Source organism: Centroberyx affinis, unplaced genomic scaffold, assembly GCF_046629955.1.
Source record: "Centroberyx affinis isolate AG114_WGS23_722 - 3 ecotype Tasmania unplaced genomic scaffold, CSIRO-AGI_Caff_v1 ptg005310l_1, whole genome shotgun sequence".
Taxonomy (NCBI): domain Eukaryota; kingdom Metazoa; phylum Chordata; class Actinopteri; order Beryciformes; family Berycidae; genus Centroberyx; species Centroberyx affinis.
The window spans coordinates 4,353-148,531 of NW_027282648.1; the positions used below are offsets into that span (position 1 = coordinate 4,353).

General features: G+C 43.7%; 5 protein-coding genes across 6 annotated transcripts in view; 3 read left to right on the forward strand and 2 right to left on the reverse strand.

Moving 5' to 3' along the window:
• Positions 1–41,306: 41,306 nt before the first annotated feature.
• bnc1 (basonuclin zinc finger protein 1) lies at positions 41,307–59,831 on the forward strand. Its single transcript, XM_071546544.1, has 5 exons — positions 41,307–41,594; positions 51,027–51,129; positions 52,458–52,693; positions 54,520–56,618; positions 57,291–59,831. The coding sequence occupies exons 1-5, from the start codon at positions 41,580–41,582 to the stop codon at positions 58,114–58,116; spliced, it is 3,279 nt and encodes a 1,092-aa protein (XP_071402645.1). The 5' UTR covers positions 41,307–41,579; the 3' UTR covers positions 58,117–59,831.
• Positions 59,832–67,538: 7,707 nt separating this feature from the next.
• sh3gl3a (SH3-domain GRB2-like 3a) lies at positions 67,539–104,627 on the forward strand. 2 transcript variants are annotated; one of them, XR_011696930.1, is made up of 12 exons: positions 67,539–67,703; positions 90,539–90,607; positions 91,468–91,540; positions 91,650–91,793; positions 95,230–95,363; positions 96,371–96,529; positions 97,246–97,349; positions 98,501–98,625; positions 98,769–98,801; positions 99,324–99,389; positions 100,167–101,882; positions 102,009–104,627. XR_011696930.1 is itself a non-coding variant. In XM_071546543.1 (11 exons), the coding sequence occupies exons 1-11, from the start codon at positions 67,659–67,661 to the stop codon at positions 100,367–100,369; spliced, it is 1,155 nt and encodes a 384-aa protein (XP_071402644.1). In that variant the 5' UTR covers positions 67,539–67,658; the 3' UTR covers positions 100,370–104,627. The 2 variants fall into 2 exon arrangements, 1 of the variants encoding a protein (XP_071402644.1); XM_071546543.1 differs by having other exon boundaries at positions 100,167–104,627.
• Positions 104,628–105,766: 1,139 nt separating this feature from the next.
• Positions 105,767–106,972, reverse strand: LOC139667126 (gap junction delta-2 protein-like). The gene has a single exon (XM_071546542.1). The coding sequence runs from the start codon at positions 106,970–106,972 to the stop codon at positions 105,767–105,769; it is 1,206 nt and encodes a 401-aa protein (XP_071402643.1).
• A 10,760-nt stretch (positions 106,973–117,732) lies between these two features.
• On the forward strand, positions 117,733–135,690 carry LOC139667125 (E3 ubiquitin-protein ligase MARCHF3). The gene is made up of 4 exons (XM_071546541.1): positions 117,733–117,910; positions 119,317–119,549; positions 121,394–121,600; positions 135,532–135,690. Exons 1-4 carry the CDS (start codon positions 117,733–117,735, stop codon positions 135,688–135,690), a joined length of 777 nt encoding a protein of 258 aa, XP_071402642.1.
• Positions 135,691–136,476: 786 nt separating this feature from the next.
• lmnl3 (lamin L3) overlaps positions 136,477–144,179 on the reverse strand; it is an 11,452-nt gene continuing 3,749 nt past the window's right edge. The window contains exons 4-12 of the mRNA XM_071546550.1: positions 142,556–142,726; positions 142,186–142,311; positions 141,600–141,820; positions 139,997–140,216; positions 139,374–139,481; positions 138,956–139,072; positions 138,177–138,290; positions 137,959–138,028; positions 136,477–137,271 (exon numbers count right to left, since the gene is read on the reverse strand). Of these exons, the coding sequence (XP_071402651.1) occupies positions 137,990–138,028; positions 138,177–138,290; positions 138,956–139,072; positions 139,374–139,481; positions 139,997–140,216; positions 141,600–141,820; positions 142,186–142,311; positions 142,556–142,726 (1,116 nt within the window). The 3' untranslated portion in view covers positions 136,477–137,271; positions 137,959–137,989. The remainder of the gene's footprint in view (positions 137,272–137,958; positions 138,029–138,176; positions 138,291–138,955; positions 139,073–139,373; positions 139,482–139,996; positions 140,217–141,599; positions 141,821–142,185; positions 142,312–142,555; positions 142,727–144,179) is intronic.

A 144,179-nucleotide genomic window follows, 5' to 3' on the forward strand; every position in this document is an offset into this window, starting at 1 on the left:
TTCTCTGGTAAAGGGCTGATGGGAAGCGTTTGATCCCGCAGAGTTAAGTCCATTGCACGGACACTGGGAGCCGGGCTAAGCTCTTCGGAGACATACCTACAGGGTGCCGCGTGTGTTGATAGCGTGGATGTGGCGGAATTCGGGAAAATAGCGGGGAGATGCAAACAGATGCACGCGCTACCGGGACTCAGTCCTCCGATCTTGTTTAAGGCCTGCAAAATTGTTGTGAAATTGTGGGGAGATTTCCAAATTATCCCCAAATGCACTGATGCACTTCAAAAGTGACATCAAAATACTTTGATTCAACACATATATCTTTCAAAGTTGGTAATATTTGATATAAGTGCCTTTAGCATTCATGTAAACAACACAGATGTGACCAAAGCGGTGTGATGCTGGTCTTTGATCCCGGCGTCTCCGCTTTGATCTGGCTCACAGAGTAAAACATGTATTTTCCGAGGGGGAATGCAGGCAGGCGCCGCGGTGAAATGGCCCTGGCAGCATTAGCCAAACATCGGCTTAGGCGGCGGATGCGAACCTGCAACACACAACCCGACAAATTAACTAAACATACTTACCAGTCCCACATGTTTAGGGCAGCATGCCCTGTGAGCCTTGAAAAATTGTGAGCCGCCGCTCTCCTAATAATGCATTTCAGAATCCCCCTATGCTACATTTGGAGATTAATGTATGAGAGTTGACACGGGTTACGCTGATAGCCTATTTGTGCGAGCGCAGAACGGAAAGAGCTTACAGAAAATGAGAGCCACTGAGCTAATACATCTGACCTCCAGGACACCTCCGCTGACGACCGGCGGATTTTACCACCAGGACGGTCGCAAATAATTTGCGCTAATTGGCTCTGAAGGCAATTACGGCGGAGAGAGGAGACAGAGGAGGAATGCTGAGGAGAAAGTGGTGCAGGATGAAATGCATATTGATGGTTAGCATCAAAAGCAGGCCGCTTTGAAGTGCTGGTGTGGTGTCAGTGTGTGTGATGGGAGAGCTGATAGAAAAACTGGACGGGAGAGAGGTTCTCCTCAAGCACATGGCTGGCTGGTGGGAGAGGTCAACTGCTCCACAGCAGTGTGTGTGTGTGTGTGTGTGTGTGTGTGTGTGTGTGTGTGTGTGTGTGTGTGTGTGTTTGTATGCAAGAGAGAGAGAGATTCTTACTTAACGCCTTAATGAGGACAGGTCAAAACCTCAGTATAAACTCTAAGATATAAATCTGTCACAGTGAGGACATCAGAAGTGTTGATGCATGACTTGATGTTGAGGTTTGTTGCTGCAGACAAAGGTTACAAAACTCTCTTCCCTTCTTCTGTCTAATTTTTAGGCAGCTGTATCACTGTCTTCCTCTTACAGGGAGATATTTGCACACTGTAAATAATGCATTTTTTTTTCCTATTTTAAAGCCTTAACAAACAGCAGTGATTGAGTGATTCTGGCCTCACATAAGCCGAATTTACCTCTGTGGTTTAAACCCTCTGTTTTGGTTTTTAATTATTTAGTTACAGTAAGGTAATCTACCTTACTGTACCTTACTGTCTTGAAGAGTTTGACTACAAAAGAAGCTTGAAAGAAGCATTTTCTCTGTCTTTTTTACTTAAGTGTTTGTAGACATTATGTCACATATAGTCAGAAAACAAATTTAGAAGTGAAAAATGTCTTAATTTAAGCGAATCCAAACAGTAGTGAGGGAAAATCATTTCAACACAGGGGGAACCGTACTACATTAGATCTCTTCGCTACATTTGACATAGCGATCCTTCCTCTCACACTAACGCTATTTACCACTGTCATTTAAAAGTGCGCTGTGTAGCATGTTAACGTCAATAAATCATTACCACATGAATTTTGAGACATGAATTACCGTAAACAAACAAGACCATCGACCAGTACATTGCATTTTACATTGTGAGCCACCGGATTTGGAGGGAAATCTGCTGGATTGCTTTACGGCACAAAACAGGAAGAGGGCGCTGTTCTTCCAGAGCAAACAGAGCTAAAACTTTATAAGTTTCTGGCAACGGTAGATGGTGGAAGGAGTGAAAGGTTGATGAAAAAATCACTTCCAAAATGTTTATCCTCTTCAGTAAAGACAGTGAAAATCTGTGATTGAAGAGTCATCATGAAGCATGAAGGGGTTAATGGGAAATGTGGTCTTAATTTTGAGAAACACTAGCACCAACAATTGGCTTGAGATAGAGGCTGCCAGTCACCTCCACCATGGTTTCATTTGTGTACGGTAATTATACCAAGGTGTCATAATTAATTTCACTATGATATCTTGATGTTTAAAAATGCTACACATAGCACCTTTAAAGGGCCGGCTCTCTTCAGCTCTCTCTCAGCATTCACCAGTATTCTGCTTGCTCTATAAACCATGCTACAATCTCTTTTCCTGCTTTTGACACAGTGATCATGTTCCTCCTCTCACACTAGTAGTATTTACCACTGTCATTTAACGCGCTGTTCCCTTTTAGCCCTTTCTCTGTAGTTTACCAGTCTTTATAGTGTGAAGCTGATGAGCAGTACCAGTGGCCATGGGCCCTTAGTGTCTGTCACTCTGACTCAGTGGCTAAGCTCCGCTGTAGCCTGTAATTTCTCTCCCCTCTCTCGCCCCTGGAGGGCAACAATAGGCCCATAAACCCAAAGAGAGGGGGTGTGCTGCAAGAGAGAGGGAGAGAGAGTGCTAGAAAGAGAGAGTTGAAGTGTGTGTGTGTGTGTGAGAGAGAGAGAGAGAGAGAGAGAGAGAGAGAGAGTCCCTGGTCCAGTCCTCGCAGAGCAGTGAATTCGCCTTACCTCTGGGCAGAATGTGGGTCTCAGCTTGACAGCCGACACTATAATTCCCCACCCTGACCCCTGATAGGCAGGGTCAGTACAATATCACCATCACACTGGCCGCCATGGGCCAGCCCTGGGAGAGGTGGGGTTTGGTTCTCCGCTTCCCCCTCGCAGACACAATGTGAATCCAATTACCCGCTTTGTCTCTGGCCACAGCGCAATCCAAGATGCATGGCGGGGAAACCCTGGGTGAGGAAAAATAACACCGCTGTCATTGCAATTTCACAGGCGAAGCAAAACTGTTTTCTGTCTAGAGTGCGCATAGGTGGGGAGAAGATTTGATTTTGATCGAGTTAGTCTGTTTGCTTAAAACGCCTTAGCACTTTACACTCCTCTGAATCCTCTATGTGATACAATATGATAACATTCGCAGTCACACCGAAAATTATGGAGTGACTGAGAAAAGTACAGGCCAAATATTAAATGTGCAATCTATAGAGTGTGCTAACTGCCCGCCACTCAAGATGATTGCGCCCAGTGAAGAAAAAGAAAAAAAAAAAAAAAAAGGTGTCTTCAGGTCCATTTATCGACTTATTTTTGTCTCGCAACTAAACATGCTCTTGCAGCCGCATCTTTGACAAGTGCCCTGAACACACTGTGCCTCACAGCAAAGTAAATATCACAGGCTCATGTTTCTGCAGCCGCTCCTCTCCGACCCTCCTTATTGATTTCCCCCCCCCTTTTGAAAAAAAAAAAAAAAAAAATACATTTTGAAAAAGGCCCTAAGCTATCTGACACCGCTGAGGGCCCTGACGCACACTGGCTGGTCTCGCGGGCCCCCGTGGGTATTCCGCGGGACCCCAAGCAGCTCCGGCAAGAGGAGAGGTCACGGGGTCGTCCTGTTAGGCCATGTCCTGCAGGTCCCCCTCCCCTGACAATGACGTCCGAATAAATCTCCAACCTCAACCCCCCCACCCACCCACCCCCGACAATGCAACATGAAAGAGGGCACGCAGCCATTACCGCCGGTTACCAGAGCAGACAACCGATGCCTTTCTGTTTATAATTCACTCCTCCATCTCCTCTTCCTTCCTCCAGCGCCGGCCGTTATCGCCTCATCCCCCCCAACCCCCCAACCCCCCCACCCCACCACCCCATTTACTCCTCTGTTTCTCGGCTATCTCTCCTTCCTGAGCCGGGAGAAGCCGGCCTTGGACAGTCAGTCTGGTCTGACAGGAGGAATAAGAGGACAATGAAGCTCTGTGGCTTCCTGGGTCCCTCTATCTAATCGCAGCGCTTGTGAGAACTCAAGGTTTTTCCATTCGCTGTTTTTCAATTCTTCTGAGTCGCACTCGAGATCTTATTCTGCATCAGGTTGTTTATTGAGGAAAGCCCCCATGTGGGATCTCTGTTGAAAATCATTTTTACACAGCGGTTAGATATTGTACTGTAAGGTCCATTTTTACCCATTGTTTTAAATCTATTTTGAAATAGAGATTGTACACTTATTCACTAGCACACATGCTCTGTATGCGCTCAGCAGTGCACCGCCTCACACTCACACAGTCACACCAGTTGTGGATTGCACAACGCACAAAATCTGATAAGGATTTCACTTAAGGTTTTATTTTTCCTAAGTTAAAAAAATTGGCTAAAACATCTCAGATGGATTACTAAATGCCATTTGCCACAGTTCAGCTTTAACACAGCATGAATATTCCACTTGCCAAGCTAAGGCTGCATAGAGTTAAGATCTTTTGTAGCTAACACAAACATAGCTAACTGATTAAGTACTATCATTACAGTTAGCAACAACATCAATAACATCTGAAATCCATTACACTTACTGCTTCAAGTCTTGTGCAAGGTGAATTTGTGCTACTATTTTCTTTCTAAGGTTAATGTTTTTTTTTTAAGGAAATCCTAGATCATATGCCTCATGCAGCCGGAATATTTGGGGATTTGAACCAGCAATCTCAAGCCAACTTTTCTAAACTGTAAGCTACTGGTGCCTTAGTGAAGGCTTTTTCAGCTGTCATATACTCCATTGTCATTTTTAGCCATCACAGCCAAGGACTCTCAGTCCATGCCCCAGAAGGAGAAAATGTCTTCAAACTGATGAAACAAACAAAGCCGTTAGTGAGTCAATCTTGGTGTCCCAAGTTACTGCTGCACTCCACTTCTGGAGCCTTTAAATATCTACACTACCTGTAACACAATGTCGTTTTTTCATGTCTTGGTGCTGGTGAAATGGCAACTGGAGCGAAGAGAGGTAAGGGCTACGTATTGACTGGGCTGTCTGCAGGTGGTAGATTGATATATCTGACTGACTTTACATAGGGAGGTGAGCAACCTGGCTCTCTGTCCAAAGTCATTAAGATGTTTTGTGCATGATTTTGTCAGGTTTTGCACCTATTGACGTTTCTGGTTGGAGGAGCATGGTCGGACAAGGCCATTAATCCCAATAGGTAGGACGTGAAAGCTGCTCTGGCTCTGATAGTTGGTTAAATTACCACTACTGTAGGTGTACTGCCTTATAAAACACGCTGCATTCAACAGTTACAACAGTCATTTATCTAATCATTAGTTATTATTCATAATGATTGTATAAAGCCAAACCTCACACAACCTTCATATCAATATCACACAGGGAATACTAAAATGCAGTAGCAACAGTAGAACTTATCTGGTCTACCAAACGGTCAAACTGAGCACAAAAATACTACTGTGCAAAAATGATAATAATTACACGCATTTGTTGGAATTTACTCACTGATACCTTCCGTTAAAAGCACTTGAACTGCCAAGTCAACTGGACATTGCACTTGAGATTGCCTGTGTGTGCACAGTAGGAATGTGCTATTGTACAGTATATGAAAACATTTTATTGTTCTGATCATTTCATTCCTCTGAACCGCCTCCGGTCCCCAGGGTTCTGACTCAGGAGGTGTAAAGATAAAGCCTCGCCTGCAAGGAAAGAACAGCAGCACTCACAGGCACTACTTACTGTTTTTTAAATCTAGAAACCAAAACTTAAAGCTACACTTGGCAAGATGTAAAAATATACCCATCTTATCAGCCTATATCAGTACAGAAGAGTGTCCCACCCCCACTAATTGAGACCCTATTTCTCTCTCTATTCTCCCAAATGAAATTCTGGTGTCAGGTGGGAATTAGTGGGGAATCTTTTCTGCCCAGAGGAAGAGACAAATCAAAACTTCAGAGTAAAATAGAAACTGCCTCCTTCACAGCAGCCATGCAGGCTCGGTCCAGAGAAAGCTGGACTCACCACCACTAGATCTTTTGCCTCTCTCGTCCCTTTGATATCCTTTGGTTATGCATGGAGCTATTTTGCAGCCGTTCAAATTGAATTGTAATACTTCACGCGGCCAACAGTCAGCAGCAGTTCCAGTGGTTCCAGATAGGGCTAAAGGTTCAGGGCCAGAAACCTCTTGACTGGTTGAAGGGAGGTCAAACGGCTGAGTCTAGTTGTAGAAAAAAACAAAACACAAATGTAGACTTCAGACTTCCCTCAATCAGAGGGGAGGCAGAGAAAACACACCGGTTTCCCCCCCCCCCCTCCCACAACTCCACACACTACTAAGCACTACCTCACACACACCGCTCCAGCCATATGTGTTGCTCTTAGCCGCTGCACAAACACAGGCTGCAGTGCCTGTCCCTGTCTGAGCCCATAAGTCACATTTTAGTCCTGACCTATGGGTGCCGAGAGTGATGGCTTCAGGAAAGGGGGACTTCCTCTGAGAGTAAAGGGGAGCTGAGGGGTGGTTGGGGGGAGGGGGAGGGGTGGAGGCCGGTGGGGCAGGAAGCGTAGTGTGTGGTAGTGCTGCTGAAGATGGACCGCTCAGCACTCCTCTCTCTTTAGTGACATGTGGATGTGCTCTGGAGTGCCGGGTCTCAGAGGGGACCTGGTTGGGGGGGGGGGGGGAACAGAGGAAAACCCAAGGGAGAGGACACACACACACACACACACACACACACAGGAGAGAAGGCTAATTTATATCCTGGTATGCCAAAGGACTCCAAGGACTCATCTCCTTCCCCTTATGGTCGTCACATGTGCGTCGGTCAGAGTTCGGAGAAGGAGAGAGAGCTGAGGAGATGTTGAGGGAGAAAGAGGAGAAAGAGGAGAAGAGAGGGTGGCAAGGGGCAGATTAGAGATTTTCTGTCGCACCAGTGACTCATCACTTTTCACCTTTCAATCAGCACTGCTTCCCATGAGTAACAAGTTCATGAAATGAGCGTGAACTCTGAAATGCAGGTCACACAAATAATGTGAAGTTTACATTCCTCCACCATGAAAGGATTATGTGACAATAGCTCAAATTGGACACAGCATTTTCACCTGTTCATGTGAAAAAGTTTAGGCAAGTAAAACATCTTTGGTTAAGGTTAGGGTTAAAGTTACTGTTAGGTTTAGGCAATGAAGTCTTGGTTAGGGTTAGAGTTGAAGGTTTAATAGGCAACTAAAACAGTTTGGTTATGGTTATGATTTTGGTCGTGGTTAAATAAGAAAAATGAAAATGAAAACTTCACTCACAGTAGAAAACTTCTTGTCATGAGTTGGGAGCTGAACCCAGGTTGTCAGAGTTGAAAGTAAATCTATCCCCCCCCCCCTTCCCCCCACTGTCAAACTACCTGCCTGTGTCTTGTGTCTCGGTGGTGAAACAGATTTCTCTCACTGTTTTTTCGGAGCACGTTATTAGAATTTTAAGACCAAAATCTCACGACACCGGGCCGTCTTCAGCCCGAACCGCAACGGGCCACCCTAACACAGAGAAGACATCGCCGTGGATAAATAATGAAGATGGATTCTTGACAATTATTCCACTAACACCCTCTGAATGTCAAGTGACTCTCGAGTCTCCGACCAAGAGGTCCCCATCAAAGGCTAAAGCCTGATGGTTTTGACAGGCTCTCCGCCCGAGTCTAAACATCTTCCTCGTGCCTGGTCTGGTCTGGTCCTTTTACCCAGACAGCCCCCCCCCACCACCCACCCACCCAAACCACTACCCCTCTTTCTTCTCTCTCTCTCTCTCTCGCTCTCTCTCTCGATAACCAACAGCATTCAGCAGGTTGCCTCTTCTGATGTGTCCCATGGGAGTGGGGGGGGGGGGGGGGGGGGGGGGGGGGGGGGGGGGGGTAGGGGGGGGAGGGGGTCAGGTGAGAGAAAACTAAAGGGGTGGGTGGAGGGTGGAGGGTGGCGGGGATTTTGTAGAAGGGGTGAGGGAGGGTAACAAGTGAGCAGGAGTTGCAGGTAAGGTAATGGCAGTAGAGAAGATGATGGGGGGGGGGATTTGTGAGGTGGATAAAAGGAGAGGAAAAGTGTGTGTGTGTGTGTGTGTGTGGAGAGGGGGGCGGGTGGGGGTTAAGGAGCTCTGTGCATGTGCTCGGTGTCATCTGACTTTCAGGCTGGCTTGCTGATCTCCTCTGATGTACAGTACATGACACGGACCTGGAAAGCCCAGCCCCTAATCAAGGCAAGTGCGGCTGCAGTGCCCCCCCCCCTCCCCTCCCCCTTCCCCCATGATACAGGGCCCACGGGAGGGAGGCAACAACCGGCAGCTGTGTTCGCCGCCTCCTCCCTCCCTCCCTCCCTCCCTCCCTCCCTCCACCACCCTCCCCTCCTCTCCTCTCCTCCAGTCAGGTGGAATGAGGGGATTGGAGAGGAGTGGAAGTGGAACAGAAGGGTATCCGAGTAAAGCCGGAGATATTTGCATGCCTCCAAACGCTTCAGAGCCCCCAATTAGTGTCGGAGGCCCCCGCCGGCTGCGGGCCCGAGCCGCGGCTGGATGGGCCGGTGGTGGCATTCCTGGGGCCCGGGAGGGGGGGGAGGGAGGGGTCGGGGGGGGATTAACACACCCCTCCTCCTGGATGTGCCAGCGCTCTGCCCCGACCGTGACCCTGTACCCTGTGGCCATGAGGTCACATTCTGCTCCGCAACATCCAGGTGAAAGTGTGTGATCCCTTATCAGATTTCACCTTTAAATCAATGTCAGTGGTGGAGGAGCGATGTAGTGGAGGGTAAACACACCTAAACTCAGTTCACCCACCCTTTTATTTGGGGAATAGAGTTAACCTCCCTATTTAAATTTGTCTGATATAAAAAAACAGGGTATACATCATATGAAATAGTATCAAACTTATGTAAAATAGATGAGGATGGGGTTTTAAAGGGAAGAAAAGCTTAAAATAATGCTTTTCTGACAATGTAGCTGATTTTGTTTGAGGTCATGCGGTAGTTTACCCACCTTTTTTTTTACTACTCCATAAATGGAAGTACACTACAAGTCAAAAGTTTGAACACACCGCATTTTTCTTTAGTTTTACTATTTTCCACAGACATCAAAACTATGAAATAACACAAATGGAATTATGCAGTGACCAAAAAAGTGTTAAACAAATCAAAACTATCTTATATTATAGATTCTTTAAAGTAGCCGCCCTCTGCCTTGATGGAAAGGCAAAAGGCTTTGGAAAGAAATTCATACATAGGATCAACTTCACTATTTATACTCGTCTAAGAAACTAATTTCAAGCAGTTAAGCATAAGCCTTTAGATCAACATGGCTTTAAGATAATGAAAAACATAGTCCATCAATCAGGTGTGTCCAAACATTTGACTGGTAGTGTAGGTGTACATGTAGATGTAGGGATGGAAAAAAGGGGGTGCAGCTCAGTATAAGGAAGGCAATCCTAGCATTTTATCCAATATTCCTCATTCCTTACTTTAAGTGTGCTGCATGGGTGCAAGGACACTTTCATTCTGTCTATCTGTGTTTTAGTGGTTGGGGGAGTAGCTGTCTCGCAAGCATACATCCAAGTAACATGAACAAGACATTTCAATCCGGAGTCCACCTCTTGTCCAGGTTCACGGCCCCGGAGAAAAGCAATAAGCAGCCGGCAGACACAGGTACAAAGGACGGGCGCTGGATTAGCCGGGGACTCCAGTTCCCAGAATCACCGCTCTGGGAGTCCGAGCAGAAACTACAGAGAAGAAATGAGCGTCTACAGCTGAACAATCAATACTGTCACTGAAGAATGGCACTGCCGCAAGATCTAAGAGCACCTCAGAAATAGGACGCTTTTGAGAGGGAGAGAGAGAGAGAGAGAGAGAGAGAGAGTGTGTGTGTGTGTTTTTGTGTGCGAGCATGAACACACACATGCAGTCTATTAGCACATGCACCCGTGCACTGTATGCTTTGTTAGACCTGTGAAGTGCCGTATCTCGGAGAAACAACAAACAAGCTTTAATTACGGCACACTGACATATGAAAGACGTCCCCGAGGCTTCGGCTGAACCCTGACAGAGCTCTCAAACATGCAAGAAAATAAAAAGCCCTATTGTTTAATATGGGTAGGTAGCAGGAAATATATGGCACTGACACACCAACAGGTTTCAGCTATGATTATCAGAGGCTTGGGTTATAATTTTGTGTCGTAGTTTTGAACATCGATATATCATTGTCAGATTAATTGTGACACCTTAGTATAATTAGTGTAAACAAATGAAACCATGGTGGAGACGACTGGTAGCCTCTGTCTCACACCAGTGGTATTGTTAGTACTAGTGGTTCTGAAATTAAGACTACATTTCCCATAAACCTTGCTGCTTCCTGCCTCCCTCCCCCCTCCCTGAAGAGGATAAACATGTTGGAAGTGATTTTTCCATCGGCCTTTCACTCCTTTCACCATCTGTCATTGCCAGAAAATGGTTCATGTGGTAATGCTGTGTTGATGATATAATGCTACACATAGCACCTTTAACTGTAGTAGGCATACACTGTGTTGATATGCAATTCATGAATTCATATAATCAGTTAATTGATCTGTAATTCTGATGGTAATACATACTGAACTACATTGTACATTGTATTGTTTTCATGAAATCCCTTTTTTTCTTTTAACTGAGTTAGAAAATAGTGTGTCTTGGCATCCTTACCCTAACAAAAAAAAATAAAATCACTATAATAGTCCTATAGGAACTTGTAATGTGTCTTGTTATGTGTCAGCAAGCCTCCGCCCTGCTGAAATGTCCTTGAGCAAGATACTGAATTATTCCTACCAGCTCCAGAAAAGAGAATTTCCCTACAGTGATCAATAAACTATCACATTATTAGTATTATAATATTCCTATAGGGACTTATTGGAACATTTGCACAGTGCCCTTCTAAAATTTAATACACTGTAGGTCTTTTTCATAGGGGAACCTTGCTGCATTCACATCACATGGGAATATAGACGGTTAAAAGTGACAACTTGGAAGTGTTCACATGTTCCAACTCGTTTGAAGCCGCCAAGAGACCATGACTGACGTTTTCTGTAGACTTTGGTTGCTCCTGATCAGCTTCTTCACACTTAGCGCACATGCCCTCAGTGACTAATGCATTTGACTTCATATTTTACAGCAAACCAAACATTGCAATGTCAACCACAAACCAAAACTCCAGCAAGTAGTTGTGTCCTATCATGGCATTTTAAGAGTACAAAATGGGTTATGTAATGAGAATTATTAATTTTCTTTGTTTTATTTGAGCATTTCCTACACTTGACTACAGGTATTTCCTTGTTGGGGACTTCAGAATTCAGAGAAATCAGGGTCCATCGTCAAATCCTGATTTCCCATGTAGTCTTTACCGTCTGAAAGCTGAGGTGAATAGTATTTTCTAGTAGAAAGCTCGTCTACCATCTTTCCCATGTTACATGAATGCAGCATCTGGCCAAGTGTCACTTCAGTAATTAGGGCGGAGCTCGGACTGTCCCCCTGTCAATCACCTGTGCCAGTGACGAGCTGCAGGTGCTGAAGACCAGTCACAACTAGCAAAGCCTCGGCGGCCTTACACAAGTGACTTTGCTGTCCCGATTTTGTAACCTAAATTTCTGCTTTCGCCTTAGACACCCACTGAGGCCTGAATGAATGCATTGTCACAAAATTCACCCACGCTTCTCTCCGAATGGCTCATAAATCGGAAGTGCCCCAAAGTCAACGACGTGTTCCTTAATGAGAAATGTCTTCGGTGAGTAGCCCAGCCTCACTTAGCCCTGGCACGCGCCTTTCTCACTGTGCCGAGAACGGTTACTTCAAACTCGATTCAAAATGATTGCAATTTAATGTTTTCTTGATTACAGGCAAATAAATATACCAATTAAAATACCATTTGACTCAAAACTTTCTGAATCGTTAGTATGAACTCTCCAATTCGGCATTGGTGTACATCTAATCCACCAAATAGCATTTATGTCAGCAAGCAAATTTTGAATTTATAGAATTGATTCACACTGCTCGCTACGGTCCACTACGGTGTGTTTTGATGGAAGGAGATTGTGGGAACAACAGGCAAACAGTCCTAAAAGTTGACATTGTATTGAAATAAGTGTTGCTTGGTAGATTGTATGTATGCCGAATTGAAGAGGGGCTCCTGACGATTCAAAAGAGGCCTTGAGTCATATTTTATTGAGTGTTTACCCCTCCCTTTAAACACCTATATGCAAGGCCACATTAAATTTTAAGGGAGTTTGGTGAGACGTTCTTTTCATACAAAGGAACGGCACATACCAGGGCTAAGACAAACGCTTATTAGCCATTCTTCCATGCAGCTTCTTCACACGCATATTAAACAAGGATAACTTGACGTGGATAATTTAGTGGTTTTATGTATTGAGGGACAGTAGAATGTAGGCCTAGAAATTAGCATTAAACACAACTCTAAATAGCCTAATAGACGGACTTGATGGTTTCTAATTGATTTTTTACAATAGAATGAAAACGATATACATGATTTTAATGTTTGTTTTAATGTAAGATTTAATTTTTTACGAAGTGCCTTCAGTAAGAAGGGTCATGAGAGCAGTCAGATGCGTTAGATGACTGATTCCAGCTTCGGCCGTCTAATTTATAGTGACAAAATTCAAATACTGGACTATTGCACTGTGGCGCGTAAGCTGCCTTCAAGTGCTGTTGGAAATATTGAAATTATTGGTTTAGCGCAGATATATTAGGCCTGCCCAATACAAGTGGTTTAATGGAGTATAAATAACTAACAACATGTGATGATGATGAATGTGATGCATTTTATGATTATATGTTATTGTTATTGTATTCTATGTAAAAACTTTGTATTGCTATATGCTCCTATTTTTTCTTTTTAGTTGACGCACATTTTTGCTCCCACTAAAATTGTCCACTTTGTGTCGACCTAAAATTCAGCCACTGTAGCACACAGAATCTTACTGCTTGATTTCTAAAATAAAACAAGAACCACCAAAAACCTACTTTTGAAACTGGCATGTCAGTTCACTTACACCTAAGCTATGGCAAAGTCTCTGCATCCAAGTCTCTGCATCCAGTAGCATTTGCTACCAGAACTTCAAAATTCACTTCATATTGATGACATTTCTGGGAATAAGTGGAGCCAGTGTGACAAGGAATTAGAGTTAGGTCACCAAACTATCACAGCTTAGAGGGAACATTGGTCCTGAATGTTCCTCTGGTGTGTTTTCTTTTTTTTTTTCTTTTCTTTTTTTTTTCTAGATTTGGCCTCCAAATAGATAGGCAATTTTTCCTTCCTCTTAGCTCTCCCTTACAAACTACAAGATGAAATTTGGAAATACCCAGCTGATGCCTGTGTTTTGTTACAGGCTCCATTTTGCTGTTACATCCATCGAAAAAGCACTTGAATGTATGACTAGTTGTATTTTATGACTTCCAAACTCAGACGTTGGAGCTCACGAGGAGCACTTGAAGGCAGCGATAGGGGTACTCCACTTTCACAGGCCTTAAACTACCACTGTTGTTGTTGCAGTAAAACCTGCAGACCAGCACAGCCAGCGTGTAGGAGAGCAGAGAGTGAATATTTCAGCATGGTTGGAGGCATTAGCGGTGTCAGTGTGAGTGGTGGGATGAAGGTGTGTGTGTGTGTATGTGCGTGTGTGTGTGGGGGGTGTAGCAGATAGCAGAGCACATCTGGTGGTGTGGCGCGGAGGGGTGGATGTTGGTGGTGTGGGGGGGGGGAGGGAGGGAGGGGGCCCTAGGGTGCAGCCCGTGGCAGCTCCCCTTCCCGTACCAGCCTCTACAAGGGAGCTGCCTGTCTGTCGCACCCTGATTTATGCACAGCTAATGTCAGAGGAAAGCAATGTGGAAACTGTGGCATAAACACCAAATACCGAAAGAGTTTAGAGATTATGATTCAGTGTCTGGGAGGATTGCTCCTCCAACACAGCTATGCCTGCTGCCGCTCGTTCTCCCTCACACACACACACACACACACACACACTTCCACACACTAGCAATCTCCAGTTCTTAGGGCTTATCTCAACAGTGACCTACAGCTTGCATTTTTCAGAGCAATTTCTTCTTCTTTTTTTCCCTTCTCTTTTCCCCCCTTCCCTCTCTCTCTCTCTCTCTCTCTCTCTGTCTGGTTCAGGTAATTGTCCCTGAGTCCAGACCTCTTGTCTTATCAGCTCTTGTTCTGCTCTTTGAATTAAATGGCGCATATATCATGTATGACCAAAACCAGACTCTGTGAGCATTTTTGTCGACGACCCTGAATTGATTTGTTGTGCGACTGCGTTCGCGGGCCGTGGCATAACCTTAGCGTTAAGATCTCCATGTTTCCTACAGGTTCTTGGGTTGTTTGTGGTGGTGGGACACTGGAACACGCAATGGGACACAATTGGCAATTTTAACATCTTGTTGTGGGAGCCTATACTTTGATACTTGGACTGTGACAAATAAATGTATGTATGGGGAAACACACTGGTGAAAGTAGAGTTGCTTATTATACGTATACGTTGTTTTTGCTTGTGTGCGTGAGTGGGATTTGTGTGAATTTGGTGGAGCCCTCCTCCCCTCTGCCTACAGCACACCTACAGTACTGCCTGTGAGTGTGTGTTTGCTGCTTATTGTGCAAGGCTGCGCAGAGGCCCTCAGTACAGCGAGCCCGGCAACGAGTTCTCCCAGCGTCTGAAACATTAATGCAGAAACCCGATTAGCCATGCCATCACAGGCCTCCTGCTCCTTGCCTATTGATTTTCCTTCCGTTCGCCCTCCCCCTTCAAAAAGCCGGGAGGGGAGTCTCTTAAGAGCCAGAGCACCTCTCCTCCTCTCCCAGGCCTCCTCTGGCCCGGGCCTTCTCACCGATCCAGCCCTGCCTGATTTCTACTGAGACTTCGGAGGGGCTAGACTTCTGACGATAACCCTAGGTGCTGGAGGAGAGGGCTGGGGGATGGAGGATAGAGGTGGGAGTCGAGGGGTTGTGGGGGGGGGGGTTGCTCAGTCAGTCAGACGGTGAGCTGTAGTGATCATGGAGGGCTGAATCGGCCTGATCAGTATGCCGGGGTGGAGAAAGTGTACACTCCAGAGAGAGAAGCCGGGTAATCAAAGATGAAAGTTGTTCGGGGTCTGGTCAGCTTGACTCTCCTTCTCCCCTCTGGTTTCACTGACCTGGAGCACTTTCACTGAAGGGAGAGATGAACATCTCTGATGGCTTAGCCCAGAGACACGCTCCATCCATACAGTTGTCTAACTCCAACACTGTTGATTAGGGAACTCGGCTGAAGTTACTGGGCAAATAAGGTGCGTCGAGAATGCAAACTAGAACCTCGTGGAACTTTTCTGGAAGAGTAGCTACACTGCTTAAACTTTATTTTTTTTATTTATTTTTTTTACCAGCTGAAAATACAAAGATTTGACCATGTTTGAGTAAAGCACATTAGAGCTTCTCAAAATGTTGAAATCACTATGTAGGATTAATTGTATATTTTTGAAGAAAGTCACTGCAGCCTATTCATCACACTAGTGGTGCAAATCTCTCCGTGGTATTTTGATATGATCCAGCACTATCTATACAGATGATATCATGGATGTAGGAGTTGCCGTCCCTTGCTTCAGTCTCTGTTCGCCAGCCCCCTGCTTGCCCCTGCCTCCCTTTGTGCTTCCAAACTGCATCGCTGCATCTTTCAAAAAGGCAAAAAAAAAAAAAGGGTGGCGGGGAACGAGCAAAACCGAGGGTGTCATCGTGCTTTAAATGGCAACAGGATCGGAGGTGTTTGTAAGAGAGGAGCTTGACTCATTCCCTTCACAGTGTAGAACAGGTCAGGGCTGCCACCAGACAAGCCACCTTCATTTGAATACAAACCCATGAACACTCCATAGGTGTGAGTCTGCCGATGGCTATATCAGATAATTGGGGAATGCGGTGTGGATTTGTCTGGTTGCTATTGTCTCATGCATAAACAGACTGTGTGTAGGCGTGTTTAAGTAGCTGTTACGTGCCTCCCGAACATGATACACACTCTACAGAGAGCTCTACCTGACTGCAACAGCAGCGCCTGGCGGGAATGACCATCATTCCCATATTTCTGCTGCAGAGATGACTCAGAAACAGCAAGATTGATCCAGATTTCCAAAGACCGATAAGGAGGAATGTGTGTGTGTGTGTGTGTGTGTGTGGACTGTGTGCCTCTGTGTCTGCGTGCGTGTATGCAGAGCAGGGCAGGAAGGAGGGCAGCCGGGGAAAACCTCCGCTAAAACATCATTGCTCAAGGCATAATCGCTGTTAAATAGGTTGTTGACATACACCGTTGCCTGAGTGCAAACATCTCATTTGGCCAATTATCCCCATCGCCGAAGCAGTGCGGTCTAGACGAGGCGTGTAGGTGAGGATTCTGCCGAGAAAAGAGGGAATATCTGTCTCCTCCGCTGCATTAATGGAGCTACCAGATGTGTTTTAAAGGAAAAGGAGAGAGGGAGTGTTGGGTGGCCCGCCACATGTCCAACCTGGGAATGTGTGTGTGGGTGTGCGTATGTGTACGAGCATGTCTGTGTGTGTCTTTGAGTTTTCCAGCATACGCGCGTGTGTACAGGCTCTCATGTTTTAGCGGACCACCCCAGGGTGCTGCTCACCCCCTGCACCCCCCCACACCCACTAGTAACACCCACACACAGTGCGCTGGCAGAGGAGAGCGATGGCTTTCAGCGTGCTTGAAAAGGCGGCCCGGCGATTGATGATGCTCGGCAGAACACGGCTATTTTTGATTTCCGCTGTTCTCTGTGTTTTGTATTCTCTCTGTTCCTACGAGTGATAATTGAATAAAACAAGGATATCATGAATATTGCTCGCTGCGAAAGAGACAGCCCATACCAGGCAATACGGAGTGTGTTTGTGATTGTTTGCGGGTATGAGATGTGTGTGCATTTTGATTGTGTGATAGTGTGTATCTCTATGTGTGTGTGTGTGTGTGTGTGATTCCCCAGTCGTGATAGATAGCCGGAGAAAAGCCCCCTCTAGGCTGCAGGCCCCTCCTGCTCTAATCAATGACACGTTAAGCTGGCAGCCTTTTGAAGTGAGGGGTTCCAGAGGGGTGCTGGAGGGGTGGGATGGAGGGTGTGGTGTGTGTGTGTGTGTGTGTGTGTGTGTGTGTGTGTGTGGGGTGGGGTGAGGGGGGGGGGGGGGGGGGTGACAGAGGAGTTGAGGGGTATTGATGATGTGCGGCGATGGGACACAAGGGAGAAGAGGGGAGGGAAGGATGAAGGGAGTGTAGAGTAGGGTTTTAGGTGGGGGTGGGTGGGGGTGGTAGTGGGACTTTGACGAGGAGCAAAGCCAGTCTGGAACTCATCACCCAGGCTGGAGTGACTGGGCTGGCTGATGGCTTGCCCTGATGGGTCCCAACAGGTTACGCTCAAACCCATCCCCGAAGAGACGTCCCACCATGTTTTTCCCCCCAGCCTTTGGTCAGGAAAGGGAAAAAGTCTCACTTTGATCTTGCATATATCAAACAAAAATTGCCAAAAATGTATCTAGAAGCCATATCCAATAAGTCACATTAGGAGAGCATTCAGTGCCAATGTTCCCTCTAAGCTGATAATTTGGTGACCTAGATGTAATAATTTATCACATTGACCAAATAGTAATATCTTGTCAGTCATCGGCTCCACTTTATCCCCAGAAATATGTTTCAGAGTATGTTTATATAAGCAGGTTTGGAGGTTTTTGTGGTAAATTATATTACATGCAGGGACTTAGTTGAGTGAATTGACCAATCTGCCAAGTTACAAATGTACATTTCAAATAGACAGATTGAATAAAGTCATGGAGCAAATACACTTTTCACCCTCGCCTCTATCTGAAATAGTCTTTTTTTATTCAAAATCCGAATTTTGGCTGTTACATAGCCTAGCAGGAGTGTTAGTAAGCCTGTTGGCTGCAGGGACAAGATGAATCAGAGACAAAAGAAATCCATTTCGCTGTTAAAAACCTCCGTGCTTTCTTTCCCTCCCCGATCCTCCCTCCCCGTCTTTCCATCTCTCAGCACTTGGAAAAAAAAAAAAAAGGTATGTCACCGAGGAACACGTTAGAGGATATTATGTGTGCTTTTTGTAACTCAGCAAAGCTTAGTTTGAAGTGTGAGTGTGTGCTTCTGTGTGTACTTTTGGATGTGTCATCTTGCGAGCGAATGTGCGTGTGTGTGGGTGTGTGTGTGTGTGTGTGCTTGTGCTTGTGTGTATGTGTTTGAGCTTGCATATGTGTGTACTGTACTTGTACATGTATGGTGTGTGTGTGTGTGTCATCTAGGGTGTGTGTGCGTGTGTATGCTTGTGCACTTATGTGTATGTGTCTTTGCTTGCATCTGTGTGTGTGTGTGTGTGTGTGTGTGTGTGTTTGCATGCATATGTGGATACTGTATGCACTTGTGTGTGTGCATATGTGTTCTTGTGTGCAAGCATGTGTGTGTTTGTGCTTGTGTGAGTAAGTACATGTGACTGTGTGTACGCATATGTATAAGTATGTACTTTTGTGAGTCTGTTCTTGTGCGTGCATTTGTGTGACTATGCGTGTGTGTGACTGTTCGACTGTGTGTGTGTGTGTGTGTGTGTGTGTGTGTGTGTGTGCGTGCTGCGGAGCCCTGAGAACTTGGCAGCGTGTCAGCGGTGCGCTCCAGCAGTGAGGGGGAGCTGCTGTGTTTCTCTGCCCTGCGCTGGATCCCCTTTCAGCCTGACACAATCCCACAATCCCACAGCTCTGAGCTCTCAGCTGCAGCCTCCACAGCACCACCGCTAACCCACCGCGCTCTCATACCCACCCAGATCACTGTTTCAGCACTCCAGTGACCGTCCGCTGTCAGTGCTCCAACTGTACTGTACTTTGTTGGAGGAGAGCCTACATATGTATGGGTTTCTGGCAACAGTTATAAGTAAAGTATGTTGTAATTAGGGCTGGGCAATATATCAATATTATAGTGATATCGTGATATGAGACTAGATATCGTCTTAGATTTTGGATATCGTAATATTGTGATATGGTATAAGTGTTGTCTTTTCCTGGTTTTAAAGGCTGCATTACAGTAAAGTGATGTCATTTTCTGAACTTACCAGACTGTTCTAGCAGTTCTATTATTTGCCTTTACCCACGTAGTCATTATATCCACATTACTGATGATTATTTATCAAAAATCTCATTGGGTAAATATTTTGTGAAAGCACCAATAGTCATCCCTACAATATTGTCGCAATACCGATATCGAGGTATTTGGTCAAAAATATTGTGATATTTGATTTTGTCCATATCACCCAGCCCTACTTTCAACTGAACATTTAGCCCACTTCGTAGAAAATACCGAGATATATATCGTGTATCGCTATTCAGCCTAAAAATACTGAGATATGATTTTTGGTCCATATCGCCCAGCCCGAGTTGTAATTAGGGTTACCGCTCATTAAAAATCAGTCAGTGTCATCCACCTCTGAAATCATGATGCAGTTTGTTTTGATTACATCTTTATTACAGAATTGATCAGTAGAGGGTTTTGCGTCTACGTCTGGCAGCATCATGGAGGTCCAGTGGAGAATTGGCGGTGTACATATAATGTCTAAATAGATAACAGCTGGGCTAAAAGAGAGATACCTGAAAAAATTGCAGTGGTGTGAGTGTAGGTCAGTTCAGTAATATTATAAGTAAAAGTGAAGGGTGGATTTGTTTCAAATTCCAAATTGTTTTAGATTATCTTGTCTTTAGTCCTATGGACCCCTTTCACAGCAGCCATTTTGATGTGTCATAGCAGGGTAAACACAGGTGTAACTAATAACATTAATGATGGTTCCATTCCACTTGGGAGTTCCAGTGCTAGGGCCTGGTATTGTTCATGCTGGCTCATTAATGGCTGTGGCAAACCTAAATGGAATAGAACCATCATTAATATTATTAGTTACACCTGTGTTTACCCTGCTATGACACATCAAATGGCTGCTGTGAAGGGTCTATTCCTCTGATCCTAGCCTGTAGCTTGAGAAAAGTCAGCTCAGTTAACCTGAACAAGCTGTTGGTTTTTGGCTTTAGCTAGCTAACTAGCCAGCAGGCTAATTTAGTGAAGCAACTCATGTTAATGTTATTAACATGCAACTACTAGCCACTACTAATGCTAACTTTTCCTTCTACTAGATGTTAGCTAGTGCGCAGCTCGATGGTAATAGTTAGCCTAGCTGCTAGCCAGCAAGCTGCAATTAGGCCTACTAGATTTATCACTAATGAAATGGTCAGTTCCCAGTCAAAAACAGCACAGAAATGAACGTGGTCTTTTCAGTTCTGTTGAGACGGCCAAGTTGTATGTTTAGAAACACAATTGGCTGTTCAAAGCTATTGTTGCTCAAGAGCTGAGGTCCTCCAATATGGCTGCCAGAGAGTGTGTTGCATGTCACCTGAAATCTCTCTATACTACACTGGTTGTCATTTTGGGTTGTGACTGGTTACATTTTGATTGGATTCCACACAGTGTATGTATGTATGAATATTATTATTATCATTATTATCAGCATCTTCAATCTAAAAGTAACAATATCAGCCTACAAAAACCCATATCGACCGAACCCTAGTTGTAATATATTATGAATCTCCCATGACGATGTTATGAGATTTTGTAGCTATACACTTTTCCCCCAAAGTAGTAGTCAGACTACAGTTTTTGCACACTGTGTGTATTATAGCATAATTAGACCATGTTCTAATGTAAAGATGATAATGTATTTTTAATGTGCTTGTGATACTGTAATGCACAATGAGCAACACTTAAAATAAGCCGAAGCAGCGGAAAACAGGTTAAAAATATCTGGCTCTCTTTCAAACTGCCACTCAGAATTATTTTTACATACTTCATACACGTCATCATCAGCTGATTTTATTTTTATTATTATAAGTACATTTTGACACATGAAGGTAGGCGGTTAGAGTCAGCTCGCCCATCAGTGTTACTGTGCATCATCATCAGCTCTCCCAGATGGACCTCCGCTAGATGGATATTGATTGATTCTGTACAGAGTGATGGTGATAATGTGACAAACAACAGTCATTTCTCACTGAAACATCACTTTGCCCCACTAGCGAGGCCTTTATCACCCAGTGTATCAGAGGCTTCCTGGAAGCGCTCTTCCGGCACTGGGGACCCGCCGGACCGATGAGCCGGTGGATCGAATGACATTGTGGCAACTGCCTTAATGACTCAGTGTCGCGGCTCCAGGAAGTGACTGTGACAGGCCTTAGTCAGTAATAGTGGAAAAAAGTAGTGTGGGAGACTGTGTGGGTGATTTACAGTATGCTTTTGGCTTTGAGATTTGCACATTAAATTTAAAGTGATAATCTGTGAGATCCTCTTTTTAATTTTGTCTCCATCTTTGTTGCTCAGCGCTCATTGCTGTGGTGTTTCTGCACCGCTCTTCCCAGAGATCACCTGTCAATCAAACAGTGTGTCCAGTACTGTGACGCTTTCCTTGGATTTGATCTGTTGATGAAGTTTGAGTTTCTGTAGGTGGCGCTCTGTTCTTTATCTGTTCAGCCAAGAAGAACTACCCAGTTTTTATGTTTTTATTTTACGGAAACATAAAATGCATCACTTGCTGTGTGCCAGATGATTTTTTCCAGGAAAGCGCTACCAGACACCAGGTGTTTAGAACAGCAAATGGAAAAGCTTTCATGAACTACGCATAGGTTGAATCACTATTGTGTTGTAGCAATTAGTTAAACTGAATAAGAGAATAGCCCAAAAAAAGCCACTTATTTATATGTAAAAGTCACAGATTATTATTTTAACAACTTAGCAGTAAGATTCAGCTTGTTTTTGCCAGTGGTGTTAACTTTTTTGATGCTGTTCAAGTGGCTGGCAAGTCAAAGCAAATGCCCGGGAAGCGTTTTGAAACATGTCACACCATCTTATCATATCCAAGCTTTTCTCTCACAGGGTTAATATAACAGCGTTCCAGGAGCCACCCTGCTGCAGCCACAGACAGCGCCACATCAGCACTGTGTGTGTGTGTGTGTGTGTGTGTGTGTGTGTTTGCGCCTATGCATGTGTGTGCATGTGTCTCTTGCCTCTGTGTGGGTTCGTTTGTGTGTCTGTGTGCACGCCTGTGCTCTAAATGCTGATTGATGTATCTCTGGCTTTGTCAGCCCTTTGGCATAGGTGGAACAGGTGTGACTCTGCCACAGAGCGAGGCTCAGACAAGCCATATCACGGCACAATGAGGTCATTGTGCAACACGCACATTCCTGTACAGGGCCCTCGGACTTTTACAGGCTGGAGGTAGCCATCTGTGTGTGTGTGTGTGTGTGTCTGTGTGTGTGTGTGTGTGTGGCGGGGGGGGATGTGGGTGTGTGTGTCGCTCCAGGTGAGGGGGATTTGGATGAGATTTGCTGTATGAAAGAGATGTGTGCTCACCAGCTGCGTGTCCCTACACACTCTTGCAAACACCTCCGAGGCTCACACACACACACACACACACACACAGACGGGCCAAGTGACGATTCTCCAGTGTTGCAATATCAGCGTCTTGTGCCTGTGAGTGGGCGTCGGGTTAAGTGGGGCTGGCTGGGGTTTTTCCGACCGTGTCACTCCATTGTCTGAGACAGTCAAGGCTGCGTCGGTTCGCATGGACCCGGGGGTCCATTAGTAAAATATGGACATTACTACAAGGATGAAGTCATCTGGTCTGACTCAGGCAGCTCATTCAGTGGCATCTGTGTTTGTTTGGAGCCTGGCTGAGAGTTTAGCCTCCATGTCCTAACACTGAGACACGGCACATATAAACTCCCTCCTCATTCCTCTTTCTTCCCTCTGTCTGTCTGACCCCCCCTTCTTTTTTCTATCTATCCCGGTGTTTTCATCCAGGACATAGCTTTGCCATTGTTGGTTAAAGAGAAGGGGACCATGTTCACTGTGTGTGTGTGTGTGTGTGTGTGTCAGAGCGGTGTGTGTTGCGTTCCCCAGGGTTGGGTGTCTGGACCAGGTCCCTTTTAGCTGCTTTACAGTTTAACCAGCCTTGACTTGCTGTGCGGTGACATGCCTGCACTACACTGACTGGATGACTGGGAGGATCTGCGCCCTCTGTGTGTGTGTGTATGTGTGTGTGTGCTTGTGTGTGTGTGTCTATGGATCAGAGTGTGTGTAAGGCTGGAGGCTGACTGCTGGGCTATGCTTGAAAGACTTCTGGCATGTGCTGGTGCCTGCATTTTTCACCCTTGACTGGAAGCATATGCTGCAGCACAATCGAGACAGTGTTAGACGGGCTTGGCGTGAGGGACCCAGGCGGCTTCCTCCACATCTGGCAGCGCTTGGCCCTCCTTCCAGGTGAGTCACGTCCCCCGGGAGGGTGGCTCTGCTTGCGGCCCCTCGGCCCCTCGGCGGGCCGGGCATCTGGAAGTGTCTGGATCCGTCTCGCAAGTCACATCTATCTCCACATGCTTTTCCAATTTCGTCACCCCCGCCACCTCCACCTCCACCTCCACCTCCCCCCTCCACCTCCCCCTCCACCTCCAGAGGTGATCCTGCGTAGGTGTGAGAATTGACTTACTTTTGTTGTCTATTGTTTTCTATGAATTTATTTCTAATTAATGCAGAGATGATTCAGTGTGTGGGAATTCACTCGTTTTCTATGGATGTTGTGTAGCCAGCCATGCATGAGGGTGTGGGTGTGTGTGCGCAAAGGGGAGTGGCTGTGTGTGTGTGTGTGTGTGTGTGTGTGTGTGGGGGGGGGGGGGCATGGATTCCCCCCTGACCCTTAAACAGGAATGTCACAGGCAGGCTGGGTAATTATGTCCCCTAGCCTGATGGCTGATGGAGAGGCCCAGGCTTGTGTGTGTGTGTGTGTGTGGCTGATGGGAGTTGCATGTGTCAGAGCTGATTGATCGTGACACAAACAGATGTATGTTGGCGGAAAACATGTCGGTGTCCGTGTGGAACGGGTCTATTCTGATCATTAAAGAGATGAAAATAAACATCTTGCTCTGATTAACGGCGGCCGTCCCGGCGGACTTGTCAGCGGCACGCCGACATGGCAAGCCGAGGCCGTACATATGTGTGTACAGATTTCAGTTTTACATAAATGTGTTCCTGTTTAGAATTTGGTTGCTGCTGTAAATCTAAGTGTGTGTGTGTGTGTGTGTGCCAGCCTGTAGGCCATTCAAGTGGGCCGCCAGTCTAGTCTTCTTAGGATGTCTAAACGGAGATCTAGAATGAATAATAGAAAATGTGTTGGTTTTTTTATCCAGTTTTGGTAAACAAACTTCTCTCATAGCTAGCGCATTCTCCCTAAGCAGCATCTCTCTCTCTTTATCTGTTTCACTCTGACTCTCTCTCAAACACCCACACACACGCACATGCACACACACACACACACACACACACACACACACACACAGCCTCACTCTCTCAGAGGCTATTTAGAAAGGAATGCTGCCGGAGTCTCACATTTCACTAAAGAAGCAGAAAAGGAGAGAGAGTGAGCGACATAGAAATTGAGGAAAGGGGGGGGAAGAAAGAGCAAGAGGAGGCTCATTTTTGTCTACGATGTCGCAGTGTGTGTGTGTGTGTGTGTGTGTGTGTGTGTGTGTCTCTCATTGAGGCGTTGTTTTAAATATTGAACAGCTATAGTGTGTGTGCTACTGTATGCAGTTATAGGACCAGCATCTGTGGGACTAATGAAGTCAGCTCTTTGATTAACTGTGAGTGTCACACACACAGGGGTGGATTGGTCGCCTGCAGATGAGGCTTTATTGGCAGAGGGTATGCCATAGTGTGTGTGTGTGTGTGTGTGTGTCAGAGAGAGAGAGACCCCCTTTCTTCTTCGTCCTCCTCCCCATCTCCGAGGCGACCCGGTTTCTCGGCCCTGGGAGAGTGTGTGTCAGTCTGAGTGTCAAGTAGAGAGACTCCGTGGCCGTGTAGTAAACAATCCGACACACACTCCTGGGATTACCACAGTCTCTTTGTCTGCTGATGGAGACGGCCTGAAATGCATTCGCCCTGACTTTTAGTGAGAAAAACAAAGTCAAATTGGCTGCGTTGAGTCCTGCGATCGCCCCTTGAAATGGGCCTTGTTTACTGATAAATTTATCTGAAGTCTTCAGCTCTGTAACGCCAGCCTTTCTAATGAGGCACCTCTCTCTCTCTTATGTTGAAATGATAGCCTCAGAGAAGATTTTCTGTGTGCGCGACGTGAGCATTGATCAGCCCAGACTTGTAAAACAGCTTCCAGAATCCAGTTCTCTACCTAGCTGTATTTCTTTCAGAAACGCCTCACTGATGCCATCTTAGGTCAGGCTTTCATCATTTCATTTGTCACCAAAACTTCCAAAACTGTTTATATTGACTAAATTTCTGGGGGCAAAGTGGAGCAATGTCTGATGACTAACAAAACATGATTTGGTCAATGTGGTAGATTATTAGACGAAACTGACCAAACTATCAGTTTAGAGGGGACATTAGTCCTGAATGCCTCTCTGATATGATGACGTGGTAATCCTCGAGTTCCTGTCTTTTTATTTTGTCTCTGCCTTTGTTGCTAAGCGCTCATTGCTGTGGTGTGTTTGCACTGCACTTCCCAGAGATCACCTGTCAATCAAACGCTGTCTCAATCTGTTGATGCAGTTTGAGTGTCTGTAGGTGGCGCTCTTTTCTCTGTCTGTTCAGCCATGGTGGCTATCGCTGCTAACGCTAACTACCCAGTTCTCCTATTTATTACAAAAAAAATCTCTGGATTGAGCCTTTAACAAACCTAAAAACTACAAAATAAAATTTAGAGTCACTTGGGTGAAAGCATGGTGAGTGCCACACCTTGACGCTCATGCTTTGACTATAAAACAAACATCAGTGTCTCCATTGGAAACTCTTGCAAATACTGTTTCTTTTACCTACCTCAATTCTTATTTCAGTTTACCACCTGTTGAACCAAGCCCTCTTTTACCAGCACCAAGAACAATCGCCCCCCCTCTCACCTCCCTTCAATAGAAGTGACGAATGGCGCTGTCATCTCATTGTGCCGGTCCTGACACAGGCCACCTTAGCATGCTTAGGGGCCCTCGGGTGCTGCTGGGCTGAGTGTCAAGCCTCCATCAGCTGCTACAAGCCCCAACACAGCCCTGACACAGCCAAGCCACAACACAGGCCTTAGGGCGATCTCTCTCTCTCTCTCTCTCTCTCTCTCTCTCTGGCTCTTCCTCATGCTCCTCCTTCTAGGGCTCAAACTTGAATCATCATCCCCTGGTAGCAGACAGAGGCAGGAGATGCTGGGCCGGATTATCCATATATCGCATCGGGCCATATATCCCACCAGCCAATTTGCCTTGTCGGGGGGGCACCTCACATTCAAACCATAATTATACCTTTATAAGCTTTGTCATATTTTCTTTATATATTACGCCTACTCTCTGGGGGGAATGCATACGCAGCCAAAATTAACCTTTGATACTAAAAAAGAATATGTAAAAGAGAAAGTATCGTGATTATGTGTAGGTGCCCCTCCGCCTCCCCATCACATTTGAATTTGTCCAGTTCAAGCATTTTGTGCGGTAAGAGAAAACCCGTTCACCGGAGGAGCTGCTAAGAAAAGGTAGACTGAAAACTATTTTCCCAAGTGTGTTCGCCGCAGTCAGGCTTTTCTTAACCCTGCCTGTTACTAACTGTAAGGGTGACAGATCTTTTCACAACTTGAGAGAGTGAAGAACGAACTGGTCGAGTTGATGCTTGTGGGAAGGTTTTCTCTTTGAACTGGATGCGTGGTTTGTGATGCTTATAGCAACCATAATTTAGCCTACGCATTGCAATACATTCAGGGATGGACTGGCCATCAGGACTACCGGGAGACTTCCCGGTGGGGCGGGCCGCTCTATCTAGGCTACTCTATAAACAGAGTGAGAGGGTGTCATGGGGCTGGGTCGCACTGGAACGGCAATCCGGGAGTGAATCTGACGAAGGAACGCGCGTTCTGGTTCTGAAAAAATAAATACAGAGCAGGCAAAATTTTAATTTAATTTGGCTTAAACAACTGGTTTGGTTAGTTTTTACACCAACTTTGCCGACTGGGCGGTGTTTGGACCTTCGAGCCAATCACAGTGCTTATAAATGCAAACCCCATCCAACCGGGAAGCCGTGCCACGTTAAACAAACTCACATCAAATAACCAGCGTGTTGTGTTGTGAAATCACCAGCAAGGATGGTTTGTGTCCGGCCGATTGTGGTGGGCCAGGTCCAGGTCCATCCCATTGTCTCAATGTGCTGCTCCTTCCACCTTCTGCAGGTCCCACTGTCACATCAGCTCACCTGAAGTGATTGTTTGCTACAGTTATTGAGCTTTCTTTATTTTATGGTATGTGGGGCCTTGTCCGTGGTGCTGAAGTCGCATTAAATGTCTGTTTAATGATTTTTTTTTAATTGTTTGTATTATGATTTTTTTTAGTCATGCTCTGTAATGGTTTGGCATTTAGTCTTCATTCAGGCCTTTGAAAATGTATGGTGGAAACAATGATTTTTAGCATGATGTCTTTGATATGAGTTGCATTCAAATTTGATACAGTATAGCTCTGTGTGTAAAGCCTAAAATGGCATTTATAGGCTCAAGTCATCTATGGTGTAAAGTAATTTGTTGGTAAGTACATTATCTTACATTTGTCTGCAGTATGTGTGTTGAGCCTGTATTGTTTAAGTTAATGTAAATCTATGATCTTTATTGGCATACTAAATTTCACTTTTTTGCGTGTCAAGTGGACAGAGGGGACCATAGGGCACCACACTGTGTTAATCCGGGCCTGAGGAGATGGATTATGAAGGGCGGAAATAAAAGGTACGGTGGGCCCTGAGGGTCAAAACACAACATTTCACAAAACACAACGACATTTCAGAAAACACAACATTTCACAAAACACAACATTTCTTTTTTGTGATTGGACACAACCCAAGTGCCTGGCGACAGTTCAATGTCATTTCCTGTTTCTATTGTGTACTACTCTCAGCAGTGTCCTTGCACAAATTTTAAACTCAGTCTGAAAGGATGGAAGAGGAGATTGAAATCATAAGGGAATATTTTAACAAAGGACATTCATATGATGTAATTCTCGATATGCTTTTAAGATACCATGACAAAATGTCCCGTGGAACCCTGAAAGCACACTTGAAAAAATTAGGACTGAGGAGACGGGGCGGCTACTCTTCAACAAGTGACATCAGAAGGGCCATCTTATCAGAGCTGTGTGGACCTGGACAGATGTTTGCATACAGAACTATGTGGTTGACTTTAAAGCAGAAACATGGCCTCTGTGTTAAAAGGAGACGGTAATGCGAATGCTTTGTGAACTGAACCCACGCAGAACCTTGTCGGTTTATTAGACGCACGTACTATTCTATTACTTGTGGCATGTAGACGGGTATGACAAATTAAAACCATTTGGCATTGCAATATCTGTTGCAATAATGTTTCTGCTTTAAAGTCAACCACATAGTTCTGTATCCAAACACGCATACACAATAGAAACAGGAACTGATATTGAACTGTCGCTAGGGGTTCTGTCCAATCACAAACAAGAATTGTTGTCCGACTTTTTTCATAATCTGAAATGTTGTGTTTTGTGAAATGTTGTTGTGTTTTGTGAAATGTCGTTGTGTTTTGACCCTCAGGGCCACCGTAAAAAGGTGTACGTGTCACTTTCAACACATCCATGTGTCTAGTGCCATGTAACACATCCATGTGTCTAGTGTCATGTAACAACACAAATTTGAGTTCCATATGTTGTTATTAAAAGTAAAGTTTTTTACTGTCCCATAACACAAAATGACAATAATAAAAAACTGGCCCGTACGCTGTTTTGGAACAAAAACTTCCCACCTGCTTGCATTTTACAAGCGAGTGTCCAGCATCACAAGATATTTGAGCTACTAAGGCTAAAAAGGATCGTTCTCAAGCCAAAAAAAACTAATGCCAAAGCAGTATTATTGTTTCAGTATTTAGCATTGTGATATATTCGCTCTTCACTAGACATTTCTGATGGATCTCTGCTGTAATTAGCTAGCTTACTGCTCAACATTGTGAAAATACATGCCACCGTAGAGGACAGAGACCTGTGATGAAGTCATAGATCCTCCTTTTAATTTACAGTATGTTGTGTTGAAAAATAACAAATGTGCATGTGTTGAAAAATAGATTTAAAAGTAATACAGTTTGAGACAGTTTTCTTATGGACACAGATGAATTTAGGAATTGTCCCATATGGGCTTTTAAAAGCCAATACCAAAACAGATATTTTTGGATCGAAGCTGCCGATAGCCGATACTATATGCCAACATCTTTAAATTTGATAATTTTCCTTCCCAGGAAATATTAAAAAATACAAGTATTCAGTGTTTCCTCCTGAATTGTATTCTTGTCAGGGTGGAAAAGCCTCTGAAACAGCATTTGGACCATCATCGGACACTAAAACTCTCCATTGAAAGCCAGACTAGTGACATTCTTGTAGGTGGGTTAGCAGCTCCTTAAGGCAGGGCGAGGCAGGATTTCTCTGATCAGCCATCTGATTTCAAATTAATAAAACATAGTCACCAGCTGTGGTCATGGAGGAACCTCCAACATATCAGAGGTGGGCGACACTGATTGGCTGATTTTTATTAAAAGACCAGTATCAGCTCTGATTAAGACCACTGCATCGGTCTAACCATGCTACACATGAACAGTTTTATTTTTTTGCTTATTGTGTGTCTGGGAAAGCGGCCTCGCGAGTACAGGTGAACCTCGCTTCCTCTGTAGCCGCTGCTTTTGGCTAAGAGAGGGCGATGTGCTCTGCTGCAGGTCAGAGAGAGAGGCAGCGGATCAAAGATGAACAGACAGAGAGGTAGGGGGGGGTTAGATATAGTGGTGTGTTTGTTTGGACCGGAGTTTGAGAAGAAGTGGAAAGTCCAGTGGTGGTTAATTGGTGTGTTTGGGTGTGAGGTCAGGAGGGTGGCAACAGGAACACACCGCTCAGCCCTGAGAGGCAGATGGATATACAGCCACCGCAGAGACGCTGTTCAATCTAATCACAACTAAACACTCTGAAGACACGCACAGACCCTGCAACAATCTCCAGGCCCTCTCCTCCTCTTCTCCTCTCTTGCTCTTCCCCGTTCCTCCTCTCTGCCTCCCCCCTTCTCCGAGCTCTCGCTGTGCCCAAAGCCCAGGGGAGGTCACGATGTGTCACAGCAGCAAAGGCCTCTGGGTAGACTCGCTGGTCGCCCCCCCACCCCCACACCTACCTTAGAAAATGCCCCGGGAGGTTAGCGTGACCCGAGGGGTTCGAGATGCACAGAGATCAAACGAGAGCCAGGTTGATCATGAAACAAGGCTGCAATGTTTTTTGTGTGTGTGCTCCTGGCAAAATCTTTATTGAAGGCTTTGAGTTCCTCCATGATGATGATAATAATAGCCTAATAAAACAATTTCATGCATACTTGTTTGGAATCTTTTATTCTCCAATAAATATGTAATCAATCATCATATCTATCATATCAGAGGTGGGCGACACTGACTGGACAATTTTTAATAAAAGACCAATATCGGCAAAGCGATATATCGCTCTAGCCCTAGTGTGAATGTGGCTTAAGTTACCCAGCCTCTGTCCCCTCAAGTGACACCCATGCCCCGGTTTGATGTGATGACACCCGGCGTAAGCATATGAAAGGTGCTGTTCAGCGATTAAATTATTCCCTTTGTGAGTTGCTGTGTGACAGGTTCTCTAACCAGCAGCCGGTGCAGTGCGTGTGTGTGTGTCTGTGTGCGTGTGTATCGGCTGATTTAGTTTTCACCGAGCACATCGCATGGCTGTCAGAAGTGGGGACAGAGATGAACGTAGCGGCGTTCCCATCAAAAGCCCCGTTCTCCTCTTTGAAGGCCAGCGCCAGTTGTCGGCGCTCCTCCGCTCCCAGTGGTCATGGCTGGATCGGCCATATAACAGTCCACCTTTTGATACAGCCACCAGCTCCATTCGACCGCAGGCGGATGTGTTCATTGTATCCTACGTATGCAGAGATCTGTATCACTGCTAGAGTCCATCCACTGAGACGTTTTAGCAGCCATTCTAGATAGATAGAGATGATGGGTCTAAGGGTCAAAAAATGAATCTATATCCAGATCACAGACACCAAAAATCCATGTGTCCCTGGTAGATCATTGACACATGGGCGAATGGTTAAGCTGATCAACAGGCCAATCTCCCCCAAATTTGGTGTGTTCCTTCAAGTTTCGATTTGTCATTTTTTGTGTGCCGAGAACATTTCCAGTGACCATACCCGACATGAGAATTTAATTTGGGCGAATACGGTGAATTTACGGTGTCAATTAGTGGGGATGGGACGCTCCTCTCTGTTTTAGAATCACTTTGTGGTGAAACTGATAAGACGGGTGGATTTTAAGTCTAATCTTGCTTTTGAAAAGCTTTCCTCCCTACTTCCCAGTGACTGTACATATCTTTACAGGGATATTGTACAGGGGGCGGATGAGAGAAAGAAAAGGCTAGAGGGAGAGAAAGAAAAGCAGCAGATGTCCCTGTGTGAGTCATTGTACCCATGAGTAGGGATGACTTCTTGGGAAGTGTTTTACTAATCTGGAGGGGGTTTGGGTGTGTATGTGTGTGTGTGTGTGTGTGTGTGTGTGTGTGTAAGAGAGTGTTGGGGTGGAGGTTAAAGTTGGGCCAGGATTGGAGGGTCCTAGTCACAGCATTCCTACACTCCTCTCCTCTCTTGTCACAATCTGACTCACATTTCTACTTAAGGATTTATTTATCTGTTCGAGTCCTATCTGTCATCTGCCTACACACTAGTCTATGTTGAAAACAATGACTATTACAATAGTACTGAACCTTACTGACACCCCTTATGAAACTACTCTGAGACCCTGATTGATTTCAATTATGCCTTTCATTGCTTTAAGATAACATAGCGTGGTTTAGGGCTGCACGATTATTTTGTGATACTCTTGATTCCCAAAGGAGAAATTTGTCTCTTTTCTCTTTCTCCTCGTCCACAGAGAGGTCAGAGGTCAGGATCTGGAGTTGGGAGGGATTCAGCTTCTTGCTCAAGGTCTTGAACTTGGATCCTAAAGTTGAATGGCTGTCTCTCTAATCACTAGGCAAGCAGATAAAATGAGATGCGCCTGGAGCACAAAGGCAGCATGCAAAACGCTTTAAACTTGTTGAAAACAATTAGAAAAAGGCGCCTCCCGCTGCTAAAAGTACATCCTGTGCGATCAAGGCCTTATGCACTCATCCTACTGGATTTAGTAATGATTCCCGAGGTGACTGAATTGGTCAACTTTGAAGTGCCGTAACAGCTCGAAGGCAGAGATTCCACTGTATCTGTGCTTGTTTGACGTCATCTGGTTGGTAACCAAAATATTTCCAAATGACAGATGATGATCCCTTTTTGGCTACTAAAGCGATTTCGTGTTCACACTTGGAGGCTGGATTCTGCCTCTTCATTATCAGTGGGTTTATCCATTCTTACCGGATGTTTGGACAGATGAAATGCCAAGTAATCTTTCAGTTTTGGCTATTCACCGCTTCAAGTCAAGTCATTTGTCCTGCCAGCAATATGGGTAGCTCAACTGTTCCTGCCCATGCACACTCGATTTATGTAGAATGGCACACGTAAAAAGTGAAGAAGCGTTTTAACATGGCACATGTAAAAAGTGAAGAAGCGTTTTAACATCAATAAATCACCACGTTCAATTTTAGACATTAGTATAATTACCGTAAACAAACGAGACCATGCCAAGAAGACTGGCAGCATCTACCAGCCTCTATACTGTATTTTACACTGTGTGCCACCGGGTCGGATTTGGTGGGAAATCAGCTGCATTGCTTTGTGGCACAAAGGGATATTGCTTTATGGTACAAAACAGGAACTGTTTTTACTTTGCAAGCAATACACAACTTAATTCCAGTTCCACTATTCTAACTGCATAGTTTGAACTATGCAGTTAGCTTACCTGGTCAGAATGCATATTGTCTTTCGTCAAGGGCTGTTATCATCTCTTCTCCTTCTTCTGCTCTGTCACATGACACCAATAATGACACATAATGACATTTAGATTCAGTTCCATTGGCAAACCAATTTAATTTGTTCGCTTTAAAGTATCGCTCAAATGAACGATTGATTTGTGAATCGATGCATCACTAAGTTAAACACACACACCTGGAGATGCCCAGTGCAACCCTAGTCCTTCACTGTTGGCAGCTGTGCTCAAGGGCACAGTGATAGTAGTTAAGGATGTGGAGCAGATACTCTCAGCTGCTCCAGGCATTTGAACCAAAACACCTTCTGGTGACAACCATACTTCTCTTACCATGAGACTACCACTGCACCTACTACTGCACTGAGTTCAAGCTCTGTGTGAGCGACTAATCATGTAACACTATAGAGGCTTTTATGCTAAAATAGTTTACAAAGGCTCAGCTTAATACAAGCATTAATGCTTATGGCACTGATGGTTCACACCTGCGTGGACTGGAGTCCAGCCCTGTTCCCAGTTGGGTCTCATCATCGACACCCTTAGTCCCCCCCCTCCCCACATACTCGCCATTCCTTTCACATGAAATATTGTCATTACACACTCCCTAGCTACAACTGACTTCCTACTGGAACTGGGCTTGGACTGAAATTTGTCTCAGCAGTTGAAAATGACACCCGCTTCCTCTCCTTCCCTCTCATCTAAGGTGATTTAACCTCTAAACACATTCTTCTGCTGACCGGACTGACACTGTTAACCTGATAAGTGAGGGTCCTTGATGAATATTATAGTTTGTGCATGGCGCTAACTTCCATATAGGGAAATAAGAGAACACTGGAGATTAAGTGGGAGATCTGGGGATCAGCCAAACGTTTTGCTGCTATTCTGTGTGTGTGTGCTTGCTTGTGCATGTTTGCGTTCAGTGTCTGCAAAGTTGCACCTAGCCCCTCTGCCCCAGTGTCATCAAAAGGAATGGCCCTTGGAAGAAAGTGGTGATTTCTTCTGAAGAGCCACAGGTTGTGTCCTGCACGCTGGCCCCTAAACCTTGTAGCCCTCTAGCCTTTTAGTCGTGGCCCTCAGAGGCTCCTGGGCCGGTGAATATGTCTCTGTGTCCCCCGTCCTCCCTCCCACCCCCCCTCCGTCCCCCTGCTGAGAGATTCCAGAGGCTCCTCTCTCGGCCTCTCAGGGCTCCTGGGTCACTCGTTTGTCATCATGACCTTTGACCCCTGCAGGCCAGTGTGCCGGGAGGAATGTCGGAGATGTTTACCTTGGCTGAGACTGATGGTGTCCAGGTGGCTCATTCTCTCTCTCTCTCTCTCTCTCTCTCTCTCTCTTTTTTCTCTCTCTTTCTTTTTTTCTATCTTCTGTTTTCCCTGAGCCAGGCATCTCCAGACTCCCCCACACATACACACACACACACGCCCTCTGCTATAGCCAGCCAGCCTGGTGAATAATTCAGAGCTGGAGAGAGAGAGGGAATAAACCGTCAGGGTGTAGGTACACTAATACCATGCCTGTTAGCACCAGTCCCTGTCTACAGGAGCGTCCTGTACCTGTGTCTCCACTTTCAACACGCTCAAACAGAGACGGACTCTCTAGGTTTGTGTCGGAAAGTATCTGGATTGTCTTGACTGGAAAGTAACTGTAAGGAGGAGGAGGAGGAGGGGGGGGGGGGGGCATACAGTGAGAGAGAGAGAGATATTGATTGGCTGTCTGTCTGGGTCCGGTCAGAAACAGACTCGTCCTACCTCTCCACTTCCCAGAGTTAGTTAGCCATCAGCCAGCCGGCCCAGCGGCCCGGCTAGACAGAGAGGGCATTCAGTAATGGGTAATGGAACCCCCCCCCCCTCCCTCCAATTCAACATGGTGCCATCTATCACTCTCGCACTGGACCTTCCCAGTGGCTCCTTGCTGGGTCCTCATCTACTGGAAACTCCTGGAAAGTTTCCTGCCCTGCCACCCCCCCCCCCCTCCCCCCTCCAGCCCCTCTAAAGAGCCCATTAAACAGTGTTGTAATGCAAACAGCGAGTCCGAAGAGAGCGAGGGCCAGGTGTCGGGTGCGGAGGGGATGAGCGTCTAATGCAGCCATTACGAGTGGCGAGGGGGGGTGGAGGGCGGAGGGCGGAGGGGGGGGGGCGGTGGATTATCATAAAAGCATCTCCCCTCCCTCTAATGTGGACACGTCTGATCAATACCAGACTCCTGGGATGGGATGGAGGGATGGATGGATGGGTGGATGAAGGATGAGAGGAAGGGGAGTAGCTTTATTAATCTATCCCCTCTGCTCTTGTTTCTGCCGCGACCGGCTCGGCGCAGGCTGTCGTCACGCCGCCGGACGGGGGGAAACAAAACGTGAGGGAACACGCCAAACGTGGGATTTGGTTGCATGAATTCTGTCATGATGTGATACGCTGGTGAGGTGACAACTCCCGGCCAGAACATTTAACAAGATGACATATCTATTGATTTGTTACATGAGACAATTAGGTAACCCGTCTTTGTATCTTTCTTTGTGTGATACTGTTGTAAGAAAGTTATTGCCTTGTATAAAAGCAATAACATACGTGAGGTTGTGCTGTACGCCGCGATATAGCTCTCCCTCTCTATGGCTTTTATTCTCTGGCCTGTATATTCATAACTTCTGAAACAAAATTTTCATCATTGGTGAAGTCCATTACAAATCAACAGCACAGGAAAAATCCTCTGCCATTGAAAGTGCATCTTTTTTGTCAAATTGTATGTGCATTTTACCTCCTAAACAAACCTGGCATTTTTATATATATGTCTATCCAACTCCCCAGCCTCAGAGGTGCTACAATTTCACTTTTTTTCTTCCTTTCAGGATAATGCTAGTCGCCAATGATTACTTAACATACTGTATGCTAAAGCGTTAGCATGCGCAGCAAACAGAACTATCTACCAGAGACACAAAGATTACTTTGGTACCAATCCTCTCATCAAATATTGGGTAAGGTGACCAAAAAATGTCAGTGTAGTCCTTTTAAGTCAAACATCATCAGACAACCATTGGAAATTTACATTCAATTCAATATCATTTCATGAACTAATATACAGTTGTCTTGTAATGTATTCATTTTTTTGAACGTCGTGTTTATAATATGGCGCACTCACAATGTGCTTACAATGCACTTCTGATGCCTCATGAGCACCACTTGGATTTAAGTGTTACCGAATATTCCTCTCCGTTTGAAGGAGATAAATGCTTTCAGAGAAACGTGAATGTTGGGAGCAGGGTGGCTCTGCTGAGGCCAAGTCAGGATTTTGGGCTGTGCGTGCATGCGTGTGTGTGAGTGTGTGTGTGTGTGTGTGTGTGTGTGTGTGTGTAAAGGAGGAGAGCGAGTGAGCTGTTTTTGTTCCCGCTAATGCCTTTACCTGCAGGTGTGTCCCACGTGTCCCATGGAGGGATGTCTTCACACCGTTTCAGTGGCAGATTGAGCAGACCGGGCAGCTGGTTCCCATCAGTTCTCCTCATATAGGCCAGACGTCTGTCCGGACCCCTCCAACATCTCCGCTACGGGCCAGAACACTGACTGGCAGGGAGGCGAGCCAAGCTGGAGAACCTCCCCCCTTCGCCACAGAGGGACCTACATGCGAGTCCCTACCAAGGGGTGGAAAGTAGCACTTGCTCACTTGACTGTGACTTATATGTTTCACGGCGGCCAAGCAAGTAAGTTTGACAGATATGGCAGTCGCAGTAGAAGTCGGGATGTAATACGGTCTGTGGTTTGAGACGCTGTCAGTAGCTCTGCAGGGATAGATTGGGATTATTTCCCATTGAACTTTCCACAGATGTTCAATCCCAGTATTGCCGATCTTGAAACTGACTGTCTGCCATGAGTTTCTCGTTCTCACTACTTTAATCACTAATTGTGTGAAAAAAACATAGTTAGCATGAGCAGTGATAGCCACCGTGGCCGAACAGACAAAGAAAAGAGCGCCACCTATAGAAACCACACGGTGCTGGACCCGCTGTTTGATTGACAGGCGATCTCTGGGGAAAAGCAGTGCAAAAACACCACAGCAATGAGCGCTTGGTGACAAAGACGGAGACAAAAATGCAGCGGATTACCACTTTAATAATGACCAGATTCTTAGCCTGTGAGAACATTTCATCCAGGATTCCTTTGAAATTGAAATCAGCAAACCTTGTTTTGCACATGTCCTTATACCATTTGTAGTGTTTGCACTGAGCCTGCCTCCTGTTAGTCCCATTTGTATCCGTACCTTTGTCCCCAACATTTTACTCAATACCTCAAGAGAGAAGAATGTATTTATAGTAACCACTAACATCCTGTGGTCTTCTATTAACATTTGAAGTGCACTCAGTGGCTAGCTATGCTTTCACTAATGCTGTTTTATATAAAACCGATCTCTATGAAAGCACTATGCCCTCCCACACACATGAACAGCCCTAACCTCTCCACACACGGCACGGTGGAAGCGCTCATCCTTTTTTTTTCTCCTCCTCACTTTTTTTCTCATCTTTTTCTATCTACCTCCCTTACACATAAACACACATACACACCGACGCACGAGTGCATCACATGCTGTTATATATACACACACACACACGGTCAGGAGAGAACACATGAGGAGGTCCTTACTTTACCGTACCTTTTGTCAAAGCAATGCGCACTGCGACCCGCTTTTTTATCTGTTGTGATTTCCAGGCTGCCTAAAAGGATTTTCCCTCCCCTGAAAATCTCTCATTGGGCGATGCTGCTTAGGATCACCAGAGATCCCCTTCTTCTCAATTTAAAGGGGAGATCTCTGGCTGTTTGGGTGTGTCTGCTCTCTAGTAATTTGATTTACAGCGACCTTGAGAGAGTGTCTGTGTTGAATAATGGTGCGGAGTGACAGGTAAACCTGGGCCATTTGGCGTGGTGGCCAGGGCCTGGTACGGGGAGGTAATGGCTCCCCTTTTGGCCTTTTTACTGTCAACTAAAGTGAAGGAAGGCAGGCAGACACATGGAAGACACACACACACACAAATGCTCTCACACACACACACACACACATACCTCTTGGTGTGTAGGATGGCTGTGTCGGGGCAGGTTCTGCATGACACAGCTGTCACCGAGGAGAGATAACAGCCTATAGATCTACTTCAGTTTAACTACAGGATTAGTGATTATTGTGATATTGACAATGTGTGCTAATAGTTATGGAAGTGCTAGAACAACATATTTGTCAGTATTTGCATATTAAGTTACAACATGGTCTTAAATGATCAGCAATATTAGCAGGTTTTGCAACAGCTTCTATAACACTAATAATACAATACTACTACTACTACTAATACTACTGCTACTAATAATAATAGTAATTTTTCCCCATCTAAACACTGAATACTGATGCCTATGTTTTTGTATTTAAGCTGCCAATAGTTTGCACTGATGCCTTTTTTTAAATGTGACAATTTTCATACAAAAAAAAAAAAAATCAACAAATACCAGGAATTCAGGTTTTCCCCTCCAGAATGTTATTCTTTTCAGGGTGGAAAAGCCTCTGAAGCAGCATGTAGACCATCATGGGACACTAAAACTCTCCACTGAAAGCCAGACTAATGAAATTCTTTCAGGGTTAGAAGTTCTTAAAGGCAGGGTGAGGCAGGTTTCACGTCAGGTTTTCCTGCAGCTGTTGAGTCAAAAAAAATAAATAAAAAATACTTCCATCATATCAGGCAGGTGATCGTCCGATATCCGTTTTTTTTTTTCATAAAAGGACGATTTCGACCCGATATATCGTCTAACCAATAATGACACAAGCGCGCACACCCCTGGCAGCATCTTTCTGTCTTTCATCAAATAAAGAATTATGTCTGAGGCGCGAGCTGCTCTGCCAAAACTACTCATCTGCTCAAGTGCTCAAGCCCCCTTTCGCTCTTCCCCGCAGGAAGGCTAATGACAGACGTGTAAGTAGGCAGCGTGACCTGTTCTGCTGCACATGGAGTTTATTTGCTGTGGTTTTAGCAGCAGCTTCCACGCTCGGGGCCCCCGGGGCGCAAATACGTCTGCGGCGCTTCAGCCCAGGGAGCAGCAATCTGACAAGCAGCGCAGACCTAATCCAGGCCAGGTCTGGGGCTGTGTTTGGTATGCATCCCCTAGGTATGGAATAAATACAAGGCCGGTAAGCAGATCTGCCCGCCTGGACGACCGCGGGGCGAGTGCAGGGCTTTTCCGAGCCCCCGCCGTTACAGGGGCTTGACGGGATGTCTCTTATCCATATGTAACCTCATAACATTTTTGGGCTTTTCACAAATAAGAAGAGCTTTGATCTCCCGTGGAAAGTAATGCAGTTTTAATGTCCAACTTCAAGGGCTATTAGTTGCATTTTTATCAGTTAGCGAGGGCCGCTCGGCAAATGTTTGCGTGTCAAGTCGAGGCGGCGGCGGCGGCGGCGGCCTAGAGGTTCGAGGAGGGGGGGTTTGTGCAAGCGGGACGGTTGTCGGTTTGAATTCCCGGCGGATGAGTAACGCTTTCCTCTCTAAGGTAACTTACAGTTACCTTTGAGCAAGGCACTGAACGCCCAACTGCTAAAAATAGAAAGCCGTGCAGCTCCCAGGTGTGAACATGTGCAACTGTGTGAACATGAAGCAGGGTGTTGCCGGGAAAAAAAACTCGGAGCCCAGTCAACTCTCCCTGGATAAATACTTTTTTTTTTAAATAGAAGAAGAAAAGTCTGTTTTGTGATGTCTGCCTGCCATACTTCAGAAGCGTCTCTCCACCTGGTGGTATCCCCCCCCTCCTCTCTCTCTCTCTCTCTCTCTCTCCTCCCTCGCTTCCCTCCCTTCCTCCCCTGAGCTGCTACAGGTAGACCAGACCAGGTGTACCTGTTTAAACTTGCTGTGTAATTTGTGGATTAGCAGACGCCTCTAATGGCTAAAATCATCAGAGAGCTTTCCCTCCACCGCAGATGGGGAAAGGAGGTGTGTGTGTGTGGGGGTGTGGGGGGTTAGAAATGAAAAGGAAAAAAAAAAAGACAGCAGCAGAAAAGGGAATTAAAATGATGAGTAGGAAAAGAGCAAAGGAGATGAGGAATTCGAGACAAAAAAAGAGGAAGGTAATTGTTGAAATTGAAGGGAAGACTATGGACTCCCCATAAATTCAGAAGACACTCATAATATTGTAATATACACTGACTGCGCAAAATAATTGACATCTTCCCCTTTTTCAAAATCCATATCTCAATTGTCTCAAAGCTTAAAAATCCTTCTCTCACTCGTCTGCTTCTCTTTATCTCCATCTCCTGCTTTGTGGCTGGTGTAGATTTAATAAGGGAAATCAATAAGGGATAATGTCTTTTAATGTCTTTTCAGTGGACTTCATGAAAAGAGTGAGTGTCCCTAAGTTCTTCAGCCAAACGCCACCTCATTTGTGCCGTTGCTCTAATTCGCCGCGTCACACGTGCCGTCGTTATTTCAAAAACACAAAACCGCGCTTTTGAAATCGCCAACAGATTTCTCTCTTTTTTTTTGTTGTTGTCGTGTGTGAAGTCCCCCTCTTCCCCAAGAAATACTTAACACAGACACTGACACATTCCTGACGGCACAAGGCATAACTTGTTATGGAGGCTGTTCACAGGGCTGTGTTAAGGTGAACACACATGCACACACACACACACACTGGGCTCTGTGCACTGAGAGGGGCAGCATTGATTTAGGGCATTACTCAGGCTGAGAGAGAGAGAGAGAGAGTGAGAGAGAGAGAGGGGAAAAGAGGGAGAGTCTCTCCTGACTGCATTAGGAGTGCCTCCAGCCTTTGTGATTCCTTTTGATCAAATCTCTGTGAAAGATGAGTGTCATGCCCTCTTCCAGCCAGCTGTGAGGGGACTGCCCTGTGACTCTGTGGGGGTAGAAGTGTGTGTGTGTGTGTATGTGTGTGTTTGTGCATGTGGAAGTGTGTGCACTCCTCTGTGTGTGTGTGTTTGTGTGTGTGTGTGTGTGTGTGTGTGTGTGTCTGTGTGCGCAGGCTAGGGAGGGAGCAGGCAGCTCCTGAGGTGAGAATGCCGAGTGGGAGGATCTCATTCCAATCCCCTGTGCCCAGTTTCAACACACACACACACACACTCACACACACTCACACACACACCGAACATCTTGAGTAGTTTAGAGCCAGTCCACCGCAACATTAGAGGAGAGAGAGAGAGAGAGAGAGAGAGAGAAAGCAGAGGAGGCGTGTGTGTGTCTGCGTGTGTGTCTGTGCAGTGAGAGTAAAAGCACAGTGACTTTTTTTTTTTTTTCTTCTTTTGCCGTGTGTGTAAATGTGTGTGTGTGAGAGAGAGAGAGAGAGAGAGAGAGAGAGGCAGAGTGTACATGTGTGCTGGTGTTCTTGAAGGAGACAGAGTGCCGGGTGTGATGGCTCTTTTGCGTTAGTACTTGTGCAGACAGGAGAGTTGGGAGGCAGTTGTTTTGTGGGACTCGCGGGGAATGGCAAACTACATGGTATCCCTGGAAACATACGACTAGATGACAATGGCTGAGGTAAGACGGGCGGCTTTCCACCGCTATCTTTTCTCCTTTCTCTCCCCCTCTCTCTGTCTCTCTCTCTCTCTCTGTCTCTGTCTCTTTCTCTCTCTCTCTCTCTCTCTCTCTCTCTCTCCGGGCTGGCTGTCCTCGCACGCCGCCTTCACACATGATCGGGATTGTGTTTAACAATAGGAAACGGGATTGAGTTTATGTAGATCGGAGTGACAGACGCGGGGAGGAAGTCGCCACACTAAAGCAGACTTTTTGTTTGGGAGTGCGCTGACTGGGTGAAGTGGCTTTTTTTTTTTTTTTTCAAGTGATAGATGCTTTATCTTTTTATATATTTTAGGATCTATGTATTTATATGTACGATGTAGTTTGTGTAGATCAGTGTCAGACGTAGGAAGGTGGTTCTTCAGGTGGTAGATGTTTGATCTTTTGATGTATTTTACAATCTATATACAGAATCCACTTTGTGTAGATCAGACACTATTTCAGACTTTAGTTTTGCAGTGAACTGATGAAGCAAAGTGGCTTTTGTCAAGTTATAACATGCTGTTTATTTCCTCTTTATACATAGGATCTACTTTATGTAGATCAGATTGACAGGCGTGAGTAGAAACTTGCCACACTGATGCAGACTTTTGTTTTGCCCTTTTGCCAAGTGATACTTTATCTTTACATGTTTTTGGAGGATTTGTAAGTAGTCAGACAGCGATCCGTGCTCTTAACTTGAGAAGATGTGCTGTCGGTTCTCCGAAATACTTACATTTCTTTAACTTTAAGTTGGAAACATGACATTTCGGTCTCGCAGCCCTCATTAGACTGTGAAGAAGTAAAAAAGTAGAGTCCCCTTTGGCTCTATCCGCGCTCGCCGAGGCAGAGTTTGTCCTTACATGCCTCGCAAGAATCCAGAGACAACTCCCCGCAAACAATAACAGCAACTTCACAACAGGCGAGTCGCTCACAGGCCGCCCGCCTCGCTAGTTTACTCCTCTTTTCTACTCTAATCTGTTTTATTCCATTCAGTCCTGTTCTCACCTCCTTTTATCCCGAACATAATAGCCTCCTTTGAGGGAAAAAAAAAAAAAGAGTAGAATCCAGTCCAATAGAGGAGAGCAGAGCAGCCTCCGGTCCTGACCTGGTCCTGTTCTCCATCCATTCATGGTCTGTCATCGCTCCTCTGTCTGTCTGTCTGTCTGTTGTCTGTCTGTTGCTGAGGTCTGTAGTCTGAGAACCAGCGCAGCCTGGCCTGCTCTAGCTGCCTGGCTGCCGGCCACAGCCTATTGGAATGTAATTTAAGAGCAGCCTAATGTTTTGTTGCAGCCATAATGTAACAATTAGCCGAGCTGTCTGTGCGGTGGTGTTGGTAGCGGCAAAACACTCTCTCTGTTGCCTGTGTGTGTGTGTGTGTGTGTGTGTGTGTGTGTGTAAACAGTCCTAAACTGTTAGAGGGGAAACAGTTGTGGTTATTCCCTGTTACATTACAGAGGAACATCCACAACGGCTGGAGTTTTAACTGCGAGGGGGGAATGTCTGTTGTGAAAATGGACTTTATGAGGCGAAGTCCTCGTGGAAAAGATAGGTGTTTGATCATGGAAGGCGATGATCCTCAGCGGTTCCACTTGTCACATTATTCTTGTAGTTTGAAATTGTTATCCTCTCAAATTGAAATTAAAAACAGACTCGGTGATGTGTTTTTTTAATTCCAGCCAGCTGAAAAGGAAATTGGAAAATGCTGTTGCCACATTTTTATTTAGTCTTCATTCTACTGTATCTGAGATTTGAGACTTTTTTCCATCTCATTTATCAATTTTTGTATGATCATCATTTTATGTTTTACACACACACACTAATGTGAAGCAAGGACTACGACTAAAATCTGCTTTGATTCTCCCTATGGATTACCATAATTATTACATTATTATATCAGTAGTTTGAGCTATGACAAATAGGTTAATTACTGATATAGGATATAGAGATAAATATAGAATAAATTTGGTATTAGTTATTGTATCAGACATGCCGTTCTCCCACTATTTTTCTAATATCAAAAGAATTAATGTTATTAGTGTAAAGCATTATGGGTATTATTTATGGGTCTTTCTTGCATTATCATCAAATAGGTCATATCATAATATAAGTTTTTAAAAATATATCTTCATTTTACGATGTGTTTTTTTTTGCATGTTTTGTTTTTTCTCACATTTTCTTTTAGTTGTTTTTTCCCACTTTCTGATGAATGAGAGCGGCCATTATTTCACCAATCATTGAAAGTGATTTAGGTTTATTAGTTATGTGTGAGTATGTAAGTTTACATTCTGACAACTGTATATGTGTGTGTGTGTTGTGCCATGTGGGCTGAACGGCCCTCTATCACTTTCCATCAAAGCACCGCTGTCCTATCTCTTTATCCCCGCCACCATCTCCCCTCTTTCTATCTTTCTCTTCCTCTTTTCCACCTCCGTCTCTCTTTCTCCGGGTGTCTCTCCGTGTTTCTCAGCACGCTGCAGGGCCCCAGGGCACAACAACACACGCACACACACACACACACACACACACACACACACACACACACAGAAAACAACGCAGTTGCTCGGGCCTGGCTCCTCTTTGCAGAGTTGCGCTCCGCTTTGTGTGTGTGTGTGTGTGTGTGTGTGTGTGTGTGTGTGTGAGGTGGCGGCGGTGGCGGCTGCAGCCTGCCAACCTAGTCAGCTTCATTAGGTTCATGATGGTCCGTCCATGAGGGGATGGGATTGGGGGGGCGGGGGGGGGGGGGGGGGGGGGGTTTGCTCCAGCCTTTTACCCCCTTCGGCGTCTCCCAGAGCTGTGATCCGCCCCAACCGACCCCCCTAACACCCCCCAACTTACCCCCCACGCCCCCCATCCACCAGCACCAACTACCCCTCGCTTGTGCTCTGAGCTGCCACCAAAAGGCTTGTGAGGATTTGTCAGCCAGATGTGACAAGATTGTCAAGAGGCAGGCGAAGAGAGAGAGAGAGAGAGAGAGAGGGAGAGAGAGAGAGAGAGAGAGAGAGATCTGATATTAATCAGAGCGTAGCTGGGAGCCAAACTCTCTCAGACTCGGTGTACTAACATGTTCCCCTCATTTACTCCCTCTCCGAGCCAAACACTCCCTCTGAGCTCCTAACGGGGAGCCACACACACCAGGAAGCCAACCAAACTTTGGCTCGCCTCCTTCCCCCCCCTTCCCCCCCCCCATCACCCCCCCCCACCCTCCAAGCTCTCTCATCTCTTTTGTCTTTTCTGATTTTCTTTTTTTTTTTTTCTTTCACCCAGCCATTTTCTCATGGATATTCAGGTAAAAGATTTACTACCTTTTGTGTTGGGGTTTTGGTGTTGAAACAGAGTGTGTTTACGTGCAGCTGCGTGTGTGTGTGTGTGTGTGTGTGTTGCCTGCACACGCCGTGATTGACTGCTGGATGAGTATGAAATAATGAGTTTTTCATGGTGTCTTTGGGCTGTATGGACTCTTAATAGGCTCAAACTCAGCCTGTCACTACTTGCAGTAGCCCGGGCTTCTCCTGGGTTTGTCTTCTCCTTTTCAGGTCCAATGCGGTGTTAAAGCGCTCCATGCTCCTTTTTTTTTATTTTTTTTTTTTTTGTATTTTATTCAAGTGAATCTTAAAACCTATTACTGACACGCAGTTTACTTAAAAGGAAGCTGTTAAGTTAAACACCGGCTGAATGGCTTTGCGGCGGAGGGGTTGTGTATAAAACGTTGGATATTTCACATAAATAAGATTTGCTTTATGTAATCATTGTGAGAGTGTGTGGCAAGTGAGTGATTTTTATCATGCGCTGTGTCTTCTGTCTTGTTAGCGGGTGCAACATTAAATCATAACACCAGGCGGGATCATGTTCTGTATCTTAACCTTACTTTAACTAACACTTGTCATCAATTAACATTTTACTACCTAGCTGTCACATGTACAACTAAGTCAGAGGCATGATTTATTTATGGGTCTGTGTTCCCTGCTTGTACCACACACACACACACACACACACACGCACACCCACACACACACACACACACACTGCCTGTGATCCGCGGTGAGGCCAGTTTTAGCCAGTGTAGCTACAGGTTTGGGTCCTCTGGTGGTTTTATTAGTGTGGACTGTCATTATTACCAGGCTATCTTGGAGGAATTTAGTAGGAGGACCATGTTCCTGGTACCACTCGCTGTGTGTTTTTGAGTTTCTGGCAGGGATAAACTATTCATTTCCCTCAGTGTGTGTGTGTGTGTGTGTGTGTGTGTGTGTGTATGTGTGTGTGTGTGAATGCTTCATAAACCCACGGTGCACCGCTGTGCCGCAGTCTTTTTTTTCGGGAGAGGTCGGGCATTTAAATATACAGCATGTTGCACTCGACTTTCAAGGTACGCTAAATTATTGACGTGTACTTAGAAAGATGCTGCGCTGTTGAATGGTTGAAATTTGCTTTCGTTCTATTTCGAAATTGCTGTGTTGATCTTGCTTAGAATTTTTTTCCAGTTCTGTAATCGTTTCTTGTCTTTTTATAGTTTTCTGTATTCTTTAAAACAAAAAAAAAAACCTTCTTTCATGAACATTAGCTTCGGATTTATTTATTGCACATGTAGATTCGGGAGGCAAACGCGTCATTTTGCGGCCTCTTGATCTTGCCAAACAGCCACGTGACCACGGAAATATCGGCTCGTCAAAATTCTGGAAAAAAAAAAAATCAAAACAGACACTTCATCTCAATTATCATTATTATTATTATTTTTTTCACGGTTGTCATAGCAGAGCACAAAGCCAGTCGGCAGTATAAGGAAAACGACCTGTTTTCCAGAGTCTATAATGTCAAGCTTTCATCAGAACATGTTGTGTTTTCACAAAAGGTTAAACTCATATGAATAATATCCACATAAAACACTTGTTATCATTTATACTTCCTGTCAGGAAAGCTCTCACTTCCTTTTTCTCCCTCCCAGCGCCCTAATCATCTTGTTAACTGATTAATGGACGACAGTAAAATCTGATCCTCTCTCACTTGGCCGTCAGTCTCTCCAGTCCTCCCCGCCGCTGATAGTACTGTTATTATTCAGTCTTTGGCACCAGTGCTGCTTGTTCCCCATTGAGTGTCAGTCAGTGCCGGTGCTGCTGCTAATTGATTAGTTTTCCACTGCATTAGGCCAACAAGTCCTCGTCCGTCCCCCGAAACTCTCCCCGTCCAAGCAGCTGTCCGCTCCTGCCGAGTCTCTAAAGCACCGTGGCTGTTCTGGACATATGGCGGGATTTTATTTTAAGAGCCAGCGAGGACGATTTTATTTTATTTTAATGTGTTTTTTTTTTTTTTTTTTTTGTCAAGGATGTTATGGCTGGGGATCTGCAGATGATGTTCCGCCGCGCCCAGGCGGCGCATAACTGGCATACTGGGCGATTTAACCGGGAGGGCAAATCCACCCCAGCTCTCTTTACCCGATCTTTTTAGCCCCACATTAATCTTTAGCACTTAAATTCATCCTATACATCATACTAAGTATTGTCAGACTGATGGAAGCGGTCTGACAATAGGGGGGAGAGGGGGAAAAGCATACTTTTTTTTTTTTTCTGCAAATATAACTGATTTATATATATATATATATATATATATATGTGACTTCTGGAGGTCATACTGTAGTTTTTATTTACCACTATATCCCAGAATTTAACATTGTGCATCTAAATGGCGCCACATAGTTTTTTTTTAAGCTGTAATACAGGGAGGGAGAGGAGAGGACACGTAACAAAAACTGAAAACCACATTTGATCACCGTATGAGCCATCAGCAAACCCCAGAATGTTTCATGATTCATATGAAGCCAATGGAAAAACTAGTCACACTAATAATGAATACTTGTTTTCCTTAACGCACGAGCATGAGAAGTCGGTGGGATAACAGCACAAACCCACACAATCTACAGTTTACGGAGATCCATCTTGATTACTGCTGTTTCTGCTCATGCATTTCCATCCCTCTGTGTGTTTGAGTCCATGTGGAAAGGTATTTCGCACGCACACACACACACACACACACACACACACATACTCGAGTACACACCTCCAGGCGTATGTTATCACTCAAGATTGGGGCGTCATGGTATGCTGCCATCATCTTGGCGTCCTCCCTGCCTTTTGCTCACCTCCCCCTTCTCCTCCTCTCCTCCTCCCTCCTCCCTCTCTCCCTCCCTTCAGTCTCCTTTGGCCTTCTTTCGGTCATGGAGTGACCAGTCCATCCCTCTATCCATCCCTCCATCCATCCATCCCTCCTACACTGCCTGGACTCTGAGGTTGCAGCCTCTCAACTAGCATGCGTTCAATAGCAACACATGAATGGAAGTTGAGGGAGAAAAGAGGGAAATGAAGGAGGCAGAATCAAGACAAACTTTGTTTCTGTAACACATTTCATACACAAGGAAACTCTTATGGGCTTTTGCATAAATGCAATAAAAGCAAAACATGCAAAAGTAGTGCAAACCTGCTGTAAAAATAAATATCACATAGAGAAAATATACACATATGACTGAGAGAAAATATACATAGAGAGATAGAAATATGGGTCAATAGGACCTTCAAAATGACCTGATTTTTTTATTCATTGCTGTTGTATTTGATACTTTGATCTTTTTTTTTCTTGTCATTGACAAATGTTCCTGTTATCAAAGCAGCTGCCTATGGTTACAATGTGTAAAATGATTCAATTCATGTATTCGCTGCATGTTCAAAAGCATATGTACTATACCAATTAGAGCCAAGTGTAATGTATTCAAGATGTGTGCGTGTATGTGTGTGTGTGTGTGTGTGTGTGTGTGTGTGGGCAGGGAGGGGGTGGGAAGGTGATGCGGGCTACACTCTAATACATCATTTATATCAAGAAAGCGACACTGCGTTTGCTTTGGCTTTCAGGGAAAAAAAACTGACCCGAGCCGCATCGTTTTGTGCAATTAGTCTTCTTGTCATCGACTTCATTGATGCATGTGAACAGCCGTGGCTTTGTTGTGACAACAGTAAAGAGAAAGAGACGGGGGAGAGGAGGGTGGGGGGAGGAGGAGGAGGAGGGGGGGGGGGTCGGTCACCAAGAGCCACTGTGGAGTTGGCCTGCCCAACGCTGCCATGTTTCTTCTCCTTCTTCTTCTTCTTCTTCTTCTTCTTCTTCTTCTTCTTCTTCGTCTTCTTCTCCTTCTTCGCAGGAACTCATGAAATGAATCGCTAATTAAGATAAACGACTGGGAGCACACTGCGCATAGGAATGTCGCTCTCAGTGTGTGTGTGTGTGTGTGTGTGCGTGCTACAGGCTGGTGAGCGTCCAGGTGCACCTGATTGAGATGTATATTAGAGGGAACAGCAGCAGGAGGTGTGTGTGTGTGTGTGTGTGTGTGTGTGTGTGCATGAGAGTGTGTGTGCGTGCGTGCACCCGCACTGGGATGGGATTAGCCTAATTGGGCCATGTTGGTTCTCGGTGCTCTGTAATGATGGGATTATGTTGCTGAGAGATGAGCAAAGGGTTTTTTTTGGGGGTTTTTTTTTACACCCAACTGGTGTCCGGAGGAGGGTCAGCCAGGCCGGACGGAGATAAAAAGGGACAGAGAGAGAGAGAAAGAGAGGGAGAGAGAGGGAATGAGGAAAAACCGAACGGACGTCCAAGCTGCGTTTCAGACCCGACACCTCCGTCCCGGGTCGGCCGCTCCTTTATCCCCCCTAATGATGAGAGGTTATTGGAAGGTGAACCGACGTGATCCCAGATCTCAAGGACAAGCCCAGCCTGCAGCAGGGAACCAAGTGACTGACTAAATGAGGAGGAGGAGGCTGTGCTCTCCTCCCCACTCCCCCCCCCCCCAACACACACACTCCTACCCGCTTTCCTCCTCCCTCCTCCCTCCTCCCTCCTCCCCCCTGCGCCTGTAGAGAGGTTGAGTTGGATACAGGTTGGCTCTGAGCGCTAAGCATGCCGCTCATGTATGCTAAAGCCCCGCTGATCATGCATTATAGATGCGGAGGGAGAGAGGTGGCGTAGCGCAGCCACTCCGCGTTTTTTTTTTTTTTTTCCTTTTTTTTTCCGGCGTGTAGCGCTAACAACGCTCGCTTTGATCATAAATCTGATGATGCTTTTTTCCCCTCTCGGTTCCTGGTGTGTAAATGGGGGGGGGGGGGGGGGGGTTGGTCGGTCAGCCGGGCTTGAGAGAGAGGAGGCAAAGTGCTTTTTTTTTTTTCCCGTCTTATCTGTGTGTCGGCCTCCTCCTCTCCGCGGGGTCGCCGGCGAGTCACAGAGAAAACTTGACTCTTCGTTGCCATTCAGTCCTCAGTCCTCACTTTGAGTCTCCGTCTGTCCGCCTGCTCACTCTCCTTTTTTCTTGCATGTTTGTCCTGAAAAGATAAGACCCATTAGCAGCAGAGGTAATGGACAGAGTTCTTTGACCTGTGTGTGTGTGTGTGTGTGTGTGTGTGTGTGTGTTTGTGTGTGTGCCCGGGGCATTGATTGATTGAGATGGTTTTGGTGGTCCAGGTGTGTCCGAGACCTCTTGTTACTGTAGAGAGGACCTGCCCTGCAGCACTACACACACACACACACACACACACACACACACACACACACACACACACACACACCTGTGCTAACACTGCTCTCGCAGGGCAAACCAGGCAAGAGTGAGTGATACACAAAGGGAGAGCAAAATGACTTAAGGCAATCGTGCTCTTTCTCTCTCGGTTTCTCTGGGCAACTTCACTGTTGTACATTTTTCATGTAGCTCTATAACTTGAGCTTTTCTCTCTCCAACCACGCAGATGCTGTAACACTTTTTTTTTTTTCCCCTCCACTGCACGGTTGGACAGGGATGAATTGAGACACTTTTTGTATGAGGTCACTTCACACTGTACCATTTTTATCTTGCATTATATACAGAAATAACGTGAGATTAGAAATAGCGTAAGCTTGGAATTAAAAAGTTCTAAAATTGATTTATTTTTCAGTCAATATTGAGTTATGAGATATGTTTATGGTGTTTGAATGCTTGTGTGGTGTTATTTTATATTAAAAAAAAAGAACCTTTTGGGGTTAAATATTTAAAAAGATAGGCAGTGTGTAGTACAGTTTTGCCAGCTGGCATGACGAATCAGAACTGCACTCCACCCACTTAGAATTCCAAGCTCACAATATAACAGACAATTCATGGGAGAAAGAAGGGTTTGTGTCCAGTTTAAATAATTTTGACATACAGTAGCTTTGCTTTCATTGTTTGCAGTAGGCAATGACGTCCTCGCCTGGAATTATATGTGATGATTCATGTGCAGCAAAACTGTTTTTACATTTGATTAATTCATTGCAATGTTCTAATAATAATATTGAGAAAATGACTCGAACGTGACTCAAACACATTCCCACGCAGATTTGTTGATGTGTTTTTTCGGTTTGTTTTCATGACAGGCTATCTGCTGCACTTTGGTCAACTGTAACTGTGACAGCTTCAAGCCTGGGAAGCTGAAGAGGAGACAGTGTGAGAACTGCAAGCATGGCTGGGTGGCACACGGTAAGAGCCTGCCGCAAGGTTTCTCGTATTAATTGGGATACTACTGTAAACAAATGAGACCATGGTGGAGATGATTGGTAGCCTCTTAAGTATTATTAGTGCTAGTGTTTCTCTAAATAAAGACCGCATTTCCCATAAAACCTGCTGCTTCCAGCTGCTACTTGCTCTGTTTTTCTCTGGAAGAAACGTAGAAGAACATCGCCTTTCTCCTGTTTCGTGCCGTATATCAATCCAGCAGATTTAAAATGCAGCGTAGAGGCCGGTAGAGCGCTGTCAGCGTCTTGGCAATAGTCTTGTTTGTTTACAGTAATTATGCTAATGACTCCAAATTAACGTGGTAATGATTTATTGATCGTAAAATGCTTTTAAATGTCGAAAAATAGCAAAAATGTGTGTTGTCCCAAACCAGACGTGATGTGAATGTGCTGATAAGGACACACCCTTTTTAGTGTGATACCAAACACACTGAGTGGTATTCCCCTTGGATGTTGAATCATGCATCTCCAGTCCACCGCCATAGCCCACTAACTAGTTACACTAATCTAGAATGTGCCTGTTCAGATGTTCGCATGTGTTGGTTTGATTCAGCAACCAAAAGCAGAGCACCACTGAATCTGTTTGGCATTGACGTGTTATAGAATATTAATGAAGAGGGAGAAGAATGTCCACAGCAATAGTGTGCATTTCTCTTTATTTTTTAAATATATTTTCTCATTTTATATATATTGCATATGCATCTATATTCTAATTCATTTTCATGCTACATATCGTCACTGTTGGGTAAAAACCTCGCATCTCTACACAGTCAGCTTTTCAGGAACTAAGAAAAACAGCCTTGTTTAAGTAATCCGTCAATTAAAAAAAAACATGAAAATATGAAAACATTAAAAATCCCCAAACCTGGAACTGCAATGTTTTTTACATGACAGCAATAATATATATGTCTGCATTTTAATTTAGTGCTGTACTGCATTTTTTAAAGATATATTTTTCATATTTTCATATTTCACTTATTCTTCATATTTTCATTGATTTTATTTGCTGTGCTGCTGTAATTTTCATTTTATAAAATGTTCCCATGTTTTTTCATTCATATATTTTTAGTAATTTTCACGTAATATGTTCTAGTGTATTACAGTGTAAATTGAACAGCCCCCCACACACACATACACACACACACACACACACACACCTCCAATTGCTTCTGTTCTCTTTTTCAATACCCTATGCGTCTCTTCGCTGTATCCTCCCCCAGTTTCCCCACAGGGACTAATAAAGTTTCACCTAATCTAACCTCAACCTAATCTCATCTGATGCGTGCATTCCAGCCCTGAGTAAGCTGAAGGTGCACCACATGTACCAGAGCAGCCAGGTGGAGATCGTGCACTCCAACGTGGTGTTCGACATCTGCAGCCTGATGCTGTACGGCACCCAGGCCATCCCCGTCCGCCTCAAGATCCTGCTGGACCGCCTCTTCTCCGTCCTCAAACAGGAGGAGGTCATCCAGATCCTCAACGCCCTCGACTGGACGCTGCAGGACTACATACGAGGATACGTGCTGCAGGTGAGCAGGGGGGGGGAGCTTCTTTTTTCTGTGTGTGTGTGTGTGTATTAGTATTATTATTATTAGGATTAGGAGTTGGAGGAATATGGGTTTTTGTAGGCCTATACTGGTACTGGTTGATATTTCTGTGCCGATATTTGTCCATTTTCATGCCCCAAAAAATTCCAAAAAATGACAAGTATTCACTGTTTCCCCCAGAGTTTTATTCTTATCAGTGTGGAAAAGCCTCTGAAACAGCATTTAGACCATCATCAGACTTTTACTAATGAAATTAAGGTGGATTAGCAGCTCCTTAAGGCAGGCTGAGGCATCGTTTTAGTAAAATCCTCCCACACCATACTGGAACGATTTCTCTGGTCTCATATAAAAATAATAATAATGAAATCATGTTCAGTAGCTGTGGTCAGGGAGGAACCTCCATCATATTTGAAGTGGACTACACTGACTGGATGATATCCAATTTTTAATGTACGGCCAATATCGGCATACTCTCAGTAAACTTTGTCATCGGTGATTTGTCATCTTGATTGTAAAGCATGTTATAAACTTGGGTGAGGGGATGGCTGTTACTGTAGTTCTTATATGTGTGTGTGTGTGTGTGTGTGTGTGTGTGTGTGTGTGTGTGTCCATCATTCGCATGTAAAAGCAGGGCCATGGCAGCAGTGGGCAGAGCAAGAGCATGGGGTGGTACCGAAGGGAGGGAATGAAGGAATTTGTGAAGAGGAGGGGGAGGAGGAGGAGGAGGAAAGGAAGGGGAGGGATGTAACGCAGTGACCAAGGCCGCGAACTCCCCAGGTACTCTCCCGCTTGTTGCCGTGCTACCACCGGCTCGGGCGAGGTCTCCGAACGGCGCCGGGGTAGATTTGTAAATATTATTTCTTCTGCTCCAGATTTCCTCTCAAGCCGGAGCCAAGCCACGGGGCTGCAGGCACGGCGTCGGCGCAGGCTCTCACTTCGATTAGTACATCATCAAGTATTCAGGCCGGGCCGCGTTTAATTCATGTTAGCTCGTCTAATGGCGAACGTAGAGTCAGAATCCTCGACAGGCGCCCCAATGAATGCTCTGTGATGAAATATTAATCACGGTTACGGCACGAAAAGCCGCTCCTCACTTTCAAAGACGCCCGAACTCACATGTGATTACTGCTGGGCTAGGGGAGAGAGGACCCACTTGATCAATGTGAGGCGCCCTCTGATCTCCCCCCACCCCGACTTGTGTGTGTGTGTGTGTGTGTGTGTGTGTGTGTGTGTGTGTGTGTGTAAGTTGCGAGCGTATATATGTGTGTGCGGTGTGTTTGTGCATGTAGTGTTTATCTCCACTCACCTCTGGGAGCAACCTGCTGTACAAGTGTTCGTGTCTGCCGGTATGCTCGTATGCATACTATACTCCCACCGCGATGTGTGTGTGTGTGTGTGTGTGTGTGTGTGTGTGTGTATGCACGCGTGTGTTCTCTCCGTTTCTGCTGATGGAGAGCGGGGTACATCCGCGTGATTTAAATGAAGAGAAATGACCTGCGAGATGAAACGATGTGTGTCTGTGTAATGAGGGTTCCCTGGGTTCTGCGGTGCCTGCTTGTATTAACACTCCATCTGATTCCTTTATTTAGCCGGCCTGTCAGTCTGTTTTATGGGGTGCGTCATCTAACCCACTCTGTGAATATGTATGAGCAACCCAACAGACACTTATAATGCTAATGATGAAATTGCTCTCTCCCCTTCCCCCTTTTTTCCCACTTCCCCTCTCCATCCCAATCTACTTCATTCCTTTGCCCTCTCACCCTCCCTGTCTCTCCTCTCTCCCCCTCTCCCTCCCGTCTTGTGTGCAGGATGTGGCCGGGAAGGTGCTGGACCGCTGGGCCATCATGACGTTCGAGGAGGAGATCGCCACCCTGCAGCAGTTCCTGCGTTTCGGCGAGACCAAGTCCATCGTGGAGCTGATGGCCCTGCAGGACAAGGAGGGCCAGGCCGTGTTGGTGCCCAGCACCCGCACCAACTCCGACATCCGCACTTTCATCGAGCGCAGCACCCCGCGCACCGCCGCCGCCAACCTCGCCGCGCCCAAAGTGGAGAAGCTGAGCGGCAACAACGTGCACCACTTCGAGAACTTCATCAACAGCATGGCCTTCATGCTGCCCTTCCAGCTTCTGGGCTCCGTTCCCGCGCCGCTCCTGGGCTCGCCGCCGGGGGCGCTGCAGCAGCACCAGCAGCAGCACCAGCAGCACCAGCCGCCGGGCCACGGGCCGATGGAGCCGCAGGGTCAGAGGCGAGACGATCAAGGTCACGGTAGGGACAACCCCCTCCCTCTGCCCCACCCTCCGACAGAGAGCAGCCTGCTAGGGTCCAGCTCCGCCTCCTTCACCTCTGACCTGGACCGAGGCGGAGACAACCCGATGGACGGCCTCGCCACCACTAAGATGGAGGCCGAGGACTTCCCCACTAGCGACAACTACTCGGACGGGCCCTCCACGCCCTGCACGCCGTCCATGAGCTCCGAGGTCATGCAGATGTCGCCCGAGAGCAAGCTGCGCTCCCTGGACAGGAACGGGGGAGGCAGCGGGGGAGTGTCGGGAGGCGGGGGAGGAGGAAGCTCTCTGAAAAAGGGCCGTGTGTACTGCAGCGCCTGCGAGAAGACCTTCTACGACAAAGGCACGCTGAAAATCCACTACAACGCAGTGCACCTGAAGATTAAGCACAAGTGCACCATCGAGGGCTGCAACATGGTGTTCAGCTCGCTGCGCAGCCGCAATCGCCACAGTGCCAACCCCAATCCACGCCTGCACATGCCCATGAACCGCAACAACCGGGACAAAGACCTGCGGGGCAGCCGGTCTGGCGACGAGGGCTCAGAAGGAGAAAAAAGGTCCGAGTACGGCACCTCCATCTCCGTCTCTTCTCCGGACAGCCACAAGTCGGTGCCCAGCTACATGGTGAGCCACGTGGACAGCGGCTCCAAGCTCCACGGCAGCTCCTTCCCCAGCATGGGCCAGAGTGGCATCCTCTTCCCCAACCTGAAGACCGTACAGCCGGTCCTGCCTTTCTACCGCAGCCTGGTTACCCCCGCAGAGCTCGCCAACACCCCTGGAACCCTACCGTCCCTCCCCCTCCTGTCGTCCTCCGTCCCCCTCAAACCCACCACAGCCCCCGAGCCCTGCACGGGAGACCCCATACCAAAGAAAAAATCTCGGAAGTCAAGCATGCCCATTAAGATAGAGAAGGAGGCGGTCGAGAGAGATGACGGGATGGATAAGGGGAGCAGCTCTGAGGACGAGGCTCCGTTACATGGCAGGGACAGGGAAGAGTGCGACAGTAAACGAGGAGGAGGAGGGCATATGTGCGCTCGACAAGCCGGGGAGGAGAGAGAGAAGGAGGAGAGAGGGGTCTACGTCGGCGGAGAGAGGGAAGGTGCCAAGCATCTGTTGGACCAAAGTTCAGACAGGGAGATGATCGAGGGAGAGGAAAACGACGAGGGGCCGCGGCAACTCGAAACGGGCGTCATCACCCGCATGTCCTCCCCCTTCGACAGCAAGCTGAGAGAGAACCACCGGGAGAACCGCTCCCTCTGTCGCGACCCCGCTGAGAACGAGGAGAGGGAGGACAGGGAGCGCGTGAACCCCCTGCTGCACGCGGCCGACAAACTCTGCGAGCTGGGATGGGACGAGGGCGAGCGCAGGGTGACCAACGGCGGCGCTCTCCAGCTCTCGGAGCGCGAGAAGGAAGGGCCCGACGCCTGCGCGGACGACTACGGCGACTCGGGACTGTCCCACCTCGACCCCGACCTGCCGCACCACTGTGAGATCTGCAGCAAGACCTTTAAGAACCCCTACAGCGTCAAGATGCACTACCGCAACGTCCACCTGAAGGAGATGCACATGTGCACGGTGGACGGCTGCAACGCCGCCTTCCCCTCCCGCAGGAGCCGAGACAGGTGAGCCGATGAGGGGAAAAAAAGTGTGATGACAATAATACTAACTTTGTAGTACAGGGTGTCCGTAAAGTGTGGAATCACAGGAATAAAGAACACCTTAAATTTGTTCTTGTTGCACTCCCACAGGCGCTAGTTTTAAGGCTCCAAGGTTTATGGTCTCAGAATGTTCCAAGTCCCACCTAATGAGGAGCAGTTTCGATACTCATTCAGTCGGCAGTTTCCCTATTCCCCTATCCAGACCTTTCGGACACACTGTTTATCAGTAATATATCATAGATCAGTGGTTCTCAAGCCCAAGAGTCTGCAGGTTTTCATTCCAGCCAATCCCTACAGCAGCTTATTTCACTGAATAGCACACCTTCAACCAGAGGGGGAAATCAGCTGCTGTAGTGTTTGGATGGAATGAAAACCTGCAGACTCTTGGGCTTGAGAACTTGGGGCTCGATGGCACATGGTTGAGATCCACTGCCACTGATGGATAGCCAGACAAAAAGAGAAAAATGCGTTATTTAATTCAAATTATACGCTGTCAGGGTTAGGGGTTCAATTCCCACTGGGGACAAAAAATGGGGCTAAAAATGTATGCCCTTATGGTACTGTAAGGTGCACTGGATAAAAATGCATTAATTTACTGTAAAATTTAAGTTTAACGTTGACCTTTTTCATCCCCAGACACAGCGCAAATTTGAACCTGCACCACAAGCTGCTGACCAAAGACACATTCGGCCCAGCCAGCGCCCTCTTCTCGCCCTCGTCCCACTGCAGGGACAGAGACTCTGTTGGCCTGGACTACTGTCAGGACAGAGATCTGCCCCTCCGGGACCAGAGAGACCCGACCGGCCAGACCTCCGTCATCTTCAGAGGACACAATCGCATGGGCCTGGTCTTCCCCATGAGCAAAATGTCCGCTGCACCGGACAACTCCGAGGTGTCTCCCTTGGGAGAACTGGAGGGGGTAGGAGGAGGAGGAGGAGAAGGAGGAGGCGGAGAGGACGGGGCCGTCCTGGACCTGAGCACCTCCTCTTCTGCCCCGACCCGCGGCGGCGGCAGCGCCCGGTCCTCCTGGGACTCGGACGGAGCCGGCAGCGAGGAAGGGGAAGGGATGGAGGAGGAGGAGGAGGAGGAGGAGGGGGCGCTCCCCATGGAGGACAGTGATGAAAGCTGCGACGGGATCGGCGCGGGGAGGCCCGGAGGCGAGGAGCTGGTGCTCGGGGGGGGAGAGAGGACCCTGGGCTGCGTTGGGGGAGGACAAGGCGGGCTTCACGGCGGCGGGGGCGGATCTCCGATAACCTGCCACGTCTGCCAAAAGGTCTACAGCAACAAGGGCACGTTCAGGGCCCACTACAAGACTGTCCATCTGCGGCTGCTTCACAAGTGTAAAGTCCCGGGCTGCGACACGTCCTTCTCCTCCGTACGAAGCAGAAACAGACATAGCCAGAACCCAAACCTCCACAGGAACCTAGCTGTTAGCTCCGGTCCCGCTCTGGACCAGGAGTAGAGACTGAACTTCAGCTAATATGCCAACATGACTGATTTCCTTCATTAAACTTGTCTCTCTGTTTTTTTTTTGTTGTGGACATGAAAACAAACAGGCTTTCCAATCAGCACTTTTTAATAAATTCCATACTGTAGTCCATACTGTTGTCATTGTTTGGGGAAAAAAGAGGGTGTAGTGTTTAGTGAGCTTTGAATTTGGGAAATATTGAGCTCTTTTGTTGCGGCAGATTCAACTGCTTTTGGAGCAAAAGGGTTTCTATCCACTGATTTTTTTTTTTTGCATTTTCTTTACGGTGTTTATCTCACAGCATCTTGACATGTCTTTATTTGCAAGTATACTAAAAGTGATTCTCATGGCTTATCAGCGAGTACCTGGTGAGATCTGTCTGTGTTTACACATCAACATGTAAAGAACAATCAAAAGATACACCTGACTGGATATTTAGCTGTTCCTCACACCTGAAAAGCTTCAACATGCAGAAATCACGTCTCCAAAATGTCACACCTCAGTCTGTCTCAGCCGATCTTTTATTTCTATGCAGTAATGATTTATTTTCATTGCTTTGCCTTATAGTCCCGTTTTAAACCTTACAAGTCCCATTCAGATGAACTGACTTTTCCCATGAGCTGTTCAGGTGAGAGCTCAGTTATCGAACTGTATCATGCGAGTTTTTTGTTGTCAAATATCCACATTTTTTCCTGTGACATTATGCATAATGTACTGATCAAAAGCAGCAGTGAAGTAACTTCTAGATCTGTGTCGTTTTGTTCATTCGGACAACGGTCTTAAAAAAGAATCCTCGTCGAAAAGCTATAGTGTTGTGAACTTGATCGATAAGTTATTGTTTGGTGTTGTACGATCCGCGTGATTTTGTTCTCCCTGTCTTTGCTGTTCTGGTTGTTGCATACTGCTAATGTTGACCAAAGATTTTTTTCAGTCTTGAGGTGTGTGTAGAAAACCCTCCTATTGTCCGAGGGGTATGCAGTATTAAAAGGGCCCACCCAGCCGCCTCTCATCTAATTCATGACCGGGATTAACAGCAGTATTCAGGCATGGGCTCCGTTTTAAAAGAGAAACAACTTTTGACTGATCCGGGGGTAAAAAAAAAAATAATTCTATATTTCTGTGGTCTTTTTGTAAAAAAAAAATCTGCTCACGGGATTAGACTTGATAAAGGTATTGTTCTTGTAGTGTCATGTGTGGTCGCTTGCAGTCTCCTGACTGACTGGACGAACAGTAGGAAGATGTTGCTGTGTTTGGAGACTAAAAGCATGTACTGTGAATGAGTCAAACACTGAGAAAATAATAATAATAAAAAAAAACAACGATTTGTAACAAGGGCCCCACATATAAGCACACCCTCAAAAGTAACTGGTAAATAAAATGTTTATTGAATTGTATATTCTGTGAATAGAGTAATTTGTTATCTGAAAGAAACCAAAAAAATATACTGTATAAAATAGGCTAAATTTACCACTCGCATTCCACATCATTAGAGATGTGTTTTTTTTGTTGTTTGTTTGCTTGTTTTTTTGTTTCGTTTTCAAAAACAATGTCTAAAGTACATTGTCTAGTACATGTGTCTGATTATTTCACTACGGTTTTGCTCTGTATTCTGCATATTTTTTTGTCATTCTGTATTTAAATACGATGGGCTAGATTTAAGATCCCATTTGTTTGTTGTTTGGATTTGTAAAAAAAAAAAAAGAGCAAAACCCGACATGTTGATAGGTGTTCATGTTTCCTTTGATTTAATGTTACAATATTCATTCCTATTAAATAAAAAGCCATATCTGTTTGCAAGCCTCATCCCATTTGATTTTTAAACCACTATTAAAATTAAAATCATTTCTTTTATTAGTGTGAATGAAATATATAACTTTGCAAAATATCATTAGCAGAGCTTCAACACAAATCTGCAACACACCATAACTTAAGTCTATCTTTATCCAGTGAATATTCTACAGCAAAAAAAAACACATTTATATTTGAGGTATATAAGTACACCCACGCAAACAAAGATCTGGAGGTGAAGTAGAGGGTAGAGTCACATGTACGTGTAACATTGGTGTTGACCTGATCATCTCTGCAGCGGTATCATCTGATCCAGGCCGGCTCCCCTGAGGCCTTGTAATACTCCGTGTTAGGCGGAGCATCGCTGATGAGGCGCTAACAGAGAGATGAAGCAGTGGGCTGCTGGGAGGTTAACATGCAGGCTTCACTGCAACACAAGTCATTTAGTCTTAAAATCTTATTTTTCTTAAAACAAGTGAGAAAATCTGTCCAAATCAGCTGCTTGTATCGACAGTTTTCTTGAATCAAGGGTTTATTTTCTTACCAGCAGCCTTATTCTGCTTTTTTTTTTATAGGTATTGACACTAGAAAATCCCAAGTGAAACTGCATTGGAAACAAAGGGAATTATCTCACTCGTATATGTTTTAAGAAAAAAATTATTTTCGGACTCAATATGAGAAAGTATGACCCCCCCCCCCCCTATGCTGTACTGTTTTTTTTTTTTTTCCGCAGGGCTTATGTTGCCACCGACCCTCCGTGCGACTGATTGGTTGAGGAGGGTTGTGGCCCACGGAACGGCCCGGGTCAGGTCAACCTCAGCTTGAACCCTCTGCACTTGTGCACCGCCCAGACTAAGCAAACAAACATAATGGTCACAAATACACCCAGGGCCACAGAAAAACCAACAGGCAGAGACACACCTGCACAGAAACAGCAATATCTACACGCACGCTTTGATTCATTGTGTTTTGATTGTATTTTGATTCAGCTTTTCCTCTCTTTTGGCAGGGTGGAATGGAACGGACAATTACCGAGAATACTAAACACATTCAATTGTAATTAATTTTTACACTACCGCAAAATGGCATGCTATGCTCCCTGCCACCCAAAAAAAACCCAAAAACCCTCAGAATTAGTGAAGTGGTTAATCGCTGTGATATTGCTATGCGGAGTTAAAGGCCATGGATGGAAATGAACCAGGGACAGTAGAAGTATAGTTGGGCCCACACTGAAAAAAGGCGAGGAGGACGAATCCGTTACGCAACGTGCCAAAGTATCGCACTATTACAGAGGGCTGAAAGCCTTGCATAACTCAACAATTCAACCCACCCATCACATTTACTGTACATTAGCAAGCCTGCAGAGCCGTTCCTCATCACTTAGGAGCTGAAAAACCCAGTTCTGACAAGTGGCCCGATCCTTTATCTCTGGCGCGGTGTGGAAATCTAGTACCACTCAGGGAGGGCACAGTAGGTTATTTCAGTCCCTCCTGTGCGCTGCATGTAGGCGACAATATTCAGCAGAGAACCCGGCTGATCTGTAGAGGTGGTGCACTTGCTCGGCTTCCTCCACAGAGCTGGAGCTGTATCTGGAAAGACTTGCATCTAGGGCTATTTTTAAGTAGCAGGGGACCGCTTTCAGAGAACCATTCTGAGGTGGATGTGGAACGGAGAGAAGAAAGTACGAGGCCCCATGCTGCAGCCGTTTGTTGAAATAGGCTGCACCTGAGGCCTCTGTGAGGGACTTGCTTTTGGACGCTGAGAGAAGAAAACGTTCTAAAGCTTCCAAATGTGGAAGATATTCGATTTCAACAAGCTTTTTGGGGGAAAACTAAATGGGGAAAAATGAACAGCCTGGATCCATTTTGCATCAGAAACCCTGTTGTCTTGTTTTTCCTTTAAGCTGACCACACTGCTGAGACTGGGTACTGTGTGACAGGGGATCAGCAGATGTGTGTTGTCATGTGTGGTATCCCAAAAGCAAATTGTTTAAACCACTAGAACACAGTTCAGCTACAACTTGTTAAGAAAATGGTGGATAAACTATAACCTTGGGCAATATAATACGATATAAACAACAAAAATCTCTTGTACTTTCAGAAAAGCATTCAGAAATGCTTTTATCCTTTATAAGCCCTATCTTCATATAACTTACATCTGTGTGATACTACTAAGTATGATGTAAAGCATGAATTTAAGTCATAAAGATTTATGCCGGCTCTAAAATGGTCGCTAAACTCGATTCCGCAAAAGAAAAGGTGGGTCAGCTGAGCCTGGGTGGGTTTTAGCCTCCACTCCGTCCCGGGCCTCCGTCCCCCAGAAAATCAAAGTCCACCCAAAACAATTCTCACGCTTTTTCGTGAGAATAGATCAGCGGATGGCCACATCGCACGTTAGCTTTCCTACAAGCCAGCACCTGGGAAGCAATGGATACGTGCGCGCTACTGTGAGAATCCCAAACAGTGAAACTGAGCCCTCTGAGCAACGCTGCTGCTGATCCCCCCACATGTTCCAGAGAGAGGGGTCTTTCTGGGGCACTGACACCGGATCCCACCTCTCGGTCCTGGGATGAGGGGGGGGGGGGGGAGATCAGGGCCAGCGGGGGGGGGAGGGAGGGAAGATGGGGGGGGGGGGGGGGGTGCAGGATGGTGAGGGAGGGAGGTGGTGGGGGGGGGAGAGAGAATGGATTGTCCACGGGTGCTTGGGAAGCTGAGGAATATGAGGGGGTATTACCGCCCCGGCACAGCGGCCAGATGGACAGCAGATGACTTTTGTTCTTCCAAATACTCTGCAGGCCGAGGGAGGAAGAGGAGGAAGAGGAGGAGGAGGGGGAGAGGAGTAAAAGCAGAGGGAGGGAGGGGGGACAGGAGGAGAGAGGCGAAGGGCTCAAGTGAAAGTTTTCGGAGAAAGCTGGATCTCCTCTGGACACTGACTTTTTCATCAGTGTGTCCCAACATGTCCTGCTAGGAACAAATTCCACAATATTCTCTACAAAGTTACTGCAGCGACCGCTGTGTCCGCTCTGAGGCTTTTATACATTTAAGAAACACATTATAAAACATTCACTCCATAGATAAAATCTCCAGTGGCCCCAATAGCCTAGAAGACATCCTACCTAACATCCTGTAACCTAATACCAAGTCAAAAGTGCAAACAAATTCAAATCGAATCACGGCCCAACTTCACCACATCCAGCATACCAGCACAGAAGTGGAAACTGCTCCGAGTCTGCCCCCCTGTGCTGGAGCTGAGGTCTCTGCTGGAGTCTATGGTCTGCTCCTCTGCAGGCCTGTAGCGCCTCCTTGTGGTCCCCCATGGACACTTTTAGCCTTGGACCCCCTATTTGATAAGATTTTGTCCCTCAGACCGCAATATTGGAAGAAGAGTGGAATCTTGGATTAGAGTAGTCATTCTTGTATAGATTCTCTAATTGGGATGATTTCTAGTGAATTACAATAATTGTGAAATTTAACTATTCCTCATTTTGTTGGAGACCCTCTGGAACCTCCTCAAGGACCCCAGACCCCACTTTGACAGCCGTTGCTTTAAATTACAGTCACATTCATGATTGAGTTCTCTAAAATATATACTATAAGGTTTATGAGTTTATCCAGTGCACCTTACAGTACCATGAGTACACACATTTCTAGCTTGGGTGACCTCAGAGGCAATCAAATCCAGACACACCGGACCTAGATAACACACACAAACCCATGCAAACACACACACACACACTTGTTCTTCTATCCTTTATGAAGACCACTGACCAGGATCCATTGACTACATTGAATTCATTGACTATACCCTAACCCTCCCTATCCCTAACCTTTACTTCATCTCACCACTACATGCGTAACCTTAAACCTTACCCTAACTTAACCTATAATTCAAACGTTAACCCTAAAACCAAATCCTAACCCTAAAATAGCCCCTTGACCGGCCAAAATGACCTCACTTCACAAAAATCTCTCTGAAGGTTTAAAACTCAAATTGTCTCTCACAGAAATAGAAGTACAGGAACTCTCTCTCTTTTTCTCTCTCTCTCTCTCTCTCTCACACACACACACACCATTGTAATCACATGAGGATAGTGATAATTACTTATGCCTTTGGTTATCTGAGTGAAACCAGTGGGTTTTTCCATGTTATTCACTTTGTCTTCTGCAGAAATGCAAAGTGGCTGCTGTACCCTCAGGCTAGCGTGCACAAAGCAGATCAAGGCTGACTGTCTTTTAAGAAAAACTCCTCTAAATGATAGCAGTCGGTAAAAGCAGTAGATACAAAGTTGTCATGTACCAAGCACCGCAATTATGGACGCATCAATATCATTCTTTTCGATGCCGATACAGACCAAAATGATTGACCCATTCTTCTATGTTTGAAACATCTAGCATTCTTCTATTATTCAACGAAGCAGGGTTACATCCCAGGTTTTAACATGTAACACATGACTCACAAGATCAGACCTTAATACTGGGCAAATTCTGACACTGCTACCTTATATTAGCCTGGTCACAGCCTTTATATGCCATATCAGTGCGTCCCTATATCATTACATAGCAGCAGTGCACCTTATCTGTCCGGCATCTCAAGAGCAGAGTGTCCTGAAATCAGTGTACTCTTCTGGGTCGCATACATAAAATGGGAATGGATACCTGGTCCGCGATCCAGGAATCAGCATTTCTACTTCATAAATATGTTGATGGTGCTGAATATGAGAAACAGAGTCACTTGTCCAGAGAGTACCTGCTCTTTTGCTTTCCACTTTACATTTCACCTTACATTTTTTTTGCATGAGGATTTTGTCCCGCCATCATTTTCACTTAAAACAGGGTAGGGTGTCCATGAATAAGGCACCTTACTTAAGAAAAGCCACTGTTCTATGATGCAGGAGTGCCCTTTTTGTGATTGAGCCTCTAACCCTAAAAATGTCTGTGCAGACTCCTAGACAGATACTGGTAGAAGCACAACCATGACTTCCTAAATCTGTTTAGTGTCCACTTTAAGAAATGGATGGTTGAACAAAATATTTTACTGTGAAAGTGGTTAAACCAATGGACAAAGTGAAGTACGGAGGGCACTGACAGACACAAGGGACGCATAAGACCGTGTAACGTAGGACTAGATGCTCAGAATTAAATGAAATTTGATATATATACTTTATAATATCTATTGTACATGTGCCAAGAATACCAATTTGATATCTCTTTACAGTTATGAATTACAAGCTTGTAAATACAGAGAAGCAATAGGCGAGAATTTGCACAATGATACAGATGAACGTTTAGATGGACAGTATCAGGCAAGAACCAACTCCCTCATTCATCATACATTATGCTGTGACTTCACTCTTTGGTCTTCATTTTAGGTCCTATGAATGTGTAGTACAATCCTAGCCGTGGAGAAAGGCTAGGTTACACTGCAAGAGTTTACCCATGATATACCGATAGAGCTAAACTGCCTGCATCAGTATGTATGTCTTTACTGGGAACACTAGGGGGCAGCAGTGTGTTTCAGGATAAAAGAAAACAACATCTTTTTCAATTAAATTGCCTTTTCAAAGGCAGCGGCTCCCAGACTGTGTGTGATCCCTTTGGGGTTCTTGAGAGGGTGCCCAGGGGGTCCCCAGCAAAACGAGGAGCAGCTCAGTTTCAATGTTATTATGTTCAGCTGAAGTTAGCGCTTGGAGAGAATGTATTTAATGACTGTTCTTATCAAAGGTTTCGCTCTCTCCGCTGGTATCTCCCCACCTACAGTGCAGACACAACAAAGCTCTTCTCAGATGGAAGGTCCCTGGAGAAACCCTTATCAAATGAGGGTCTATGGTGTAATGTGTATCTAAATGGGAGTCGTGGATATGAAAATGTTTGTGAATGGCTGGTCAAGGCCCATATAAGCAAGGCATTTTTCAACAGCTCAGTGTTAAATGGAGAAACACTTTTCCTATATTATGTTGTTGATGATGATGATGACAACAACCAGAGGCCAATCATTTTAGTCTTTTGCTGCCTTCAAGTGCTCCTTGTAAGCTCCAATTTCTGATCGTAAATTAGCACATTCAAGTGCTTTTGGGCAGTAATAATAGAAATCAAGTGGCACAGAGCTACTTTGTGCTGCAGCAGCAGAATGAAGAGGAGAAAATGTGCATTAGGTGTGTAATTGATGTTTTCATTATTTCATTAGCCAAAGGTTGTTGCATACATCACTGTTCAACTGCTCATAAGTTGTTGACACGGCTTCCATGCTCTCCACCCCTTAAACGTCACATGCTGGTTAACTTGGATATCATAGAAAATTCACTTTTCCAGTTGTGTAACATTACCACGTTGTTGGGTGGTTCATCCACACTCTACATGCAATTGGAAGTAATTTTCCTTTAGCTATAGGCTAGTCTGTTAATTGGCTGTAGTCCTCTTGTTAGCTATACTCCATCAGATAGTCTTTAATTAGCTGAAAATCTTCAGAAAGCTACAGTCCTTTAGTTAGCTATCATCCTCTAGTTAGTAAAGAGTTCTTTACATCATGTTGTTGGGACATTCATATGTGCCCGTGACTTGTTATCAGAATTTTCCTGACAACCCCTGAAGGCAGCATTTCTCTCTAGTCCCTGGAGAGCTAGAGGTGGCCCTTTATCAAGTCCTTTAGTTAACTGTAGCCCTTTCGTTCAAGTAGCTAGGTATAGGCCTATAGTTGCTTAATTAGCTACGATAACCCAAGTAGTTGTAGTTCTTTAGTTAGGATTGGGTCATCCTTGTGTGCTCAACTTGTAATTGCAATATTTCCGACAGCACTTGAAAACAGCAATAGATCTTTAGTTAGCTATAGTCCTTTAGTTAAGCCGCAGTCCTTTCGTTAGCCATAGTTCTTTAGTTAGCTGCAGTTCTGTGGTTAGCTCTAGCTTTAGACCAGCTTTGTTGGATCAATAATGTGTGCTCCATGCAGAATGCTGATGTTTCCGACAGCACTTGAAGGCAGCAGTTAGATATAGTCTCTTAATTAACTATAATGCATTATTTAGATATAGTCATTTAGTTTACTGTAGTCATTTTAGTCCCTGTACCTGTTTAGTGAACTATATTTTTGTTACTTTAGTCCTTCAGACAGCATTTCCCTCCACCGTGCACCGCCTGTTCCCCCCGGTTCCCCACCGCGTGGGCTTCCTCCGCCCGTGCTGCTGTCGGCCAATGGGATTTGAGAAGAGGCGACATCATTGCGATGCAGGAAACCCTCTCCTCCTACTCCACTGGTAGTATCAAGTTAAACAGAGTAACATACAACACTTCTGGTCACTACTTTCAAAATAAAACTGGACTTGGACTTGTTATGCCATGAGAACATATTGTGATCATAATCATCATTTCATCAAACATTTACTTTCTTTCTTTTCAGCACAATTCCTGGCATCCAAGAGCACTTGTAGTTGTTTGAGGATACCAACTTAAAACACTCCTATTATATTTTCTTTTTGAATTATTACTTTATTGTTTTCCAACAATAAGTGACATTTTTTACACACATTTATTTTTTTAAGGCAGAATCACCTGACTTCCGGTATTATGCTTGGTAACTCTAGTGAGCTTGACGCAGCTCAGGATCCTGCTGCTGCAATAGTAAACGGTTGTGACTGATGAGTGCAGCGCTGGGGACTCTACAAGCTTTCCCTCTTTAGTTTGGATTTTCTCCCCTCTTTTATTTCGTGTTTTTGCTAAACATTTCTTCCAGAGGTGATCGAAACAGATTTTGTGAGGATGTCTGTGGCCGGGCTGAAGAAACAGTTCCACAAAGCCAGTCAGGTATGGAGACGCCCGTTATTGCTCCTTCAATAACAACAATTGTTGTGTATCTAACGGATTTGTTCCTCAGATTATAACAGATAGGCTAACTAAAAGTGGCCAGTTGTCATTACTGATATATAAATCATGGCTGCTGTGGCACAGATTCAGACACTGTCTCGAGGAATTCATCTTCACGATCTAGCTACTTTTTAACCCCGATAACGTTCTGTTCTCTCGCGCGGAGAGAACGTCTTACCAAACTGCAGTGAAAAATCTGACAATTTAAAGTGTCCTTGCTTATCGGCAAACACACAAACCTGGTAGAACATAATTTATGACCGTTTACGAATCAAGGTGGTTTCCTGGAATATTCGGCCTACAATTTATTCACCAAGCAGCACATAACTCTGATAAAATCTCAACTTTTACAATTGGTTCACGTTGCTCTCTATAGAGATCTCTGTGTGTTTTTGGTGGAAGGTGTACCAAGGTATAACAGGCGGACCGTTTATAAAGTTGGATTTTTATTGAAAAAAGTGCTGCTTAATGTATTGGATGTATGCCGAAGTGTGGATCGTAATAATACATGTAGGTTACTGGTCTTACATTATGTTCTAGTAGGTATACCTGTGCCGATAAGAAAGTCCAGATCAAATTGCACATTTTTAATCGAGTTTGGCGTGAGGTTCTCTATACACGAGAGAATAGAACCTATTCAGGCTAGCTACTTTTGATACCACGAAGGAAATCAGGCGTAATTTAGCATTAGTTTTTTGCGCAGCACGGTATTGTTATTTAAAAAAAAAAAAAAAAGTAATTTATTGACCGTATGTCACAGCAAATCTCTAATAATGCAGATGTGGTGTGTTTTACACGCCTTCGGGGAGAATAGAACTAGTCCGTATGCTCTAGTGTGGTCTCTTTAGTATTACTAGTCCCCTAAACTTATCAGGCCTGCAAGACTAGGATCACGTTGAAGGCAGATCCGAAGACATGAGACCACCATAAATCTGTCCTCCATACGCGCCGTTATCTCCGCGAGAGAACGTCACACCAAACTCTGTTAAAGAATCTGTCACTTTAATGTGGCTTATCTGCAAATACACATACTTGGTAAAACATGACTTAAGACCTTTTACGAATTGCCAGTAGCCACTCTTCAATTCGTCATACACCCAATACACTTATTTCAATAAAAATGTCACCATGTAGAATAGGTTCACCTGTTATTCCTGTAACTTCCGCCACCAAAATACACCATGGTGGCCGGTGAGCAAGTGTGAACCAGTGTGACACACGTGACAGTTTCTTGTGCTGCTTGGTGGGTCATTTTTCTGCCGAACTGAAGAGTGGCTTTAAATGATTCAGTTAATGTCTTAAGTCATGTTCTACCAGTTACGACCGTTTGCCAATAAGCAAGGCAACATTACATTTCCAGGTTATTTACTGGAGTTTGGCTTGAAGTTGCCTTTTGTTGTCCATTTGTTTAGTGTCTCCCCATCCTACATGTAGCCTATTGGTGTAGTTCGCACCATATACTTATAGCATATCCATACACAACACAGTGCTGCTCTGTCCCTGACCTCTGACCTCTTTGTGGATGGGGGCAACAGACAAGACTATTTCACTACCAGGATGAATAAAATATCATATTATTATTGAAAACACTTCAGAATGTTGCGAACTAATCTGGGTTGAATGCCTGCTAACTTGCAGCCCAGGGAATTCTTCACAATCACTATAACTTAAATTATTGTGTTGTCCATCAGTCTAGTGTCTCTTTATTGTACATGTACACTATCAGTGGAGATTGGAATGCTACAGTAATTGTATTTGGTATGTTCCTTGGTCCACTTGTATAACAAATCAACAGCTCAGATACTGTAGTCTATAAGGACCTGTGGCCTAGTTGCCTTCCAGCAACTCTTGACAGCTTTTCTGCAGAAGAACATAGCTTGGTTTTCCTGAGACCAACTGTTAAACTGTTCAAGGCGTCAGATAAAGTGTGAAGTTCTGCGCTTTACATAAACCAGTTCATAAACCAGTTCTGGCTCTGTCACATAGGGGCACTTACAAGCCTGAACCCGTCTGCATTACATGATAATTAGTCACATAAAGGATTCAGCCACTTATTCCCACGTACGCTTGTTCCAAAGGTCCACATTGATCGGTATTGTCATTTGTTGATACAGCAGACGTTGCCTCTGAGTATAATTGAGGCAGTGTCAGCTGTATCATTGAAATTCCCACACCAAATACCATTAGTTATCTAACTAAAGAGAGTGCTGACGTTAGCGATGACCTTAGACCAGTGTCTGGGTGAATCATAGATCAGGCCAAACATACAGAGATTTAATTCATCTTGCTGTGTACATAATGTCATTCTCTTGTCCCTCCACAGCAGAGAGGAGATCTCATTTTGGGCGTCTGGGGTGGTGCATGTGAATATGAATGTCAATATCTCTGATTATTCAGCTGGGTAAAGTTATTCCATTGTGCGCGAGCTAAATGTCAACACGCCACATCCTGTGCACGCATGCGCGTGTGCACGTGTGTGTCTTTGTGTTCGACACATGTTCCGCACTGCCCATAGATGTGTCTGTGTTGTTGCGGTGTGTGATGTGCTCCCACAAGCTAGTGCAAATCAGCACACTGTCAGGCAGCGGTGCAATTTCACATTCAGCTGGAAACGTTCACAGTCTGTTGGATGAGGTAACAGTCATGGTAGCCAGATATCTAAAAGTAACCCTCAGTTTTGTTTTTGTTTTTTTTATTTTGGCAGCTTTATTTCTGTGACATCACCCGAACAAGGATCAAAAGATTGTTATTCGCTCTCACTTCTGTTTTTATTCTTTGCACAGCACGTACAAAATCAATTACCGGCTTTTGCTTTTGATGAAACATAAATACGCCCTCTCTACAGTGTTTTCTATCTGTTTTTCCACGCTACCTGTTTTTCTCAGTGTGTTGTTTTCTGAGTCACCCAGAGATGAGCAATCAAAGCAGACGCTGTAAAACAATTCAGGGTTTTTCTAACATTCATTCACCCACGGTGGCTCCCCGCTGCTGGAAAAATACCCCCATGGTTATATGCAAATAACATGTCGCCCAGACTTGTTTACCCCCCAAAAAGAGAGACATTTGTTAGAATTAGGCCTGAGTGTGAGCATTGGGAAAAAAAGCAATGTTTGATATTTCATCTGCTTCCTGAAGTGGAAGTCGGATAGCCACCTGGGCCGAGAGTAGATATCGAGTAAATCTCTCTCGGTGCAAAAGATCACTAGAAAGAGAAACACTGTCAATTCCTGTTTATTACGACCATTTCTGAATCATTTTCCACAGTTTGAAGGGTGGGGAGGAGTGATGTGTGTATTGTCCACACCCTCTTAAACCACGTTCACACTGCAGCTGAAAGTGGCCCAATTCTGTTTTTTTTCCCCCTCATGTGATACAGATTTGATGTTTTCTACTCACCAAAAAGCTGCATGAAGTCGTATTTTTTATATCGGATCCACATGGATCTGATCCTGAGGCATGCGACTTGTATTTGAACACTCAAATCAGAATTTGTCAGTGTTGCCATGACAATAAGGACATCTTCCGTCATTCACCTGAGACAATTGTTATAATTTTGTCAGCTTGGGTGAGCCAGCTTTAGCATGGAGGATAACGAGACACAACAATGGAAAGAAAGCAAAATCGCTCACTTGGGGAGACGCCTCAATTCAAAACTCAAAGACACAGACCATAACTGAATTGTGTTGGAAACGAGCAGGAGAAACGCAGGTTAAAAAATGGATGTGATGTCATTTGTTGTAGTTAGTCATGCGTGTCTTTCACAGCTGTCAGTCCATATTGGTTACGTCCTACAATAGATATGAACAGTTAGGCGATCCAAAAAAATCAGATATGAGTGTGCTCAATTCAGAATTGAGTGTGAAGGACTGCAGTGTGAATGCAGTCTTAGAGACATTCGTTTCTGGTGTTTTATCATCTGATATCTGTATCTGTAGCGACACATGCAGAAGGCCTAGATATCACCTGTTGCCCCCATCTGTCCTGTCTGTATCCATGATTTGATAACGGCGCTGTGGTCGTTGCTCACTGATCCAATACTCAGTTTACCGTGCAAAGTCCAGGGTTGTTTGGGTGTGCAGGTTGAACACGTCGTCAGTGTGGATTTATGGCTAATAAATCCTGACAAGTTGACACCTACATGGAAATGAAGCTGTTTAATAATTTGCAATCACTACACCATCTCTCTGTCTCGCACTGTGATTTGCACTTCATCCGGACTGGGTGAGCTTGTAAAGTTTAAAAGAAGATACCCACTTTTGGGCAAATGGGCTCTTAACCAATGGTACATTTATAATTTACAAGGGGATTAGGGTCAGTTTCACCTCTGCAGGTCCTGAAAAAGACATATTATCTAAAGTAGAGGTCTTGAATGTAGTTAAATATGGCATTTTAAGCCTTAAAGTCAGTTTTAGAGGTCTTAAAAATATTGGTGCCCTGCTGAGAAACCAGCCCAGTCACACAGAGCTATATTGTCATAGATCTACAGTTGGATTTCACATTCATTTCAATTGCAAAATTGGTCTTATATTTCATTCTAACTGGCATTAAAAAGTCTTAAATTTAGCCTGATGAACCTTGTAGACACCCTGCTCTGTGTGTTGAATATTTATCGTGCTGTGGTGCTTCTGAAATGATGCAAGGCTAGTCAAATAAACTTGCAGAGCGTGCTGAAGCATTAGCATGCACTGTCACAATTTAAATTACCTTTGACTAACAGAACTGAAACATCTTATACATCAAAGTGTTTTTCTCTCTCTCTCCTCTCACATACACATACAGTAGTCTATAGCCCCTTAAGAGAAAGAAAGTTAGCGTGGAAGCAGGTCCTGCTTCCACAGCTACGGACAGCCACAGCTTCTCCAGTTGTGGAGAAGTCTCTTGAGGAATGGAGTGCCACTAGTCACCTAATCAGGTTAATACTGAGGATACATAATCACCAGAGTTTGAAATTAGCCACAAGCCAGATGCTTGCATATTTTGGCTATACCTGGCAAGTGTCAATTCTAGTAGCCACTTTTGAAGGTAGCCAGCTTACCTTCAGTTACACCAGGATCATAGTGCATTCAGTACGTTACTCTCTGATGGAAGTTCATTAATTTCAAATGAGAGAATGTGTCACCGCATCATTCTGTTGCAGTTGCATTGTGTTGTGACGAAGGTGTCGCATGTGTTGGATTTTTAAAAAAATATTTATTCATTGATAATGCAAGTATAAACTGTGGTTTTGCCCACGTTTTTGCTTCCTTTAGGAAGGTTTTGTGATGAAAACATTTTGTCTGTGAATCAGAGTTGCAGCGAAAGTTTATGTTGTAATACTTCATCAATAACAGTATAATCACAGCATAGTCACAGGACCCTTACGTAGAAACTTAAATACAGTTTTCAACAACATAACTGCATTACAAATTAAGTGTGATGCCGGTGTTGTACTTTTCTAAAAGCCACTTTGGTTGCTATGAAATTAAAGTGATGTGAAATTCTGAATACACTTGTGCCAGTGCCACTGTGGTTGGTTAACCAAAAAGAATATTTTTTTGCCCTGATTCTCGTCACTGCTACCTTAGGTAAAAGCTAAGATTAAAAATAAAATCCCTATTACTGGAATAGTCTGGGTTAAAAGGTGAGAGTGACATCTGGATCTGAGCTGCCAAATGTTTTCTTCATAGGTCAGGGTGCAAAACATCAAAGTGTGTGTGTGTGCTGTCTCGTGCACACAGGCTTATCATTTATCTTTTACCTGCTGTAGTAACATGGTATCACAGTAACCTATGCACCCCTGCAGGCAGCTGCCATAACAGAAACAAAATGACACTAGATCGGGACGCAGCTGACCCCTTGGTGAAAAGAAACAATCCATCTTTAATGAAGGAGCGATGGAGGGACAGAGCCCGGCCCGCCTGGTGGTCTGGCAGGCAGCCTGTCAGCTCATAAACATTTCAGCAGCTCATCATCTGCATCATTGTGCGCCGCTTCACAGTGACGTGGCTCGGCCATTATCTGTGCTGTCGGTGCAGAATTAGCCCCTTCCATATAGAGAGGCAGCTTTACTGCCATCGGATATCGTAGCTGATGCCATGTCTTGTTATAGGATTTTCTCATTGGTATAATCTGATACCAAGAGCCGTTTTTGCACAGATGTATGATGTACAGCATATCTGCCTTGCTGAAGTGTCCTTGAGCAAGACACTTAATCCCTTTGAGCTCCAGGCTGACTGTTATGTGGTTAACCCTGACCTCTGCCCATAGTGAGTAAGAGGGCAAGAGAAAAGAGAATTTTCCCATGTGAATCAGTGAAGTTTTATCACATAATTATTACTTATCTCAATCGTGTTTGTCCAGTGACTCCAAGCTGATGGTCTGAGCGTATCTTGTGCCAGTAAAAGGCAACAGGCTGATACTTAATGGTGCTACGTGTAGCATTTTAACCTCAATAAATCAGTATTACATTAATTTTGAGACATTAGTATAATTACTGTAAACAAATAAGACCATTGGCAGCCTCTACCGGCATCTACACTACATTTTACATTGTGTGACACCAGGTCAGATTTGATGGTTTTGCTTTATGGCACAAAAGCAGATTGCTTCATAGCACAAAACAGGAAGAGGGCGCTGTTCTTTCAGCGCAGACAGGGCTGAAGCTTTCAGAGTTTCTGGCAGTGGCAGATGGTGGAAGGAGTGAAAGACCGATGGAAAAATCACTTCTAACAAATGTATCCTCTTCTATAAAGCTGAAGACGCCAGGGAGGGGGAGGGGGACAGGAAGCAACAGGGTTTATGGGAAATGTGGTCGTAATTTTGAGAAACACTAGCACTAACAATACCACTGGTGTGAGACCGAGGCTACTGATTGTCTTGATTGTGGGCTCATTTATTTGCGGTAATTATACCACAGTATCACAATTTGACAATGACATGCTAAATGTAGCACCTTTTTAAAGTTTAGTCCTCTGAATTGATATCGGTTACGGAAAACGTGGTATCGTGCATGCCCACTTTAAAGCTGTCATTATGATCTCTTCTACCACAAGCGGCCCGACTGAAGGAATAATAAGGAATAATAATTGCATCAGTTCTGGCCAGAGCTCGTCAACTAACTGCACAAATGATGGTAATGGACAAGTGTGTCCCTGCTCTGGACGAGCCTCTGTAATGAGGCAATTACCTGGGATGCCAGATTTAAGCCAAGCATGACGAAGTAGGATTAATCCAATAATGTCATGCTGTCTGATGTTTTTCTTTTTTTGGAGAAAAGATTAACACGCTTGTAATTCCTCTGACTGAATAACAGGCAAAGTTCCCTTCTTCCCCACCTTTTTATATAGCTTTACTTTCTTCATCCAGCATTTGGAGTTTAATGGCCGTATTTTTCGTGCTGACGCAGATCAAGCGCAGTGACCTTGCACTGGCAAAGAGGCAATTTCCTTGGGCGCAAGCGCAATTCTTCCCGCCTGCGCCCGTTCGGTGATTTCATGGCGAGCCGTGACATCGCTTGTGCTGAAAAGACTGGTATCAAATTTTGGTATCAAAAAATTATGCTTGCACCTCCACTTCCTCAGACCACATCTTAGCGCAGACGCTGGCATTTCATGCTATTTTTGTGCCGTTACTTTGGGAAGACATAACCCAACGGACAGGTGAGGCACACCAAATTGATTGGCTATAACTCGGCAGGCTATTCCACACAGCCTCTAAGTTTATACAGTGCAAATCATCAGGTGTACAAGAGCATGGATGGTGACATTCTCCATATTCTCATCCAAAAACATTGGGTTGTCATGGGTGCAAACAACCACACACGTCTACTTCTTTCCAACAGGTTTCCCAAAAGTAGTGCCTGAAGCGTTGCATTGTTTTTTATTGCAGTCTCTGCTGTGCCACCACTGCACCACTGTTGTGCTAGCACCTCTGGTCACGACATTACCAAAAATTTGTTTGTCACACCCAAATGAGCCAGTGTCGGGAACTTGAGCTTGCACCTTGATTCATGAAAATAGGACCCTAACTGTTTTTTTTATCGGCAAGCTTGTCAATAGGGGCAAGTTCACTGAGAATCTTAGAGGAGGTGGTTTTGCTGCCAACAGACTAACAGCCTTGTTGTTGTTTCACTTTGATTCCCTGAGAAAGAGCAACGGTACAGGGTTTCATATCCTGCCTTTTCTTGTAGCCCAGGGTTAGGTACAATCTGCCTGGCTGGCTTGGCGGAATCCACCAAGAACACCGCGTCTGTCTGCTAGACTGCTGCTGCCTCTTCCTTCCTGCACACTGCACACTGTGAAACTCGAACATGAGAAGAAAGTTCCACCCACGGCTCAACAAATCTGAATACGCTCCTCCACACACACGCAGACTGTGAAAGCTGTGGTTCCGTGTAAACACGGCACGGCACTCACAGTGACAGTGCTGGCCAGATAACTGTGTGTTTGTGTGTGCAGTACATGCTAGAAGAAAGGCTCCTTTCATGGTGTTATCAAGCCCAGGGCCTCTCAAACTCATGTCATGTTTTCATATCATAGACCCTTCAAATCAACACATGTTGGAGATCACAGACCCCCCATATGTTCAGATTTAGTCCCAGGGACCGACATGGGAAGATTTTTGTTGCTGTTGATGTAGTCTTCACTGTAATTGAGGTGACAGTGATGAGAATGAAAGCTCTGATTAGAATTGTCGTTCTTATACCTTCTCTAATTGCGATATTTTTTAGTAAATTAAATCATGCTGATATTTAAGTAGGCTATTACTGATTTTGCTGGGGACACCCTTAAAAACTCTCAAGGACCCTTATGGGTCCCCGAACCCCACTTTGAGAACCACTGGTCTAGCCAGCAACCCTCTCCCAACACTGATCTGTGTCATTGAACTGGGTTTGGAACCAGCGATGTGCCTTGCCTTTTATTGACCCTATCCAATCAATGAAGAGCAGCTAACTGATGAGGGTTCATTGCTCTTATTGGACACAGTCTCTGTAGCTCTGTTAAAGCAGCAGATTTCTTATTTGCTTTAAGGGAATGGAATTCAGGGCAGCTTCGGTATGCACGGCTGCCTTGTGTAATCTCAGTGTGTCCAAGGTGATGTCTCCGCTACCTTAAACAAATCTGCTATCCCCCCTCCCCTTCACTTCATATATGGCTATCTTCCCCAGGGACAGACAGTCAGTCAGACAGCCAGTCTGCGTTTTTTCATTCCGTTCGTACAGATCACAAGGTTGTTGTTGCTGCATACCCCTTAGTTAATTGTTAAATGACTCTAATCTAACAGCCCTTTTAGATTCACCTCTTGTCACGTACTCCCAATGTCTGCATGTCCTGAAAAGCTCTTAAAGGTGCTCTGTGTAGCATTTCCATATGATAAAGCATTACCACATTCATTCTGAGACATTAGTGTAATTTCTGTAAACAGACAATACTATCACTGTGAATACTGGCAGCCTCTACACTGCATTTTACATTGTGTGACACCGGGTCAGATTTGGTGGGAAATCTGCTTGAATGCTTTATAGCACAAAGGAGACTGCTTTACAGCACAAAACAGGACAAGGGTGCGCAAATGGAGCTATAATGGAGCTTTCATTGCCAGAGCTTTCTGGCAATGGCAGATGGTGAAAGGAGTGAAAGGCCGATGGAGAAATCTCTTACAACATTTTTATCCTTTTCAGTAGAGAGACATCAGGGAGGGGGAGCGGGACAGGAAGCAACAGCGTTTATGGGAAATACATTACATACATACACACTGTGTGAGATGGAGGCTACCAATTATCTCAACTATGGTCTCATTTGTTTATGGTAATTATGCCAAGGTATCACAATTAATTTGACAATTTAATCTAAATTCAAAGCCTTAAAAGTCCTTTAATACTGTTAAATCCACCCTCTAAGTCCTAAATTCAGTCTTACAGGTCATGTCACAGGTCACATGTTGCAGTTTCTTTTGAGAAATCAGCCCAGTCATGCAGACTTATATTTTGATAGGACTGCAGTTTTTATTTTATTTACATGTTCATTTCAGTGGCAAAATTTGACTCATATTTGTAACTGGCATTAAAATGGTCTTAAAAGTCCTATATTTTACTTGATGAAACATGTAGACATCCTGGTGCTTGAAATCTAACATCATTTTGCTTATTTAAATCCATGTCATAATACTGTACCATTTGTTTGGACAGGGTTTTAGCTGGAAATAAATGGGCAGCTCTTGTTTTCAACCTATCCCGTTACCACCCAACTCTGAATAAACAGGCTCCGGTTCAAAACAGCAAGTTTCATTCCAACAGTAACTATTTTTTGTTATGTGTGCACACATAACAGTGGATATCAAAGATCTACACACCCTTTGAAATTACAGGTAAAGGCAAATTAACTTGTGAATCCTTCTGGAATATGATTTTCTACATCTTAGAGCAATTACAACCCCCAAATGTATGGTGTGCAACCAAGGTGTTTTAGTGTCCCAATTTTAACGCATTGTCAGAAATGAGTTGCCTTTTGCATTAACCTTTCTGGTTACTATAAGTGAAAGTGCAGTCTGGGTTTTCAAGTCTCAAGGCAATTTTGAAAGAGCGTGCCTGACTTTTGATAACCACTGTATTCACACACCTCTCTTTCCAAGTACATGAGGAAAGTTAGCACTGTTCTGTCCCCTCCCATTGCTCCTGCCATGCAGCTCCTTAGGGAGACGCATTAAAACAACATGGCTCTGTTATCACACACACACACACACACACACACACACACACAACCAACAATAATCCTGTGTACGTGTGTCTAAGCCAGTGATTCACCTACTCGAGAGATTCCACATTCAACGTTTTGAAGGGAAACTGCTGTTTACTGCAACAGGCCTTGCGGTTTCACTCCCATGTCACTTTCCCTCCTCCGGCAGCATAATTTAGCTGAGGGAAAGTGTGATTCGTGAGAGACTGACAATGAGTCAGCGAACACCAAATGAGCAGTGTGTCGGACTCTTGTTTCTCGTTTTCTTTGTGACCTTCTGCATTCTTTTGCTCCATCCAGACCCCGCAGGCAGACGGTCCAGCCAACCTGGAATGCCTCACAACTTGTCCAGACTAATTTCCCATAAGATCCGCCACCCTGAGGGGCCGAGGCGAAAAGGCTGTGCTGTACATTCTCCCACGCTGCTTTGCAGTAATTAGAATGAATAATTATGAGCACACTGCAGAACGTGTCCATCTGAATGAGTCGTTTAAAGTCACTCCCATTGCTTTTCCTTCCCGGTAAAACCTAACCTTAAAAACTCTGCCAATGGGGTGAGATGATTTCACTTGTTTCCAATGGAAGTCAAGATGTTTTCTTGAATCAAATGACATTATCTCAATACTGAGTGATCTAACTTATTCTTCAAATTACATTGGAAACAAGTGAATGTATCTCACCCCAGACCTTGTTTTAAAAACATTTCTAGGACCCAATACTTGATTCAATAACTTATTACGATGGACATTTTTTGCAGTGTAATCAGTGGATTTTTCTGCTCCAGCCATCTCCTATACCCATATAAACCCTATGCAATACACATGTAGCATCCCTGCACCAGTTTGCCATGTTTAACTGGCTGATTTCTCAGTTCCATTGCCCCTTGAGAGTCGTTTCCTATGAGATATGTCATATCTCGGGTCTCAGAGCCGGAGTATCGATATCCGATCGGTTTTGCCTGTTAGATGCAAATGAATGAGATGATAAAGGTGCGTCACTGTTCAGTATTTGCACATCGTTGTGAACTCAAAAAAGGAAAAACATGGTAACTCAAGGCCATGGCTATACTTGCTGCAGAAGAAAAAAAGGAAACTCGCCTATTCAATCTATAGACTCTATAGACTCTCTTGCCTCGTGAGTTGAATGATGAAGATCCCATGGCATGTAATGCTCTGATGTTATAATCCAGACCCGTATTGTACACGGATGGTCCTTTGAATGACTGTGATGAAATTCATTTTATGAACGATGTTTGCGTTCTTTGGCAATCTATGTCTGTTGGATTGGATTACATGCCAATTACATGACAACTCATGTTTGATTTATGGGCCCTGTAGACTGTTTATTTAGCCAATTTACTACTGTCTACGTCTATTTAACATTTCGTCCATGAATTAATTGGATTTATTAGATACGATGTAATTAGATTTTTTTTTACATTTTCTTTGTCATTTTTAAAATACAACTTGATGGTGACAAGCCTGGCTTGAAATTAACTGCTGTCTTGCTAACAAAGACACCCTAAATTAGAAGACATAGATGTGACAGGAAAGTTTGTAAGGCCACATGTTTTTGGGGGATTATTTGTACAAGAATGATTGACAGTAAATGGTTTCTAAAGGTAGGAAAACAAACCTTGGTATCTCCAACTATACAGACTGTGACAGTATTATTCTTTAAAAAGCAAGAGCTGTTGCCCGGCTGAAACAGGGCATCATAGAATTTCCCCAATGCTAAAACCAATACAAACAGTCATGTGCAACATGTCAGAAATCAGAGCAAATGATTTTCTGAGCTCTCTCTCTGGAGGAAGATTTTTGTCTTAGTCACTGTTTTCCGCTGACCTTAAACACTCAGAATCAGTATTATCACTGAAAAAGTGCATCTTTAATCAGCACGGTCGACCTTTGACTGGCCTCACTGTGATCCATCACCAGAGCAAGAGAGAGAGTAACATGAAGGGACTAGCACCGCCATCGCTCACACTCTTGACCGGTGTTGGTTAAAATATTTGATTACACCACTCATACTTCACCCCTGTCCAGAGTTTTCTCCTGCAGGGGAGATTGGCTGTGTGTGTGTGTGTGTGTGTGTTAGCACCGCCATTCCTCACAATAGCCAGCCAGCTGCGAGGGTGATTCACGGTGGTGTGATAATGGTTTCTGACCTCCTCAGGAGTGGAGGCTGAAGCTGGAGTGATCTATGGGCTGGACTGGATTGGGCTGGTTTCATTCCAAAATGCAATTTATAAAATGGATAGTTGTGCTACTTGTGAATCATGTTCAAAGCAGTTGTAAAATACCCTATAAACAAACACCTTTGACTGCAGAACAGTTAATGATCTAATAGTATATAGTGTATAATATATAACTGGTGTAACTGAAAATCAGCACTCATACCGCTACTTATGTGGCATTTTGTTAAGCTGCCGATAAGCGGCTGATAAGACAGGTGCATTTTTACATTAAAAGTCTTGGATAGTGCAGCTTTAAATTAAAGAGATAAAGACTATGGAAACTGGGAAAAATATACTTCGGTATATTCTTGTTACAGTGTTGCTGTGAAGAAACTTCAAGGCATTGTTTCAGTTGTCTGGCTGCCGGGTCATGGTTGAGTTTGTTTAGACAAATCGGTGAGAAGGTGTGGTGAGAGGACAAGGACATTGTGCTTCTGTGTGTGTGTGTGCTCTCACTGCAGAGGAAACCTGCTCCCCAAGGCCCATCTGCAAAGCATTGTGTTCAGAGTGCAGGAAAAAGGAACACACCGATCTACCACCATTGTCAAACAATCAAAGAAAATGACTGTAAATGGACGTACAAAGGAGATATCTAGCGTCTTTGATTTGTGATTTAAAAAAAAAATCCCATCCTGGCTGTGAAGGCTGCAGCTCGGCTGGAAAGTCCCCGCATGGCCGAAGCCCCCGGCGGTCCGACTGCTTTCGCTTTCAGAGTGACTGTTCAGCCCGGCGTCGGCTCTCCGCTCAGGGTAATTGCAGCTGTAATGTGTGCAGCAGATTACATTGTGTCAGTCTGGATTAAGAGCAGGGTATCTGCCCTCTCATCTGCCGGGCCAACACCAGTCATTTGCTGCTCCAGCTGTCACCTGCTACTGTTGTTACGAATGCAACCGGCCCTGGAGCACGTCATGGTCCCGCGGTGCACGGCTGCTTTTCCTTTTCTTTTTCCTCCCTCGCTTCTCCGTGCAACGCAAACCTTACCTTTGCGCTTAATTCGTGTCAAAAGGCAAGCAAGAAAATCTTCACAGTGCCGTTACACTGCAGAAATATCCATCTTATTCTGCCTTGTTTCAAGATACTGACACACTACTAAAGTTCTTGAAACGGGTGAAAGTGCATTGGAAACAAGTCACATTTCACCTCATTTGTCAGAATTTGTTTTAAGAGAAATAAGATTTTAAGACCGAACATGAGACTCAATGACTTTTTAAGCTGGACCGTTTTTGCAGTGTACCTGTACACCATTAACACAGGAGTTATGGTACCTATCTGTTATTCATTTCTCCACATATTTCATATTTCATTCATAGCAGATTCACCCCCCTCCGCTGTCCTAGAAAGGCTCTGGCAGCCAGATTGGGCTCATTTCCCCAGTCTGAGCCTGCTAATTTTACCCAGGCACTGACCCACTTGGTGTCTACAACTCTCCGATTGCTGGCTACACTCATAGTGGAGCTGAAGGGAAAGTGTGGGCCTTGGGCACACACACACGCACACACACACACACACACACACACACACCACCTCTCTTGGTGTATGCCACGCTGTTTGTGGTTGCCAGGTTGGCTAGGTAAAGCACCTGTCTTGGAAACAGATTCATATCCCAGTAGTATTTTGTGATGTATTATTTTTAGGCAGCATGGTTGTGTAAAGAGTAGGGAGACCACCTGACCTGGGACGGTTCAATATTGAGATTTTTAGTTAATTCTCACAGTTTTACCATCAGTACATACCAATACACTCACAGTATATAAGACATTTACAATGAAACCCAGCTTCTTTTATAGGCACACTGGATGTTTTACAGTTTGCAGCAGAATAGTCCAGTCAAATTTTATGGTGATATTCTAATCTAAATGCACATACTGTAGCAGCCTCTACAAGACACCATTTTAAACTATATGTATATATATATATATATATATATATATATATATATTAGGGCTGGGCAATATATCGATATTATATCGATATCGTGATATGAGACTAGATATCATCTTAGATTTTGGATATTGTAATATCGTGATATGGCATAAGTGTTGTCTTTTCCTGGTTTTAAAGGCTGCATTACAGTAAAGTGATGTCATTTTCTGAACTTACCAAACTGTTCTAGCTGTTCTATTATTTGCCTTTACCCACTTAGTCATTATATCCACATTACTGGTGATTATTTATCAAAAATCTCATTGTGTAAATATTTTGTGAAAGCACTAATAGCCATCCCCAAAAATATTTGATTTTGTCCATATCGCCCAGCCCTACTTACAACTGAACATTTAGCCCACTTCGTAGAAAATACCGAGATATATCGTGTATCGCCATTCAGCCTAAAAATACAGAGATATGATTTTTGGTCCATATCGCCCAGCCCTAATATATATATATATGTGTGTATATATATATATATATATATATATATATATATATATGTGTATAAACTACATATTTTGTGCACATTACTCTCAATCTTAAATTGGTCATTTCTGATTATTAGAAGCACTAGTACCCAGTTATATAATGTCTCGGTCTTACATTTTGTACGTTTTATTACTTCCACAGCTCTTTAGGCACTATCAAAGCAAGGGCTAACTCTACTGTAAACTCTGACATACCTAACATTTCACACTGACACATTCTGAAGTGAGCTAACCCTGATGAACCCCGGTGCAGCGGTGTAAAAGGTGCAGAATTCGTCCCTGCCAGGCCAACCTCTGGCTAGGACTAAGAATAGCCTTGATCTAAGAATGATTAAAGGATAAATTAGTATATTTACATGCGCACCAGTACTCAGATTACTGGGAGTAAGGCAACACTTTGATTAAAACGTTTGGTTCAAAGTATCGCAACTCCTCTAATAACCCCATTTATGGATTTATTTAATCAGTCCAAATTTCTAAAGTAACCAACTTGAGAACCAGCTTTCCCTTCACTTCCTCTTCCTTTCTTGTGTGTATGTGAACATAATTGGAACATTTTTTCTGCGCTTCTTTGCCTTTTTTTTCTTATTTTGTCTTTGATAGCTATGTTGATGGCTATGTTGATGCTGATGCTGGTGAACTTTATGACACACGCAGTTTAAAAAACCCCAAAAGAAATCTAAAGCATTTACCTGCACCAATAAATCGAAAGATTACACAGAAATCTAGGTGTGATTCCGACCCTGTCAACTATTAAATTAATCGCCAACTATTTTGATAATCAATTAATCGGTTTGAGTAATTTTTTAAGAAAAATAAGACAAAATTCTCAGCTTCTTCTCAGCTTCTTCCAGCTTCTTAAATGTGAATATTCTCTATGACAGTAAACTGAATATCTTTGGGTTGTGGACAAAACAAGACATTTGAGGACGTCATCTTGGGCTTTGGGAAACACTGATCCACATTTTTCGCCATTTTCTGACATTTTATAGAACAAACAACTAATCGATTAATCGAGAAAATAATCGACAGATTAATCGACAGTGAAAATAGCCTAATCGTTAGTTGCAGCCCTAATGAAGACCATTAGAAGTGATCAAGTAAATAAAACATCCGTACAGAAACTTGAGACAAGCACTGTAGCACACTAAAGTCTGCTCAAGGGTGTAATGAAACACAGGAAATCTGCACTGTGAAATTCAATTCAATTCAATAGACTTGAGTTATTTGCTTGGGAACGAGCGGTCACTGTTGTTGTGGTCTTGTTCTTTATGACCCATTTAATCGCACTAGCGGTTGCGCTTCCTTTTTCTGCCTGTGCTTGTGCCACTGCTCATTATACTGTGTGACCGCTACACACACACACACACAATGACACACACAGAATCCCTGCTGTTTTCCTGCCATACCCCTCCCCCCATCCTTTCCCAGTGTCCCAGGCCTACTGTACATTGTTTTGCTGATGCAGTCTCATTGCTTACATAAGGCCTGGCTCGTGGGCCGCTGGCAGCGTAGAGCGCTGACTCCGACGCCGCTGTCGTCATTTACCGGAGTAAGACAATGCGCCGTGTTGGAGGTGATGATCGTCGCTCACCACCTTCTCTCCTCACACTTACTCATCTAAGGCTGATCGCTTCATTCATCACCAATTGGGATAGATCTTATAAAAGGGTTTTACATCATTACGATGGAAGTGAGTTAAACTGTTCACAAAGATGTAGACGTAGCTCCACTGCTGGTTAGGGCTTCACAGTTAATTGTCAAACAAATCGAAATAGCAATATTGTAAGAGGCTGCACATATTCTTTCTCAGATGAAGAATGTTTGAGACAGCCCCAGAATCCCTGGCCAATAAACCACAAATTTGGAGATTATCTTTCATTATGTTCAAAACAAGCAAATTGTAAGTACTGAAAGAGAAGTTGGGAAGAGAAAGCTCTGGCCACATGTACAGCAATTCATATCACACTTGCAAAATTCAGCAAGCAGTGTAATCCCTGTAGGGAAATTCTCTTTTCTCCTCCACAGAGAGGTGAGAGGTCAAGGTCTGGAGCTGGTAGGGGCTCAGTGTGTTGTTCCAGGACACATCATAGGGGCTTGAACCCAGCTCCTCTGGTTGAAAGACAGTCTCTTTAACGTCATTCAGATAATTTGAGTGAATGAATCAAATAGCCAAATAAGAGCTATGGCGTAGACTAGAGGCCACTAGAGAAGATACCACTAGAGACACTAGAGAGAGACACCAGAAGCCACTAGAGGGCTTCTAGTGTAATTTTACAAATCCTCTATGCTCTCTCTGGCGTTGTTTCGTACTATCCTCCTGTAGCTGCTTTTGGTAGCAGTTATGTCCAAGCCTAGTGTGGGCATACTTCAACAAAGTAAAGGACGATCTTGTTCAGTGTAGTTCAAGGTGCCGTGGCTTCACAACAATGCTGAATCATTTCAAGAAACGCATTCAGCTATTTGTACCAGCCAGGAAGACGGACCTAGCCAAAACGAGCCTGACATCATTTGTACAAACTCCTCAGAAGTGTGAAGGCGAACGGAGAGAATCTCTGCCTTCACTGCCAACACGATTTAGCTAAAGACTAGTGCAGTGCCCGTTCAAAACATGCCTGTTCGGAACGGGCTGATTGCTTGGCCTCCGGTATTGCTGCTTGCGAACCGCTCATCCAAACAACTTCACACTCGACACTGAGCCCTGCTGCTGCACAGAGCGCTGTTCGCTTGTTTATTCAAAGTTTATTAATATTGAACGTGTCGTGTGTCCAATCTGACACTGCACGTCCTTGGGTCCCCAGCAATACACCCTGCCAAGTGTGAAGTAGATCGGACAAACGGTTCTCGAGATATGCGAAGGACACACATACAGAAAGAGATTCCTTGCTTTATAGTATGATATGCAGCCATTCAGCACCATAGACGGCAGAAAGTGATGGAATTTTGACATGCACCTAGACCATGTAGTGAATAGTCCAGTCTAAGAAAATGGACATAATACATCTATATGCATCCATATAGTGTGAGGCCTAGGTGCTTTGTCTCTGCAAAGCGTTTTCATAGCTCTGGTCTCAATAGTATCTCCTCTCCTCTCCTCTCCTATCCTCTCTGTCTAATTTATTGGCTCATTTGGTCTGGTTGCTGCTGATACCAAGCATTCATCGACTCTCAACCAGTACTGCTCTGATCCATCAAGAGCTTTATGTGTGTGGAATGTTGATAGTGGTAGTTGATGGTGTTTTGTAGCCCAGCAGGACACGTTCAACAGAACCATAAAGGCGATTTATCAGGTTTAATTGTCAATGCCCAGGTGAGATTTGAACACAATTACTTTGTATGTTAAAATGGTCGCCTAATCCTCTAGATCTTGCTAGGTTACTTGTTAGGTGATTCATAACCTGGGCACAAAGAATAGTACTGTTTGGCTCATAGGGGGCACTATAATACATCCTCAAAGTCTAAGGCTCAGCCCCGCCGCACTGTCAGTCATACCGATGTGAAACTTGGTACAGATATGTATCTATATGAAAATGTTGCAGATTCTTATGTGAAAGGTAAGCAGACTATACAGCTGTTATCATGTAGACTATCTGGTATAACAACATGACTGACACTGCAGTCTTGAGGCTCACTGGATTGCAGAGCAATCATGATTTGATTTCCGCCTTTCAGTATTTCCCTGAGAATCCCCCGGTGAATTAGTGACTAATTTCAGTTGTAAATGACGTGCATCCTGCCAGATACGACTGTTCGACCAGAAAGTAAACCTCAGACTTCAGACTTCTGTATTGATGCCAGTTAATGACTCAGGAGTCATTTCTTAGAATCAACAATCAGCAGGCAGTTAGAGGCCAATCATTTTCCAGATTGGTCTCTCTCCCTTAGGAAACTGCTGTGGATGTTTACATGACCTTATCACACAATAAGAGACTGGTGTTTCCTACCTTGTAGATGCTATTCAGTCCCATTCATGATATTTCTCATCATTTACGATATCAAATCCAAACTTCAGAGATGTGTAGATTTATGGGTCAAAGATATAAGCATAAAATAGTAGTATAAAAGCATACAATATACATTTTATATTGCCTTCAAGCCGTTCATCTGTCATTCCACAATTCGTCCCACAAATTAGTTGGAGCAACCGATAACAACAAGCTAGTTTGGTCTCTGCTACGACGCCGTTTTCAAAAGTTTAGCTAATTACGTAAAATGCAGGACTATCTCAGATATTTATTTCATAAGGGAGAGATGCCAATCTGGAAAATGAGGCCAACTTTCACCAACACCGAAGGAATCCTTTAACCTCTACACCAGGGCTCTGAAACCATGTGCCACGGAGCGCCGAGAGTCTGCAGGTTTCCATTCCAACCAAAGACTACAGCAGGTGATTTCACTGATTAGCACTCCTTCAGCCAGAGAGGAGGAACTAATCAGTTGGTTGCAATGAAAACCTGCAGAGGCTCAGTGCTCCATCGTCCCAGGGTCGAGCCCCACAACAGCCATGTGTCCTGATGAAGTGTAATTGAGCCGGATGCTTAACCCCTACCTGCTTATTCATTGTAAGTTGCTCTGGGTAAGAGCGCCAGCTAAACGCCTGCATGGTAATTTTGAATTTGCTTATTTATTGTGCTACTGAGCCCCTGGATGTAATGTCTATGGGGATCTGCACGTACATGATTAACACTAACACCATATGAGGAGTTTAGCGTCCCTGGTGACCGTCTGCCCAGTTCAGATCCAGACATGATGACGCAAGTCTCTCTCTGGTTTGGTCTCCGGTTCCTACCACTTCCTAGTTTTCTGTCTACTGAATCTGCTGCTAGCGAAGCTGCTAATTGGACTTCTTTTAGCAGGGCTGTGTCTGTGCTGGAGCGCCCATCAACACTGTCTGCACTATATTTAACCTGCTGCCAGTGCTGCTGCACCTTTTCCAGCTACTTTGAGCTGTGTTAAAACGGTATGGATGAAAGATGTCGACGTTTCAAAAGGGAATATCACTGGATTTTGGCTTTGAAATGTGGTATTCCTGCACTGCAACAAATGTCCATCTTAAATCATTACTCTCTAAACAGAATCTCCATTCGAAATTAAGATTCTGTCCCGGCTGTGTGTGGGACCAGAGCTTCACCTGCTAGAGGGCGTTGCTCTTGAACAGAGACTGGTGTCAAGATAACGTCACTTAATTCAAGAAACTGGTGATGTCACACTGATGTTTCAATTAGGGAAAGGAAGATGGAAAAGGAGACTTTGAGTGCGTCTTGGGTTATTGTATATCCCACCTCAGTCAGGACTGCTGAATCACTCCCAACCTTTCATCACAGACTGCACCTCATCCTCACCTCCCTGTGATTTTCCTCTTTCCTCTTACCTTTGCCTGCAGTCCTCTAATTTAGATCCTTTCCTAGATCTTGCCATTGTATTTTTTCATTCTTTGCACTTGTTCTGTAGGCTCCTTATTATTATCCTCATTACGGGATTCACAAATGCGTTTTCTTCTTTTCTTCGATCTGGATAAGAGCGTCTGCTAAATTGTCACCTAAACTGTAAATTGTAATAGCCTGCTGGTTTGGAGATGACTCACGGGAGAAAAGTACAAATTGCTAAAGCCTATTATTAGGAACTCTAACTTGTAATCTGCAAACTATGACCTTGTGAGTCAATTTGGAGCACATAGGCCACTGCATTTACGTAAGAGAAGCGAGGCCAAGTGGCTTGCTAGATAGTGCCATTTTGTCTTTTGTAATTTCCTTGTCGCTGTGTGATGAAAGGTGAACGGCTATCGGAATTTCCTCTGTGTAAGGACGGTTCATACAAGCCAATTCATGATTGCGTCAAATGTGTTCATGTGTTACACCAAAGCACTGTGGGCGATGACGGGGTAATAATCTGCCCTACTGCCTCTTTTTAGTAGAGCACCCTATCAGTGCTAACCTGTTCCCAAAGGATCGCCCTGTACTCTAGTTTCATATACTGCGTGACCAAAGGAGAGGGCAATGTAACACTCCTGTCATCTGAAAAGTTTATAATCCTCCAATTTGAATATTTCCAGTGCAGCTACATTGGAGTTGGAGGCAAAACAAGCTGTCTAAAACATCAACGGCATGAATGACTGCAATGGCTGCAGAATGCAGTGCAGCCACAAGACATGTTTTACCACAGCTATTGCTCTCTCCACCTACGCATATAACCCACAGATGAGCGATGACGCTTCCAAGCTGTTTATATGGCCATATGCCCACCTTTGATTGAAAGCAACAAGTTCATGTTCCCTTTCTCTGGGGGTTATCAAAAGGTATTGTGGGAAATGTAGAGGCCGCTAACTGAAGTAGACGCAGATGAGGCAGGTTGAGGGAGAGTGGGTACACCAGGAAGGTAAATTACAACAATTCATCATAAAATAAGTCCTGGAACACACTGAACATCACAGGTTTATGATCCATAACAGTATAAGAGGAACTGAGGATGGATTTGTCCTTTTAACTCAGACTGTTGTAGAAAATGAACTCAGTGACTGGCCTGCAGTCCAGCCTTTTCTACCCAACTGGACGACTAACCTAAATATTTCAGCATTAGCCCACTGTTTGTAGGCACAAAATGTCTTTAGTAATCCTCTTTAAACCTGCTAAGGAATGGTCTGAAGGCCACACTCCTCTGTCTTAAAACCACGTGCCAGTTGTATCCGGTCTGCTTTTCTCAGTGCTTTGCAACAGACTATGTGTAATTTTGGGCACGGGTGTAAGATCGGGTCAAATCTTGTTTTGCAATTATGTTGACACATGTTGAGTTGTGATATAACTGTTGAAGTCTACTTTACTAGTCTACATTACTTTTGAAACCTTTTCAGTTATTCTACAAGACTTTATTGTTGGAAAATGAAGTATGTCTGCCCCATGTAGCTCATTCTTGTTTTTGTTATTACAAGAATGAATTAAGAAAAATCAATTTTATAGCCTCTGCTATATTGATATTGCATTTTTTTCCCCATTCCAATATGAATTTGGTGTCGGATGATGTTGGGCCAGAGTGACTCTGTATGTATTAACTGACATATGAAACTGCCAATGCTGTAGTACCACATCGATTCCTTTTATGAATGGCTCTCTGCTCGCCCACAGCTCCACATCCTTGATATCAATGTGCCATATGAAAGATGACACATCAAGAATCTAGTTAATGTACCATCAGGGTGAGTGGGTGTACATACTGTATCTACGGTGAATCAGATGCATGGCCTGCATGGCAAATATAGTGAACGATAGACATGGAAACAAAATGTATATCTGTTTCAATACATTTTAATGCCTAATGTTGTTTTCTCTTCCTTCCCCCTCTCCCTCTGTCGCTACACTGCATCCTCCAATCCTCCCTACTTCTCTCTCTCTCTTTCTCTTCTCTATCTCTCTGCAGCTACTCAGTGAAAAGATAAGTGGGGCTGAGGGGACGAAGCTGGATGAAGACTTCATGGAGATGGAGAGGGTGAGTTTGAGAGACTGGAGACCTCTGATCCACTCTTTCAGTGCCATTGCGGGGCCCAACTACTTGCTGGATTTTTGGTTTGTGGTTGACATTGAAATGTTTGCTGTAAATCATGAGCTCCAGTGCATCACTCACTAAGTGCACAGGTGGTAAGTGTGAAGAAGCTGATCAGGAGCAACCAAAGTCTGCAGAAAACTTCAATCATGGCGTCTTAACAGCTTCAAACAAGTTCAAATGCATGAGCACTTCCAAGTTGTTTATTTGAACCATCAAGTTGCTTCAATGGTTATTCCCATATGATGTGAATGCAGCATTACTCTTCTAAAAGTTTATAAACACAAAAAGAACCTCTATTTGAACAATACAAGGGTTTAGCTGTGAAAAAGCTATTATAAAAACCTATGATGGACAGAAATTTGAATCAAGCCCTAGCTTTTGTTGCTGACTGGGACTAAAACTCACTGATTCAATTGAGAAATCCCAAGAGCGTCAGGCTGTCACATTCTTTGCTTGCTGAGGATATAGATTAGGGATGTACCAAAAGTTTGCAGGACAAAATTCTTCTTCTTCTTTTCTCTTTTACATTGTTTGAATACTAGAGAGTGCAAAGCTAGCGAGTTTTAGCTTTGGTCATCACACTTCCGGTGAGTCCAGGTTTCAGAGGTCTTAATAACGTAGCGCAACGTATCTTCAAATGTTTTAGATTGAACCTGTGAGCACAGTATTGTGTATTGATCCGAACCGTTACCTGAATGTACCGTTTCATCTTTAATATAGATTGAAAATGAAATCACCATGAAATACTCAAACACTGCTGCTATGTCCCTGTTTTTCTAACGTTCTTGTCTTGCCCCCAACAGAAAATCGAGGTCACCAACAAGTCAGTGTTCGACCTCTTGTCCAAAACAACAGAATACCTCCAGCCAAACCCAGGTAAAGCAGATGGCGTTGGAATCAACATAGTTCTCCTCACAGACCCTCTCTTTCTAGAGCAAGTCTCGTATTTAGTGTATTTATTGATTTGTTGTGCATTTGGCTGCAGCGTCCAGAGCCAAGCTTGGCATGCTGAACACGGTGTCGAAGATCCGAGGGCAGGTGAAGACCACCGGCTACCCCCAGACTGAAGGCCTGCTGGGAGACTGCATGCTGCGCTACGGCCATGAACTGGGAGAGGACTCTGTCTTTGGTACTGTACCACTCCCATGCATCATACATACACTGGCTATAAAAATCATTCACTCCCCGTGACTTTTTGCATGTTTTCTTGTGCCACAAAATTAGCTCAAAATACACTTTTTGTCCGGAATCTATGCAAAGCACTTTTCTTCATTGACCTCCAGGGTAAAAATAGAGAAGAGAAAGTGCACTGATAGGGAAAGCTCTGTGCTTCTACATATAATGACAGAAGGATGATAGTTTGGTTTCGTTGTCTTTGAAACCACAGGAACTGAAATTAAATGTCATCTATAAGTAACACAGGCTCACACTGCTCCAAACTGCACCCTAAATTCCCATTAAGATGTATTGAAGAGACCTGGTATAAATAAATGCATTTTGAGTTCATTTTGTAATATTAGGGAATTGACTCACCTGGGCTAATTTTGACATGATTTTTGCAGAATAGTCATCTTGTTCTTAGTAAGGATTTAATAAGGAACACAGCATTTTTCTTTTTATTCCAGGACAATTCTACTCTGTGAAAGGCTGTATAGCAACCCTAGCGCTACAACACAAACAATCACATACACATGCTTTCTCTGCTCTCTCTTCTCTGTCTCTGTCTGAGGTCATGCGGGAAACCCAGGTCATGTGTTTGAAGGCAAGGCAACGGTTTACAGATTTTATAGATGTTGTATCATCCCCTGATACACACATTTCTGCACACACTCGCACAGCCATCCCCTCTCTCTTCCACTTTGATTTTTCTTAAAACGTGTCAGTTTCTGCCATTCCACTTGTTTCCAATGCAGTTTCACTTGCTTCAAAACCTTCAAACAAGGTTCAACAGTTTGATTTGTATTGGAAAAAAATGATTTTTTTTCTCATTTATTTTAAAAAAAGAACAAGAATGTAAGACTTAATACTTAGATTAAATGACTGTTTTTTTTGCAGTGCTCTAATCAGTGATTGAATTGTGATTGTACTCACTGATATTCCATATCGGCAAACCCAAGCTGCATACTGGCAGTTCTTATCATGCATAAGATGCATCTGCGCTCACACAACCTAATGTAGATTTGAGTTGTTCAAATTCACATGCCCTTGTTCTTAGGCATGAAGTCGGTTGGCCTGCAGCACTCACACCAGTGTGTATATCACAGGGAGAGAAATTGTCTGTAAACCCTCTGTGAAACGTACCGGGCCAGAAGACAGATACAAAAAAACAAAGTTTACAAAATTGATGGAAAAGCAGCTAAAATTGATGTGACATTTGAAAGTTTATTTGTCCCTCTGTTCTACCTTTTTGCCTTTCAGTATTTCAGGAGTAGACGCAAGCTATACAATTACAGGTTCCAACACTATGTCATGGAGGGGGTCAGGCTCTGTGACCAGAGCCAACACAGAATGACAGAATGCCTGAAGAACAGCTCAAATTGATTTGGCATTTCTACTTTTCTGACTGAGCATTGAGAGAGTAAACAGGGAGGTAGAACTCAGATAAATGTGAGCTTAGCCACAGTGAGGACAGGTCGGCCCTCCGGCAAATTGGGAGCAGACGCACAGAGCTGGACTTCGTATCGGAAAGTTTATGTGCACTATTAGGCAGGATGTGAGTCGATTAAAAGCATTTTTCAGAACTTAAAATTCACTTAACTACCCCTTTCCGCTCCATACTATCTTCCTGTGTAGGTCTTTTAGCTTTGGTGCTTCTTGAAATATACCATCTTTATCTTTCTGAGGCTTTTCACCCTACATAAAATGTGAAAGCTGTGTGTCATTTTATTTCAAGGTTGTCTATCACATCATTGCCATCCAAACTGATTATAGGCCTAGACTAGATCATCTGAATACAAGGTCATCTTGCTGATTATGTGGGTTTATTAAATCAAAAATCCAGATGTAGCCAATCGGACTCCTTTCAGCCTAATTACCTCATGATGTATCGACCTCATTTCAAGTATTTAAAAAACAGGTAGGCTATATTTGTCTGTGCATGTTAGTTATTTGTGTCTAATTTGTATGTAACAGCTCTTTCAGTAAACTATATAGGGGCACGCTGAAATAGATGGCAACCTCAGTAGACCTATACATTTTCCGCAGCAAAGTTGAAATGAAATGAAATCCTACTTTCTGTTTTGTTTTGTTTTTCGGGGTTTTTTTGGGGTTTTGTTGGGTTTTTTTTGTTAAAGTAGGCATCATTTCAAATCCTCACCTCAAAGCATGTAGAGCTATTTTCTATTCCAAACCAAGGCCTGGTTTTAACCCTAACTATATGAGGTCATGAGGTGACTTTGCCCATCAGGTGCCTCTGCTCTGCTGTCCAGCTGTATTGTAACTCAGTTCTGACCCCTGCTGGACACTGAAGTCCCACCTGGAACTGAGGCTGCAGCTTCACAGAAGTAAACATGAATGAGCTCTGTAGCTTTTTTTAGGATTGTTCTCCCTGTCTGTACAACATATTGTTAACACAGACAACATGCCCATTAAGTGAGAGGAGCACAAACACCAAAATCATCCATGTGTCCCCAGTAGATCATTTGCTCCGGTGCTCCATGCTAACACTTTAGCATACACTATGTTGAGTGATAGTAGGACAGTAGCATTATCCAAAGTAAGAAAACCAACGTTTTAGTGATAAAAAGTGGTAAGTATTTTTTTAATATGGCCTGTAGATTCATACATTTTAAACATGAAATATCATGAACTCAATATAGCTCATGTAGACAGGTTTGTTTTTGTAACTATTTCAGGTGAGCAACCACATATTCATCCCTTGCGTAGTGATTTTAAGCTGTACACAGTCTCCCATCACCCACCACCTTCACTTCCTATGGAAACAGGGAAAGCAGTCCCTGATAGTTCAAAACATCGCTATTTTATATTTTATTATTTGTATTATATTCTAATTTATTTTGTTATATTTCATGTACATTTTAACAAATGTCTAGGATTTGTGAAATGGTCTTTGAACATATTTTCTATCAGAAATAAACACACACACACACACACTCACACACTCGTTCACACGAGATAGTAACTTGTGGCCACGACCTAGATGTCGTTCCCACGAGATAATAATTTGTGGCCATGAGATAGATCTTCCCACGAGTTAAAAAAAACAGGTTCCGTACAAAACTGTCAGACTTATATCATTTAAGATTACTTACCATTTAACTTTAGAGCTGCTCCAAGTTCTCAATTTCTCACTTTTAAGATAATGCTAGTCGCATGCTATCAGTCAGCATAGTGTGTCAAAGTGTTAGCATGGAGCACCAGAGCTAATGATCTACCGGGGACACTTGGATGATTTTGGTGTCTATGATCTCATCACTCGACAGGTTGACCAACAAGACAAATCTACCTGTGTATTGCGGTGTATTGCTTTAAAATGAGTTTGTATGTCACAGCGCTGAGGTGAAAAGCCCCCTGCTAACAGACTGGTATGTCTCTCTGGCCCTCAGGCTGTGGTCTGGTGGATATGGGTGATGCCATGAGGCAGATGGCTGAAGTCAAGGACTCCCTGGACATAAACGTCAAACAGAACTTTATTGACCCCCTGCAGAATCTACAGGACAAGGACCTCAAAGAGATCACGGTACATTACAGTAGCCAGATCAAAATCATGTGATAAAACAACATCACAACAACACTCTAATAATTAAAGAGGAATACTACTTAAAGAATTTACTTATGTTTCATTCTATGTTTTAGGATATTTTAATTGCTTAGTGTTTGTGAGCGTGAAGAACTCTGCTCCAAAGCCAGAAAGTAGGCAGCTGAGACCGGGATCTGGGATCTTCTCAAGATGTCCAGCCTGGAGCTCCTATATCTGTGGACTTACAGACTTTATGGCTTTATTCAATGTTTATTTGAGCTGTAAAACCCAAATAGGCTTCACTTTATTACATCTCTATGAGTGCTGAACAAGAGAATATTTTATATCCCATATTTATTTATGAAAAATTGCACCTCTTCAGGGATTTGTATGTGTATTTATTTGGATTAACCCGTAAAGTTCATACCAACTAGATGACACTTGAATGTTTCCAATGGAAAAAGTGGGTGCTTTGCAACAGCAAATAACAGTATGCAGCAAAGAAAAAAAAACGGGTTATAAATAAGAAGAGAGCCAATGAGGGTATTTAACACAACACAACCACCAATTACCACATTGAGTAAAAATACATGAATGGAAATATATGAATTACAGCTTGTTTGGTATGTGTGTAAAAAAACAAAAAACAAGCAGTAGTAGTGTATACTGATACAAAGTAAAAGGAACATAAAATAAGTGATAAATGTGCTATATGAACATATATTCATACATCAAATTATGAGAATATATGCAAAATTAAAATGTAAAGATATATGACATATAAAGCAAATAAAAAACAAAATGATTTCCAGCATATATACAGGATGTGCAGAATGTGCGTTGTTCCAGATCATATCATACATATTCAGATCATACAGATTCAGATCATACACATGTGCAGATATATACAGGACATATGCAGAAAATCTGGAACATGCTGACATGTGTTGTAAAAAAAAAACTAACTATAGTATAGTATTTTGGATTGAACCTGTTCCTGTTTGCAGCACCACCTGAAGAAGCTGGAGGGCCGCCGGTTAGACTTCGACTACAAGAAGAAGCGTCAGGGGAAGATCCCGGACGAGGAGATCCGCCAGGCGGTGGAGAAGTTTGAAGAGAGCAAAGACCTGGCAGAGAGGAGCATGTTCAACTTCCTGGAGAACGATGTAAGAGAAACTTATAAATAAAATGGGAGCCAATGGGGTTATTAAACATAACGCATCTGACAATTTCAACGTGTAAAGAACATATAAAGTAGTAGACCGTAGTAGACAGTAGACCATACTGAGACAAAAAAAACAAATGATTAAAAAATCTTAATATATGCAGTATGAAATAAGTGAAATCTTCACAAGTTATAGATATAGAAAAAATATCTAGATTTATTTGAAATATACAAATGAGAAAATATGGTAGTATGAAAATAAACTAGTGTCTAAGCGGGTAGATGTGTGTTGTAAAAACTATTCACCTTATCAAATATATTCAATTTACATATTAAGATAACATGTAGAAAATGTGCAGATTTGGATGTATGCATTGTGAAGAGACAGGTTTAGACGCTATTTTAAAACATACTGATCTCCAGCATATGGTATGTCACATTATTATAAATACAAGAAAGAAGGTTCATAAATTTGTTTATATTTATTTCATTTTGAAGCTGTAAAAGGTTTCCATTGGTAATCTTACCCTGAAGAGTTAAGAATGGTTATGAACAAAGGAAAAATGTATTTTCTATTTATAAGTCAAGCTCAGTATGAGCCATAATGTAATATGCTGGTGACTGATACTGGGATTTTGTGTCATTTAACCTGTGAGACATGTGGGTGATGTAATATGGTCTGACGTGTGTGTGTGTGTGTGTGTGTGTTGTTGATAGGTAGAGCAGGTGAGCCAGTTGTCAGCGTTGATCGAGGCGGCGTTAGAGTACCACCGGCAGTCGTCTGCAATCCTGGAGGAGCTCAGTGGCAAGCTGCAGAAGAGGTGAGAAGGATTCATTCTTGTACTTGAAGCCATATTTCATTTTGCTGTAAGTTCTCAGTTTTTAGTGCACATGCCTCTGTCGGAGAATCAGGTAGTTTTCATTCTGTCATACTTTTCAAGAAGTTGAAAGCCTGGATGCCAGCGGTGGCAGCTAATGCCGGAGACTGACTCTTCCCCGGCTTGTGGGAGATGTGATGTGTGCTGAAAAGGGAAAATATTCTGGGGTGTCCTGGACACAGAAATAGAATGGATAGAACGGCCACTTTCTGATTTGTCAAGGTAATTTCTTTTGGTACACTTAAAGATGGCTGCCATAGAATGTAGATGTCATGTCTAGTCATGGAAATGAGCGTTGGCACGACACAGGAACTTGGAATGCATCAGAATGTTAAGTTAAATGATGCCATGCCCATAGTAACACATGATGTTCCCAGAGTCTCATGCACCAATGCTGATATGCTGAACATTCAAATTCCGTGGCAGCCATCTTGAGGTGTACCAGTCAAATCACCATTCAAGAGTGTGGATTTGATTAGATGTGGCCATTCTATTCATTCCAGTTCTGTGGTCCTGGTGGCTCGCCCGGTCATTGTGGGTTCTGTCTACCCCACAACCCTTTGTCCCATATTATCACACCTTTCTCTCTCCTGTCTTGCACACTGAAAATCATGCACGGGGCGAATAAAAGTGAGAGAATAGAAGTCAGAGTTCACGTGAATGAACACATGGCCAATCAATAGAAATGCTGCTTCAGATATGTTGACCACTGAAAGACAGTCCAACATGGAGCAGTCTCTAATTGTGGCAGTGTCATATCATCCAATATTATACATCAGTGCTCTAGCAGAGGCTCCTCATCCTCTTAAGATAAGATAAGGTAAGACAGCACTTTATTGATCCCCTTGGGGAAATCCAGGACCCTGGACCCTCAGACCCTCTTCTTCTAGAGCAAGCAGAGCAAACACTCTTTTGTCCATTTTTATTTTCAGCAACACTATCCCCTTCGTTACTTCAGGAGCTCAAGGACTCAAAAAACCACTGCCTTCAAAATAAATGCAAAAATAGTGAAATATCATTTTAACAGGCCACTGTATTTTACCTTATATGACAAGCTTTTACATTCTGCTGTCCTGGTATCTTCTCACCCACAGGATATCCACAGCTAGCAGCCGCCCCAAGAGAGAGTTCAAACCAAAGTCCATCATGACCAGCATTGAGACCATCGACAACAGTCAGCACAACGGACTGTCCTACAGCTCCTCGCTCAAATCCTCAGGTACGGCTGGACCGGCCGCCTCCAAATTTGCCTTTAATTTATCTGTGCCGTTGCCTGGTTTTCTGTAATTTCCTCTGTCAGCTCCATCTCCATTGTTGTCTTTGAGTTCTGGTATATGTTTTTTTTTCTGTCATTCCTTACAGATATCCAGCTCAACCACACATTCAATGGGAAAAGTAGGTATTTCTTTTAAAGTGTTAAGCTGTCAGGCTGTCATCCCATATTGGGCTTTTAACCTAAACTATATAATGTGTGCTCCTATAAGAGGTTGGGAATATCTATGCCCCCCTTTCCACCTGGCATTAACATGTGTCTCACATGCAGACTGTGTCTAGATACTGTATGATGTAGCTGGATTACGTTTACACCTGACATTAAAATGCATCTCTGGTGTACGCACTGAAATTGGATTTCTCTCTTTTGCTCTATCCAATTACAATACGATTACCCAGGAGGCATGTTAATATCTAGAGCTCAATCTCCTCTGAATCTTCATTAAAGAGATGCTTTGTGAAAAATGTCTGCTGCCCTCTAGTGGTAAAATTCAGCCATAACTGGTGTACATGCAGTATGGTACAGTACAGACTCACATGGCCCATCTGCAGTTGTTTTGCTTCACCATGTGTGTGTATCAGTGTGTATTGTGTTTGTTGTGCTTGCCTCATCACCATCTCCATATCTCTTCACCTCTCACCCAGCTGATCACTTCACCTCTGTCCCACTGTCTTGGCCTGACAGCCCTACTACCAATGGCAATAGTCACCGTGAGTAACACAAACACACACACACATATATATATATATATATTTAGAGACACCAGTAACATGAGAAGGGGAAAAAAGTTGGAGATGAGTAGTTTTCCACCATAAATGTGAATAAAAAAATCTTCAAATTGTAATCTTGAAAAAAGTCCACATTACTGCTCACTGTTGAGTTAACTGTTAGCTAACTCACTTAGCCAATTATAACGTTTTATTTTTTATAATAATTTAATAATAATAATCATGAAAACTCACCTTTGTAAGAAGTGTGTTCCTACTACAATGTTTAAGTGCAGTAATAAACACAAAAACACAAATAGGAAAATAAAAATGACAGGAATAGAGAAAATGACTCTGGACCAATCATAATTCTTTCTGCCCTCAGAACACATTTGACTGAGTAAAACTCCTATGAGCATAAAAATCCCGTCCCGGATATTTCCACACAGTTTCATTCATTTCATGTGGCTGGTTTGGTCTTGCATTTTGTTTGTCATTATCACAAACTGTCCGCCAGTCTACTGTCTCTTCATTGTAAATAATCATCATAAGTGACCAGCATGGTGGAATAAAGGCTAAATGAAATAACTAAAATCTGTACAGATACTTGTAAATACAGGAACAACTTGCGTTTTGTAACACCTTCCTCTCCTCATCTTCTGTCCATCTGTCCCTCTCTTCCTCTTTCTCTCTATCTGCCCATGTCTTTCCTCTCCCTCTATATCCTTCTATGTCCTCTTCCCTCTCTCTCTCTTCCTCCGTATATCTGTCCCGGGGCAGAGTCGGAGGTGTTGGACCAGCCGTGCTGCCGCTCGCTCTACGACTTCGAGCCGGAGAACGAGGGCGAGCTGGGCTTCAAGGAGGGAGACATCATCATCCTCACCAACCAGATCGACGAGAACTGGTACGAGGGCATGATCAACGGCGAGTCCGGTTTCTTCCCCATCAACTACGTGGACGTGATCGTCCCGCTGCCCCAGTGAGACCGGTCCCGTGCAGACTCCCTCCGGCCTCATCGCACTCAGCCTCCGCCCGGCCTCTGTCCTTGACTCGGGGCCTGAAAATTTCGTGGGGACCAGCTCAACCCGCAGCTGAAACATCTCTGCTTTCTGAATTTGAATCGAGCCAGGAAAGTAGTAGTTTAGTCTCGAGTACCGACCCGACTAAAGCTCAAAATGTTGCCGGTTATGTTATTTTTCTCCGTCGATATTTTACGAACCCGAAGCCAACTGAAACCTAAGCCATTAAGTGAGAAATTCAGCCTGGCCAGACCTGAGTCCTTTGGGTCTGGGGACTGGGTGAATATGTCAAGGAGCCGTCAAACTCCATAACTCCAGCCTCTCCATCCTTCAGATGAGGCCGTCTCCCTGTTCGGCCTGATGTGAGGTCGTCTCCTCACCCTGCTCTCCAAACCTCTGAGCTGTCTGCCTGAGCCCTCGCCACCTCGCCACACACTGAAGAGCAACACTTTCCTTGAAGCGCATTGCTGGACGTCATGACTGCACTGTAAGAGCATTCCAGGCATATATGCTTTATTATCACATTGTAATCTCGTGAGAAACATTACAGGCATTTCAGTGTATTAACGATGTTATAAAACTGTTAAATAGTTATCCCAGAAATGATAGGGGCTTTGCAGTTGCGTCACAAATCTGCTAGCAGCTACGTCTGGTGCCATCATGGAGGTCAAGTGGAGAATTATCTGTGAGCAAATAATTTCTAAATATATAACAACCTGGCTGGAAAAAAAGCGATACCACTGTGGTATGGGTGTAGATCTATTTACCGTATTTCCTCTAATAGTGGACGGTAGTCAATTAAAAGCCGGGTCTCCGATAATGGCCGGGGCAGTGGTCGACACGAACAAATAAAGGCCCGCCCCAAATACAGGCCAGGGAAAAAAACAAAGGAAAAAACAACGGTGGATACCGGTAAACTCCTGGTGCCTGTTATATAATGTAACTGTAGTTTGTAGTAACGTACAAGTGCCACAAGATGGCAGTATGCCACAAGATGGCTCGGCCGGCGGAAGTCTCTGGAGCGTGCCGTCGTCGATTACCGTAATTATCGGCATTGCAGTAACAAAAAAATGGCTACCTAACGTACCCCAACAGAAGCAGATCAGAAAACAAGGAGGCTTCGTACTAAAATATGAGCAAATATACTTATCAAACAGAGGGAACTAGAAATAAAGGCCTGTCTCTAATATAAGCCTGCTTCCAATAAAGGCCTGGTATCCTCTGCAGTTGAGGTAAATAAAGGCCCGGGCCAATATTAGAGGAAATACGGTAGTCACATTATAAGTAAAAGTGAAAAGTGTGATAAGGTGGATTTGTTTCCAAATGTAGGTTACTGTGACACAGTAAACTTGTCTCTTGTCTTTAGCCCTAGTCTCTACTCCAAACCACTCTGAGTTGTAGCTTGAGAAGAGTCAGCTCAGTTAACCTGAAAAAACTGTTAGCTAGCTAACTAGCCAGCAAAGACACTGATGTTAATGTGAACATGCAACTACTAGCAAAACATGTGAGTTGTAGATTGAGAAGAAACAGCAGAGTTAACCTGAACAAACTGTTAGCTAGCTAACTAGTCAGCAGGCTAATTTAGTAAAGCTCTAATGTTAAGGTTAACATGCAACTACTAGCCACTAACGCTAGCTTCTACTAGATACATAGCTAGTGTGCAAATGAGATGTGTTTACAACAAGACAGTGATGGTTAGCTGACCACATACTATGTTTAGCTAGCTAGCAAGCTGACATGATCTAAACACATAATCAGTCAGATCCTAGTCAAAAACAGCACAGGTATTAACAGTCTATTCAATGCTGTTAAGACAGCCAAGTTGTATGTTTAGAAACACTGAGCTTAGCACCTCCAATATGGCCGCCAGAGGGTGCGTTACATCACCTGAAAGCCTTCTATTCAAGACATTTTGAATATTCTTAATAGCATTTTATGTTCTGTTTTACAATCATAATGTAAGCATCACGTTATTATGTGTTGATGATGCCTTGTAAGGCCTTATCAGCAGCACTTCAAGAGAAGTCTTGCCAAAGTCAAAATGTGAAATTCAGTCTTCACACTGTACACAAAACATTTGATCACTGATGTTGGCTTTCACTCAATGGCGCCCTACCGTTTCACACAGACATTCCATATTTATTTGAGACATATTGTTATTATTTTTTGTGGTTTTGTGAACAGTGAAAACCTTCTCCCAAAGAGTGCTCAGGCTCAACCTCTAACATTGCCATTTCAATATCCAGTCAGTGTGTTTTTTAAGTCTCATCCGGTTAATTGTATGGCTGTACACATTTCAAAGATTGACAGACCATATTGGACAGTGATCATGTCTAATGCACAGCTGAAGTCGCACCAGTGTTTGAAAACCTCACATTCAACTGGGATCATGGTAGGCAGTACTTTGTGTATATTGCTACTCAGTTAGACTTTGCCTGTGTTCAGGTTGGCCTGTCTTGTATTCTAGCTCTCTATCCATGTCTTTTCTCTTCCTTGGTGCAAATTTGACTTTGCCTGTCTGCCTGCTGTGCTCTTAAGTGTTGCCCGGAACACATTTTTTAAGACTGTGAGGAACTGAAGTGAAGTCCCATCTCTCTGAATGTCCCTCTCTTTCTCTCTGTTTACATGGTCTGACTTATTGTGACATGATGCCTCATAGTAAGGACTGCACCGCCCGCTCTGTGTCAGATAGGGATGAATGCCTTGTCACACTTAAAACCATATAAAAGTGCTTTTTAAATGTTGTCTGTATTGCACTGAAGCTTTAGAATCTACCTACCACACACTTCTATGGACATGCACCTAATTTTGTTTATTTGTTTCTCTCCTTGAACGTTGCACTTTGTGTCATTCACGACAGGGTTAAAATCCCTCTACCATATCAGATATATATGCGTCAAAATGATGGTAGATGCTTAGATTTATATAACCTCAGATGTTCTTTGTACTGTACAATAATGAAACTGTTAAATCCACTATCCCAATTGTTGTAATTTAGATCGGAAAAACAATTGTATCGCGTCTTAAATCAGGTGTAGACGAAATCTGTGGAGGTAGATTATCCTATAACTTGTGAAACTCATTCCAGATCGCTTATTAGCTAGTGTTTGGCTAGTGAAAAGATAAGCAGTAGGATAAGGAATAGGCTACAGTTTCTGTGTGGCTGTGCTGATAAACCTGTGGTCAATTAAGAAGTCCATCAGGGCTTGTGAGACAGTAAACCAGCCTGATAACAGGCAGTAGCCTCTCCTGAGAATAGATGTAGTGTATTCAGTTCAGAGCCACTAGACAAGAGAGCGAAAAAGGCAGATTAGTCAAGAATGATCTAATGGCAATGCCATAAAGACTTATTTTTTTCCAGAAGTGTGTGCATTTTCTTATTTTTTCTTATTTTTGTTTTATACACAAAGAGTTGCTGTTAAAGTGAACAGACATAACCCCAGGCCAAAACTCCGGTTTGGGTGTTGCTACCAAAATGTACTCAATGTACTGCATTCTTAATTTTGTTTCATCTCTTATGTGGACCAACTATACTTTATGAACAATAGGGGGAAATATACAAAATGTAATGTATTGGAAACTATTGTTAGCTTGCAATTGTTGTAGATGTTTAAGATGTTGCATGATGATTTTTTTTTAAAGATTGTAACCATGGATCTCTGAGCACAAGGTGCTATCTGCAACACAGTCACACCACATTACATTACAAAAAAGAATGTACATCCGGGTGATTTAATCATGTATTCAGTCTTACAGTCTTATTGTTATTAGAACATTTGAAAAAAAATGTTGGGGGATAATGAATTATTTTCAACAGAATTCAGCTTGGTTTAAGATCATTTCAGTTATTTAGTGAAAATGTCTTGAAACAAGTCTTGAAACAATCTCCCATTTGCAGAGCTTTTGACTCAGTTTACTGAAGATTTAACCCTGAATATAACATCAACCTTTTTCTTTGCAGTATACAGGCCTATATTATGAACAACTGACTCTTTGATAACACTAAAACAAGACCCCCCTCAACACTGTACCTCTGTCTGTTTGCCTTTCCAGCTCTGAAAAGTCTCTCCTCACTATTCATTTTACAACAAACTTCTAGTCAATGGAAACTGGCTGCGCATTTCTGTGTTTTGTTTCTTTTCTGTAGCATAATTTATACAAAAAGGTGTTTTATAGATGTTGTAAATGAATATATTAATAAATATATTGCGTAAATAAATGACAAGCAAATATTGAGCCACCTTTCCCTTGCTTTCATTTGTATGCCTTGATCTGTGAAATTTAAAACAAATTGATCAACCCACTGTCATCAGTCTCCATATTGAACTCTGAATATCTATACACTCATCACTATCTATCTACCTATCTACCCAGTTCACTGTGAAACACAAAATAATAGTAGATCCACATAAATGCAAAGGAATTTGGCACTTTTTTTTTTTACAAGCAAGGTTAGATTTCTCTTCTATTATTCTAGTCTAAAGTTCACCCAGTGAGTAAACATTATGCAAAATCACATATTTAATCATTCATTTTAGTGGCTTCAGGTTTTAAGACTCACCTTGCACCAGAGTTTAAACCAGTATTTATTGGTAATATACTGTATATATATTACCATTGTTTTACCATTGCTTTGGTTCATTCAGTGATCAGTAGATCAGAGGTTCTCAAACATTTTCAAGTCCTGCCAGTAGATTTTGTCCCGGGGATCCATATGGGAAGTTTTTTGCTGTTGATTTACTACTGAATTGGAGAGATACAGGGTTCCCACACTCATCGGACATAAAATTGACTTTCAATGACTTTCAAGGTCTTGCTTGCAACACATAAAATTGTTTTGCAGTCAAATTAGATATCAAGCAGGCCTCATTTTTTACTCATGATCTTGGCAAGTCAAGAAATCATAGTGAAAACACCAATCTCTATCACAGTTTTCCACAGGATGCGAAGTGTTAATGCTAGGGCAGAGAGAGGTCCAGAGAGCTGAGGTGTATTGATGATTTAATAAAAAAAAAAAAAAAGTACTTTCAAGGCGATCCACTCATTTTCAAAAGCTTTTAAGGCCTTCGTTTACTTTCCTCAAATCCACAACTTTCAAGGATTTTTGAGGCTGATGTGAACCGTGGAGATAATTGTGATCAGAGTAAAACCTATGATTAGAACACTCAATATTCTACATCATTTAACTGGTATAATTTCTAGTAAATTCAATTATAGTGAAATTAAACTATTCATTTTGCTGGGGATCCCCTGGAACCCTCGCAAGGACTCCTGGGAGTCCCTGGACCCCAGTTTGAAAGGCACTGGTCTAGAAGAATAAAGAAAGATTGATTACAGCTAAATGCTTCCCCACGGTCGTGCTCATATCCAGACCTCAGCGCTCCTCTGCTTGGGACCCCTGCTCTCCCTCTTACCCTTCAGAGGCTGCCTCTCTCCTCTATGGGAGTCCTGTCTCTTCGGCTGCTCCAGCCTCGTCTCTATGCCTTCCTCAGGCTCCCTCAGCGGGCCACAGTTCCCAGCACAGGTCCAGTCTGGCCGGTGGCCCACCACCAGGTCCAGCGTGGGCAGGGAGGTGGTGCTGGTCACGTCCCTGAAGCCCAGAGAGGAGGTGAGAGAGGGGCTGTCCGGAGGGAAGGTCTCATATCCCCCTCTCATACCGGGACAACCCCTCCAGGACGCCCCCTCCCTCAGCCTCACGACCTGGCGGATCTTCTTCCAGCCCAGGTGGTTGAGCTCCAGCAGGTTGAGCAGGATGCAGAAAACCCCCACGCAGAACATGAAGATCAGGAAGATGGTCTTCTCCGTGGGCCTGGAGATGTAGCAGTCCACCGGCTGGGTGCAGGGGACCGAGGAACACAGGAAATGGACGGGCACCTGGAAGCCAAACAGCCTCCACTGGGCCAGGACGAAGCCCACCTCTAGAATGGCTCGCAAACACACATGGAATACGTAACACTTGGACAAAACCCCCCCAGAAGCCCCGGGACCCTCTGCGTTCCCCTCCTTGTAGGTGTGAGGTCGGGCCTGGCTCAAGGACACCACGTTGTTGGGGTCTCCCTTCTGGAGGCTCTGGGGGTTGATGCCTTCCAGCACGTCCGCCAAACTGTGGCCCAGATGCTTATGGGAGCGGATGGAACAACTGTCTGAGTCGCAGCTCCGATCGTAGGCCTCCCGTCCGCCGTCTCGCCCCCCGTCGAGGCCCGCCTCCCCCGGGATAGCCCCCTGTCCGCGCCCCTGCCTCTGGGCGGCGTTGTGGGGCAGCTTGGAGAGGTTGTGCCACGTGTAGATGATGAAGCAGAGGGACGGCGTGGAGACGCTGATGATGTGGAAGACCCAGAAACGAGGCTGCGAGATGGGGGCGAAGGCGTCGTAGCAGACGGTGGAGCATCCCGGCTGCAGCGTGTTGCACACAAACATCTCTTGCTCGTCGGCGTACACGTCTTCGGTCGCCACGGCGACGATGAGCAGTCGGAAGATGACCATGACGGTGAGCCACAGGCGACCGATCATGGTGGAGTGCTGGTGGACGGCGTCCAGGAGGCGCTTCAGCAGGGTCCACTCCGTCATGATGGCCTGTGGCGGCCGGCTGACTCGGGGAGGGACGAGCCGCCTGGAGCAGAGCAGTCTGCTGGGGGCAGATCCACCTCTCCTCCTCCTCCTCCTCCTCCTCCTCCTCCTCCTCCTCTCCTACCCTGTGGCACCAGCTGACTCTCCTGGAGGGCTTTGATCTGAGACTGACGCCAGCTCCCAACCCTCCTGGGGCGAGCCTAGCCCCCCTAAACTCTCCTACCTCTAGACCTCTTGTTCTTGTGTTTTTCTCAATACCAAAAACACTTGGTTCTTGGTGAAAAGGTCTTCTGCAGTCAGAAAAGTCCAGCAGAGCATCCACTCTGCCTGGCTGCAGCGTAGACTTCCTCTCTCCCTGGATGATCCCCAGCTCTGCCTGGCTCGAGAGCGGTGGAGCCATTGCAAGAGAGAGCCATCCCATCCTTCAAAGATAAGGATGGGCTGACACACACACACACACAGACTCACCAGCTGGATGGCCACTTGACATGAGTCACATTGCGGGCTCTCTCTCTCTCTTGTCTTTAGGATCCATTTTAAAACTGAGAGACGGCACCCTTCCTCTACTGGAGGACCCACTGATAGCAGCGACTGATAGAGCATTCTTCACAGATTACTCCTCTGAAAGCTAATGGGCTCTTCCTTTAATGGAGAGGCATTTTTAAATGTGGCAGCGTTCTTGATTGCAAATGCATGAGCATGCTCACTATCACACTCTGGAAAGCACTTGGATGCTATACGGCTTACTGAAAGGACTTGTGTCTGCTTTGGTTATGTTGCTTTTGTATTCACCGCACAAACAAATCTGGAGCCATAACTGAGCAAAACAGTTTAAGAATAGGGTTTGGACTCATCAAAATAAGTATGGCCTATGTCTGATGAGGTTTTTGGTCCTGCTGCTTGTTTTGACTGCTCCTCTCCAGCCACTTGCCAATCCTCTTATCTGTGTTTTAAAAAAAGACCCTTGAAAGGTCTGCTTGCATCAAATCGCCAAGCCCCCCCCCTCCCCACTCAGATAAAACACTCAGTGACCCCTTTCCTTACTTCAAACAGCTCTGTCTGGCTCTGTCTGAGTCTGTCTCAGTGGTCTGCCCACTTTCTATTTATGTCTTGAATAGAAATGCTCCGTGTAGCATCAAATAAAGACGTAATTTCGTTGTACTGTAATACTTTGTAACAGCATCTTGTCTTCATCTCCACTAGAAACGACACTTTTATCACTTCGGAGCACGTGCATCAGTGCATCAGAACCATCTTTATCATTATGATGACAACATGCAGGTGAAGCATAAAGCACATGTGTGTGTTAATGTCCAGACAGCCTCCTACGGTGCTTTTGTCTGCTATCGATCCGGACCGAGACCTAAGGACCGAGGCACACAGTGGATTACCATGTTTTAATGGCCGTTCTGGGACGTGATGAAGGGAGGGATCGATAGAGTGCAGAGCGGCCCCTCGGTCCTGCCCTGAGCAGGATTAGACAGGGCCCCCGTCCCATCTAACACAATGCAAATGTACTCAGGGAAGGGGGTGGGGGCCGATGGCAAATAGACCTTGACTGAAGACCAGACACAACATCAGCCGACCTAGACCCGGCCAGCCAGACCCAGCTCACATCGCCCGGCCCTCTGCCCCGCGTCCAACCCCAGCCCCAGCCCCAGAGAGGAAGAGGAAGTGGCTTTTTCCAGCGCAGCGTGACGGGGCCCTGTGTATGTTTTTATTTCGGATGGTAATCCAGCACGTCTGGGGCTCTGCGTGCTGCTGTCCCGCGGCTGTCAAAGGAATTATCCACCCTCTCAGTCTGTTCATGAAGGAATTCCCAATGATGTCCGTTCCCTCTGGGCTTTGTCAGGAGCAGCCTGGGAATGAATAGCAGACAGGATTAGGGGGAAAAGAGAGAGAAAGAGGCAGAAAGAGAAGGTGAAAGAGAAGGAGAGGGACCGGTCAGAGAAAGTCCCTCTCGCTCTACTCCACTCAGGAGTTATTTTTCACGAGGGGCACTTTCATCTGAGCTTAGGTGTAGAAAGACAGAACAAGCCATAAATATGAATGGAAGGGCTTCTTTTATAAGCCTACGCTGGGTCCCTAATCTCCTCCACCCTCAGATGGGGAGCCTCTCTCATGTTTTGCTCTATTTCTGTGCTCAACAATCAAATATTTTGGCCAGTGTAAATACTACTTAGCCATTTCTATCAACACAGTTGGTTTATCTGTTCAAAAAATACATTATTGCTCCGATGTGGACATTATTGCACAACATTTTCTTTTAAGAAAGGAAATTCACTTTCAGTATTTCACTATTTGCTGTCACAAGGCTCTGTTGTAGGTGTCGACTGATATGGGTTGTTGAAGGCCAATATGATACCAATATTTTTTTAAGCTGCTGATAGCCAATATTTAGTGCTGATATTCTATATTTTTTAATTTGACCATTTTCATGGCAGAAATTCCCAACAATTACAAATATTCAGTGTTTACCCAAAAATATTGTTGTTGTCAGGGTGGAAAAGCCTGTGAAAGAGCATTAAGGCCATGGGATACTAAAACTCTCCATTGAAACCCAGGGGTTTATCCTAATAATATAAACTTGTATCATCATATTACTGCTACTACTACTACTGCTAATAATAATAATAAACATATTCATCCATATTTGTGCAGAATCTGATCTGATCAATCTGATGTCCCATTAGAATTGGTTCAAGTTAAGGGCTTCCTTAGACAACCAGTGTAGTATTACTCAATTCTACAATAAATATGTATTCAATCAAACTGCGTCATATCCATCCTATCAAAGGTGGACGATGTTGACTGGCTGATGTTTAGTAAAGGTCAATATAACCCTGGATCTGGGTCTTTCATGCTGTCCTCAGTATCCTGGGAGGGATCAGACAGAGTAGAGGGAGGTTCAGACAGAGACAAAAGCGGAGTTTTAGCCGTGCAGCTCTGTTGGAGGTGTATTGAACGTGTCTCTGTTTGCTCCAGACTGCGTTCACTATCAGGACACGACCGACTGGCACACCGATATAAGTCCTAGACAGCGCCCCATTTGTAGGCAGTGAGGCATGATTCACAACACCGCTCTGTCTCTGAACCTCAACCTTAGACTCAAAACAGTACACAGACCACACAGTTTGAAAAGTAGGACACTATAACTGTATGAGTAATGGGTACATGGTTGTAAAGTCTAGTGAACGGCTTTACAACCGTGCAACAACTTGTTACCGGTTGTCACGTTCATGGCCGTATGCAGGGTTGAAGAAATACCAAGGTCCAAAAACTGAGCTCCCCCCCCCACACACACATAAACATTATTTGATTTCCCTGATCTAAATATGTGCATTTTAAGACGTTTGGAGAGCAAAAATTGGGTAACAATAGCTTTAAAACCATGTCAGTGGGCAGTAGTATAAATGATCTATCAAGCAGTATTACATGACAATCAGGTTAAATGTTGCAATGAATGATGCACACTACAATCTGGAAATACAGAAGAGGCTAAAATAATCACGAAACATCTGAAAATGAATGTTGACAATGTTTAAAGTGTTCAAGTAAAGGGAAATTCACACTACAGACACCAATGAAATCTAATCATGACCAAATATGGGAGCAATAGGTTGATTGTGTGTGTGTGTGTGTGTGTGTGTGTGTGTGTTGATTATCCATGGAGAGGGCAGTGGGCAGTACCTGCTCTTCCTCTCTCATCTCCATCACCTTCTCTCTTTCTTTTTCTCTCAGTCTCCTCATTTTGTCCCGTATCTCTTCCCTTCCCAAAGCTGAGCTTTGATTGACGGAGTCTTTTCATTTTCGTCTCTGTCTCAGTGAAGAAAGTAAACACAGGGTCAGTTGATATATGTAAATGTTACCGGCCTCCACTAGGATAATCTTGCAATGAAAATAAAAATATATAGGGGTACCTCATTTTAACATGAATTTCAACCCTTTACACAAACTGAATTGAAAGAAAAGCATTTTGTTGAAAGTTTATCAAAGTTTATCAGTCTACCACTGGATCCCAAAGTGACACCATTATTTAGCTGAAATCGAAGCTCTAGCTGTTGATTTCAAAAAACGTCACGTTTGTGCCACCCTGGCCTCGATAGCATGGCCGTACCCCCCATTGAGGTCACCGAGGTCCGGACCTCGGTATTTTTTCCGACGTGTATATAATAAAAGTCGTGACATAATTGCCTAAAATAACTTTACTTTGGTGCGGCAAAGATATTGTACAACGCCAAGATCATGACTTGCTCATCTGATCACCGTCATTGCTTGTGTGTGTGTGGGGGTGGGTGATGAAGTGGATGATCTTGTCGTTACTATAAAATCTTTCCTCAACGCGGTGGTTCTTTGATTATGTCAACAACAACTTGAGGAAACCCGACAGGCAGCTGAATCCATGCGGAGCGTGATACAGGTAACTAGAGAATTTTACGAGTGGACTGCTTGTAGTTCAATGTCATTCATCCGCAGCCAGACATCTGACGAACAGCTCCTGTGCGGTCGCGCTCCGTTAAACAGTGGCCAATCCATCATGATGCCGGCTAGTTAGTTGTACTTGAGTGAATTAACCAGTTAGTTTCACTTGAGTGAATTAACTATCTAGCTGGCTAGCTAACTTAGCTGGTTAGCTAGCCGGCTAACTTAGCTGGCTAGCTTAGCTGGCTAGCTAGCTAGTTAATTCTAACGTTAATTCCATCCATCCAATGGTAGACTGATAAACTTTAAACGAAATGCTTTTCTTTCAATTCAGTTTGTGTAAAGGGTTGAAATTCATGTTAAAATGAGGTACCGCTATATTTTTTATTTTCATTGCAAGATTATCCCAGTGGAGGCCGGTAACATTTATACATAAATATCAACTGACCCTGTGTTTACTTTCTTCACTGAGACAGAGACGAAAATGAAAAGACTCCGTCAATCAAAGCTCAGCTTTGGGAAGGGAAGAGATACGGGACAAGATGAGGAGACTGAGAGAAAAAGAAAGAGAGAAGGTGATGGAGATGAGAGAGGAAGAGCAGGTACTGGTACTGCCCTCTCCATGGATAATCAACACACACACACACATACAAAATCAACCTATTGCTCCCATATTTGGTCATGAGGTGTCTGTAGTATGAATTTCCCTTTACGTGAGCACTTTAATGAAACATTGTCAACATTCATTTTCAGATGTTTCGTTACAAGCTGTTGTTATCCAATTTTTGCTCTCCAAAAGTCTTAAAATGCACATATTTAGATCAGAGAAATCACATTTTTTTCAGGGGGCATGCCCCCCAATCCCCCTAGCGAGCTCAGTTTTTGGACCTTGATATTTCTAAAAGCCTGCGTACGGCCATGCTCGATAGGTAAGACTAACTTGAATTGGCTGTTTAGCCTTCAACAAAAGCACGAGATTTTAAAATAGGTAGAAATACTGTTTTAAACCAATTACTTTGTATTTAGTTGTCAAATTCAATAAGTGAGCACCCATATTAAAACAGGTAAACTTTTCCTGTCTCAGTAAGTCTATGCTGTCCTCAGTATCCTGGGAGGGATCAGACAGAGTAGAGGGAGGTTCAGACAGAGACAAAAGCAGAGTTTTAGCCGTGCAGCTCTGTTGGAGGTGTATTGAACGTGTCTCTGTTTGCTCCAGACTGCGTTCACTATCAGGACACGACCGACTGGCACACCGATATAAGTCCTAGACAGCGCCCCATTTGTAGGCAGTGAGGCATGATTCACAACACCGCTCTGTCTCTGAACCTCAACCCTAGACTCAAAACAGTACACAGGCCACACAGTTTGAAAAGTAGGACACTATAACTGTATGAGTAATGGGTACATGGTCGTAAAGTCTAGTGAACGGCTTTACAACTTGTTACCGGTTGTCACGTAGATACACGTAGGTAGAAATACTGTTTTAAACCAATTACTTTGTATTTAGTTGTCAAATTCAATAAGTGAGCACCCATATTAAAACAGGTAAACTTTTCCTGTCTCAGTAAGTCTCACCGAGATTTCTTGCCCTGCTCCACCAGCCAGTCAGTCATGTCCTCAGCTGTCAGCTCAGATGGGACCTGCCTTTGTTGCTGAAGCCTCAAAAACTGCACCATCATTTTTTTCTACAAGACAATAGAAAACATCAGATGTTCTCATGTATAATCATAGGAGACACTTTACCAGAATTTGTCAGGTGTTTTATTTTGTGCAAGCCTGAAACAAAAGTGGTTCTTACTTGTACTTCATAGTACTTACACTCCCAACAGAGCTGTACAGTCTCTCTGTACACCGGTACATTGAACAATACCTTTGAAGGAAATGAGATAATGTCACTCAAAAGCCTCTTATGCTACATTTTAATTAAGCTCAAAATCTTTACAATTTAACTGCAATAAACAATGCTCACACACCTTGATGGGTCTATAGATGACCCTTTCTCCTTCAATCCAGTCCATGGATGTTTTGTTACTGGATGACAAACCAACAGTGCAGAAAGAATGAACAACCAAACTCACAACTACAGAAGAGATGTAAAAGCACTCCAGCACAGTTGATACTTGTGGCACAATGAGAGTGTTCAGGGAAAACGTTTCTGTGGAACGGAATTAGAGCTGCAACGATTAATCGATTAATCGATTAGTTGTCAACTATTAAATTAATCGCCAACTATTTTGATAATCGATTAATCGGTTTGAGTAATTTTTTAAGAAAAATAAGTCAAAATTCTCTGATTCCAGCTCCTTAAATGTGAATATTTTCTGGTTTCTTTACTCCTCTATAACAGTAAACTGAATATCTTTGGGTTGTGGACAAAACGAGACATTTGAGGACATCATCTTGGGCTTTGGGAAACACTGATCGACATTTTTCACCATTTTCTGACATTTTATAGACCAAACAACTAATCGATTAATCGAGAAAATAATCGACAGATTAATCGACAACGAAAATAATCGTTAGTTGCAGCCCTAAACGGAATGGACTTATTGTTGAGTCAATGGCAGCAGAATTCAGCTCTTTATGACAGACAGATTATGTTTTGGTTCAACTGTTAAGGCAGAGATGAGCAGGGAAAATAAATGTCTGGTCAAATATGATGATCAAAATTAATAAATAGATTGCCTTAACACAATTAATCTCTTAATCACACAGGAAAATCTTTTTGCAAGGCAACACTTGAATAGATGTTACTCCTGTGTTTTTATTTGGTTAGTTGGTATTGGGAGTATAGCCTACATGGCCGGGTGTATCAGCACCTTTATGACTGTGATACGCACACTTTGTAACATTTTGGTAAACATTGCAGGGTAACATACCCCAAGTAGATGGATAAACACTCTCATTGTCTACATGGCAGCTTCTAATGCTATGGTATATTATGCTGCAAGTCTCGCTTCAATTCCTGTTGACCGACACGTTGCCTTGTTCACAGCCTTTAGGGCCAAGATACACATGCAACATTTTGAAGCTATGGAGATGGGAAGTATTGCTTACAACAGGGATGGGATTGGATTTTCTCTTTTATGAAAAAGCAAATTTACTTGAGAGCACTAGTGTTTTTCCTTGTGCATAAGAAAAATCCCAGCAAGGTAACAGAACATCTTGAGTAGAATATTTTGGTACTTTGTCAACCTCTGCACTGTTGAAGCTGCAGTCAAATGAAGTATTATTTGTCAAGAGTCCTTTTATAATGTATTAACTGTTTACATGTAATAAATTGTAAAACTATAGATGGTTAATATAGCGCCACCATCAGGACTATTGACCCCAAATGCCAGTTGAGGAAGTCTGGCATGGGACACTGTATGCCCCTATATGTTGCTGCCTGACTGAAATGTATTATGCATTTTCTCTGTCATCTTTATGGATGTTTTTGTCGTATAGGCTTTCTCTTGCAGAAGAGATCTCCATCTCAATGAGTCTACCTGATTAAACAAAGGACAAATGAAAGAATGAAAGCCTCTCTCCCCCACAGACACATCCAGCCCCAAAGCCACAGATATTCACCCCCACAACAACAGCGCCGGCCCTTTCTCTCCTCTGCCTTCCCTGGTCTTTAATGCTGCGGTAACAGCAGAGCCTCTCTACCAGACCGGAGCCTGAATTACCATAGGAGCTGGGAGGCCAGCGAAAGGATCGCACTGCTGCTTGCCTGGTAGCCCCCTAACAGGATTAAGGGGGATATGGTGAGGTGGCGCTCCTGCCTGGTGTAACTCACTATGATGTGATTTCCATTTGCCTAGTCTGGCCCTTATACTTTCCCCTCCATCTAATCCCTCACTACTCTCACCGCCGACTGTCAACCGCGGTAATCTGTTGGCAGGCTTTAGGAGGAGAAACACCGCAGCGAAGAGCTCCCATACACCCTCTCTCTCCGATAAACACCTTGAGACAGTGCCGCTTCTCAGAATAAGGGAGTACTTGTGGATATCAAGCAGGTGGTAAGACGACTGTTGGATATTGTCATGTTACTTGGTGCACAGTGTTGTTTGTTGGGAAGATCTTCTGCCTCACAGGCTTTAGGGCTTGGCTGTCATGAGGTTGGAGTGTGAGAGGCTCTGCTCTGCAAACTGTTTCATGTTGTGTTTCATGCGTCACTGCTTGCGGGTGTGTGATTGTGATAAATAACAACTTTGCACCGACAGGGTTTTAAATCATGCAAATGAAATCAAAATAGGTGACCTGTTGTCCTTGGGGTAGGTGTTATTTTGAGACTTGGGCTTTGCATAACTGTTAAGCAAAAGTCCTGTCTTTTTTCAGCAATGTAAAGGTGAAGGGAGGGGAATGCCATTAAATTATAGCAGCCAGTAGAGAGAACAATTAGTTTGTTAGAGTATGTTTCACCTCATTGTTGAGCCTGATTACCATGCATCATTACTGCTTTTTAAAACTGTTGCAGTTCAGATGCAACAGTTATATTCAGTATTACATTTAAATGGATAAATGCATCAATAATCAAAGCAACAGTGGTAGTGTTGGAGAATATCAAAATTCAGTATGTGTATATCATACTTCCTACAGTAAATGCCTAGATCTGGGTATGTGTGTATAGCCCATCAAGCCTTGAAGTTGCCCACTTTACCAAACAATATTCTGCCTTCGAGACCTGTCAGATCAGGCACTGGTAGCTGCAGTACACCTCTCCCTGAGCTCAGGGCAAGATGCCAGCTGGCTGTGAACCTGCACATGGCTCCTGCGTTACCTGGGAAGAGAGGAGCTTGTTGAGCTTGTTTTGTTTGACACCTCTTCATGTAATCACAGATGATCTGAGCTGGAGATTCACCATGCTGGTGTCCCTCCAGTCTCCTGAGAGCGTCTGTCTCTCACACAGGTCAAAGCAGGAAGAGACTGGCTGAGATCGGACAGTTTCAAAAGGAGGCAAAAACAAATGTCACATGATTAGACATCACATGTGTACAAGTAAATGGAGAGTGGTTTTTATTCGTTTGTTTTTCATTTGATTTTTCACATTTACATTAACTATATTTATAGTCCTTAAATGTATTTGTGAATTGCCAAGTTTGCATTTTTAATATATTTTTGAATGTCCATGTAAAATTGACCATGTGTAAAATTGTGAAACTGATAAATATAGATTTAAATTTACATTTAAATTTAATTTTTATTTAATCATCAAAGCCAATAGGTTAGAACTCAGATTAATGTTTGATGAAATAATAATGTTAAAGAAATGCCATACTGTATGCAACATCTTTAATTAGCTATTACACTGAGCAGCAGCCACACTGGACACATGCAAAATCAGACCCTGCCCAATTCATCTTTCATTGTGTCTGCACAAAATCTATGGCAAATTATTGCAGAAAAATTACACCAGTTGATGGCAGTAAAAAATAGACAAACTTTTTGATGTAGTTTTGGTTTAAAAAAAAAAAAAAAAAACGTGTGGGCTCTATGTGTGGCCTCTAAGCCCAATTAAACTGTGTTGCTTTTCCCCCCCATACTGGACAGAGCCACAGTTTGTTGTTGAGCATGTCAAGCCTAATCCATCACAGCAGTTTAAAAAGGACTGTGATCTCTTTGCCTCACTGTATACCTTTACTCTTACTGAAAACTAGCACTTGTCTGTTGCATTGTAGCAATGATCTGTAATATGAGACGTGCATGGAAAGCAAGATGCTGCATTCATCCATCTTTTGATCACTTTTTTGCTCCATTCCTTGGCTGTTTTGAAGTGGTAATCCTCGAGATCCTTGTGTTTTTTCCTTTGTCTCCATCTTTGTTGCTCAGCGCTCATTGCTGTGGTGTTTCAGCACTGCACTTCCCACCTGTCAATCAAACAGTGTGTCCGGTTCTGTGACGTCTTTCTTGGGAACAGTGGCGGTTCTAGACCATTTCAACTGGTAGCTCTTTCTCTTTAGCTCTTTCCCGAGTTGGGAAAGAGCTACTAGACACCGGGTGTTTAGAACAGCAAATGTAAAAACTTTCATGAACTGGATATAGATTGAATCACTATTGTGTTATATCAGTTGGCAATAGAGAGTAGCATTTAATAAGAAAAAAACAGTAAGAAAAACAGACATTTAATTACATTCTTTTTTACATCGAGGATTATTTATTTAAAGTGTCTGAAAACAGTTCAAAATGTGTTGAGTTATGAGATATCTTCCATTTTATAGAATAACCAGTTGAACGTACATCATGGTGATTTGATCTGACCAATCAAAGACAAGTGTGTCTATATTAACCCCTGAATCCTGTTCCCATCTGTCTCCCTGTGTCTGCTAATAGGGGTGATGCTCCTGACATTGTGAATGGCCCCTTACAGAGCAGACATGACAACAGAGCAGCCCCTGAGCCCATGGGTGCCCAGCCCTATAGGGGAGGTGAAGTTACTGCCTGAAGAGGGGCTGGAGGACGAGCTCAACAGCTGCAACCAGGAAGTAACGGACAGTCATGGAGACACGCCCTCTACAGAGTCCACAACCACCAGTGACAGGTAATACTAAGGCCATCAGTTGGGTATGGCAAGGTGTGGAAATCCCCATACATTAGACTACGTGATTCCAATTTTGATCATGTAGCTTTTAGCAGTATAATGGAGAGCAAAGTGAAGGTAAAAATCGCTAGAAATCTATTTGGAAGCCATATGTTACGAAATAAATTCACCTTTAGTATTTTAGATGGCAAAGTAAGGGCTTGCTAGTGTTAGCAACATGCTGTAGCCTACTGACTGTACAGATGGAGTGTGAGGGAGAATCCACAGGCCAACAGCTGGCCAATGGGAGCCCCTGTTACTACAGTGTGGGCTGGACTTTACATTATTTTTAGCTCGGTACACTGGGTGCACGTTGTCTAATTAAAAAGAGTCATCTAAAAATAAAGTGTGGCCCAAGCAATGTGCGTGTCATGGTAAAGCAGTATAGACAAATTATGGGAAATGAATAGGAAAACACATGAACTCATTCAATGAATGACTTTAGACATTGTTAAATGCAGGTTGGCACACTTGAAACTCCATGCTTGTTGTCACGGTATTGTAAGGTAGTTTCCTTTTGCAGTCAGTAGCGTCATCAACTGAGTAAAATGGAAATAGTTTCTAAGCGGTGTGGAGATGAGTGTTTCAGCAGCGTGCCTCGGCTTGCTAAATTCACCCAGGTTTCCCAGCGATGTGGCAAGAACAGCTGCAGCCCAGAGTGATTTTTATTGTATTCCTGCAGTTAACAAGTCCGTTGTTGACGACAAGCTAAAGCTTCATTTACAGATGACTAGGTTATAGCTTGTGGTGTGGTGGAAGTTTCTTGTAATAAAAGAGACTTAGAAGAGAGTAGAGTTGTCTGCAGACAAGGCACGATGCATTCACAACAGGTGTGATCAGCAAAAGGCGAGAAACCAAGCCTTTGTCTCTGTCTTATAGCTGAATCCCCAGACAGCCTGGCTCATCCCTATCTTAGGTTTCTTCTGATAAGAAGTTTTGGTGCATAACAAAATCCAGTTCCTACCGGACACTCAAGGCCGTCTCTGGGCAGAAACTTTGTTTATCTCAAACTGGTGGAGACTGGAAATTTACTGAAAGCAGAGACAGCATTCAACTGAGGAATGAGATTGTGCTTAATACATAATGAATAGAATGGTATATAATGGTATAATTCCTACTACTTGTGGAGCTATAGGCTTAAGATAATTCTTTTAACTCTCTCCATGTGTGGTATGCAGGAATCCAATGTGACAGTGTATTGTGTAGCAATGCCCAGAATGGGGTCTGTGATACTAAATATGGGGGTCTGTAGGGCCTAATGTGTGTCTATAAGGGGGTCCATGACATGAAAACATTAGAGTAGCCCTCCCATAGGAGTTCCATTGCAAGGGACATACACACCCTTCGATCATCCTCTAAGATGACCACTATGTGCCCCTGTGTGCCGGTCTGTGCAGCGAGGAGCCGTTCTGTCGGATCTGCCACGAGGGAGGGGGCTCCGGGGAGCTGCTGTCCCCCTGCGAGTGCGCCGGGACCCTGGCCATGGTGCACCGGGCCTGCCTGGAGCACTGGCTCACCGCCTCCAACAGCAGCCACTGTGAACTCTGCCACCACCAGTTTGCACTGGAACGCCTGCCAAAACCATTCACTGAGGTAGGGGACAGCCACACACACGCAACATGGACCATGTCTGAACCCCCATTTATCTTTTGTATCGACTTGACAAAAGAAAATAACTGACCGCTTGCTAGTGTCTGCCACTGTTCACCTGTTTGCAAAGCAGCTACAGTTATCAGGCTGTTGTGGGTAATGTAAGTGATGAGTGTGAGTGTTGACTGACACTTTGAAATGAGAATGAAGCACCTGGCCGTTTGTTATTCTTATGCTGTGTGCGGTCAGAGTAAGGTCAGTTAACATGATTTGTGTATCCAATTTGCTTTGCCCCTTTTTTTTCTCAATGAGACAACAGACGTCAGCTTCAGTGGGAGGAGTTGTTGCTCGGCTAGTTGCTGCCTTCACGTTGGAGAGCCTGCTGCTGTTAACTGGGCCGCTTTTACCCCTAAAGCCACTTAGCTTGAGAGCCAGATTAGATGGCGTTTCCTTCCCATGCCGCTCTGCAGAGGACAGGACAGGCATCTGTATTAGTGGCCTCCTCCTCCTCCTCCTCCTCCTCTTCTTCCTGTTGCATGTGTAGCCAGCTCCAGTAATCTGCTGATTAAGGACCATGTGCCACTCCAGGTTAAGCTACACAATGAACATCTTAAGCCTGCTGTCACAAAACACTGCGCACATGCACACACACACACACACACACACTCAGTATCCATTTTTTTTTCACATTTCAAGCACCTTAAATCCAGGCCTCGAAGGATTCTGGCTGTTCTGGAGAAATAAATGGGTCCTACCTGGTACCTAATAAGGTGGATACTGATACTGAGTGTATATGTGCACACACACACACACACACACACACAGTCACACTCACAGACATGCACACACATACACTCATGTATACCCATGCAGCGCAGAAGGACTGAAGGAAGGATTAGGGATGGAGAGAAAATGACAGATTATCTAACTGGTGAATGGATGTGTTTACTGCCAATAGCCAAGATCACAGTTCAGTAGATTAATTTGATTGACTACTTAAAACGAAGCTACTTGGATTCACTTTGACTCATTGAAGCAGCCCATCCAATAGACAATATAATGGCTTTATATTGCAGCCTAATGGCAGGATGTGGAGGATGTGGTGAGTGGATGGCTGATGACTAATTATTATTATTACTACATCATGAGAGGTTATTGGCCCAAATGCCACATTGACACTCGGATGTGCTCAGTGTGTTGTTCTGTAGCAGACGTTCATTAATTTCAAATGCCAGAATCCATTACTGCTGTATCACTACATTGCACGCATGTAGGATTTTATGTTTACTGTACATGCATGAACTAAACGTGTTGTTTTTTTTACCCTATTTTTTGCTGGTTTTCAGTGAAGTTGCAATAAAAAATTGTCTTGTAACACCATAATCAAAATTCTACCAACCAGATCTAGGCTGTATGGTGGATAATGTGCACAGTAATAGCATTGATGATGATATTTATTGTAAAAAATAACATGACTGTCAGTTGTGTTCTGTTTAATATCCCTTATTTGCTCCATTATTTTTCATATCCTATTTTTCTTTGCTGTATCCTGTCTCTATTTGTTTTGTTTGCACTTGATTGGAGATCTAAGTTTTTATACTTTTGGATATTGATGTTTTACCAGCAAGAAAGTCCCTATTTGAATACCATAGGGATACTATAATGATATCATAGGAGATAAATAATACAAATGTCACTTTAAACTCACTATTGAGTATCACAAACATACTATAAGTCCCAATAGAAACGTTACAGTAATCTTTTGTTTGGGTTGAACTACCTTGATATTTTCTTATATTATCTGCTGGCAACCACTCTCCATCTTCCTCCTCTCCCTCCTCCTGCAGTGGTTGTGTTCTCCGTCCATGCAGCACCAGAGGAGGACGCTGTGTGGCGATGTGGTGTGCTTCCTGTTCATCACACCGCTGGCCAGCCTGTCAGGATGGCTGTGTGTTCAGGGAGCCATGGACCTGTATTTCACCAACGGCATGGAAGCCCTGGGACTCCTGGTCCTCACCCTGGCCCTCTTCACCATATACATTTTCTGGACAGCGGTAAGCTGAGGATCTATGGTACCACTTTTTATGTACACAGAGTTTCCCCTACCATTGAATAGGTGTAATGGGTCACCCTGGCTTAAGGAGCTGCTAACCCACCTAAAAATGTTTCAGTGGAGAATTTTGGTATCCCATGATGCTCTGAATGCTGTTTCCTTGTCACCCTGACAAGAATAACATTTTGAGGGAAATACTGGTACACAATAACAAAAAGTCTACATTATAGCACTTTTCTTACCAAATCTACAGTGTTGTGACAAAATGAATGAGGCTGACTTGGTGCAAATGCTCTAAATTGACCTGAAATCAAAACTCATGTATCATTAGTCAGTTGTTCTAACTCTGTAGTCAGTGTGTCTATATGATGCACATTGTTAACTACACCGGGGAACATCAGGAACAGGCTCTTCAAAAAAACCTTTTTGCTTTGGTGAATAAGGCATGAAAGGCAACATTCTTTAGGATTGAGGTGTTAGAAGAGGCGACATTAATCTCAAGAGTAACATTAACTAGACATCCGTAGTCATCTTGTCCGAAATAATTATGTACTGACCACATCAATATAATTAAAAACAACTTTATTGATTACTCAAAATATAAGATCAATGTAAATCTAAAAGAATACAAATTAAAAGGTAAAGTGTAATAGAATAGAAATAGGAGATAAAGTTAAAAATAGTAAATAAAAAAAAATATATAGGACAATATTACCAATACTCTCATTTATACTTCTTGTTTTCAAAGCTTGTATCCATCTTATTAGAGCATTTTCAGGTAAAGAGAAAGCAGAGACGGGAATACCTATATTAACTGCATGAGGAACATGAACACACACGTTACAGCTAGTCTTATTATCCAGTATTCCTTTCAGGTTTATCATAACCAAGTGGGAGGTGAGTGAGAGAGTTCTAATCCCGGACGAGCCCCCATTTATGTATAACATAAACTGAGTCTGAGGGAGAAAGGAGCAAAAACAGGGATAGACTGAACAAAGGGTCAATTTTTTACAAAGGCTCATTAATGACAAATAAAACGAGGGAAGCTTAAAAGGCTTCGGGGTGAGCAAGGCCAAAAAAACAAGCAAAAACCCATGCTGCCTAGAAATGAAGTACAACTAAACTGGAGTTAACTAAAAATACAATTCTAAACTCCCTGTCTAACAAAAAACAGGAGAAAAGGGGGGTGTAAAATAAATGGCAGCACACCCCTACAGAGCTTCCCACTATCAGTTACCACAGTGCAAAAAAAAAAACAATCAGCAGAACCTATAGCATAGACAAACTAAGAGGACAAAGAGGACGACTAAGTGAAGTGGCCGAGTGGCAGAGACTGGGGCTTCTCTCTGGGTTTATATACTGGTCCCTGATTGCCAACAAGCTCCTGGCGTCTCCACCTCACACACCAATCCCTGGAGTCTAAGGGGATGGGTCTGAAACACTATAGGGAGAAAGAGACAGCAGCACACCCCAAACCATGGCCATGATTTGGCGTAAGCAGTAACAATCTGCTTCAGTGTTCCTTTTGTGGCGACGGATTCACTCGTGTACGTTGTCCAGCATAGTCCAGCGGAGGTGTGGGGAGTAGAGTTGAGAGTGTTGTCATCTCCACATGAGATCCAGCGTATGCAGCTGGAGTACCGCAGGTAGACAGGAACAGGGCCCACATCCACTGTCTGTAACCTGTAGGACGCATCCTCAGCGGCAGGCATAGTCTCCCTCGGATCTGGGGCAGGAACTGGTTAGCAATGGGAGGCGTGAATCCACAAGGGACTGCCTTCAACTTTCACTGCAGTGTCGGACACCAGGAGCACCTGGAAGGGACCAGTCCACCTAGGGGAGAGACTTCTCTTTCTTTTAAACACTTATCACATAGTCACCAGGGTTAAATGGATGACAATTAGGAGTCTGTAGGAGCAATATGTGACTGCTTCACCTGGGAATGCAAAAGTTTAAGTTGTCTTTAAGTTATCTTAGCCAGTTTGTTCTTTAGTATCCCATTATGTCTTTCCACAGCACATTTCTCAAGTTGGATACAAACTTGCATATTTATGCATATTTACAAAGGGACCCCATGGCGTTGGGTGATTTGAAGGGGTCGTTTTCTGTGCTTTTCCCACTTTTTGTTGCTGACAAATCAAACGTCTTTCGCAATGTATTTGAGCTTGTTGAGCTACCGTTGCTTGCTATTATCCCCCCTTTTCACACATGTGCAGAGCCATATGCAACTCTTACCAACTGAGGGACAAACACCGAAGGGGCAAACACTCTTCTATCAGGGGAAAGCCAGAGGCTAGTTGAATCACAAGTACAATGAGCTTTCTGCCAACTAGCCATTCTCCGTCAGCAGAGGCTTTTAATGCCCTTGTCATCTAATGGCAGTGCAGCAGGAGTCTCTGACCATTAGAGTTGGGTTGGTTGCAGCGGATTTTGCAACCAAAACTCAGACAGTCCAGTGTGAGCGTCACATTTTATTACTGCAACTGCAGAAGGCAGTAAAACAGCGGACAGGAGGTTGGCAACGAATATGGGCTTTAATTTAGAACCTGAACTGGTTAGGAAACCCTGCTGGGACCATATTATACCAAAATTGTGAACACAACCAAAAGCATAGCGTGAGTCAGTGTAAATATTTACAAATTCTCCTTCAGCCAAAATGCATGCCCTGGTCAGTGCAGTGAGTTCAGCAGCTTGTGAAGAGTGAACAGGTGGAAGGGAGTTGAGCAGCTTCAACAACAGCGAAATCATCAATGATCGAATACCCTGCTCTATAGTCTGTGTCAGATAATTTAAGATGACTACCATCAACATAATATGTTAGATCAGGGTTCAATAGAAGGGTTTGCTGAGATCCGGTCTTGGTGCAGTAAAGGAATGTACCATTGCCTCACAGTCATGATGCTCTATTTCATGAGGTAATGGCAGCAGCAGGGTTGCAGGGGCCCTGACTATGGTAATATTAGGAGACAAAGTCAAAATAGTTTCATAACCAGACACTCTCGTGGCTGTGAAATGTTGAGTGGCAGGGGAATTCAGCAAGAGAGAGACAGAGTGAGGAACTGACACAGTTAAGGGAGAAGAGAGTACAACAGATTGACAGGAAGAGACAGACTTAGCTGCAGCAGCAACAGCACGTAGACATGGAGGTAAACCACAAGCCACGGCATCCAACCTACTTGAGAAATAGGCAACAGGACCATGTTTTTGTGTCAGGACTGAGGAAGCAAATCCATCTCTTTCTGCAACATGAAGGGTAAAAGGCAGTTTATAGTCAGGCAAACCCAGTCGCGGTGCCCTCGACAGTGCTTGCTTCAAACTGTCAAAGGCAGAGTTCATCTCATTGGTCCATATGACATCATCAGTTTGGTCCTTCATCGTGGCAGCGCGCAGGACAGTGTCCATGGAGCAATAGTCATTTATCCACATCCTGCAATGGTTAGTCATGCCAAGAAACGAATGCATTTGTTTCTTTGTGAGCGGTTTAGGGGCCGAAGCAAGTGCTTTGATCCTGGAGGATGAGGGGAGTCGCTCCCTACCTGAGATCACTTGACCTTGGTAGGAAACAGTCGGAGAGCACAGTTGCAATGTGGACAATGAGGCCCTGTGACCTTTGTCAGCTAAGGTCGTCAGCAGCAAAATGGAGTCTTCATGGCAGGACTCAGCAGAGGGTGAGGCGATCAGCAAATTGTCTGCGTATTGGATCAATGTACTCCCACCAGGAAGTATCAAGTCTCTCAGATCTCTGGCAACAGTGGCAGCATACACAGCCAGGCTTTCAGTGTAACCCTGTCGCACTTGCAACCTAGTCCAAGTGTACCGTTGCTGCTCATGGGTGAAAGCAAAGAGGTATTGGGAGTCGGGGTGGACAGGGATGGAGAAGGAAGCAGAACACAAATCCACTACAGTGTAGTGGGTAGAGTTAGAAGGTAATGCAGCAAGACTAAGAGCAACATCAGGGAGAACAGGGTGAATGGGTACCACAGCTTTGTTCACAGCCCGGAGGTCTTGTACAAATGTCCAAATGCCAGGTTTGTTTGGCTGAGGAACTGGAAGGATGGGAGTATTACAAGGTGATTTGGTGGGCACTATCGCACCTTCAGCCTTTAATGATTCTATGACAGGTCGGATACCTTTAGTCGCTTCAGAGCTTAATGAATGCTGTCTCACATTTGGCAGCACTGCGTCAGATTTCAGTGTCACCATGTGTGGGGGAGTTGAGGAAACAAAATCCACATCATTAGCATGAGTTGCCCATAGCGACTTAGGAACTTTGCTCAGCACAGTGGGAGGGTCATATTCAGGGGAGGGGGCAGGGGATAGTTTAGAGAATACAGCACAGACTGTTAGTGGGGTTGAAGTGAGTGAGAAGCCAGAGGGCAAGTTGTGTAAGACCCAGCCACAGCTTAGCTGCTTCGAGGAAGTTGGAGTCTCAGAAGACAGCGCCTTAACCATCGGCCCCATATCTTGTGGTTCAGCATTTACAGACACTGCTAGAGTAACATGCGGAAGTGAGCCAGCTGTCTGAAACAGGATGTTCTGGGTAGGGGTGAGAAGCACAGCAGCTGCACAGCCAAGATATGAAAAATAGACATTTGTAGCCAATTGAAGCTTATCCGTGATATCTAGGTATGGTTTAGCAAGGTCTTTGTATGCGCTGGGCACTTCATCTGTGAAAAATGCAGCGGTACAATGTAAATCATGAATATTTCTATATTTCTCAGACAAAATGTCAAGGGCATCTGATGCACCTTGCACATTATGAAACATTGTTTTCCTGAATTGGTTTAGTGCTCCCTCCTCAGTTTTCCACCAGAAAACACTGTTTTGTTGGAAACCGAAGTGCATTTGTGGGTTTTTATCCAATTGTTGGAAATGTCCACCTCGGCCACATCTACCACGTCCTCCACCTCTACCACGTCCTCCACCTCTACCTCTACCTCTACCTGTCCCTCTCCCTCTCCCTCTCCCTCTACCTCTACCTCTATGGTAAATGGGCCTACTCTGGAAAAAGAAACTTGCTGACTTGTCGTTTACAGCCTTTTTCTGTTGTAGTGAGTCTAATTGTTGTTGTCTTTCTACATTTATTGCGGCAGCGCAAACATCTTTGAAATCAGAGGCTGCCCAATCCAGCTTCACAGCAGTCAAATGTGTCCTTACATGAGGCAACAGCCCGTTAACTAGAAAGTTTACAGCTGTGGTGTTGCTTTCCTGCAATGTTAAACCAGCATTCATATTCCACATTAGCACACACACCATAAAGCGATCAATATAATCTTGGACTGATTCATCTGGATTTTGTTTAGTATCAGTAACTTCCTGGAAGCTAGCATTGCATCTTGCTATTAGCTTTACTCGTTCCTCACACGTATTTAGCCATTGACACATTGCTCTGTCATCGGCCCATCTATCATCTGTAGGGATTCGGAACCCTTCTTGCTCTTGTATCCAGGTATCCGAAAACACAACTGAGAGTAGCTGTGTTATGTCACGAGGGGCTAGGTTATGGCAAGCACAAATTATGTGAAGTTCATCCATAAAGCGAGTTGGATCTGCTTTAGGGTTTGGGAGGGATGAACCTATGGCTTGGAGGTCCAATTCAGACAATGGTCTTTTAAAATATACTTCAGTATTGCCATCACCCAGGAAGGTTTGCTGTGGTGCTATTAAAACTGCTTCTGCAATTTTCTCAGATTCTAGTCGCGTTTGGCAGTGAGTATGCAGTCTCTCTAATTTTAAATCTTTGGGTCTTGCACCTGGGCCACTATCTGACAATTTTGCTTGGTCTAGGGTCGATGGCTGTTGAGCTGCTACAGCTGCAGCAGCAGCCTGTAGCTGTTGTCTCTTAGGCATTTCAGCTATAATTTCCTCATCGTCTTCACTTTCCTCACCACCCTTTTCCAACTCTTCCAATTCTTTTCGAGGATATAGTGGAGTTGGTTCTGTTTTAACTTCTTCCAGACCTATCATCATCAGATTTGCTATCTCAGCCTGTATTTCTTCCTTTTCCTCATTTTCAGAGATTCTTTGCCTGTCACTTTCTGACTGCCACAACTGCCAGATCTGTCTTTGAATGTCTTTTTCTTTTTTTCTTATCCTTGCACCATTTATCGCACCTAGAAGATTGTCCAGTTTGGCTGGACTGAAACTACCCTCACGCGGCCAATCTCCCTTTGTTTCTTTTTTCCATGCTGACATACAGGATACTGAGTGTCTACCATATTTACGCAGCATATAGTGAGAAGGACTATTCGGTCCCAGTTTGCTGTGTTTTTGTCCCATTTTCTTTTATCCTTATCTAGACCAACATGGATGAATGCTCCAAATTAACAAATATCCTACATAAAATTTGGTTACATTTGTCTCAGTGTATCTGTAGCAAAGTTGTGAATATCTACTCATTACTCCCTTCCATAGAGCTCTCAAATATGATTCAAATACAAGTGTTTAGGCCATACTGAACTACTTTCACATACACATCTACACATTCCTTCCAGTAACAACTTAAATACAAATGTATTAGAGGGAAGACTGCAGGTCAATTGTAATAATTCAATGGATCCTGTACCACTTAACAAGGACACCCAGTAAGACAGAGAAATAAGGGGAAGGCAATGGCCTTACCTGGTGCTATCAGTCCTTTTTCTCTGTCCCCTGAAGTACCCGTCAGTGGGTTAAGGATCCTGTTTGTGACGCTAATTAAAGAATAAAATGTTTTATGATGATCTTCCTAGGTTCCTCAATGAATTATTGTCTAAAGGAAACCAGCAGTCTTCCATCTATACTAAGGTTTATTCATGCATGGAGAGAAGGACAATACAAGCGTATGTGCCGTTCTCTAAAAGGAAGTTACTCTAACAAAGCTTATGTAGAGTAGCCAAACACTTCCTGGATTAAAGACAACGCCCCCTGACTACACTACTGTTCCAAGGAGGGTACAGAACTACAACACAACAGAAAGAAACAATACGTGCCAAAAATGCAAGAACGCCCTCTACTGGCGATTAAGTGTAACTCACTTCCTTACATATACAGTATACACTTAACTAAATTTACCAAAACACTGAAAACTAACTAAAACTACACTGAAATAAAAATGGAAAACACATAAAAACAAAATTCCCATACCAAATAAACGTGATGTGCATCTTGGTAGAAAAAGCTGGGCTGTACCTGCTCTTCCAGGTAGTGTTTCTCACCCTGACTGTTCCCACCGTGGGAATAACAGATCGATGTAAAACCTTGGCAGAAATATTGACCACATACCTTACATCAATAGGTGGCCGTTCAAAACTGATACAATGCCTTCCTCCTTAAGTATATACAAAACAGATGCATATAAAAAAAACAGGCATTCGAAAAGTTGATTTCATTGTTAAAATCAACTTAAAACACCTCAGAACTGGAAGTCTGCCTTTCTCCATGACCCTGTGACAACCAGCATGAGTCTTATTTCTATACTATATCAGTCTTATTTTGAAATTTGGTCTGTCCTAGAGGTAGGGCTGGTCGCCACAGCTTGGACATAGTTTTCCTTTTCTGAGACATACCAAGTTGATTCTGGCAACAAAATTAAACTTTTGAATGTCTATTTTTCACATATATACGTTTTGTATATGCTGAAGGAACAAGCCATCACATCACAACCCGTCTTCGACCAGCCACTTCTTGCTGCATGGTAGGTGGTCATGATTTCCCCCATGATTTTTGTTTGAAATAAATGCAAATGAATAACAGCGACATGTTGAGGCCTTTTAGGCTTAAACATGCTAAACTTTCATTCCTCCATTTATTTATTCCACTCGATTCACTTTGCTTAATCACTGTATCCTGTCATAATAAAAAAAAACGGTACAACCCCAGTGGAAAAAGGGACAATGGTGTACCATTTTTCCTGATAGTGACCAGCACCAGGAACAATACCCTGTTTCTCATCATAGTTAATACAAATTCACAGCAGGGAGCTGCTCAGTGCAATCACAGTCACAGTTGACCTTGGATCTTTGTCTATGGTCAAGATTAAAAAAAACAAAAAAAAACTATTATCTTTTGGTATATGCTGCACCATCCCAAACAGCTTATTTTTTTCTTCCCTTATCATCCTACCAAGGAGTTTGAAAGGGAAAATGATTGTTAAATAACCCTGATGAAAAATTACTATAATATTCCAATGAGATTTATAGTGCCGACACTAATTTCCTACAGAGACTTATAGTGTCTGTGGTACTCAATAGTGAGTTTACCTTAATCAGTATTTTTATATATAGTATTACCGTAGGATTTTTGGTAGCATAATTGCCCTGATAGGTGAATCATTAATTCATATTATTCATAATTAACCTCTAATTATTACCATGTTGCCTACATAACTATTAATCATTAAATCAATCCCTTTAATCAATTAAGAAAGTGAAGTGTCTTGCATTATTTGTTAGAGTCCAAATAAAAAGTAATATAATAATAATAACCCTTTATTTGTATAGCACTTTTCATACACAACATGCAGCTCAAAGTGCTTTACATCAATAGAAGGCAGATAAAAGACGGCAGATAGAAGGCAGATAAAAGGCAGATAAAAAGATAAAATTCATATAATAGAACAAGCAAAATGCATTGCAAAAGAAACAAATCGAGTCAAATAGAAAGATAAAAGAACACAACAAATACTCCCACTTTTAGATGCACATTGTGAGTGAACCCATATGTTTTTCTTTAATTTTCTTTTCCCCTGTCCTTCCTGATTCTACTCTTGATCTGATATTTACATCAGATCTCACTGCCCAAGGCAGACGAGAATCATAGATTCTCCTCTTGGTCAAAAACCTCACCATCCACAGACGGATGAGAATCATACAGGGTAAAGCTCTGTCCCCCCCACATATAGTGTTCACTCGTGCAAGTAAGCATTACCCGGACAAGACCAATGAAAATTCGTACTTGCCCGTGTCAGCTCTGTTGGGATCCTGAACAAAAACAGTTAAAATGAAGGCTATTTAAAAGCTAAGCTGAAAAGATGAGTTTTTAGCAGTCGTTTGAAAATGCTTACAGAGCCCGCCTCTCTAATATTCTTTGGCAGGGTGTTCCACAGTTTAGGAGCATAGTTAAAAAAGGCTGCATCCCCAGTCTTCTTTTGAGTGGGGTTTTGTACTTCTAACAAACCAGCAGTAGAAGACCCGAGGGCTCTTGATGGAATGTAGAACAGCAGGGATTCTGTAATGTAGGCCAGTCCTAAGCCATTAAGAGCTTTGTATACAATTAAAAGAACTTTAAAATCAATTCTAAAGGACACTGGGAGCCAGTGCAGTGTAGCTAAAACTGGAGTGATATGCTCTTGCTTCCTTGTTTTTGTTAAAAGTCTAGCTGCAGAGTTTTGGATAAGCTGAAGCCTCTCAAGACGTTTTAGGGAGGCTGGTAAAAGGGGCGTTGCAGTAGTCCAGTCTGCTTGTAACAAACGCACAAGTTAGCTTTTCAGCATCTTTCTGGGGTTGGAAGGGCCACACCTTGGCAATATTTCTAAGATGAAAGAATGCTGTTCTTGTCACCTTGTTTATATGGGAATTAAAACTTGGATCAGAATCTAAGATAACACCCAGGCTTGTTACTGATTTGATCGAGGGATTCAGGTTCCCAAGTCTTGTGGAGAGTTCTTCTCTTTTGGCTTTGGGGCCAACCAAAAGTATTTCTGTCTTATCTTCATTCAGTTTTAAGAAATTTGTGTTCATCCAATCATTGATAGCCAATAGACAAGTAGTGAGGGAGCTTAAGGCATCTGCATGATTTGGCTCTACAGAAATGTATAGTTGTGTATCATCAGCATAGCTATGGAAATTGACATTATGTTCTCGGATAATATCACCTAATGGAAGCATGTATAGTGAGAAAAGCAGGGGACCAAGACTGCTTCCTTGTGCAACACCAGAAGTTAGATCATGTTTCTCTGATACATGATCTCCAAGACAGATGAAAAATTTCCTCCCTGTAATGTAAGTAACCAGTTTAGGACACATTCCGAGAGACCAACCCAGTTCTCGAAACGATCTATGAGAATATTGTGGTCGATGGTGTCAAATGCTGCACTCAAGTCCAAAAGAACCAGAACTGAGACCCTGTTGGCATTAGTGCTAAGTCTCAAATCATTGACTCTTTTGGTGAGAGCAGTTCTGTGCTGTGGTTGGCTCTGAAACCTGACTGAAACTTCTCCAGAATGTTGTTCTCATTTAAAAAGTTGTTAATTTGGTTAGAAACCACTTTTTCAAGTACCTTGCTTAAAAAAGGAAGGTTTGATATGGGCCTGTAGTTATTTAGGACTCCACAGTCCAAATGTGATTTCTTCAACAGCGGTTTCACAACAGCGGTTTTAAAGGCATCAGGAAAAACCCCAGTCTCAAGTAATGTATTAATGATTTTCAGAGCAGAGTTTGAAACACTATTGAAAACCCTCTTAAAAAATGTAGTGGGGACAGGGTCAAGAGAGCAGGTGGAAGATTTACTCTCTATTACAATCTTATTAAGTTCTGCAACAGAAATACTAGAAAAAGCCCTCATGGATGTTTGACTTTTACAAGGTTGGTTATTGACATTATTGAAATTACCAGCACCTGAAACGATACTAGCCCTGATAGTTGTGATTTTGTTTTGAAAAAAGTTAGCAAATTCCTCACATTTTGCATCAGAGGCTTGGCTTAAAATGTCAGAGACAGGGGCAGGATTCAGAAGTTGGTCCATGGTGGAAAACAGTATTCTAGGATCACTCCCGCTCTCTGTAATGATCTTTGAAGAATAGGCTTTTCTTGCAGCACGTACAGCATTGTTATATGCAGTTAAGGATTCTTTATAAATGCTACGATGGACCTCAAGTCCAGATTTTCTCCACTTCCTTTCTGCTGCTTTACATGTTCTCTTGAGCTCACGGACAGAGTTATTTATCCATGGTTATATTTTGTCACTTAACCTCTTTTTGACCTTGAGTGGGGCCACTTTGTTCAGTGTATTACTAATTGAAAAGCATCAACCATTTCATGTACTGAGCAGCTTAGATGACATGAGTCCAGTTCTCTTACAAGCTCTGAGAACTCAAGTTCTGCTATTGCATCTAGGAACCGCTTTTGAGCAACAATTTCTTTCATGTTCCTGGTTACAATCAAATGAGCATCAAATAATACACAGTAGTGGTCGGAAACAGAGACATGAGACACTGATACATTGTCAATCATTAACCCTTTCATCACAACCAGGTCGAGTGTGTTACCATGTTGAGTTAGTTCTAAACTGTCCAGCAGGTTGATGAATTCCATAGCCTTCGAATCAGACATATTTATGTGGATGTTTAGATCACCATTCAAAATTATTCTATCATATCTGGTGATAATAAGTGATGCCAATTCAGAGAATTCTGGGAGAAAAAATGGTAGTTGCCTAGGTGGCCGATAGTGTTAAAATAAGTACTGGAGCTTCAGGCTTGAGGACAAAGGCCAGATATTCAAAAGACGTAAACTCTCCTAGGTCAACCTTTGTACAGTTAAACTGATCTGAGTAGATTGCCGCTATTCCACCCCCTCGTCTGCCCTGTCTAACTGACTGATAGAAGTTGTAATTTGGAGGACATGCTTCAATAAGTGTAGCATTGCTATTTTCATCTAACCAAGTTTCTGTTAAAAACATGAAATCAAGTTTAAAATCAACAATAAGACCATTCATTAAAAATTATTTGTTTTTTAGTGACCTAACATTTAGTAAAGCTAATTTTGAAGTTTTGACAGGGCCTGAACCCGATTTTGAGTGATGAGGGACACATATCCAATTGTCAAGTTGTTTCACTCTTATCAAATTTGATAAGTTTGCAGCATGGAGAGGGTACGTCTTGCTTATTCTACTGCTAGTCAAAACAGGAATGGGTAAAGTTACAGGCACTGACGTAAAAACTCTTAAAGGTTGTGATCCAGCAATACGTGTACTGGGTCCCAGCTTGATATGGGAAATTTCATATAGTACCAGCTACACTGTAGCAGGGACCCCAAGGCCATCAGTTGTTTGCTTCTCTGGTGTTGATATCAGCAACGCTGGTGTGACACAGTGCGCTTGGCGCCTCCAGGATGGATGAAGGTTGAGGGGGGCAGGGAGGGGGAGGACATCTGGGAGTTGAAGAGGGGGAGCATGGGCGAGGAGGACGAGGGGGGAGAATTAAAGAGCGGGGCATTGGGGGTGGTGGAGCCTGTGGGCTGGCTAGGACGGTGCGGGGAAGAGGTTGAGGGGTCAGTTTAAGTCCAGCATTCACCAGTTCTTCCATCTTATCTGTGAATCCTAACAGAGGGGAGGCGGGGGAGGAACAGAGAGCTCCCAACTGAGGCTGGGACTGGGGCTGCGGTGAGAGTGACTGGTCATCTATGGGTTGCTGTTGAAGTTGGGACTGAAGTGTGTCAGAGTTGAGTGCATCCGGGAGGGGGGCAGATGGGTGATGAAGGGAGTAGAGGAGATTGTCGGTTAGTAGTTTCACTCCAGACCCGTTTAGATAGTGGCCATCTGCTCTGAAGAGGTCTCTACGCCCCCAGAACAGGTTAAAGTTATCAAGGAAGGGGCGCCCTGGTGGCTCACCGAGTAGGGCGCGTACCATTTGGCTCAGACCTTCCCGTAGCAACCCGGGTTCGAATCCGACCCGTGCTCCTTTGCTGCATGTCCTCCCCTCGCTCTTTCTCCCATACCTTCCTGTCTCTCTCTCACTATATCTCTCGAATAAAGCATAAAATGCCAAAAATAAAATCTTTAAAAAAAAAAAAAAAAAAGTTATCAAGGAAGTTCAGTCCTTTTAAATTGCAGGTTTTGGACAGCTAAACTTATTGATTCCTCTGTCAGCTGTTGGTAATGGCCCACTGATAAAGGATTGAATCTCTAGTTTGCCAAGTCTGTTAAAAAGTTCAGTGAAATCCAGCTTCAACAGTTCCGACTGCTCTCTGCAAATATCATTTGTCCCCACATGTACAATGATTTGATTCATTTCTGGGTGGTCAGACGGTACTTGGGGGATTTTTTCACTGATGTCACAGACCATTGCACTTGGAAAACAACATGTTTTGATCATCTTACCACTTATGTTTCTGATAGCGGCGTCTCTAACAATGAGAATGTCTGGCACAGGTGTCTGCTCCACTGGGGGGCCGGGCTTCTTGTCCGTCTAAGCCTTTGACTTTAACCCTTTATCTGTGCGCACCTTAGTCTGTCGCCGTTCTTCCTTGTGCAAATGATCAATAGTGGTCGGCATTTCTGATTCACACAGATTCAATAGTGGTTCAAATCTATTTTCCAGCCGTAGTGTCGGGGATGACTGCTGTCTCTTATTTGCATTAGTCTGCTGTCTATTTGTGTGTTTATTTTTGGGCTTTGCACCCAGCGTATACCAGTGGGTAGCAGACTCAGTCTGTTCAGTTAGTTTCTTTGGTACTGGTTCAGGTTTACCAAGTTTTGGGAAGGTTATGGTATCATTCAAATCTGGCACTTCATTAGCACTGAGCCTGAGTTCTAGGCTGTTTTAACTCACCGACTGAAGATATTGGAAGTGTGTCATGCAGTTCTGTCATTTTCCAGTGCAAAAATTCTGGTTTCTAGCAGAGCATCGTGTATTCCCGGATGGTGAAAAAGTTTTAAAAACACGTTAATCCTGTAGAATTAGTAGTTAACAGGAACTCCCACTCATTTTTGTGCATTGCAGCTGGAAAAACAGGAAAATATTGCAGAAAAATAGATAAGCAGGCAGGAGCAAAGCAGAGAGCGTCTATTCCTGCAGGGACTTCTTAGTGTATTTATAGTACTCAATAGTGAGTTTATACTACAGAGACCATACTTAATATTTCTCCTATGATATAACTATAGGTTTAGCTCTTTCCTTTCTAAAGCAATATTGGGTGCCAGGTACTAAGAGCATTCATGCTATTTGTTTTTCAGGTATCTCTGCGTTACCACATGCATCTGTTCAGGACGTGGAAGCAGACGGACCAGATAGTGAGACTGCAGATTCCCCTGCCAGTACACACCGTACACAACCACCAGACCCTCTCCATAAACTTCCTCAGCAAGGCCACCAACAAAGAGACTATGGTGTAGCCCGAGTCTACAGTCTACCACACTGTATATACCTCAAACACAAGGGAAGAAGGCAGCAATAAAGAGGAAAGATACATTTTGATTTGGAGCGCACTTCTTCATCCGAACGCGTCGTTGGAATTCGAGCCAAAGGAGTTGGAAATATTACTAGAGGATATTTAAGTAAAATACACCAGCCTTTTAGAGTGTCTTTTTTCTAACAAACTTTTGTTTCATGAATCAAGCAATGAGAGATTGTGTCGAAGGAGAGAATGTTCTTTGACTTCACTGCCAACTACAACCTTTAAAAAGGGACGAAGGACTAAAAACAAGTCTTACTGTGAAGAAAAACTGCTAGAAACTGTGATATGAGATTATCATGTGACACCGTCTCCAAGTCAGAAGATTGTCCCCTTGAAAAGTGTGGACATTTTCAAAAATGTAGTCCTGGAACCTGCTTTAGAGTCCACCATGACAATCAGTATTATCATTTCCAGGGGGAGAAGACAATGAAGCGAGAGCTAATCTTGCTCTGACGATCCTGTTATTTTTTTCCATTGATACTGCATCAGCTGTTTCACATGAATTAAGTTCAAGATTTCCTTTCAGTGAACGCTTCCACCAAATGAAAATCTGTCCTAACTAGGAAATTCTAGCATCTACAGTGCAAGGTGCTTGAAATGTAAAGACTGAAATAACAAAGTTGTACCAACTGTATTTGTTTAGAAAACTTTATTATGGAAACAATTTATTTATGTAGCTTAATTTCAACTGAGGCTTGAGAGCCTCTACATTCACACATACCCATTTAAATTAAATCAAGGCAAAGTTTACCTCTTTTCTCTTGTGCAGCTGGCATAAAAATCACAACAATGCTCAAGAAACCATGTCATCCACCGCTGCATGCTGTTCTCTGATGGTAAATCCATTACAGAGGAAGACACGCAATATAAACACCATTACTACAGCTGTCTATGTTGAGGCGGTAGACTGCAAACTGAGTGTTATTCACCTTCAGTGAGAAATTACAGTAAAATCTTGCAGTAAAAGATCAACTACTTCAACTTTATCATCCTCCACTGTGGATTTCCTAACTGGATGTTGAGCCTTTCAAAATGCAGCTCATCTTTCGACTGGCACAACAAAACTAGATCAACTATGACATGCAGTTTGTCGGAATAGTTTTAGTGAGACCGTCTTGTGATCTCCAAGTGCGGCAAAATGTTTGAATACATTTGAAATTTAGAAAACAAGGAAAGCAGCGAACAGCTCTGCGGCCTCAGCAGAAACTAACAGGTGCCGACTAGAGCGGGTACTCCACTTCAACACCCTATAAAGCTTAAAAAGCAAAGCAAAAATCATTTGCTGAATGAGGAATACTATTGAATGTGAGGCATCCTACGTCACAGTGGATCTCAAACAGGAATTCCGTGCCCTACGTTAGTTTGTCAGAGAGTTGGATCCAGACAGCAACAGGAGACCAATTTCCTCCGAGGCCACAGACAGTCCAGGTCTCCCAGGTAGAGATGGAGGTCAGTGAGGGGTGGAGGTGGAGGGGGGAATAACTTACATGACAGCACAGCTCGCCTCCTTGGACAGATCCTGAGAAAACACAACGGTGCTTAGTAAACACATTTAATGAACAGCCATCGTGGGACACATGCTGTCCTATCAGAGCAAATTAGTTCTTATGTAAGCGGTCGTTGACCATGCAGCCGAGGGAAAGCATGCCAAATAAGCAATTTTATGAGAGTGGGTTGCTATTGGGGGGGCAACAAACAAGATGCTGTTGTCATGTGGAAACCTCAGTAACTCCAAGTTAGGTGAATTTCATGTTTTCACTTCAATTGAAGTTCCTCGGTGAGTTGAGAAAATTCTATGACCTTTCAAAACATTGGATAAACTCAAAAATGCAATGAAAAGTTCTGGAGATTTTCACCTGACAATGGCAAAATGCAAAGTAGTTTATGCACCTCAAAAACTTGACTAGGTGCTTGATATAAATGGCAACGACAACCACACACTGGCTTGATGCACAGTTAGTGATTTATTCTGCAACGTTTCAACCGAACCAGTTCTTCAGCCATATCTGCCAAATATATTTGACTAGACTTGTTGAAACGCTTCTGAATACAGCACAAAAAGGCAGGCAGCAGCAAATCCAGCATCTTTTCAACAAGCAATGTATTTCAAAATTACATGTAGAGCAATGTGTAGGAAGTAAAAGCAGGTGAGCGGGGGGGGGGAAAAGCCCGGGCCTCAGCAGAGGGACCGCAGGACTCTCCTCACCTGCACTGCAGCAGGCTGCTTTCTCTGCACTTCAAGACACAGAACAACATTTCTTTTTTCTTCTCTTGGGCTTCAGCGTGTGCAGAGGACAGAGAGACAGCGAATGCAGGGGTCACTTTTCAGACACTGCAATATCTGTGCCCGTTTACTTAAAATGCACTTTACAGTTCATGTTGGGGTTATGGGCGGTTTTCGCGTGGCTTTGCGTGTGTGTTTACCTGTCTCCTGAAGTGTTGAATGTCACTGCCCGCGACACACTCTTCATCAAACTCTAGTTCGGTTTCCTCGCCACCTCTGCCCTGCATACACACCACCCTGCGCTCTGCCATCTCCTAAACGGTTTCAGATCACTCCTTGGTTAATTTCATCCAACATCTTAGCTAGCCAAGACATGAGGCAGTATCATTTTGTATTTATTGAGCTTGAAAGTGAAGCCTTGATATTTTGAATTTTAGTTGACTTAGCTTGCCTTGAAGCTAGGCTGTGTGCTTATAACAAGGGTTTGGCGATACAGGATTTTGAAGGTTGATACCAATACTTCTGGATAGTTGTGCCAATATTCCATAACTTTAAATATAACCATTCCCCCAAAAAATGGCAGGTAGAAGTGTCCCCCATCAGTTTAACCCTACTTGTTTCACCCACTGCAAAAAATGTCCATCCTAACAAGTCACTTAGTCTTGTCTTCAGTCTTAAAAAAATTATTTTCCTTAACAAGTGAAAATTCTGCCAACTAGGTGAGATAATTTCACTTGAGACAGGGCAGAATAAGGCAGATCATTCCACCTGTATAAAGAAAATGACACTTGATTCAAGACAATTCTTCAAATAAGTTGATTTACACTGGAAACAAGTAAAATGATCCTACTTGAATGGTGGATTTTTTTCACTTCTCTTGAGAAAAGTAAGATTTGAATGACTTAGAAGACTAGTGATTGTAGCAGTGTGTTTGGGTCTGTGTGGTTTCATTCTCTGAGATGCAGTTTGCTTTAGTTACCTCATGGTTGGGGTTCAGGAGGATCACCCTCACATCGGTGACAGGGCCCCAGCTCCTGTGGCCCTGGAGAACCAAGTCGTCAGGGCGGGCCTCCACCTCTGCACCTGCCGCCCAGATCTGACACACACACTTTAATTTATTCCTGCTCTATTAAGGCCCCAGTTAGGTTGCTTAGCTTGGTGGTGATTGAAATGTTTTAACCATAATAATATACTTTTGGTTTTGGAATACATACCCCTTGAAAATTTTACAGGAAAAAAAGTTGGGCCTGGCACATAAACACATTTCAATAATCTTGATACTTCAATCCTGCATTCAAAGGGTTCTGATAAACCAGGCTCTACTGCATAATATGGAGCTTGAGTATAGCAACTAGATATAACAATACTTTTATCATTATGTAACATAAACTACTCACAGTGAGTGTCTGCCCCCCAGCCAGTACACAGGTAGGGGGAATCTGGAAGGAGATGTCACCCGCATCTGGGTAAGTCCTCCGAACCGACCAGCCACCTAGTGGCTGTTCCTGGAAATGCAGGTATGAGAACACAGGTGAATGGGGGGTCAAACAGGCATCCAGAGAGGTTTCAATAAGCGGTGATTATCCTACCAGATAAAAATAATGCTAAGTAGAATTAATCATTAATGTTCTGAATTAATAATAACCATCTGTTTTAGATAAGTGCTATATAAATTATTAACTATACATCACTTATCTGAAATCAGAGCTCACATAGTGCTTCACAGGAAGGCATTAAAACAAAAAAGTAAGTCCAATAGATAAGATGAAGATAGTCTACAAAAATGCTGAAAGAAGGTTTAAAATACTGTATGCCACTGAATTAACGGTTTTATCTCTGCATCTTGGTACATAACTACCAACTGTGTCATGATAAAGTGAAATTGGGATTTAAATTAACTTAATATTTATTTGAATGATTTAGAGATGTGAGACCATTTTCAGCATAACTGTATTGCAGTAGTGCTGCTGAAGACACACACCCAAAAGACAAACCGTTAACAGGGAACTCAGAATCTTACTGCCTCAGAGTTGTTCTTCAGTATGACATAGTTTCCATCCAGATCGACCTCCGCCACGCTCACTGCACCATGCTCTGTTGAGTGTGTGGACATCTTATAGGCGGGCGAGCTGCCGGAGGCGCCCTCGTGTTTGCGTTTCTTCCCTTTTAGCCTGCGAACGCCGTGTTCGTGTGTTCGAGACACCGCTGTCCGCTGAGAGGGGCTGGGTGACAGGTGCAATCTGGAAAACAAGAGCGGAGATGGATTAGAACTACTAGGTCCAGACTGCCTGCCACACTGTGACCTCCTTTCCGCTTGCATTAACCTGCATCCAGACAGACCAAAAACACATAAAACCCAGGTGTAAATACACCCAAGACACATTGAAGATCCATCCAAACCACCTCCGGAGGCGGTCAGAAACACATTTGGCCTCATTAACAACCAAGTGCAAATGCAATGTGTCTCCAATCGACATACAGGATGTATATAAACAACAGATCTAACCAAGAAACGCACACGAATCAAACAGGTGGCAAGCAGCTCAGATAGTAACATCCTTAGAAATAAAGAAAAATGGCTTGTCAGGATACTCAAGACCAGTGGCGGACTGGCCACCGGGAGGACCGGGACAATTCCCAGTGGGCCGCTCGCTTTATGGGCCGGTGGCCATGGCACTTTGAGCCGCCTATTTCATAAATGAGAGAGAAAGAGAGAGAGCGAGAGAGAGAGAGAGAGCACAAGTGGTGAGCGATGCCCCCACCCCTCGCGAACGGAGTGTCAGAGGAGCCGATCAGCGCGATCAGACAGTAGTATTTTGGAGAAAAACTTAACAAAATGGAAAGGAATCCTTCCGAAAAACGAAAAGGTGGGGCAGAGAAATTGAGGAATAAAAAAATGAAGACCCGTGAAGCTGAGGCATAAAAAATGAGGGGTGTGCCTTGTCCCAAAACAAGACACACAGATGTGTGAAAATGACATCCTTCTTCATGCTGAATAAAATGGAGTAGAATAGAATACAACTTGTGTTACTTTTTGTAGGGAATGTCCTCCCATGTGGGTAATATTAATGTAAGGAATATGGGTCTTTTCACACAGTGGCACTCATTATGAAGAGTTATCAATTTTCAAGTGTCACAAATTGTAAGATAAATATTCCTACAATGTCTAAAAATCTGTCTCATAAACTTAACTATCAATTGGAAATATTAACTAACAATTGAATCATTATTATTGAAATTTCAATATTAAGAGTTAATCTAAATTAAAATACAATATTATACCTTTGGTTACACTAAATTAACAATATTGATCATCATACTATACTTATAAGTAGTGACACTAAGTCTTGCTGTATTCATGTATGCGTCAACGGGGGGGGGGGGGGGGGATGGTGGAATATTCGCAGGCTGGATGTGGGCCGGTCTGGGTCAAAAAGTCCAGGGCCATTTTCTTGTCCCAGTCCGTCCCTGCTCAAGACAAGGTGTTTACTGTCAGTTTTAAAAGGAGATACATATGAGAGGAAGTGATGTGCAGCGGGAATCTGCATTTTAGGTGAACACGGATAGTGCGTTGCGCTAGTATGGTATGATGTGCGGGAACAGGTTTCTGACCGCTTCCATACCTCTGTTCCTCCACCTCCAGCATCTTCCTGTAGGCGTTGATCTCCATGTCCAGAGCCAGCTTGATGTCCAGCAGGTTCTCGTAGTCCTCCAGCTGGTTGAGCATCTGGCTGCGCATGGTCAGCAACTCCTGCTCCTTCTGACTGAGTTTGTGCTGCCAAACATCCCGCTCGCTGTCCAGAGTCCTCTCCAACTCCTGAACCCGGCCCTCCAGCGCCGCTTTCTGACAGAGGGAGGAAGGGGGCAAATAACATGAAGGGGTTTTTCTTGTTTTTATTCAAAGCTGCACGAGGCAACTTCGCATGTCGGCAGCTCCGAATGGCAGTGAGAGGTAACCGTTTTAAAAATCTCAACTTTAAAGCCCACAAATCACGTAATGCGATGTCAGTAAACCACACACAGTAAGTATGCGTTTACCAACCCGCATATCTGTGATGCTTTATACCAAAGGATACCAAAGGGACGAGAGAGGCAAAAGATCTAACGTTGGTGAGTCCAGCTTTCTCTCTTCATATGTGAATTATGTTTTTGGGGGATTGTGATGGACTCATTTCCACTCTAGCCCCCCCCCCCCTTCAGTCTGCCTACCCCTCTCTGGTACTGCTGGAGCTGGGAGCTGAGGGTTTCCACCCGGAGCTTGGTGGTTTCCAGTTCGTCTCTGGTGGCCGATGCAGTGTCATTCTTCTCCAACGCAGCCTGCTGGGCGTTCTCCAGCTGGAGTGCAGAGAGCATGCAATGCAAACACACAAACGCCCTTTGAATAGAACATTTAAAAGCATTCTAGCCTGCTATTGACAGACAAACATTGATGTGTATATTAAAAGGACACAGTCGTCGAAGCTGGAAATGTCTTGACACGCAATTTATTGCTCATCCTTGTGCATGAGCAACAAATCTAGGACTGAGTTGCCATGCTGCAGTAAATTTGCTGCTGCGTATTTTGTATATGTGTGTGTACCTTGACACTGTAGTTCCTCTCTAGGTCCTCTTTGTACTGTAGGATCTGTGCATCATGGTCCTGGCGGAGTTGTTGCATTGCCTCAGACAGTTTACTCTCAAACTCTCGTCGACTTCCCAAGTCCACCTCCACTAGACGGCTCTCGTGTCGGCTCCGGATCTCCAGGATCTCCTACAAGAACACACACGATATTGGTTTGGCATATCTAACTGTCAAATCTAACTGTGCAAGTTCTGCAGCAGCTATGGTGCCAGTCATGTTGAAAGATGTGTAGCTCTGTCTGCTTGTAGTCTAGTGAGGACCGGCCTGACTCTTGGTACAGTAAAGTTAGGACTTTTTGACAAAGTGAGGACTCCCTTAGCTTGTGTTCACTGTGAAATTTGTCCATTTTAGGGGTTAGATGTTAGAATTACAGTTAGGTTAAGGTTAACTATGTATTGCCAAGGTCAGGTCATTTGGCTAGAGTGAGATTTTCATGCCATGGGCTGTAACTTTCGCACGTGCATGTCTTAACCATAAATAATTTTTTTACTTAGCCTACAAATTCACAAACTACTGATTACTGGCTGTCACTTGTCCACACATTTCATACTTTTCCGATTTTATTTCGTCTGTCTGTGACATTTCCCCTCCTCCCCTTTCAGCCCTATTTCTCTACTGTACAATAATTAATATATTTTGCCTGAGCTGCTGGGAATTACAACACCTAAGCCATAACACTAATTACATTATGTACATTGTTTTACTCCAGATATCAGTAAAGTGTAGGCTACTCTCTATGCCATGTCTTTCCTTCCTCCTCTGTCTCCCTCTTTCCTTCTCTTCATTAGGATTTCTCCCTTTCTCCTCCACCTCCTCTTTATTAGGACTTCTCAGTTTCTCTCCACTCCTCCCATTCTCCTCTTAAAAAGTATTTCAGCAAACTCATGTGGAGTCGTGGTCACAGAAGTAATGGCTGAATATAATTTTTTTTCTACTTGCTTTCTAGGCCAGTGAGCTAGCTAGGGGGGCAGACTTGGTTCAAAACATTTTTTTTTTTAAATTCAAACCAGCTTTGTGGGAATAACCCGGTCCAGTTTGATTTTTAAATGTATCCTTTGACAAGATTCAAATATTTATTACGACACTATAGGCCTATTTAGCATAACATAGGCGTATTATCTTTTATCGTCCTAATAACAGTGCAGGAAAAAGTGCAAAGCAATGGTGTAATGTAGAGTAAAAATTGAGAGGGTATCCCTAACTTTAATAAACTCCATGACTATCACTAGCTAATATCAAGCCAAACTGCAGCTAGCTAAATAGAAAGCAGAATATTTAGCTCTTTCCTTTAGCCATCCCAGGAAGTTACTCCTCACCTGAGCAGAATCACCTGCTGCTCCTCCTATTAACAGTGTAGGAGAAGGTGCAAAGCAAGCAAGAAGCTGATAAAAGTATCCCTAAATTGAAATAAACAACAACCAGCTAACTGTATGAAGCCAAACTAACAGTAGCTAGCTAACATTAGCCAATATCAGGCAGAATTTTTAGCCATTTCCTTTGCCTTTCTCAGCTTCCTCCTCACCTGTCCAGGAACCAAACAATGTTGGAATCTGAACTACCATTTTAAAAGACTATCCCCCTC

Coding starts and splice junctions, on each gene's coding strand:
- bnc1 (XM_071546544.1), top strand. Junction 51,130..52,457: donor GCATGGCTGGGTGGCACACG/GTAAGAGCCTGC, acceptor CGTGCATTCCAG/CCCTGAGTAAGCTGAAGGTG. Junction 52,694..54,519: donor TACGAGGATACGTGCTGCAG/GTGAGCAGGGGG, acceptor TCTTGTGTGCAG/GATGTGGCCGGGAAGGTGCT.
- sh3gl3a (XM_071546543.1), top strand. CDS start 67,659: ATGTCTGTGGCCGGGCTGAAGAAACAGTTCCACAAAGCCAGTCAG. Junction 67,704..90,538: donor AGTTCCACAAAGCCAGTCAG/GTATGGAGACGC, acceptor ATCTCTCTGCAG/CTACTCAGTGAAAAGATAAG. Junction 96,530..97,245: donor TCAACTTCCTGGAGAACGAT/GTAAGAGAAACT, acceptor TGTTGTTGATAG/GTAGAGCAGGTGAGCCAGTT.
- LOC139667126 (XM_071546542.1), bottom strand. CDS start 106,972: ATGACGGAGTGGACCCTGCTGAAGCGCCTCCTGGACGCCGTCCACCAG.
- LOC139667125 (XM_071546541.1), top strand. CDS start 117,733: ATGGCCCCTTACAGAGCAGACATGACAACAGAGCAGCCCCTGAGCCCA. Junction 117,911..119,316: donor TACAGAGTCCACAACCACCA/GTGACAGGTAAT, acceptor TCATCCTCTAAG/ATGACCACTATGTGCCCCTG. Junction 119,550..121,393: donor TGCCAAAACCATTCACTGAG/GTAGGGGACAGC, acceptor CTCCTCCTGCAG/TGGTTGTGTTCTCCGTCCAT.